This window comes from Barbatula barbatula (genome assembly GCF_947034865.1).
Source record: "Barbatula barbatula genome assembly, chromosome: 15".
Taxonomy (NCBI): Eukaryota; Metazoa; Chordata; class Actinopteri; order Cypriniformes; family Nemacheilidae; genus Barbatula; species Barbatula barbatula.
The window spans coordinates 17,832,142-17,976,320 of NC_136778.1; positions in this window are offsets into that span (position 1 = coordinate 17,832,142).

Genomic DNA, 144,179 nt, shown 5'->3' on the forward strand with positions numbered 1-144,179 from the left:
TGTCAAAACTGACATTCTCATCATCCACTGACTCACTATGTCACAAAATGCAGTTTTCAGCTCAGAAAGCTTGTTTCTGACATTCTAACAGCTCATTTGAGAGCATTTCAGTAATGAACAGTGTTCTTTGTCAAAACTGACATTCTCATCATCCACTGATACACTTTGTCACAAAATGTAGTTTTCAGCTCAGAAAGCTTGTTTCTGACATTCTAACAGCTCATTGAGAGCATTTCAGTAATGAACATAGTTCTTTGTCAAAACTGACATTCTCATCATCCACTGAATCACTATGTCACAAAATGCATTTTTCTGCTCAGAAAGCTTGTTTCTGACATTCTATCAGCTCAATTAGAGCATTTTAGTAATGAACAGTATTCATTGTCAAAACTGACATTCTCATCATCCACTGATGCACTTTGTCACAAAATGTAGTTTTCAGCTCAGAAAGCTTGTTTCTGACATTCTAACAGCTCAATTAGAGCATTTTAGTAATGAACAGTATTCATTGTCAAAACTGACATTCTCATCATCCACTGATACACTTTGTCACAAAATGTAGTTTTCAGCTCAGAAAGCTTGTTTCTGACATTCTAAAAACTCACTGAGAGCATTTCAGTAATGAACAGTGTTCTTTGTCAAAACTGACATTCTCATCATCCACTGAATCACTATGTCACAAAATGCAGTTTTCAGCTCAGAAAGCTTGTTTCTGACATTCTAACAGCTCAATTAGAGCATTTCAGTAATGAACAGTGTTCTTTGTCAAAACTGACATTCTCATCATCCACTTATGCACTTTGTCACAAAATGCAGTTTTCAGCTCAGAAAGCTTGTTTCTGACATTCTAACAGCTCACTGAGAGCATTTCAGTAATGAACAGTGTTCTTTGTCAAAAAAGACATTCTCATCATCCACTGAATCACTATGTCACAAAATGCATTTTTCTGCTCAGAAAGCTTGTTTCTGACATTCTAACAGCTCAATTAGAGCATTTTAGTAATGAACAGTATTCATTGTCAAAACTGACATTCTCATCATCCACTGATACACTTTGTCACAAAATGTAGTTTTCAGCTCAGAAAGCTTGTTTCTGACATTCTAACAGCTCATTGAGAGCATTTCAGTAATGAACAGTGTTCTTTGTCAAAACTGACATTCTCTTCATCCACTGAATCACTATGTCACAAAATGCCTTTTTCAGCTCAGAAAGCTTGTTTCTGACATTCTAACAGCTCAATTAGAGCTTTTTTGTAATGCACAGTGTTCTTTGTCAAAACTGACATTCTCATCATCCACTGATGCACTTTGTCACAAAATGCAGTTTTCAGCTCAGAAAGCTTATTTCTGACATTCTAACAGCTCAATTAGAGCATTTTAGTAATGAACAGTGTTCTTTGTCAAAACTGACATTCTCATCATCCACTGATCCACTTTGTCACAAAATGCAGTTTTCAGCTCAGAAAGCTTGTTTCTGACATTCTAACAGCTCAATTAGAGCATTTTAGTAATTAACAGTATTCATTGTCAAAACTGACATTCTCATCATCCACTGATACACTTTGTCACAAAATGTAGTTTTCAGCTCAGAAAGCTTGTTTCTGACATTCTAACAGCTCAATTAGAGCATTTTAGTAATGAACAGTATTCATTGTCAAAACTGACATTCTCATCATCCACTGATGCACTTTGTCACAAAATGCAGTTTTCAGCTCAGAAAGCTTGTTTCTGACATTCTAACAGCTCAATTAGAGCATTTTAGTAATGAACAGTATTCATTGTCAAAACTGACATTCTCATCATCCACTGATACACTTTGTCACAAAATGTAGTTTTCTGCTCAGAAAGCTTGTTTCTGACATTCTAACAGCTCAATTAGAGCATTTTAGTAATGAACAGTGTTCTTTGTCAAAAACTGACATTCTCATCATCCACTGATGCACTTTGTCACAAAATGCAGTTTTCAGCTCAGAAAGCTTGTTTCTGACATTCTAACAGCTCAATTAGAGCATTTTAGTAATGAACAGTATTCATTGTCAAAACTGACATTCTCATCATCCACTGATACACTTTGTCACAAAATATAGTTTTCAGCTCAGAAAGCTTGTTTCTGACATTCTAACAACTCACTGAGAGCATTTCAGTAATGAACAGTGTTCTTTGTCAAAACTGACATTCTCATCATCCACTGATACACTTTGTCACAAAATGTAGTTTTCAGCTCAGAAAGCTTGTTTCTGACATTCTAACAGCTCATTGAGAGCATTTCAGTAATGAACAGTGTTCTTTGTCAAAACTGACATTCTCATCATCCACTGAATCACCATGTCACAAAATGCAGTTTTCAGCTCAGAAAGCTTGTTTCTGACATTCTAACAGCTCAATTAGAGCATTTCAGTAATGAACAGTGTTCTTTGTCAAAACTGACATTCTCATCATCCACTTATGCACTTTGTCACAAAATGCAGTTTTCAGCTCAGAAAGCTTGTTTCTGACATTCTAACAGCTCAATTAGAGCATTTTAGTAATGAACAGTATTCATTGTCAAAACTGACATTCTCATCATCCACTGATGCACTTTGTCACAAAATGCAGTTTTCAGCTCAAAAAGCTTGTTTCTGACATTCTTACAGCTCAATTAGAGCATTTTAGTAATGAACAGTATTCATTGTCTAAACTGACATTCTCATCATCCACTGATACACTTTGTCACAAAATGTAGTTTTCAGCTCAGAAAGCTTGTTTCTGACATTCTAACAGCTCATTGAGAGCATTTCAGTAATGAACAGTGTTCTTTGTCAAAACTGACATTCTCATCATCCACTGAATCACTATGTCACAAAATGCAGTTTTCAGCTCAGAAAGCTTGTTTCTGACATTCTAACAGCTCAATTAGAGCATTTCAGTAATGAACAGTGTTCTTTGTGAAAACTGACATTCTCATCATCCACTTATGCACTTTGTCACAAAATGCAGTTTTCAGCTCAGAAAGCTTGTTTCTGACATTCTAACAGCTCAATTAGAGCATTTTAGTAATGAACAGTGTTCTTTGTCAAAACTGACATTCTCATCATCCACTGAATCACTATGTCACAAAATGCCTTTTTCTGCTCAGAAAGCTTGTTTCTGACATTCTAACAGCTGAATTAGAGCTTTTTTGTAATGCACAGTGTTCTTTGTCAAAACTGACATTCTCATCATCCACTGATGCACTTTGTCACAAAATGCAGTTTTTAGCTCAGAAAGCTTATTTCTGACATTCTAACAGCTCAATTAGAGCATTTTAGTAATGAACAGTGTTCTTTGTCAAAACTGACATTCTCATCATCCACTGATCAACTTTGTCACAAAATGCAGTTTTCAGCTCAGAAAGCTTGTTTCTGACATTCTAACAGCTCAATTAGAGCATTTTAGTAATGAACAGTATTCATTGTCAAAACTGACATTCTCATCATCCACTGATACACTTTGTCACAAAATGTAGTTTTCAGCTCAGAAAGCTTGTTTCTGACATTCTAACAGCTCACTGAGAGCATTTCAGTAATGAACAGTGTTCTTTGTCAAAACTGACATTCTCATCATCCACTGAATCACTATGTCACAAAATGCAGTTTTCAGCTCAGAAAGCTTGTTTCTGACATTCTAACAGCTCAATTAGAGCATTTTAGTAATGAACAGTGTTCTTTGTCAAAACTGACATTCTCATCATCCACTGATCCACTTTGTCACAAAATGCAGTTTTCAGCTCAGAAAGCTTGTTTCTGACATTCTAACAGCTCAATTAGAGCATTTTAGTAATGAACAGTATTCATTGTCAAAACTGACATTCTCATCATCCACTGATACACTTTGTCACAAAATGTAGTTTTCAGCTCAGAAAGCTTGTTTCTGACATTCTAACAGCTCATTGAGAGCATTTCAGTAATGAACAGTGTTCTTTGTCAAAACTGACATTCTCATCATCCACTGAATCACTATGTCACAAAATGCAGTTTTCAGCTCAGAAAGCTTATTTCTGACATTCTAACAGCTCATTGAGAGCATTTCAGTAATGAACATAGTTCTTTGTCAAAACTGACATTCTCATCATCCACTGAATCACTATGTCACAAAATGCATTTTTCTGCTCAGAAAGCTTGTTTCTGACATTCTAACAGCTCAATTAGAGCATTTTAGTAATGAACAGTATTCATTGTCAAAACTGACATTCTCATCATCCACTGATGCACTTTGTCACAAAATGTAGTTTTCAGCTCAGAAAGCTTGTTTCTGACATTCTAACAGCTCATTGAGAGCATTTCAGTAATGAACAGTGTTCTTTGTCAAAGCTGACATTCTCATCATCCACTGATACACTTTGTCACAAAATGCCTTTTTCTGCTCAGAAAGCTTGTTTCTGACATTCTAACAGCTCATTTGAGAGCATTTCAGTAATGAACAGTGTTCTTGGTCAAAAAAGACATTCTCATCATCCACTGAATCACTATGTCACAAAATGCATTTTTCTGCTCAGAAAGCTTGTTTCTGACATTCCAACAGCTCAATTAGAGCTTTTTTGTAATGCACAGTGTTCTTTGTCAAAACTGACATTCTCATCATCCACTGATGCACTTTGTCACAAAATGCAGTTTTCAGCTCAGAAAGCTTATTTCTGACATTCTAACAGCTCAATTAGAGCATTTCAGTAATGAACAGTGTTCTTTGTCAAAACTGACATTAGCATCATCCACTGACTCACTGTGTCACAAAATGCATTTTTCTGCTCAGAAAGCTTGTTTCTGACATTCTAACAGCTCAATAAGAGCTTTTTTGTAATGAACAGTGTTCTTTGTCAAAACTGACATTCTCATCATCCACTGATACACTTTGTCACAAAATGTAGTTTTCAGCTCAGAAAGTTTGTTTCTGACATTCTAACAGCTCACTGAGAGCATTTCAGTAATGAACAGTGTTCTTTGTCAAAACTGACATTCTCATCATCCACTGAATCACTTTGTCACAAAATGTAGTTTTCAGCTCAGAAAGCTTGTTTCTGACATTCTAACAGCTCACTGAGAGCATTTCAGTAATGAACAGTGTTCTTTGTCAAAACTGACATTCTCATCATCCACTGATGAACTTTGTCACAAAATGCAGATTTCAGCTCAGAAAGCTTGTTTCTGACATTCTAACAGCTCAATTAGAGCATTTCAGTAATGAACAGTGTTCTTTCTCAAAACTGACATTCTCATCATCCACTGATACACTTTGTCACAAAATGTAGTTTTCAGTTCAGAAAGCTTGTTTCTGACATTCTAACAGCTCACTGAGAGCATTTCAGTAATGAACAGTGTTCTTTGTCAAAACTGACATTCTCATCATCCATTGATACACTTTGTCACAAAATGTAGTTTTCAGCTCAGAAAGCTTGTTTCTGACATTCTAACAGCTCAATTAGAGCATTTCAGTAATGAACAGTGTTCTTTGTCAAAACTGACATTCTCATCATCCACTGATCCACTTTGTCACAAAATGCAGTTTTCAGCTCAGAAAGCTTGTTTCTGACATTCTAACAGCTCAATTAGAGCATTTTAGTAATGAACAGTATTCATTGTCAAAACTGACATTCTCATCATCCACTGATACACTTTGTCACAAAATGTAGTTTTCAGCTCAGAAAGCTTGTTTCTGACATTCTAACAGCTCATTGAGAGCATTTCAGTAATGAACAGTGTTCTTTGTCAAAACTGACATTCTCATCATCCACTGATCCACTTTGTCACAAAATGCAGTTTTCAGCTCAGAAAGCTTGTTTCTGACATTCTAACAGCTCAATTAGAACATTTTAGTAATGAACAGTATTCATTGTCAAAACTGACATTCTCATCATCCACTGATACACTTTGTCACAAAATGTAGTTTTCAGCTCAGAAAGCTTGTTTCTGACATTCTAACAGCTCAATTAGAGCATTTTAGTAATGAACAGTATTCATTGTTAAAACTGACATTCTCATCATCCACTGATGCACTTTGTCACAAAATGCAGTTTTCAGCTCAGAAAGCTTGTTTCTGACATTCTAACAGCTCACTGAGAGCATTTCAGTAATGAACAGTGTTCTTTGTCAAAAAAGACATTCTCATCATCCACTGAATCACTATGTCACAAAATGCATTTTTCTGCTCAGAAAGCTTGTTTCTGACATTCTAACAGCTCAATTAGAGCATTTTAGTAATGAACAGTATTCATTGTCAAAACTGACATTCTCATCATCCACTGATACACTTTGTCACAAAATGTAGTTTTCAGCTCAGAAAGCTTGTTTCTGACATTCTAACAGCTCATTGAGAGCATTTCAGTAATGAACAGTGTTCTTTGTCAAAACTGACATTCTCTTCATCCACTGAATCACTATGTCACAAAATGCCTTTTTCAGCTCAGAAAGCTTGTTTCTGACATTCTAACAGCTCAATTAGAGCTTTTTTGTAATGCACAGTGTTCTTTGTCAAAACTGACATTCTCATCATCCACTGATGCACTTTGTCACAAAATGCAGTTTTCAGCTCAGAAAGCTTATTTCTGACATTCTAACAGCTCAATTAGAGCATTTTAGTAATGAACAGTGTTCTTTGTCAAAACTGACATTCTCATCATCCACTGATCCACTTTGTCACAAAATGCAGTTTTCAGCTCAGAAAGCTTGTTTCTGACATTCTAACAGCTCAATTAGAGCATTTTAGTAATTAACAGTATTCATTGTCAAAACTGACATTCTCATCATCCACTGATACACTTTGTCACAAAATGTAGTTTTCAGCTCAGAAAGCTTGTTTCTGACATTCTAACAGCTCAATTAGAGCATTTTAGTAATGAACAGTATTCATTGTCAAAACTGACATTCTCATCATCCACTGATGCACTTTGTCACAAAATGCAGTTTTCAGCTCAGAAAGCTTGTTTCTGACATTCTAACAGCTCAATTAGAGCATTTTAGTAATGAACAGTATTCATTGTCAAAACTGACATTCTCATCATCCACTGATACACTTTGTCACAAAATGTAGTTTTCTGCTCAGAAAGCTTGTTTCTGACATTCTAACAGCTCAATTAGAGCATTTTAGTAATGAACAGTGTTCTTTGTCAAAAACTGACATTCTCATCATCCACTGATGCACTTTGTCACAAAATGCAGTTTTCAGCTCAGAAAGCTTGTTTCTGACATTCTAACAGCTCAATTAGAGCATTTTAGTAATGAACAGTATTCATTGTCAAAACTGACATTCTCATCATCCACTGATACACTTTGTCACAAAATATAGTTTTCAGCTCAGAAAGCTTGTTTCTGACATTCTAACAACTCACTGAGAGCATTTCAGTAATGAACAGTGTTCTTTGTCAAAACTGACATTCTCATCATCCACTGATACACTTTGTCACAAAATGTAGTTTTCAGCTCAGAAAGCTTGTTTCTGACATTCTAACAGCTCATTGAGAGCATTTCAGTAATGAACATAGTTCTTTGTCAAAACTGACATTCTCATCATCCACTGAATCACTATGTCACAAAATGCATTTTTCTGCTCAGAAAGCTTGTTTCTGACATTCTAACAGCTCAATTAGAGCATTTTAGTAATGAACAGTATTCATTGTCAAAACTGACATTCTCATCATCCACTGATGCACTTTGTCACAAAATGTAGTTTTCAGCTCAGAAAGCTTGTTTCTGACATTCTAACAGCTCAATTAGAGCATTTTAGTAATGAACAGTATTCATTGTCAAAACTGACATTCTCATCATCCACTGATACACTTTGTCACAAAATTTAGTTTTCAGCTCAGAAAGCTTGTTTCTGACATTCTAAAAACTCACTGAGAGCATTTCAGTAATGAACAGTGTTCTTTGTCAAAACTGACATTCTCATCATCCACTGAATCACCATGTCACAAAATGCAGTTTTCAGCTCAGAAAGCTTGTTTCTGACATTCTAACAGCTCAATTAGAGCATTTCAGTAATGAACAGTGTTCTTTGTCAAAACTGACATTCTCATCATCCACTTATGCACTTTGTCACAAAATGCAGTTTTCAGCTCAGAAAGCTTGTTTCTGACATTCTAACAGCTCAATTAGAGCATTTTAGTAATGAACAGTATTCATTGTCAAAACTGACATTCTCATCATCCACTGATGCACTTTGTCACAAAATGCAGTTTTCAGCTCAAAAAGCTTGTTTCTGACATTCTAACAGCTCAATTAGAGCATTTTAGTAATGAACAGTATTAATTGTCTAAACTGACATTCTCATCATCCACTGATACACTTTGTCACAAAATGTAGTTTTCAGCTCAGAAAGCTTGTTTCTGACATTCTAACAGCTCATTGAGAGCATTTCAGTAATGAACAGTGTTCTTTGTCAAAACTGACATTCTCATCATCCACTGAATCACTATGTCACAAAATGCAGTTTTCAGCTCAGAAAGCTTGTTTCTGACATTCTAACAGCTCAATTAGAGCATTTCAGTAATGAACAGTGTTCTTTGTGAAAACTGACATTCTCATCATCCACTTATGCGCTTTGTCACAAAATGCAGTTTTCAGCTCAGAAAGCTTGTTTCTGACATTCTAACAGCTCAATTAGAGCATTTTAGTAATGAACAGTGTTCTTTGTCAAAACTGACATTCTCATCATCCACTGAATCACTATGTCACAAAATGCCTTTTTCTGCTCAGAAAGCTTGTTTCTGACATTCTAACAGCTGAATTAGAGCTTTTTTGTAATGCACAGTGTTCTTTGTCAAAACTGACATTCTCATCATCCACTGATGCACTTTGTCACAAAATGCAGTTTTTAGCTCAGAAAGCTTATTTCTGACATTCTAACAGCTCAATTAGAGCATTTTAGTAATGAACAGTGTTCTTTGTCAAAACTGACATTCTCATCATCCACTGATCAACTTTGTCACAAAATGCAGTTTTCAGCTCAGAAAGCTTGTTTCTGACATTCTAACAGCTCAATTAGAGCATTTTAGTAATGAACAGTATTCATTGTCAAAACTGACATTCTCATCATCCACTGATACACTTTGTCACAAAATGTAGTTTTCAGCTCAGAAAGCTTGTTTCTGACATTCTAACAGCTCACTGAGAGCATTTCAGTAATGAACAGTGTTCTTTGTCAAAACTGACATTCTCATCATCCACTGAATCACTATGTCACAAAATGCAGTTTTCAGCTCAGAAAGCTTGTTTCTGACATTCTAACAGCTCAATTAGAGCATTTTAGTAATGAACAGTGTTCTTTGTCAAAACTGACATTCTCATCATCCACTGATCCACTTTGTCACAAAATGCAGTTTTCAGCTCAGAAAGCTTGTTTCTGACATTCTAACAGCTCAATTAGAGCATTTTAGTAATGAACAGTATTCATTGTCAAAACTGACATTCTCATCATCCACTGATACACTTTGTCACAAAATGTAGTTTTCAGCTCAGAAAGCTTGTTTCTGACATTCTAACAGCTCATTGAGAGCATTTCAGTAATGAACAGTGTTCTTTGTCAAAACTGACATTCTCATCATCCACTGAATCACTATGTCACAAAATGCAGTTTTCAGCTCAGAAAGCTTATTTCTGACATTCTAACAGCTCATTGAGAGCATTTCAGTAATGAACATAGTTCTTTGTCAAAACTGACATTCTCATCATCCACTGAATCACTATGTCACAAAATGCATTTTTCTGCTCAGAAAGCTTGTTTCTGACATTCTAACAGCTCAATTAGAGCATTTTAATAATGAACAGTATTCATTGTCAAAACTGACATTCTCATCATCCACTGATGCACTTTGTCACAAAATGTAGTTTTCAGCTCAGAAAGCTTGTTTCTGACATTCTAACAGCTCATTGAGAGCATTTCAGTAATGAACAGTGTTCTTTGTCAAAGCTGACATTCTCATCATCCACTGAATCACTATGTCACAAAATGCCTTTTTCTGCTCAGAAAGCTTGTTTCTGACATTCTAACAGCTCATTTGAGAGCATTTCAGTAATGAACAGTGTTCTTGGTCAAAAAAGACATTCTCATCATCCACTGAATCACTATGTCACAAAATGCATTTTTCTGCTCAGAAAGCTTGTTTCTGACATTCCAACAGCTCAATTAGAGCTTTTTTGTAATGCACAGTGTTCTTTGTCAAAACTGACATTCTCATCATCCACTGATGCACTTTGTCACAAAATGCAGTTTTCAGCTCAGAAAGCTTATTTCTGACATTCTAACAGCTCAATTAGAGCATTTCAGTAATGAACAGTGTTCTTTGTCAAAACTGACATTAGCATCATCCACTGACTCACTGTGTCACAAAATGCATTTTTCTGCTCAGAAAGCTTGTTTCTGACATTCTAACAGCTCAATAAGAGCTTTTTTGTAATGAACAGTGTTCTTTGTCAAAACTGACATTCTCATCATCCACTGATACACTTTGTCACAAAATGTAGTTTTCAGCTCAGAAAGCTTGTTTCTGACATTCTAACAGCTCACTGAGAGCATTTCAGTAATGAACAGTGTTCTTTGTCAAAACTGACATTCTCATCATCCACTGAATCACTTTGTCACAAAATGTAGTTTTCAGCTCGGAAAGCTTGTTTCTGACATTCTAACAGCTCACTGAGAGCATTTCAGTAATGAACAGTGTTCTTTGTCAAAACTGACATTCTCATCATCCACTTATGAACTTTGTCACAAAATGCAGATTTCAGCTCAGAAAGCTTGTTTCTGACATTCTAACAGCTCAATTAGAGCATTTCAGTAATGAACAGTGTTCTTTGTCAAAACTGACATTAGCATCATCCACTGACTCACTGTGTCACAAAATGCATTTTTCTGCTCAGAAAGCTTGTTTCTGACATTCTAACAGCTCAATAAGAGCTTTTTTGTAATGAACAGTGTTCTTTGTCAAAACTGACATTCTCATCATCCACTGATACACTTTGTCACAAAATGTAGTTTTCAGCTCAGAAAGCTTGTTTCTGACATTCTAACAGCTCACTGAGAGCATTTCAGTAATGAACAGTGTTCTTTGTCAAAACTGACATTCTCATCATCCACTGAATCACTATGTCACAAAATGCAGTTTTCAGCTCAGAAAGCTTGTTTCTGACATTCTAACAGCTCAATTAGAGCAGTTCAGTAATGAACAGTGTTCTTTGTGAAAACTGACATTCTCATCATCCACTTATGCACTTTGTCACAAAATGCAGTTTTCAGCTCAGAAAGCTTGTTTCTGACATTCTAACAGCTCAATTAGAGCATTTTAGTAATGAACAGTATTCATTGTCAAAACTGACATTCTCATCATCCACTGAATCACTATGTCACAAAATGCAGTTTTCAGCTCAGAAAGCTTGTTTCTGACATTCTAACAGCTCAATTAGAGCATTTTAGTAATGAACAGTATTCATTGTCAAAACTGACATTCTCATCATACACTGATACACTTTGTCACAAAATGTAGTTTTCAGCTCAGAAAGCTTGTTTCTGACATTCTAACAGCTCAATTAGAGCATTTTAGTAATGAACAGTGTTCTTTGTCAAAAACTGACATTCTCATCATCCACTGATGCACTTTGTAACAAAATGCAGTTTTCAGCTCAGAAAGCTTGTTTCTGACATTCTAACAGCTCAATTAGAGCATTTTAGTAATGAACAGTATTCATTGTCAAAACTGACATTCTCATCATCCACTGATACACTTTGTCACAAAATGTAGTTTTCAGCTCAGAAAGCTTGTTTCTGACATTCTAACAGCTCATTGAGAGCATTTCAGTAATGAACAGTGTTCTTTGTCAAAACTGACATTCTCATCATCCACTGAATCACTATGTCACAAAATGCCTTTTTCTGCTCAGAGAGCTTGTTTCTGACATTCTAACAGCTCAATTAGAGCTTTTTTGTAATGCACATTGTTCTTTGTCAAAACTGACATTCTCATCATCCACTGATGCACTTTGTCACAAAATGCAGTTTTCAGCTCAGAAAGCTTGTTTCTGACATTCTAACAGCTCATTTGAGAGCATTTCAGTAATGAACAGTGTTCTTGGTCAAAAAAGACATTCTCATCATCCACTGAATCACTATGTCACAAAATGCATTTTTCTGCTCAGAAAGCTTGTTTCTGACATTCCAACAGCTCAATTAGAGCTTTTTTGTAATGCACAGTGTTCTTTGTCAAAACTGACATTCTCATCATCCACTGATGCACTTTGTCACAAAATGCAGTTTTCAGCTCAGAAAGCTTATTTCTGACATTCTAACAGCTCAATTAGAGCATTTCAGTAATGAACAGTGTTCTTTGTCAAAACTGACATTAGCATCATCCACTGACTCACTGTGTCACAAAATGCATTTTTCTGCTCAGAAAGCTTGTTTCTGACATTCTAACAGCTCAATAAGAGCTTTTTTGTAATGAACAGTGTTCTTTGTCAAAACTGACATTCTCATCATCCACTGATACACTTTGTCACAAAATGTAGTTTTCAGCTCAGAAAGTTTGTTTCTGACATTCTAACAGCTCACTGAGAGCATTTCAGTAATGAACAGTGTTCTTTGTCAAAACTGACATTCTCATCATCCACTGAATCACTTTGTCACAAAATGTAGTTTTCAGCTCAGAAAGCTTGTTTCTGACATTCTAACAGCTCACTGAGAGCATTTCAGTAATGAACAGTGTTCTTTGTCAAAACTGACATTCTCATCATCCACTGATGAACTTTGTCACAAAATGCAGATTTCAGCTCAGAAAGCTTGTTTCTGACATTCTAACAGCTCAATTAGAGCATTTCAGTAATGAACAGTGTTCTTTCTCAAAACTGACATTCTCATCATCCACTGATACACTTTGTCACAAAATGTAGTTTTCAGTTCAGAAAGCTTGTTTCTGACATTCTAACAGCTCACTGAGAGCATTTCAGTAATGAACAGTGTTCTTTGTCAAAACTGACATTCTCATCATCCATTGATACACTTTGTCACAAAATGTAGTTTTCAGCTCAGAAAGCTTGTTTCTGACATTCTAACAGCTCAATTAGAGCATTTCAGTAATGAACAGTGTTCTTTGTCAAAACTGACATTCTCATCATCCACTGATCCACTTTGTCACAAAATGCAGTTTTCAGCTCAGAAAGCTTGTTTCTGACATTCTAACAGCTCAATTAGAGCATTTTAGTAATGAACAGTATTCATTGTCAAAACTGACATTCTCATCATCCACTGATACACTTTGTCACAAAATGTAGTTTTCAGCTCAGAAAGCTTGTTTCTGACATTCTAACAGCTCATTGAGAGCATTTCAGTAATGAACAGTGTTCTTTGTCAAAACTGACATTCTCATCATCCACTGATCCACTTTGTCACAAAATGCAGTTTTCAGCTCAGAAAGCTTGTTTCTGACATTCTAACAGCTCAATTAGAACATTTTAGTAATGAACAGTATTCATTGTCAAAACTGACATTCTCATCATCCACTGATACACTTTGTCACAAAATGTAGTTTTCAGCTCAGAAAGCTTGTTTCTGACATTCTAACAGCTCAATTAGAGCATTTTAGTAATGAACAGTATTCATTGTTAAAACTGACATTCTCATCATCCACTGATGCACTTTGTCACAAAATGCAGTTTTCAGCTCAGAAAGCTTGTTTCTGACATTCTAACAGCTCAATTAGAGCTTTTTTGTAATGCACAGTGTTCTTTGTCAAAACTGACATTCTCATCATCCACTGATGCACTTTGTCACAAAATGCAGTTTTCAGCTCAGAAAGCTTATTTCTGACATTCTAACAGCTCAATTAGAGCATTTTAGTAATGAACAGTGTTCTTTGTCAAAACTGACATTCTCATCATCCACTGATCCACTTTGTCACAAAATGCAGTTTTCAGCTCAGAAAGCTTGTTTCTGACATTCTAACAGCTCAATTAGAGCATTTTAGTAATTAACAGTATTCATTGTCAAAACTGACATTCTCATCATCCACTGATACACTTTGTCACAAAATGTAGTTTTCAGCTCAGAAAGCTTGTTTCTGACATTCTAACAGCTCAATTAGAGCATTTTAGTAATGAACAGTATTCATTGTCAAAACTGACATTCTCATCATCCACTGATGCACTTTGTCACAAAATGCAGTTTTCAGCTCAGAAAGCTTGTTTCTGACATTCTAACAGCTCAATTAGAGCATTTTAGTAATGAACAGTATTCATTGTCAAAACTGACATTCTCATCATCCACTGATACACTTTGTCACAAAATGTAGTTTTCTGCTCAGAAAGCTTGTTTCTGACATTCTAACAGCTCAATTAGAGCATTTTAGTAATGAACAGTGTTCTTTGTCAAAAACTGACATTCTCATCATCCACTGATGCACTTTGTCACAAAATGCAGTTTTCAGCTCAGAAAGCTTGTTTCTGACATTCTAACAGCTCAATTAGAGCATTTTAGTAATGAACAGTATTCATTGTCAAAACTGACATTCTCATCATCCACTGATACACTTTGTCACAAAATATAGTTTTCAGCTCAGAAAGCTTGTTTCTGACATTCTAACAACTCACTGAGAGCATTTCAGTAATGAACAGTGTTCTTTGTCAAAACTGACATTCTCATCATCCACTGATACACTTTGTCACAAAATGTAGTTTTCAGCTCAGAAAGCTTGTTTCTGACATTCTAACAGCTCATTGAGAGCATTTCAGTAATGAACATAGTTCTTTGTCAAAACTGACATTCTCATCATCCACTGAATCACTATGTCACAAAATGCATTTTTCTGCTCAGAAAGCTTGTTTCTGACATTCTAACAGCTCAATTAGAGCATTTTAGTAATGAACAGTATTCATTGTCAAAACTGACATTCTCATCATCCACTGATGCACTTTGTCACAAAATGTAGTTTTCAGCTCAGAAAGCTTGTTTCTGACATTCTAACAGCTCAATTAGAGCATTTTAGTAATGAACAGTATTCATTGTCAAAACTGACATTCTCATCATCCACTGATACACTTTGTCACAAAATGTAGTTTTCAGCTCAGAAAGCTTGTTTCTGACATTCTAAAAACTCACTGAGAGCATTTCAGTAATGAACAGTGTTCTTTGTCAAAACTGACATTCTCATCATCCACTGAATCACCATGTCACAAAATGCAGTTTTCAGCTCAGAAAGCTTGTTTCTGACATTCTAACAGCTCAATTAGAGCATTTCAGTAATGAACAGTGTTCTTTGTCAAAACTGACATTCTCATCATCCACTTATGCACTTTGTCACAAAATGCAGTTTTCAGCTCAGAAAGCTTGTTTCTGACATTCTAACAGCTCAATTAGAGCATTTTAGTAATGAACAGTATTCATTGTCAAAACTGACATTCTCATCATCCACTGATGCACTTTGTCACAAAATGCAGTTTTCAGCTCAAAAAGCTTGTTTCTGACATTCTAACAGCTCAATTAGAGCATTTTAGTAATGAACAGTATTCATTGTCTAAACTGACATTCTCATCATCCACTGATACACTTTGTCACAAAATGTAGTTTTCAGCTCAGAAAGCTTGTTTCTGACATTCTAACAGCTCATTGAGAGCATTTCAGTAATGAACAGTGTTCTTTGTCAAAACTGACATTCTCATCATCCACTGAATCACTATGTCACAAAATGCAGTTTTCAGCTCAGAAAGCTTGTTTCTGACATTCTAACAGCTCAATTAGAGCATTTCAGTAATGAACAGTGTTCTTTGTGAAAACTGACATTCTCATCATCCACTTATGCACTTTGTCACAAAATGCAGTTTTCAGCTCAGAAAGCTTGTTTCTGACATTCTAACAGCTCAATTAGAGCATTTTAGTAATGAACAGTGTTCTTTGTCAAAACTGACATTCTCATCATCCACTGAATCACTATGTCACAAAATGCCTTTTTCTGCTCAGAAAGCTTGTTTCTGACATTCTAACAGCTGAATTAGAGCTTTTTTGTAATGCACAGTGTTCTTTGTCAAAACTGACATTCTCATCATCCACTGATGCACTTTGTCACAAAATGCAGTTTTTAGCTCAGAAAGCTTATTTCTGACATTCTAACAGCTCAATTAGAGCATTTTAGTAATGAACAGTGTTCTTTGTCAAAACTGACATTCTCATCATCCACTGATCAACTTTGTCACAAAATGCAGTTTTCAGCTCAGAAAGCTTGTTTCTGACATTCTAACAGCTCAATTAGAGCATTTTAGTAATGAACAGTATTCATTGTCAAAACTGACATTCTCATCATCCACTGATACACTTTGTCACAAAATGTAGTTTTCAGCTCAGAAAGCTTGTTTCTGACATTCTAACAGCTCACTGAGAGCATTTCAGTAATGAACAGTGTTCTTTGTCAAAACTGACATTCTCATCATCCACTGAATCACTATGTCACAAAATGCAGTTTTCAGCTCAGAAAGCTTGTTTCTGACATTCTAACAGCTCAATTAGAGCATTTTAGTAATGAACAGTGTTCTTTGTCAAAACTGACATTCTCATCATCCACTGATCCACTTTGTCACAAAATGCAGTTTTCAGCTCAGAAAGCTTGTTTCTGACATTCTAACAGCTCAATTAGAGCATTTTAGTAATGAACAGTATTCATTGTCAAAACTGACATTCTCATCATCCACTGATACACTTTGTCACAAAATGTAGTTTTCAGCTCAGAAAGCTTGTTTCTGACATTCTAACAGCTCATTGAGAGCATTTCAGTAATGAACAGTGTTCTTTGTCAAAACTGACATTCTCATCATCCACTGAATCACTATGTCACAAAATGCAGTTTTCAGCTCAGAAAGCTTATTTCTGACATTCTAACAGCTCATTGAGAGCATTTCAGTAATGAACATAGTTCTTTGTCAAAACTGACATTCTCATCATCCACTGAATCACTATGTCACAAAATGCATTTTTCTGCTCAGAAAGCTTGTTTCTGACATTCTAACAGCTCAATTAGAGCATTTTAGTAATGAACAGTATTCATTGTCAAAACTGACATTCTCATCATCCACTGATGCACTTTGTCACAAAATGTAGTTTTCAGCTCAGAAAGCTTGTTTCTGACATTCTAACAGCTCATTGAGAGCATTTCAGTAATGAACAGTGTTCTTTGTCAAAGCTGACATTCTCATCATCCACTGAATCACTATGTCACAAAATGCCTTTTTCTGCTCAGAAAGCTTGTTTCTGACATTCTAACAGCTCATTTGAGAGCATTTCAGTAATGAACAGTGTTCTTGGTCAAAAAAGACATTCTCATCATCCACTGAATCACTATGTCACAAAATGCATTTTTCTGCTCAGAAAGCTTGTTTCTGACATTCCAACAGCTCAATTAGAGCTTTTTTGTAATGCACAGTGTTCTTTGTCAAAACTGACATTCTCATCATCCACTGATGCACTTTGTCACAAAATGCAGTTTTCAGCTCAGAAAGCTTATTTCTGACATTCTAACAGCTCAATTAGAGCATTTCAGTAATGAACAGTGTTCTTTGTCAAAACTGACATTAGCATCATCCACTGACTCACTGTGTCACAAAATGCATTTTTCTGCTCAGAAAGCTTGTTTCTGACATTCTAACAGCTCAATAAGAGCTTTTTTGTAATGAACAGTGTTCTTTGTCAAAACTGACATTCTCATCATCCACTGATACACTTTGTCACAAAATGTAGTTTTCAGCTCAGAAAGCTTGTTTCTGACATTCTAACAGCTCACTGAGAGCATTTCAGTAATGAACAGTGTTCTTTGTCAAAACTGACATTCTCATCATCCACTGAATCACTTTGTCACAAAATGTAGTTTTCAGCTCGGAAAGCTTGTTTCTGACATTCTAACAGCTCACTGAGAGCATTTCAGTAATGAACAGTGTTCTTTGTCAAAACTGACATTCTCATCATCCACTTATGAACTTTGTCACAAAATGCAGATTTCAGCTCAGAAAGCTTGTTTCTGACATTCTAACAGCTCAATTAGAGCATTTCAGTAATGAACAGTGTTCTTTGTCAAAACTGACATTAGCATCATCCACTGACTCACTGTGTCACAAAATGCATTTTTCTGCTCAGAAAGCTTGTTTCTGACATTCTAACAGCTCAATAAGAGCTTTTTTGTAATGAACAGTGTTCTTTGTCAAAACTGACATTCTCATCATCCACTGATACACTTTGTCACAAAATGTAGTTTTCAGCTCAGAAAGCTTGTTTCTGACATTCTAACAGCTCACTGAGAGCATTTCAGTAATGAACAGTGTTCTTTGTCAAAACTGACATTCTCATCATCCACTGAATCACTATGTCACAAAATGCAGTTTTCAGCTCAGAAAGCTTGTTTCTGACATTCTAACAGCTCAATTAGAGCAGTTCAGTAATGAACAGTGTTCTTTGTGAAAACTGACATTCTCATCATCCACTTATGCACTTTGTCACAAAATGCAGTTTTCAGCTCAGAAAGCTTGTTTCTGACATTCTAACAGCTCAATTAGAGCATTTTAGTAATGAACAGTATTCATTGTCAAAACTGACATTCTCATCATCCACTGAATCACTATGTCACAAAATGCAGTTTTCAGCTCAGAAAGCTTGTTTCTGACATTCTAACAGCTCAATTAGAGCATTTTAGTAATGAACAGTATTCATTGTCAAAACTGACATTCTCATCATACACTGATACACTTTGTCACAAAATGTAGTTTTCAGCTCAGAAAGCTTGTTTCTGACATTCTAACAGCTCAATTAGAGCATTTTAGTAATGAACAGTGTTCTTTGTCAAAAACTGACATTCTCATCATCCACTGATGCACTTTGTCACAAAATGCAGTTTTCAGCTCAGAAAGCTTGTTTCTGACATTCTAACAGCTCAATTAGAGCATTTTAGTAATGAACAGTATTCATTGTCAAAACTGACATTCTCATCATCCACTGATACACTTTGTCACAAAATGTAGTTTTCAGCTCAGAAAGCTTGTTTCTGACATTCTAACAGCTCATTGAGAGCATTTCAGTAATGAACAGTGTTCTTTGTCAAAACTGACATTCTCATCATCCACTGAATCACTATGTCACAAAATGCCTTTTTCTGCTCAGAGATCTTGTTTCTGACATTCTAACAGCTCAATTAGAGCTTTTTTGTAATGCACATTGTTCTTTGTCAAAACTGACATTCTCATCATCCACTGATGCACTTTGTCACAAAATGCAGTTTTCAGCTCAGAAAGCTTGTTTCTGACATTCTAACAGCTCATTTGAGAGCATTTCAGTAATGAACAGTGTTCTTGGTCAAAAAAGACATTCTCATCATCCACTGAATCACTATGTCACAAAATGCATTTTTCTGCTCAGAAAGCTTGTTTCTGACATTCCAACAGCTCAATTAGAGCTTTTTTGTAATGCACAGTGTTCTTTGTCAAAACTGACATTCTCATCATCCACTGATGCACTTTGTCACAAAATGCAGTTTTCAGCTCAGAAAGCTTATTTCTGACATTCTAACAGCTCAATTAGAGCATTTCAGTAATGAACAGTGTTCTTTGTCAAAACTGACATTAGCATCATCCACTGACTCACTGTGTCACAAAATGCATTTTTCTGCTCAGAAAGCTTGTTTCTGACATTCTAACAGCTCAATAAGAGCTTTTTTGTAATGAACAGTGTTCTTTGTCAAAACTGACATTCTCATCATCCACTGATACACTTTGTCACAAAATGTAGTTTTCAGCTCAGAAAGTTTGTTTCTGACATTCTAACAGCTCACTGAGAGCATTTCAGTAATGAACAGTGTTCTTTGTCAAAACTGACATTCTCATCATCCACTGAATCACTTTGTCACAAAATGTAGTTTTCAGCTCAGAAAGCTTGTTTCTGACATTCTAACAGCTCACTGAGAGCATTTCAGTAATGAACAGTGTTCTTTGTCAAAACTGACATTCTCATCATCCACTGATGAACTTTGTCACAAAATGCAGATTTCAGCTCAGAAAGCTTGTTTCTGACATTCTAACAGCTCAATTAGAGCATTTCAGTAATGAACAGTGTTCTTTCTCAAAACTGACATTCTCATCATCCACTGATACACTTTGTCACAAAATGTAGTTTTCAGCTCAGAAAGCTTGTTTCTGACATTCTAACAGCTCACTGAGAGCATTTCAGTAATGAACAGTGTTCTTTGTCAAAACTGACATTCTCATCATCCATTGATACACTTTGTCACAAAATGTAGTTTTCAGCTCAGAAAGCTTGTTTCTGACATTCTAACAGCTCAATTAGAGCATTTCAGTAATGAACAGTGTTCTTTGTCAAAACTGACATTCTCATCATCCACTGATCCACTTTGTCACAAAATGCAGTTTTCAGCTCAGAAAGCTTGTTTCTGACATTCTAACAGCTCAATTAGAGCATTTTAGTAATGAACAGTATTCATTGTCAAAACTGACATTCTCATCATCCACTGATACACTTTGTCACAAAATGTAGTTTTCAGCTCAGAAAGCTTGTTTCTGACATTCTAACAGCTCATTGAGAGCATTTCAGTAATGAACAGTGTTCTTTGTCAAAACTGACATTCTCATCATCCACTGATCCACTTTGTCACAAAATGCAGTTTTCAGCTCAGAAAGCTTGTTTCTGACATTCTAACAGCTCAATTAGAACATTTTAGTAATGAACAGTATTCATTGTCAAAACTGACATTCTCATCATCCACTGATACACTTTGTCACAAAATGTAGTTTTCAGCTCAGAAAGCTTGTTTCTGACATTCTAACAGCTCAATTAGAGCATTTTAGTAATGAACAGTATTCATTGTTAAAACTGACATTCTCATCATCCACTGATGCACTTTGTCACAAAATGCAGTTTTCAGCTCAGAAAGCTTGTTTCTGACATTCTAACAGCTCAATTAGAGCATTTTAGTAATGAACAGTATTCATTGTCAAAACTGACATTCTCATCATCCACTGATACACTTTGTCACAAAATGTAGTTTTCAGCTCAGAAAGCTTGTTTCTGACATTCTAACAGCTCAATTAGAGCATTTTAGTAATGAACAGTGGTCTTTGTCAAAAACTGACATTCTCATCATCCACTGATGCACTTTGTCACAAAATGCAGTTTTCAGCTCAGAAAGCTTGTTTCTGACATTCTAACAGCTCAATTAGAGCATTTTAGTAATGAACAGTATTCATTATCAAAACTGACATTCTCATCATCCACTGATACACTTTGTCACAAAATGTAGTTTTCAGCTCAGAAAGCTTGTTTCTGACATTCTAACAGCTCATTGAGAGCATTTCAGTAATGAACATAGTTCTTTGTCAAAACTGACATTCTCATCATCCACTGAATCACTATGTCACAAAATGCCTTTTTCTGCTCAGAAAGCTTGTTTCTGACATTCTAACAGCTGAATTAGAGCTTTTTTGTAATGCACAGTGTTCTTTGTCAAAACTGACATTCTCATCATCCACTGATGCACTTTGTCACAAAATGCAGTTTTCAGCTCAGAAAGCTTATTTCTGACATTCTAACAGCTCAATTAGAGCATTTTAGTAATGAACAGTGTTCTTTGTCAAAACTGACATTCTCATCATCCACTGATCCACTTTGTCACAAAATGCAGTTTTCAGCTCAGAAAGCTTGTTTCTGACATTCTAACAGCTCAATTAGAGCATTTTAGTAATGAACAGTATTCATTGTCAAAACTGACATTCTCATCATCCACTGATACACTTTGTCACAAAATGTAGTTTTCAGCTCAGAAAGCTTGTTTCTGACATTCTAACAGCTCACTGAGAGCATTTCAGTAATGAACAGTGTTCTTTGTCAAAACTGACATTCTCATCATCCACTGAATCACTATGTCACAAAATGCAGTTTTCAGCTCAGAAAGCTTGTTTCTGACATTCTAACAGCTCAATTAGAGCATTTTAGTAATGAACAGTGTTCTTTGTCAAAACTGACATTCTCATCATCCACTGATCCACTTTGTCACAAAATGCAGTTTTCAGCTCAGAAAGCTTGTTTCTGACATTCTAACAGCTCAATTAGAGCATTTTAGTAATGAACAGTATTCATTTTCAAAACTGACATTCTCATCATCCACTGATACACTTTGTCACAAAATGTAGTTTTCAGCTCAGAAAGCTTGTTTCTGACATTCTAACAGCTCATTGAGAGCATTTCAGTAATGAACAGTGTTCTTTGTCAAAACTGACATTCTCATCATCCACTGAATCACTATGTCACAAAATGCCTTTTTCTGCTCAGAAAGCTTGTTTCTGACATTCTAACAGCTCATTTGAGAGCATTTCAGTAATGAACAGTGTTCTTGGTCAAAAAAGACATTCTCATCATCCACTGAATCACTATGTCACAAAATGCATTTTTCTGCTCAGAAAGCTTGTTTCTGACATTCCAACAGCTCAATTAGAGCTTTTTTGTAATGCACAGTGTTCTTTGTCAAAACTGACATTCTCATCATCCACTGATGCACTTTGTCACAAAATGCAGTTTTCAGCTCAGAAAGCTTATTTCTGACATTCTAACAGCTCAATTAGAGCATTTCAGTAATGAACAGTGTTCTTTGTCAAAACTGACATTAGCATCATCCACTGACTCACTGTGTCACAAAATGCATTTTTCTGCTCAGAAAGCTTGTTTCTGACATTCTAACAGCTCAATAAGAGCTTTTTTGTAATGAACAGTGTTCTTTGTCAAAACTGACATTCTCATCATCCACTGATACACTTTGTCACAAAATGTAGTTTTCAGCTCAGAAAGCTTGTTTCTGACATTCTAACAGCTCACTGAGAGCATTTCAGTAATGAACAGTGTTCTTTGTCAAAACTGACATTCTTCATCATCCACTGAATCACTATGTCACAAAATGCAGTTTTCAGCTCAGAAAGCTTGTTTCTGACATTCTAACAGCTCAATTAGAGCAGTTCAGTAATGAACAGTGTTCTTTGTGAAAACTGACATTCTCATCATCCACTTATGCACTTTGTCACAAAATGCAGTTTTCAGCTCAGAAAGCTTGTTTCTGACATTCTAACAGCTCAATTAGAGCATTTTAGTAATGAACAGTATTCATTGTCAAAACTGACATTCTCATCATCCACTGAATCACTATGTCACAAAATGCAGTTTTCAGCTCAGAAAGCTTGTTTCTGACATTCTAACAGCTCAATTAGAGCATTTTAGTAATGAACAGTATTCATTGTCAAAACTGACATTCTCATCATACACTGATACACTTTGTCACAAAATGTAGTTTTCAGCTCAGAAAGCTTGTTTCTGACATTCTAACAGCTCAATTAGAGCATTTTAGTAATGAACAGTGTTCTTTGTCAAAAACTGACATTCTCATCATCCACTGATGCACTTTGTCACAAAATGCAGTTTTCAGCTCAGAAAGCTTGTTTCTGACATTCTAACAGCTCAATTAGAGCATTTTAGTAATGAACAGTATTCATTGTCAAAACTGACATTCTCATCATCCACTGATACACTTTGTCACAAAATGTAGTTTTCAGCTCAGAAAGCTTGTTTCTGACATTCTAACAGCTCATTGAGAGCATTTCAGTAATGAACAGTGTTCTTTGTCAAAACTGACATTCTCATCATCCACTGAATCACTATGTCACAAAATGCCTTTTTCTGCTCAGAGAGCTTGTTTCTGACATTCTTACAGCTCAATTAGAGCTTTTTTGTAATGCACATTGTTCTTTGTCAAAACTGACATTCTCATCATCCGCTGATGCACTTTGTCACAAAATGCAGTTTTCAGCTCAGAAAGCTTATTTCTGACATTCCAACAGCTCAATTAGAGCATTTCAGTAATGAACAGTGTTCTTTGTCAAAACTGACATTAGCATCATCCACTGACTCACTGTGTCACAAAATGCATTTTTCTGCTCAGAAAGCTTGTTTCTGACATTCTAACAGCTCAATAAGAGCTTTTTTGTAATGAACAGTGTTCTTTGTCAAAACTGACATTCTCATCATCCACTGATACACTTTGTCACAAAATGTAGTTTTCAGCTCAGAAAGCTTGTTTCTGACATTCTAACAGCTCACTGAGAGCATTTCAGTAATGAACAGTGTTCTTTGTCAAAACTGACATTTTCATCATCCACTGAATCACTTTGTCACAAAATGTAGTTTTCAGCTCGGAAAGCTTGTTTCTGACATTCTAACAGCTCACTGAAACATTTCAGTAATGAACAGTGTTCTTTGTCAAAACTGACATTCTCATCATCCACTTATGAACTTTGTCACAAAATGCAGATTTCAGCTCAGAAAGCTTGTTTCTGACATTCTAACAGCTCAATTAGAGCATTTCAGTAATGAACAGTGTTCTTTGTCAAAACTGACATTAGCATCATCCACTGACTCACTGTGTCACAAAATGCATTTTCTGCTCAGAAAGCTTGTTTCTGACATTCTAACAGCTCAATAAGAGCTTTTTTGTACTGAACAGTGTTCTTTGTCAAAACTGACATTCTCATCATCCACTGATACACTTTGTCACAAAATGTAGTTTTCAGCTCAGAAAGCTTGTTTCTGACATTCTAACAGCTCACTGAGAGCATTTCAGTAATGAACAGTGTTCTTTGTCAAAACTGACATTCTCATCATCCACTGAATCACTATGTCACAAAATGCAGTTTTCAGCTCAGAAAGCTTGTTTCTGACATTCTAACAGCTCAATTAGAGCAGTTCAGTAATGAACAGTGTTCTTTGTGAAAACTGACATTCTCATCATCCACTTATGCACTTTGTCACAAAATGCAGTTTTCAGCTCAGAAAGCTTGTTTCTGACATTCTAACAGCTCAATTAGAGCATTTTAGTAATGAACAGTATTCATTGTCAAAACTGACATTCTCATCATCCACTGAATCACTATGTCACAAAATGCAGTTTTCAGCTCAGAAAGCTTGTTTCTGACATTCTAACAGCTCAATTAGAGCATTTTAGTAATGAACAGTATTCATTGTCAAAACTGACATTCTCATCATACACTGATACACTTTGTCACAAAATGTAGTTTTCAGCTCAGAAAGCTTGTTTCTGACATTCTAACAGCTCAATTAGAGCATTTTAGTAATGAACAGTATTCATTGTCAAAACTGACATTCTCATCATCCACTGATACACTTTGTCACAAAATGTAGTTTTCAGCTCAGAAAGCTTGTTTCTGACATTCTAACAGCTCATTGAGAGCATTTCAGTAATGAACAGTGTTCTTTGTCAAAACTGACATTCTCATCATCCACTGAATCACTATGTCACAAAATGCCTTTTTCTGCTCAGAGAGCTTGTTTCTGACATTCTAACAGCTCAATTAGAGCTTTTTTGTAATGCACATTGTTCTTTGTCAAAACTGACATTCTCATCATCCACTGATGCACTTTGTCACAAAATGCAGTTTTCAGCTCAGAAAGCTTATTTCTGACATTCTAACAGCTCAATTAGAGCATTTTAGTAATGAACAGTGTTCTTTGTCAAAACTGACATTCTCATCATCCACTGATCCACTTTGTCACAAAATGCAGTTTTCAGCTCAGAAAGCTTGTTTCTGACATTCTAACAGCTCAATTAGAGCATTTTAGTAATGAACAGTGTTCTTTGTCAAAACTGACATTCTCATCATCCACTGACTCACTATGTCACAAAATGCAGTTTTCAGCTCAGAAAGCTTGTTTCTGACATTCTAACAGCTCATTTGAGAGCATTTCAGTAATGAACAGTGTTCTTGGTCAAAAAAGACATTCTCATCATCCACTGAATCACTATGTCACAAAATGCATTTTTATGCTCAGAAAGCTTGTTTCTGACATTCCAACAGCTCAATTCGAGCTTTTTTGTAATGCACAGTGTTCTTTGTCAAAACTGACATTCTCATCATCCACTGATGCACTTTGTCACAAAATGCAGTTTTCAGCTCAGAAAGCTTATTTCTGACATTCTAACAGCTCAATTAGAGCATTTCAGTAATGAACAGTGTTCTTTGTCAAAACTGACATTAGCATCATCCACTGACTCACTGTGTCACAAAATGCATTTTTCTGCTCAGAAAGCTTGTTTCTGACATTCTAACAGCTCAATAAGAGCTTTTTTGTAATGAACAGTGTTCTTTGTCAAAACTGACATTCTCATCATCCACTGATACACTTTGTCACAAAATGTAGTTTTCAGCTCAGAAAGTTTGTTTCTGACATTCTAACAGCTCACTGAGAGCATTTCAGTAATGAACAGTGTTCTTTGTCAAAACTGACATTCTCATCATCCACTGAATCACTTTGTCACAAAATGTAGTTTTCAGCTCAGAAAGCTTGTTTCTGACATTCTAACAGCTCACTGAGAGCATTTCAGTAATGAACAGTGTTCTTTGTCAAAACTGACATTCTCATCATCCACTGATGAACTTTGTCACAAAATGCAGATTTCAGCTCAGAAAGCTTGTTTCTGACATTCTAACAGCTCAATTAGAGCATTTCAGTAATGAACAGTGTTCTTTCTCAAAACTGACATTCTCATCATCCACTGATACACTTTGTCACAAAATGTAGTTTTCAGCTCAGAAAGCTTGTTTCTGACATTCTAACAGCTCACTGAGAGCATTTCAGTAATGAACAGTGTTCTTTGTCAAAACTGACATTCTCATCATCCATTGATACACTTTGTCACAAAATGTAGTTTTCAGCTCAGAAAGCTTGTTTCTGACATTCTAACAGCTCAATTAGAGCATTTCAGTAATGAACAGTGTTCTTTGTCAAAACTGACATTCTCATCATCCACTGATCCACTTTGTCAAAAAATGCAGTTTTCAGCTCAGAAAGCTTGTTTCTGACATTCTAACAGCTCAATTAGAGCATTTTAGTAATGAACAGTATTCATTGTCAAAACTGACATTCTCATCATCCACTGATACACTTTGTCACAAAATGTAGTTTTCAGCTCAGAAAGCTTGTTTCTGACATTCTAACAGCTCATTGAGAGCATTTCAGTAATGAACAGTGTTCTTTGTCAAAACTGACATTCTCATCATCCACTGATCCACTTTGTCACAAAATGCAGTTTTCAGCTCAGAAAGCTTGTTTCTGACATTCTAACAGCTCAATTAGAGCATTTTAGTAATGAACAGTATTCATTGTCAAAACTGACATTCTCATCATCCACTGATACACTTTGTCACAAAATGTAGTTTTCAGCTCAGAAAGCTTGTTTCTGACATTCTAACAGCTCAATTAGAGCATTTTAGTAATGAACAGTATTCATTGTCAAAACTGACATTCTCATCATCCACTGATGCACTTTGTCACAAAATGCAGTTTTCAGCTCAGAAAGCTTGTTTCTGACATTCTAACAGCTCAATTAGAGCATTTTAGTAATGAACAGTATTCATTGTCAAAACTGACATTCTCATCATCCACTGATACACTTTGTCACAAAATGTAGTTTTCAGCTCAGAAAGCTTGTTTCTGACATTCTAACAGCTCAATTAGAGCATTTTAGTAATGAACAGTGGTCTTTGTCAAAAACTGACATTCTCATCATCCACTGATGCACTTTGTCACAAAATGCAGTTTTCAGCTCAGAAAGCTTGTTTCTGACATTCTAACAGCTCAATTAGAGCATTTTAGTAATGAACAGTATTCATTATCAAAACTGACATTCTCATCATCCACTGATACACTTTGTCACAAAATGTAGTTTTCAGCTCAGAAAGCTTGTTTCTGACATTCTAACAGCTCATTGAGAGCATTTCAGTAATGAACATAGTTCTTTGTCAAAACTGACATTCTCATCATCCACTGAATCACTATGTCACAAAATGCATTTTTCTGCTCAGAAAGCTTGTTTCTGACATTCTAACAGCTCAATTAGAGCATTTTAGTAATGAACAGTATTCATTGTCAAAACTGACATTCTCATCATCCACTGATGCACTTTGTCACAAAATGCAGTTTTCAGCTCAGAAAGCTTGTTTCTGACATTCTAACAGCTCAGTTAGAGCATTTTAGTACTGAACAGTATTCTTTGTCAAAACTGACATTCTCATCATCCACTTATGCACTTTGTCACAAAATGCAGTTTTCAGCTCAGAAAGCTTGTTTCTGACATTCTAACAGCTCAATTAGAGCATTTTAGTAATGAACAGTATTCATTGTCAAAACTGACATTCTCATCATCCACTGATGCACTTTGTCACAAAATGCAGTTTTCAGCTCAAAAAGCTTGTTTCTGACATTCTAACAGCTCAATTAGAGCATTTTAGTAATGAACAGTATTCATTGTCAAAACTGACATTCTACTCATCCACTGATACACTTTGTCACAAAATGTAGTTTTCAGCTCAGAAAGCTTGTTTCTGACATTCTAACAGCTCATTGAGAGCATTTCAGTAATGAACAGTGTTCTTTGTCAAAACTGACATTCTCATCATCCACTGAATCACTATGTCACAAAATGCAGTTTTCAGCTCAGAAAGCTTGTTTCTGACATTCTAACAGCTCAATTAGAGCATTTCAGTAATGAACAGTGTTCTTTGTGAAAACTGACATTCTCATCATCCACTTATGCACTTTGTCACAAAATGCAGTTTTCAGCTCAGAAAGCTTGTTTCTGACATTCTAACAGCTCAATTAGAGCATTTTAGTAATGAACAGTGTTCTTTGTCAAAACTGACATTCTCATCATCCACTGAATCACTATGTCACAAAATGCCTTTTTCTGCTCAGAAAGCTTGTTTCTGACATTCTAACAGCTGAATTAGAGCTTTTTTGTAATGCACAGTGTTCTTTGTCAAAACTGACATTCTCATCATCCACTGATGCACTTTGTCACAAAATGCAGTTTTCAGCTCAGAAAGCTTATTTCTGACATTCTAACAGCTCAATTAGAGCATTTTAGTAATGAACAGTGTTCTTTGTCAAAACTGACATTCTCATCATCCACTGATCCACTTTGTCACAAAATGCAGTTTTCAGCTCAGAAAGCTTGTTTCTGACATTCTAACAGCTCAATTAGAGCATTTTAGTAATGAACAGTTTTCATTGTCAAAACTGACATTCTCATCATCCACTGATACACTTTGTCACAAAATGTAGTTTTCAGCTCAGAAAGCTTGTTTCTGACATTCTAACAGCTCACTGAGAGCATTTCAGTAATGAACAGTGTTCTTTGTCAAAACTGACATTCTCATCATCCACTGAATCACTATGTCACAAAATGCAGTTTTCAGCTCAGAAAGCTTGTTTCTGACATTCTAACAGCTCAATTAGAGCATTTTAGTAATGAACAGTGTTCTTTGTCAAAACTGACATTCTCATCATCCACTGATCCACTTTGTCACAAAATGCAGTTTTCAGCTCAGAAAGCTTGTTTCTGACATTCTAACAGCTCAATTAGAGCATTTTAGTAATGAACAGTATTGATTGTCAAAACTGACATTCTCATCATCCACTGATACACTTTGTCACAAAATGTAGTTTTCAGCTCAGAAAGCTTGTTTCTGACATTCTAACAGCTCATTGAGAGCATTTCAGTAATGAACAGTGTTCTTGGTCAAAACTGACATTCTCATCATCCACTGAATCACTATGTCACAAAATGCCTTTTTCTGCTCAGAAAGCTTGTTTCTGACATTCTAACAGCTCAATTAGAGCTTTTTTGTAATGCACAGTGTTCTTTGTCAAAACTGACATTCTCATCATCCACTTATGCACTTTGTCACAAAATGCAGTTTTCAGCTCAGAAAGCTTATTTCTGACATTCTAACAGCTCAATTAGAGCATTTTAGTAATGAACAGTGTTCTTTGTCAAAACTGACATTCTCATCATCCACTGACTCACTATGTCACAAAATGCAGTTTTCAGCTCAGAAAGCTTGTTTCTGACATTCTAACAGCTCATTTGAGAGCATTTCAGTAATGAACAGTGTTCTTGGTCAAAAAAGACATTCTCATCATCCACTGAATCACTATGTCACAAAATGCATTTTTCTGCTCAGAAAGCTTGTTTCTGACATTCCAACAGCTCAATTAGAGCTTTTTTGTAATGCACAGTGTTCTTTGTCAAAACTGACATTCTCATCATCCACTGATGCACTTTGTCACAAAATGCAGTTTTCAGCTCAGAAAGCTTATTTCTGACATTCTAACAGCTCAATTAGAGCATTTCAGTAATGAACAGTGTTCTTGTCAAAACTGACATTAGCATCATCCACTGACTCACTGTGTCACAAAATGCATTTTTCTGCTCAGAAAGCTTGTTTCTGACATTCTAACAGCTCAATAAGAGCTTTTTTGTAATGAACAGTGTTCTTTGTCAAAACTGACATTCTCATCATCCACTGATACACTTTGTCACAAAATGTAGTTTTCAGCTCAAGAAAGCTTGTTCCCTTTCGAGGGAACTCTACACTGCGTCAATGTTGACACTTTGGGGAACGCCAGCAGCGTGACGCATCTGAATACGTTGTGTGAAACTAATCTCGCGACTTATCGTCGCGCCGTGATTTATCGTCGCGCCGCGATGACGTCACTATGACGTCACGAGTGACGCGCGGCACCGGAAGGTATAAATAGGAAGCGGACGCAATGCAAATCAGCTTCTGCCATTTCAGCAAAGCGCTCTGTGTGTGTGAAGTTTATTGTCTGTTTGTTTACGACGTTGTCTAGATTGTTTATTGAAGACTTTATTAGAAATGAGTAGACAAAAGACCTTTAAGCCATGTGTTTCCCCTTGTCCTCGTTTTATTACGGGTGGGGATACACATGAACTCTGTGTTGAGTGTTTGGGATTTGAGCATGCTAAGGCAGCTCTTAAGGGGGATCCCTGTGAACATTGTTTGTGGCTATCACTAAAAACACTCAACTCTCGTGCTGCTTTGTTTGATGAGTCAGGCAAAATTCGCCAGCCTCACGGATCGGGACCCGCTACTGCCGAGGCAGCGCGGCGTCTCCGTTCGTGGGGCTCGCAGATGGATGTTTATGAGGGTGTTGAGACGGCTTCGGCCTTTTCTCAACCCCCCAGTTCCATTGCCTCTGGAAGGGATACGGGAGCCCGCATGGCGGCTTCTCCCGCCCCATCCAGAAGCCCAACGCACTGCTCTAGCTCTGAGGAGTTAGAGAGTGTTGGTTTTCATGCACGGGACCTAGATGAGCCCAATGAAATTCCCCTTTCCCCTGGGTATGAGGAGCTGTTAGAGGTTGTTGGCCGGGCGGTAGCCAGACTTGGCATTGACTGGCCCACAGAGCAACAAGAAGTTTTGTCTGTCAGTAAATTGGATGAAAGATTCTTGGAAAAGCGGGTACAACCTCAGCGTCGGGGGTTGCCTTTTTTCCCCGATTTACACTCAGAGGTGTCCAAATCGTGGAAAAAACCATACTCTTCTCGCATTTCTTCCACATCCACGAATTTTTCGAATGTGTTAGGGGCTAGAGATAAGGGGTATGGCATGATGCCAAGGGTAGAAGATACGTTGGCCGTGTATCTTTCACCAGATTCGGCATCATCTTTGAAGTCCCCGACATTGCCCTCCAAACCATGTAGAGTGACATCTAATTTGGTAGGCAAGGCATATATGGCTTCAGGTCGGGCTGGATCATGCCTACACACCATGGGTCTATTGCAGGCATACCAGGCCGACTTGCTGGGGGATATTAAAGAGGGCGAGGTAATAGATCCAAGTCTGCTCAACGAGTTGAGAACAGCAGCAGATCTTACTCTTCGGGCCACTAAGGAGACAGCCCAAGCTGTTGGGCGCTCCATGTCAGCACTGGTAGCCACAGAGAGACACCTGTGGGTAAATCTGTCAGGCATTAAGGAGAGAGATAAAACTGTGCTGCTTGATGCACCTCTCTCCTCGGAAGGCCTCTTTGGTGGTGCGGTCGAGACAGTTGTTGACCGTTTCCAGGAGACAAAACGCCAGGCTGCTGCGTTTCATAAGTATTTACCTCTCCGCTCTTATCCCCAGGGGTCTGCAGTCCAAGGACAGCCCCAGCCATCTACAAGCTCCTCATATAGGCAGCAGCAGAAACAGAGTGTAGCTACTCGAACCCCCCCTCAGAGAGCTTGGGGGTCGAGGCAGCAACCTCCTAAACCTGCTAGGCAGGCGAAGCCGGATCTGAGGACTGTCATCGTCTCAAACCGGAAGGCTGCTGCAAAGAGGTCCTGATGGGTTTTCAGGACATCCGAGGGCGGCTCCTCTTGGAGGACTGAAAAGTTCGATCCTTCCAAGAAGTCCTCAGAAAATCTTTACGTTAACCCTGCCGTCCAAGACGTTTCGGGGCACGTTAGTTTCTATTACATGGAATCATCAGAGTCTACCCGAAGATGATGTAGACCTAGTGAATCTGCAAATAAAATCAACAGTCCGACCATTCCCTGCCGGTCAGCCGCTTCAGGGCATCGGGCTTCACACAACCGACATCAATGTCGAGAGGTTGACCCCTTAGCATACCTTTCTCCACGAGTGGAGAAAGCTTTACAAATTCTAATGGGGTAGTAGAAGGGTAAGAGTTGTCTCTCTTGGTGAAAGGGGCCATAGAATATGTTCCCCCCCATGAGAGTCAGATCGGCTTTAAACAGCCGGTACTTCACAGTCGGAAGAAGGATGGAGGGCTGAGGCCCATTTTTATATCTGAGAAATCTCAACAAATCTGAAGAGATACAAGCTCAAGATACTCACTGTCCCTATTATTGTGGCCGGAATCAGATCAGAAGACTGGTTAACCACAATAGTGCTGAAATTTGCATACTTCCACACTCTTATCCTTCCTCAATATCGGAAGTTTCTCAGGTTTGCTTTCGGGGGCAAAGCTTACCTATATCGAGTTCTTCCATACGGCCTTGTTCTTTCCTCACGCACCTTTACAAAATGCATGGATTCAGCCCTTGCTCCTTTGAGACTTCAAGGGATCCATATACTAAATTACATAGACAACTGGTTAATATTAGTTCAGTTTCACAATATGGCGATTCGACATTGAGATCTCGTTCTCGACCATATGAAGCGTGGGGGGTTACGGCTCAATGCCAGAAAGAGCAACTAAACTCCTCAATAGAGGTAGTATAGGATTCGGTCACGATGCAGGCACGATTGTCCCCTGCACGTGTCGAATAGATCCTGACAGCGGTGTCCAGGATCAAGTAAGGTCATGCTTACACTGTCAAGCATTTCTGTGAATTTTTTGGTCTAATGGCGGCAGCGTCCAACGTGATTCCTTTGGCCTCCTGCACATGAGATCTTTACAGTGGTGGCTAAAAGGCAAAAGGTTTTCCTCGAGAGGTAACCCGTTCTGTATGATCAGGTTAACGCGCAGATGCCTTCGTTTCCTGGTTATATGGAAGAATCCTTGGTTTCTCAATCAAGGGTTGAAATTGGAGTGCAGCATCACCAACTGCACAAATATTGCCTGGAGATTAGCTGTACTACAAGTACTGAGGTACTTCCTTCCAGTCCTTAGAGGCCATCATGTTCTTATCAACAGAATACGACAGTTCTCTTACATAAATCTTCAAGGGGGCCTGAGACTACGCCCTCTCTACAGACTGGCGCACTAGGTTCTCCTATGGGCCCAGGAGAAGTTTACATCGCTCAGGGCAGTGTACATCCCTGGAGTCCAGAATGTGGGAGCAGACAAGCTGTCAAGGCAGGGGCTGAGGCCCGGGGGAGAGGAGACTCCATCGACCTGTTTGCGTCCCAAGAGACGTTTCATTGTCCTCTGTGGTCTTCATTTACACGCCAAGCTCCGTTGGGACTGGACGCCCTGGTACAGACATTGCCACAACGGCATCTGTAAGCTTTCCCTCCGATCGCTCTGCTCCCAGGACTTCTAGAAAGAGTCCGACATACATTAAAGTGTATGTGGCAGCTATCTCGGCCTGTCACCCCCTATACCCGAGGGTTCTCTGGGGAGACATCCCTTAGCTGTTCGGTTCCTGCATGGAACCATGAGGATGAGGCCTTCATCTCAGGTGAAAGTTCCTGCTCTAGACTGTGATTCTAGAAGGGCTTTCCCAGATGCTTTTTAAGGCCATTGACTCTAGCTGGGACATTCATTTATCCCTCAAGCTAGCCTGTCTGGTAGTCATTACCTCTCTTTGGAGGGTAGGCGACCTTCAAGCTTTATCAGCTTCTCAATCTGGTTTGGAGTTAGCTCCAGGCTTTTCATCCTCCACCTCACGAGATAGCGGATACCGAAGGTAATAATTGTCATGCCCTGTCTGGGCGTTAGAAGAATATGTGCGCAGGTCTTCTTTATGACAAAATTCTCACAGACTGTTGGTCTGTTTTGGACCTCGTAACAGAGGTCAACCAACCTCTAAGCAGCCCATTTGTAAATGGATGGTAGAGGCAATTTCTTTAGCTTACGAGGTGCGTGGAATACCTTCACCTCTGCTAGTAAGGGCACATTCAACTCGGAGTATGGCTTCCTCGCGGGCCCTTCTGTCGGGCGTCTATGCAGGATGTTTATATGGTACTACAAACTGGACCTCTTTTCTTTACCTGGAACCCAGGCACTTTTGTCCTGAGATGTGCGTGGACACCTTCACACTTGGACAGACACAATGCATTATGGCGTAGTGGGCATTTCGTTCCCCAAAGTGTCAACATTGACGCAGTGTAGAGTTCCCTCGAAAGGGAACGTCTCAGGTTACGACTGTAACCGTAGTTCCCTGAGACAGGGAACGAGACACTGCGTCGTTGTGCCATAACTCCCTGTGCCTGGAGCATTTGCTTCAATAATTTTGCAGAAGCTGATTTGCATTGCGTCCGCTTCCTATTTATACCTTCCGGTGCCGCGCGTCACTCGTGACGTCATAGTGACGTCATCGCGGCGCGACGATAAATCGCGGCGCGACGATAAGTCGCGAGATTAGTTTCACACAACGTATTCAGATGCGTCACGCTGCTGGCGTTCCCCAAAGTGTCAACATTGACGCAGTGTCTCGTTCCCTGTCTCAGGGAACTACGGTTACAGTCGTAACCTGAGACGTTTTCAGCTCAGAAAGCTTGTTTCTGACATTCTAACAGCTCAATTAGAGCATTTTAGTAATGAACAGTATTCATTGTCAAAACTGACATTCTCATCATCCACTGATGCACTTTGTAACAAAATGCAGTTTTCAGCTCAGAAAGCTTGTTTCTGACATTCTAACAGCTCAATTAGAGCATTTTAGTAATGAACAGTATTCATTGTCAAAACTGACATTCTCATCATCCACTGATGCACTTTGTCACAAAATGCAGTTTTCAGCTCAGAAAGCTTGTTTCTGACATTCTAACAGCTCAATTAGAGCATTTTAGTAATGAACAGTGTTCTTTGTCACAACTGACATTCTCATCATCCACTGATGCACTTTGTCACAAAATGCAGTTTTCAGCTCAGAAAGCTTGTTTCTGACATTCTAACAGCTCAATTAGAGCTTTTCAGCAATGAACAGTGTTCTTTGTCAAAACTGACATTCTCATCATCCACTGATGCACTCTGTCACAAAATGCAGTTTTCAGCTCAGAAAGCTTGTTTCTGACATTCTAACAGCTCATTGAGAGCATTTCAGTAATGAACAGTGTTCTTTGTCAAAACTGACATTCTCATCATCCACTGAATCACTTTGTCACAAATTGCATTTTTCTGATCAGAAATTATGTTTCTTACATTCTAACAGCTCAATTAGAGCATTTCAGTAATGAACAGTGTTCTTTGTCAAAACTGACATTCTCATCATCCACTGAATCACTTTGTCACAAAATGCATTTTTCTGCTCAGAAAGCTTGTTTCTGACATTCTAACAGCTCAATTAGAGCATTTTAGTAATGAACAGTGTTCTTTGTCACAACTGACATTCTCATCATGCACTGATGCACTTTGTCACAAAATGCAGTTTTCAGCTCAGAAAGCTTGTTTCTGACATTCTAACAGCTCAATGAGAGCATTTTAGTAATGAAAAGTGTTCTTTGTCAAAACTGACATTCTCATCATCCACTGATGCACTTTGTCACAAAATGCAGTTTTCAGCTCAGAAACATTGTTTCTGACATTCTAACAGCTCAATTAGAGCATTTCAGTAATGAACAGTGTTCTTTGTCAAAACTGACATTCTCATCATCCACTGAATCACTTTGTCACAAAATGCATTTTTCTGATCAGAAAGCTTGTTTCTGACATTCTTACAGCTCAATTAGAGCATTTCAGTAATGAACAGTGTTCTTTGTCAAAACTGACATTCTCATCATCCACTGAATCACTTTGTCACAAAATGCATTTTTCTGCTCAGAAAGCTTGTTTCTGACATTCTAACAGCTCAATTAGAGCATTTTAGTAATGAACAGTGTTCTTTGTCACAACTGACATTCTCATCATCCACTGATGCACTTTGTCACAAAATGCAGTTTTCAGCTCAGAAAGCTTGTTTCTGACATTCTAACAGCTCAATTAGAGCTTTTCAGCAATAAACAGTGTTCTTTGTCAAAACTGACATTCTCATCATCCACTGATGCACTCTGTCACAAAATGCAGTTATCAGCTCAGAAAGCTTGTTTCTGACATTCTAACAGCTCATTGAGAGCATTTCAGTAATGAACAGTGTTCTTTTTCAAAACTGACATTCTCATCATCCACTGAATCACTTTGTCACAAATTGCATTTTTCTGATCAGAAATTATGTTTCTGACATTCTAACAGCTCAATTAGAGCATTTCAGTAATGAACAGTGTTCTTTGTCAAAACTGACATTCTCATCATCCACTGAATCACTTTGTCACAAAATGCAGTTTTCTGCTCAGAAAGCTTGTTTCTGACATTCTAACAGCTCAATTAGAGCATTTTAGTAATGAACAGTGTTCTTTGTCACAACTGACATTCTCATCATGCACTGATGCACTTTGTCACAAAATGCAGTTTTCAGCTCAGAAAGCTTGTTTCTGACATTCTAACAGCTCAATGAGAGCATTTTAGTAATGAAAAGTGTTCTTTGTCAAAACTGACATTCTCATCATCCACTGATGCACTTTGTCACAAAATGCAGTTTTCAGCTCAGAAAGCTTGTTTCTGACATTCTAACAGCTCAATTAGAGCATTTCAGTAATGAACAGTGTTCTTTGTCAAAACTGACATTCTCATCATCCACTGAATCACTTTGTCACCAAATGCATTTTTCTGATCAGAAAGCTTGTTTCTGACATTCTAACAGCTCAATTAGAGCATTTCAGTAATGAACAGTGTTCTTTGTCAAAACTGACATTCTCATCATCCACTGAATCACTTTGTCACAAAATGCAGTTTTCTGCTCAGAAAGCTTGTTTCTGACATTCTAACAGCTCAATTAGAGCATTTTAGTAATGAACAGTGTTCTTTGTCACAACTGACATTCTCATCATGCACTGATGCACTTTGTCACAAAATGCAGTTTTCAGCTCAGAAAGCTTGTTTCTGACATTCTAACAGCTCAATGAGAGCATTTTAGTAATGAAAAGTGTTCTTTGTCAAAACTGACATTCTCATCATCCACTGATGCACTTTGTCACAAAATGCATTTTTCTGATCAGAAAGCTTGTTTCTGACATTCTAACAGCTCAATTAGAGCATTTCAGTAATGAACAGTGTTCTTTGTCAAAACTGACATTCTCATCATCCACTGAATCACTTTGTCACAAAATGCATTTTTCTGCTCAGAAAGCTAGTTTCTGACATTCTAACAGCTCAATTAGAGCATTTTAGTAATGAACAGTGTTCTTTGTCACAACTGACATTCTCATCATCCACTGATGCACTTTGTCACAAAATGCAGTTTTCAGCTCAGAAAGCTTGTTTCTGACATTCTAACAGCTCAATTAGAGCTTTTCAGTAATGAACAGTGTTCTTTTTCAAAACTGACATTCTCATTATCCACTGAATCACTTTGTCACCAAATGCATTTTTCTGATCAGAAAGCTTGTTTCTGACATTCTAACAGCTCAATTAGAGCATTTCAGTAATGAACAGTGTTCTTTGTCAAAACTGACATTCTCATCATCCACTGATGCACTTTGTCACAAAATGCAGTTTTCAGCTCAGAAAGCTTGTTTCTGACATTCTAACAGCTCAATTAGAGCTTTTCAGCAATGAACAGTGTTCTTTGTCAAAACTGACATTCTCATCATCCACTGATGCACTCTGTCACAAAATGCAGTTTTCAGCTCAGAAAGCTTGTTTCTGACATTCTAACAGCTCATTGAGAGCATTTCAGTAATGAACAGTGTTCTTTGTCAAAACTGACATTCTCATCATCCACTGAATCACTTTGTCACAAAATGCATTTTTCTGCTCAGAAAGCTTGTTTCTGACATTCTAACAGCTCATTGAGAGCATTTCAGTAATGAACAGTGTTCTTTGTCAAAACTGACATTCTCATCATCCACTGATGCACTTTGTCACAAAATGCAGTTTTCAGCTCAGAAAGCTTGTTTCTGACATTCTAACAGCTCAATTAGAGCATTTCAGTAATGAACAGTGTTCTTTGTCAAAACTGACATTCTCATCATCCACTAATGCAGTTTGTCACAAAATGCAGTTTTCAGCTCAGAAAGCTTGTTTCTGACATTCTAACAGCTCAATTAGAGCATTTCAGTAATGAACAGTGTTCTTTGTCAAAACTGACATTCTCATCATCCACTGAATCACATTGTCACCAAATGCATTTTTCTGATCAGAAAGCTTGTTTCTGACATTCTAACAGCTCAATTAGAGCATTTCAGTAATGAACAGTGTTCTTTGTCAAAACTTGACATTCTCATCATCCACTGAATCACTTTGTCACAAAATGCATTTTTCTGATCCGAAAGCATGTTTCTGACATTCTAACAGCTCAATTAGAGAATTTCAGTAATGAACAGTGTTCTTTGTCAAAACTGACATTCTCATCATCCACTGAATCACTTTGTCACCAAATGCATTTTTCTGATCAGAAAGCTTGTTTCTGACATTCTAACAGCTCAATTAGAGAATTTCAGTAATGAACAGTGTTCTTTGTCAAAACTGACATTCTCATCATCCACTGAATCACTTTGTCACCAAATGCATTTTTCTGCTCAGAAAGCTTGTTTCTGACATTCTAACAGCTCAATTAGAGCATTTCAGTAATGAACAGTGTTCTTTGTCAAAACTGACATTCTCATCATCCACTGAATCACTTTGTCACCAAATGCATTTTTCTGATCAGAAAGCTTGTTTCTGACATTCTAACAGCTCAATTAGAGCATTTCAGTAATGAACAGTGTTCTTTGTCAAAACTGACATTCTCATCATCCACTGATGCAGTTTGTCACAAAATGCAGTTTTCAGCTCAGAAAGCTTGTTTCTGACATTCTAACAGCTCAATTAGAGCATTTCAGTAATGAACAGTGTTCTTTGTCAAAACTGACATTCTCATCATCCACTGAATCACTTTGTCACAAAATGCTTTTTTCTGCTCAGAAAGCTTGTTTCTGACATTCTAACAGCTCAATTAGAGCTTTTTTGTAATGAACAGTGTTCTTTGTCAAAACTGACATTCTCATCATCCACTGAATCACTTTGTCACAAAATGCATTTTTCTGATCAGAAAGCTTGTTTCTGACATTCTAACAGCTCAATTAGAGCATTTCAGTAATGAACAGTGTTCTTTGTCAAAACTGACATTCTCATCATCCACTGAATCACTTTGTCACCAAATGCATTTTTCTGCTCAGAAAGCTTGTTTCTGACATTCTAACAGCTCAATTAGAGCATTTCAGTAATGAACAGTGTTCTTTGTCAAAACTGACATTCTCATCATTCACTGAATCACTTTGTCACCAAATGCAGTTTTCTGCTCAGAAAGCTTGTTTCTGACATTCTAACAGCTCAATTAGAGCATTTTAGTAATGAACAGTGTTCTTTGTCACAACTGACATTCTCATCATGCACTGATGCACTTTGTCACAAAATGCAGTTTTCAGCTCAGAAAGCTTGTTTCTGACATTCTAACAGCTCAATTAGAGCTTTTTTGTAATGAACAGTGTTCTTTGTCAAAACTGACATTCTCTTTATCAACTGAATCACTTTGTCACAAAATGCTTTTTTCTGATCAGAAAGCTTGTTTCTGACATTCTAACAGCTCAATTAGAGCATTTCAGTAATGAACAGTGTTCTTTGTCAAAACTGACATTCTCATCATCCACTGAATCACTTTGTCACAAAATGCATTTTTCTGATCAGAAAGCATGTTTCTGACATTCTAACAGCTCAATTAGAGCATTTCAGTAATGAACAGTGTTCTTTGTCAAAACTGACATTCTCATCATCCACTAATGCAGTTTGTCACAAAATGCAGTTTTCAGCTCAGAAAGCTTGTTTCTGACATTCTAACAGCTCAATTAGAGCATTTCAGTAATGAACAGTGTTCTTTGTCAAAACTGACATTCTCATCATCCACTGAATCACTTTGTCACAAAATGCATTTTTCTGATCAGAAAGCATGTTTCTGACATTCTAACAGCTCAATTAGAGAATTTCAGTAATGAACAGTGTTCTTTGTCAAAACTGACATTCTCATCATCCACTGATGCAGTTTGTCACAAAATGCAGTTTTCAGCTCAGAAAGCTTGTTTCTGACATTCTAACAGCTCAATTAGAGCATTTCAGTAATGAACAGTGTTCTTTGTCAAAACTGACATTCTCATCATCCACTGAATCACTTTGTCACCAAATGCATTTTTCTGATCAGAAAGCTTGTTTCTGACATTCTAACAGCTCAATTAGAGCATTTCAGTAATGAACAGTGTTCTTTGTCAAAACTGACATTCTCATCATCCACTGAATCACTTTGTCACAAAATGCTTTTTTCTGCTCAGAAAGCTTGTTTCTGACATTCTAACAGCTCAATTAGAGCTTTTTTGTAATGAACAGTGTTCTTTGTCAAAACTGACATTCTCATCATCCACTGAATCACTTTGTCACAAAATGCATTTTTCTGATCAGAAAGCTTGTTTCTGACATTCTAACAGCTCAATTAGAGCATTTCAGTAATGAACAGTGTTCTTTGTCAAAACTGACATTCTCATCATCCACTGAATCACTTTGTCACAAAATGCATTTTTCAGCTCAGACAGCTTGTTTCTGACATTCTAACAGGTCACTGAGAGCATTTCAGTAATGAACAGTGTTCTTTGTCAAAACTGACATTCTCATCATCCACTGAATCACTTTGTCACAAATTGCATTTTTCTGATCAGAAATTATGTTTCTGACATTCTAACAGCTCAATTAGAGCATTTCAGTAATGAACAGTGTTCTTTGTCACAACTGACATTCTCATCATCCACTGATGCACTTTGTCACAAAATGCAGTTTTCAGCTCAGAAAGCTTGTTTCTGACATTCTAACAGCTCAATTAGAGCTTTTCAGTAATGAACAGTGTTCTTTGTCAAAACTGACATTCTCATCATCCACTGAATCACTTTGTCACCAAATGCATTTTTCTGATCAGAAAGCTTGTTTCTGACATTCTAACAGCTCAATTAGAGCATTTCAGTAATGAACAGTGTTCTTTGTCAAAACTGACATTCTCATCATCCACTGATGCACTTTGTCACAAAATGCAGTTTTCAGCTCAGAATGCTTGTTTCTGACATTCTAACAGCTCAATTAGAGCTTTTCAGCAATGAAAAGTGTTCTTTGTCAAAACTGACATTCTCATCATCCACTGATGCACTCTGTCACAAAATGCAGTTTTCAGCTCAGAAAGCTTGTTTCTGACATTCTAACAGCTCACTGAGAGCATTTCAGTAATGAACAGTGTTCTTTGTCAAAACTGACATTCTCATCATCCACTGAATCACTTTGTCACAAATTGCATTTTTCTGATCAGAAATTATGTTTCTTACATTCTAACAGCTCAATTAGAGCATTTCAGTAATGAACAGTGTTCTTTGTCAAAACTGACATTCTCATCATCCACTGAATCACTTTGTCACAAAATGCATTTTTCTGCTCAGAAAGCTTGTTTCTGACATTCTAACAGCTCAATTAGAGCATTTTAGTAATGAACAGTGTTCTTTGTCACAACTGACATTCTCATCATGCACTGATGCACTTTGTCACAAAATGCAGTTTTCAGCTCAGAAAGCTTGTTTCTGACATTCTAACAGCTCAATGAGAGCATTTTAGTAATGAAAAGTGTTCTTTGTCAAAACTGACATTCTCATCATCCACTGATGCACTTTGTCACAAAATGCAGTTTTCAGCTCAGAAAGCTTGTTTCTGACATTCTAACAGCTCAATTAGAGCATTTCAGTAATGAACAGTGTTCTTTGTCAAAACTGACATTCTCATCATCCACTGAATCACTTTGTCACAAAATGCATTTTTCTGATCAGAAAGCTTGTTTCTGACATTCTTACAGCTCAATTAGAGCATTTCAGTAATGAACAGTGTTCTTTGTCAAAACTGACATTCTCATCATCCACTGAATCACTTTGTCACAAAATGCATTTTTCTGCTCAGAAAGCTTGTTTCTGACATTCTAACAGCTCAATTAGAGCATTTTAGTAATGAACAGTGTTCTTTGTCACAACTGACATTCTCATCATCCACTGATGCACTTTGTCACAAAATGCAGTTTTCAGCTCAGAAAGCTTGTTTCTGACATTCTAACAGCTCAATTAGAGCTTTTCAGCAATAAACAGTGTTCTTTGTCAAAACTGACATTCTCATCATCCACTGATGCACTCTGTCACAAAATGCAGTTTTCAGCTCAGAAAGCTTGTTTCTGACATTCTAACAGCTCATTGAGAGCATTTCAGTAATGAACAGTGTTCTTTTTCAAAACTGACATTCTCATCATCCACTGAATACCTTTGTCACAAATTGCATTTTTCTGATCAGAAATTGTGTTTCTGACATTCTAACAGCTCAATTAGAGCATTTCAGTAATGAACAGTGTTCTTTGTCAAAACTGACATTCTCATCATCCACTGAATCACTTTGTCACAAAATGCAGTTTTCTGCTCAGAAAGCTTGTTTCTGACATTCTAACAGCTCAATTAGAGCATTTTAGTAATGAACAGTGTTCTTTGTCACAACTGACATTCTCATCATGCACTGATGCACTTTGTCACAAAATGCAGTTTTCAGCTCAGAAAGCTTGTTTCTGACATTCTAACAGCTCAATGAGAGCATTTTAGTAATGAAAAGTGTTCTTTGTCAAAACTGACATTCTCATCATCCACTGATGCACTTTGTCACCAAATGCATTTTTCTGATCAGAAAGCTTGTTTCTGACATTCTAACAGCTCAATTAGAGCATTTCAGTAATGAACAGTGTTCTTTGTCAAAACTGACATTCTCATCATCCACTGAATCACTTTGTCACAAAATGCATTTTTCTGCTCAGAAAGCTTGTTTCTGACATTCTAACAGCTCAATTAGAGCATTTTAGTAATGAACAGTGTTCTTTGTCACAACTGACATTCTCATCATCCACTGATGCACTTTGTCACAAAATGCAGTTTTCAGCTCAGAAAGCTTGTTTCTGACATTCTAACAGCTCAATTAAAGCTTTTCAGTAATGAACAATGTTCTTTTTCAAAACTGACATTCTCATCATCCACTGAATCACTTTGTCACCAAATGCATTTTTCTGATCAGAAAGCTTGTTTCTGACATTCTAACAGCTCAATTAGAGCATTTCAGTAATGAACAGTGTTCTTTGTCAAAACTGACATTCTCATCATCCACTGATGCACTTTGTCACAAAATGCAGTTTTCAGCTCAGAAAGCTTGTTTCTGACATTCTAACAGCTCAATTAGAGCTTTTCAGCAATGAACAGTGTTCTTTGTCAAAACTGACATTCTCATCATCCACTGATGCACTCTGTCACAAAATGCAGTTTTCAGCTCAGAAAGCTTGTTTCTGACATTCTAACAGCTCATTGAGAGCATTTCAGTAATGAACAGTGTTCTTTGTCAAAACTGACATTCTCATCATCCACTGAATCACTTTGTCACAAAATGCATTTTTCTGCTCAGAAAGCTTGTTTCTGACATTCTAACAGCTCATTGAGAGCATTTCAGTAATGAACAGTGTTCTTTGTCAAAACTGACATTCTCATCATCCACTGATGCACTTTGTCACAAAATGCAGTTTTCAGCTCAGAAAGCTTGTTTCTGACATTCTAACAGCTCAATTAGAGCATTTCAGTAATGAACAGTGTTCTTTGTCAAAACTGACATTCTCATCATCCACTAATGCAGTTTGTCACAAAATGCAGTTTTCAGCTCAGAAAGCTTGTTTCTGACATTCTAACAGCTCAATTAGAGCATTTCAGTAATGAACAGTGTTCTTTGTCAAAACTGACATTCTCATCATCCACTGAATCACATTGTCACCAAATGCATTTTTCTGCTCAGAAAGCTTGTTTCTGACATTCTAACAGCTCAATTAGAGCATTATAGTAATGAACAGTGTTCTTTGTCACAACTGACATTCTCATCATGCACTGATGCACTTTGTCACAAAATGCAGTTTTCAGCTCAGAAAGCTTGTTTGTGACATTCTAACAGCTCAATTAGAGCTTTTTTGTAATGAACAGTGTTCTTTGTCAAAACTGACATTCTCATCATCCACTGAATCACTTTGTCAAAAAATGCATTTTTCTGATCAGAAAGCTTGTTTCTGACATTCTAACAGCTCAATTAGAGCATTTCAGTAATGAACAGTGTTCTTTGTCAAAACGGACATTCTCATCATCCACTGAATCACTTTGTCACAAAATGCATTTTTCTGCTCAGACAGCTTGTTTCTGACATTCTAACAGGTCACTGAGAGCATTTCAGTAATGAACAGTGTTCTTTGTCAAAACTGACATTCTCATCATCCACTGAATCACTTTGTCACAAATTGCATTTTTCTGATCAGAAATTATGTTTCTGACATTCTAACAGCTCAATTAGAGCATTTCAGTAATGAACAGTGTTCTTTGTCAAAACTGACATTCTCATCATCCACTGAATCACTTTGTCACAAAATGCATTTTTCTGCAAAGAAAGCTTGTTTCTGACATTCTAACAGCTCAATTAGAGCATTTTAGTAATGAACAGTGTTCTTTGTCACAACTGACATTCTCATCATGCACTGATGCACTTTGTCACAAAATGCAGTTTTCAGCTCAGAAAGCTTGTTTCTGACATTCTAACAGCTCAATGAGAGCATTTTAGTAATGAAAAGTGTTCTTTGTCAAAACTGACATTCTCATCATCCACTGATGCACTTTGTCACAAAATGCAGTTTTCAGCTCAGAAAGCTTGTTTCTGACATTCTAACAGCTCAATTAGAGCATTTCAGTAATGAACAGTGTTCTTTGTCAAAACTGACATTCTCATCATCCACTGAATCACTTTGTCACAAAATGCATTTTTCTGCTCAGAAAGCTTGTTTCTGACATTCTAACAGCTCAATTAGAGCATTTTAGTAATGAACAGTGTTCTTTGTCACAACTGACATTCTCATCATCCACTGATGCACTTTGTCACAAAATGCAGTTTTCAGCTCAGAAAGCTTGTTTCTGACATTCTAACAGCTCAATTAGAGCTTTTCAGTAATGAACAGTGTTCTTTGTCAAAACTGACATTCTCATCATCCACTGAATCACTTTGTCACAAAATGCATTTTTCTGCTCAGAAAGCTTGTTTCTGACATTCTAACAGCTCAATTAGAGCATTTTAGTAATGAACAGTGTTCTTTGTCACAACTGACATTCTCATCATGCACTGATGCACTTTGTCACAAAATGCAGTTTTCAGCTCAGAAAGCTTGTTTGTGACATTCTAACAGCTCAATTAGAGCTTTTTTGTAATGAACAGTGTTCTTTGTCAAAACTGACATTCTCATCATCCACTGAATCACTTTGTCAAAAAATGCATTTTTCTGATCAGAAAGCTTGTTTCTGACATTCTAACAGCTCAATTAGAGCATTTCAGTAATGAACAGTGTTCTTTGTCAAAACTGACATTCTCATCATCCACTGAATCACTTTGTCACCAAATGCATTTTTGTTTCTGACATTCTAACAGCTCAATTAGAGCATTTTAGTAATGAACAGTGTTCTTTGTCACAACTGACATTCTCATCATGCACTGATGCACTTTGTCACAAAATGCAGTTTTCAGCTCAGAAAGCTTGTTTGTGACATTCTAACAGCTCAATTAGAGCTTTTTTGTAATGAACAGTGTTCTTTGTCAAAACTGACATTCTCATCATCCACTGAATCACTTTGTCAAAAAATGCATTTTTCTGATCAGAAAGCTTGTTTCTGACATTCTAACAGCTCAATTAGAGCATTTCAGTAATGAACAGTGTTCTTTGTCAAAACTGACATTCTCATCATCCACTGAATCACTTTGTCACCAAATGCATTTTTCTGATCAGAAAGCTTGTTTCTGACATTCTAACAGCTCAATTAGAGCATTTCAGTAATGAACAGTGTTCTTTGTCAAAACTGACATTCTCATCATCCACTGAATCACTTTGTCACCAAATGCATTTTTCTGATCAGAAAGCTTGTTTCTGACATTCTAACAGCTCAATTAGAGCATTTTAGTAATGAACAGTGTTCTTTGTCACAACTGACATTCTCATCATGCACTGATGCACTTTGTCACAAAATGCAGTTTTCAGCTCAGAAAGCTTGTTTCTGACATTCTAACAGCTCAATTAGAGCATTTCAGTAATGAACAGTGTTCTTTGTCAAAACTGACATTCTCATCATCCACTGAATCACTTTGTCACAAAATGCATTTTTCTGCTCAGAAAGCTTGTTTCTGACATTCTAACAGCTCAATTAGAGCATTTTAGTAATGAACAGTGTTCTTTGTCACAACTGACATTCTCATCATGCACTGATGCACTTTGTCACAAAATGCAGTTTTCAGCTCAGAAAGCTTGTTTCTGACATTCTAACAGCTCAATTAGAGCTTTTTTGTAATGAACAGTGTTCTTTGTCAAAACTGACATTCTCATTATCCACTGAATCACTTTGTCACAAAATGCTTTTTTCTGATCAGAAAGCTTATTTCTGACATTCTAACAGCTCAATTAGAGCATTTCAGTAATGAACAGTGTTCTTTGTCAAAACTTGACATTCTCATCATCCACTGAATCACTTTGTCACAAAATGCATTTTTCTGCTCAGAAAGCTTGTTTCTGACATTCTAACAGCTCAATTAGAGCATTTTAGTAATGAACAGTGTTCTTTGTCACAACTGACATTCTCATCATCCACTGATGCACTTTGTCACAAAATGCAGTTTTCAGCTCAGAAAGCTTGTTTCTGACATTCTAACAGCTCAATTAGAGCTTTTTTGTAATGAACAGTGTTCTTTGTCAAAACTGACATTCTCATTATCCACTGAATCACTTTGTCACAAAATGCTTTTTTCTGATCAGAAAGCTTATTTCTGACATTCTAACAGCTCAATTAGAGCATTTCAGTAATGAACAGTGTTCTTTGTCAAAACTTGACATTCTCATCATCCACTGAATCACTTTGTCACAAAATGCATTTTTCTGCTCAGAAAGCTTGTTTCTGACATTCTAACAGCTCAATTAGAGCATTTTAGTAATGAACAGTGTTCTTTGTCACAACTGACATTCTCATCATCCACTGATGCACTTTGTCACAAAATGCAGTTTTCAGCTCAGAAAGCTTGTTTCTGACATTCTAACAGCTCAATTAGAGCATTTCAGTAATGAACAGTGTTCTTTGTCAAAACTGACATTCTCATCATCCACTGAAGCACTCTGTCACAAAATGCAGTTTTCAGCTCAGAAAGCTTGTTTCTGACATTCTAACAGCTCATTGAGAGCATTTCAGTAATGAACAGTGTTCTTTGTCAAAACTGACATTCTCATCATCCACTGAATCACTTTGTCACAAAATGCATTTTTCAGCTCAGAAAGCTTGTTTCTGACATTCTAACAGCTCAATTAGAGCTTTTTTGTAATGAACAGTGTTCTTTGTCAAAACTGACATTCTCATCATCCACTGAATCACTTTGTCACAAAATGCATTTTTCTGATCAGAAAGCTTGTTTCTGACATTCTAACAGCTCAATTAGAGCATTTCAGTAATGAACAGTGTTCTTTGTCAAAACTTGACATTCTCATCATCCACTGAATCACTTTGTCACAAAATGCATTTTTCTGCTCAGAAAGCTTGTTTCTGACATTCTAACAGCTCAATTAGAGCATTTTAGTAATGAACAGTGTTCTTTGTCACAACTGACATTCTCATCATCCACTGATGCACTTTGTCACAAAATGCAGTTTTCAGCTCAGAAAGCTTGTTTCTGACATTCTAACAGCTCAATTAGAGCATTTCAGTAATGAACAGTGTTCTTTGTCAAAACTGACATTCTCATCATCCACTGAAGCACTCTGTCACAAAATGCAGTTTTCAGCTCAGAAAGCTTGTTTCTGACATTCTAACAGCTCATTGAGAGCATTTCAGTAATGAACAGTGTTCTTTGTCAAAACTGACATTCTCATCATCCACTGAATCACTTTGTCACAAAATGCATTTTTCAGCTCAGAAAGCTTGTTTCTGACATTCTAACAGCTCAATTAGAGCTTTTTTGTAATGAACAGTGTTCTTTGTCAAAACTGACATTCTCATCATCCACTGAATCACTTTGTCACAAAATGCATTTTTCTGATCAGAAAGCTTGTTTCTGACATTCTAACAGCTCAATTAGAGCATTTCAGTAATGAACAGTGTTCTTTGTCAAAACTGACATTCTCATCATCCACTGAATCACTTTGTCACAAAATGCATTTTTCTGCTCAGACAGCTTGTTTCTGACATTCTAACAGGTCAATTAGAGCATTTCAGTAATGAACAGTGTTCTTTGTCAAAACTGACATTCTCATCATCCACTGAATCACTTTGTCACAAAATGCATTTTTCTGATCAGAAAGCTTTTTTCTGACATTCTAACAGCTCAATTAGAGCATTTCAGTAATGAACAGTGTTCTTTGTCACAACTGACATTCTCATCATGCACTGATGCACTTTGTCACAAAATGCAGTTTTCAGCTCAGAAAGCTTGTTTCTGACATTCTAACAGCTCAATGAGAGCATTTTAGTAATGAAAAGTGTTCTTTGTCAAAACTGACATTCTCATCATCCACTGATGCACTTTGTCACAAAATGCAGTTTTCAGCTCAGAAAGCTTGTTTCTGACATTCTAACAGCTCAATTAGAGCATTTCAGTAATGAACAGTGTTCTTTGTCAAAACTGACATTCTCATCATCCACTGAATCACTTTGTCACAAAATGCATTTTTCTGCTCAGAAAGCTTGTTTCTGACATTCTAACAGCTCAATTAGAGCATTTTAGTAATGAACAGTGTTCTTTGTCACAACTGACATTCTCATCATCCACTGATGCACTTTGTCACAAAATGCAGTTTTCAGCTCAGAAAGCTTGTTTCTGACATTCTAACAGCTCAATTAGAGCTTTTCAGTAATGAACAGTGTTCTTTGTCAAAACTGACATTCTCATCATCCACTGAATCACTTTGTCACAAAATGCATTTTTCTGCTCAGAAAGCTTGTTTCTGACATTCTAACAGCTCAATTAGAGCATTTTAGTAATGAACAGTGTTCTTTGTCACAACTGACATTGTCATCATGCACTGATGCACTTTGTCACAAAATGCAGTTTTCAGCTCAGAAAGCTTGTTTCTGACATTCTAACAGCTCAATTAGAGCATTTCAGTAATGAACAGTGTTCTTTGTCAAAACTGACATTCTCATCATCCACTGAATCACTTTGTCACAAAATGCATTTTTCTGCTCAGAAAGCTTGTTTCTGACATTCTAACAGCTCAATTAGAGCATTTTAGTAATGAACAGTGTTCTTTGTCACAACTGACATTCTCATCATGCACTGATGCACTTTGTCACAAAATGCAGTTTTCAGCTCAGAAAGCTTGTTTCTGACATTCTAACAGCTCAATTAGAGCTTTTTTGTAATGAACAGTGTTCTTTGTCAAAACTGACATTCTCATTATCCACTGAATCACTTTGTCACAAAATGCTTTTTTCTGATCAGAAAGCTTATTTCTGACATTCTAACAGCTCAATTAGAGCATTTCAGTAATGAACAGTGTTCTTTGTCAAAACTTGACATTCTCATCATCCACTGAATCACTTTGTCACAAAATGCATTTTTCTGCTCAGACAGCTTGTTTCTGACATTCTAACAGGTCACTGATAGCATTTCAGTAATGAACAGTGTTCTTTGTCAAAACTGACATTCTCATCATCCACTGAATCACTTTGTCACAAAATGCATTTTTCTGCTCAGAAAGCTTGTTTCTGACATTCTAACAGCTCAATTAGAGCATTTTAGTAATGAACAGTGTTCTTTGTCACAACTGACATTCTCATCATCCACTGATGCACTTTGTCACAAAATGCAGTTTTCAGCTCAGAAAGCTTGTTTCTGACATTCTAACAGCTCATTGAGAGCATTTCAGTAATGAACAGTGTTCTTTGTCAAAACTGACATTCTCATCATCCACTGAATCACTTTGTCACAAAATGCATTTTTCTGCTCAGAAAGCTTGTTTCTGACATTCTAACAGCTCAATTAGAGCATTTTTGTAATGAACAGTGTTCTTTGTCACAACTGACATTCTCATCATGCACTGATGCACTTTGTCACAAAATGCAGTTTTCAGCTCAGAAAGCTTGTTTGTGACATTGTAACAGCTCAATTAGAGCTTTTTTGTAATGAACAGTGTTCTTTGTCAAAACTGACATTCTCATCATCCACTGAATCATTTTGTCACAAAATGCATTTTTCTGATCAGAAAGCTTGTTTCTGACATTCTAACAGCTCAATTAGAGCATTTCAGTAATGAACAGTGTTCTTTGTCAAAACTGACATTCTCATCATCCACTGAATCACTTTGTCACAAAATGCATTTTTCTGCTCAGACAGCTTGTTTCTGACATTCTAACAGGTCACTGAGAGCATTTCAGTAATGAACAGTGTTCTTTGTCAAAACTGACATTCTCATCATCCACTGAATCACTTTGTCACAAATTGCATTTTTCTGATCAGAAATTATGTTTCTGACATTCTAACAGCTCAATTAGAGCATTTCAGTAATGAACAGTGTTCTTTGTCAAAACTGACATTCTCATCATCCACTGAATCACTTTGTCACAAAATGCATTTTTCTGCTCAGAAAGCTTGTTTCTGACATTCTAACAGCTCAATGAGAGCATTTTAGTAATGAAAAGTGTTCTTTGTCAAAACTGACATTCTCATCATCCACTGATGCACTTTGTCACAAAATGCAGTTTTCAGCTCAGAAAGCTTGTTTCTGACATTCTAACAGCTCAATTAGAGCATTTCAGTAATGAACAGTGTTCTTTGTCAAAACTGACATTCTCATCATCCACTGAATCACTTTGTCACCAAATGCATTTTTCTGATCAGAAAGCTTGTTTCTGACATTCTAACAGCTCAATTAGAGCATTTCAGTAATGAACAGTGTTCTTTGTCAAAACTGACATTCTCATCATCCACTGAATCACTTTGTCACAAAATGCATTTTTCTGCTCAGAAAGCTTGTTTCTGACATTCTAACAGCTCAATTAGGGCATTTTAGTAATGAACAGTGTTCTTTGTCACAACTGACATTCTCATCATCCACTGATGCACTTTGTCACAAAATGCAGTTTTCAGCTCAGAAAGCTTGTTTCTGACATTCTAACAGCTCAATTAGAGCTTTTCAGTAATGAACAGTGTTCTTTGTCAAAACTGACATTCTCATCATCCACTGAATCACTTTGTCACAAAATGCATTTTTCTGCTCAGAAAGCTTGTTTCTGACATTCTAACAGCTCAATTAGAGCATTTTAGTAATGAACAGTGTTCTTTGTCACAACTGACATTCTCATCATGCACTGATGCACTTTGTCACAAAATGCAGTTTTCAGCTCAGAAAGCTTGTTTCTGACATTCTAACAGCTCAATTAGAGCTTTTTTGTAATGAACAGTGTTCTTTGTCAAAACTGACATTCTCATTATCCACTGAATCACTTTGTCACAAAATGCTTTTTTCTGATCAGAAAGCTTGTTTCTGACATTCTAACAGGTCACTGATAGCATTTCAGTAATGAACAGTGTTCTTTGTCAAAACTGACATTCTCATCATCCACTGAATCACTTTGTCACAAAATGCATTTTTCTGATCAGAAAGCATGTTTCTGACATTCTAACAGCTCAATTAGAGCATTTCAGTAATGAACAGTGTTCTTTGTCAAAACTGACATTCTCATCATCCACTAATGCAGTTTGTCACAAAATGCAGTTTTCAGCTCAGAAAGCTTGTTTCTGACATTCTAACAGCTCAATTAGAGCATTTCAGTAATGAACAGTGTTCTTTGTCAAAACTGACATTCTCATCATCCACTGAATCACTTTGTCACCAAATGCATTTTTCTGATCAGAAAGCTTGTTTCTGACATTCTAACAGCTTAATTAGAGCATTTCAGTAATGAACAGTGTTCTTTGTCAAAACTGACATTCTCATTATCCACTGAATCACTTTGTCACAAAATGCTTTTTTCTGATCAGAAAGCTTATTTCTGACATTCTAACAGCTCAATTAGAGCATTTCAGTAATGAACAGTGTTCTTTGTCAAAACTTGACATTCTCATCATCCACTGAATCACTTTGTCACAAAATGCATTTTTCTGCTCAGAAAGCTTGTTTCTGACATTCTAACAGCTCAATTAGAGCATTTTAGTAATGAACAGTGTTCTTTGTCACAACTGACATTCTCATCATCCACTGATGCACTTTGTCACAAAATGCAGTTTTCAGCTCAGAAAGCTTGTTTCTGACATTCTAACAGCTCAATTAGAGCATTTCAGTAATGAACAGTGTTCTTTGTCAAAACTGACATTCTCATCATCCACTGAAGCACTCTGTCACAAAATGCAGTTTTCAGCTCAGAAAGCTTGTTTCTGACATTCTAACAGCTCATTGAGAGCATTTCAGTAATGAACAGTGTTCTTTGTCAAAACTGACATTCTCATCATCCACTGAATCACTTTGTCACAAAATGCATTTTTCAGCTCAGAAAGCTTGTTTCTGACATTCTAACAGCTCAATTAGAGCTTTTTTGTAATGAACAGTGTTCTTTGTCAAAACTGACATTCTCATCATCCACTGAATCACTTTGTCACAAAATGCATTTTTCTGATCAGAAAGCTTGTTTCTGACATTCTAACAGCTCAATTAGAGCATTTCAGTAATGAACAGTGTTCTTTGTCAAAACTTGACATTCTCATCATCCACTGAATCACTTTGTCACAAAATGCATTTTTCTGCTCAGAAAGCTTGTTTCTGACATTCTAACAGCTCAATTAGAGCATTTTAGTAATGAACAGTGTTCTTTGTCACAACTGACATTCTCATCATCCACTGATGCACTTTGTCACAAAATGCAGTTTTCAGCTCAGAAAGCTTGTTTCTGACATTCTAACAGCTCAATTAGAGCATTTCAGTAATGAACAGTGTTCTTTGTCAAAACTGACATTCTCATCATCCACTGAAGCACTCTGTCACAAAATGCAGTTTTCAGCTCAGAAAGCTTGTTTCTGACATTCTAACAGCTCATTGAGAGCATTTCAGTAATGAACAGTGTTCTTTGTCAAAACTGACATTCTCATCATCCACTGAATCACTTTGTCACAAAATGCATTTTTCAGCTCAGAAAGCTTGTTTCTGACATTCTAACAGCTCAATTAGAGCTTTTTTGTAATGAACAGTGTTCTTTGTCAAAACTGACATTCTCATCATCCACTGAATCACTTTGTCACAAAATGCATTTTTCTGATCAGAAAGCTTGTTTCTGACATTCTAACAGCTCAATTAGAGCATTTCAGTAATGAACAGTGTTCTTTGTCAAAACTGACATTCTCATCATCCACTGAATCACTTTGTCACAAAATGCATTTTTCTGCTCAGACAGCTTGTTTCTGACATTCTAACAGGTCACTGAGAGCATTTCAGTAATGAACAGTGTTCTTTGTCAAAACTGACATTCTCATCATCCACTGAATCACTTTGTCACAAATTGCATTTTTCTGATCAGAAATTATGTTTCTGACATTCTAACAGCTCAATTAGAGCATTTCAGTAATGAACAGTGTTCTTTGTCAAAACTGACATTCTCATCATCCACTGAATCACTTTGTCACAAAATGCATTTTTCTGCTCAGAAAGCTTGTTTCTGACATTCTAACAGCTCAATTAGAGCATTTTAGTAATGAACAGTGTTCTTTGTCACAACTGACATTCTCATCATGCACTGATGCACTTTGTCACAAAATGCAGTTTTCAGCTCAGAAAGCTTGTTTGTGACATTCTAACAGCTCAATTAGAGCTTTTTTGTAATGAACAGTGTTCTTTGTCAAAACTGACATTCTCATCATCCACTGAATCACTTTGTCACAAAATGCATTTTTCTGATCAGAAAGCTTGTTTCTGACATTCTAACAGCTCAATTAGAGCATTTCAGTAATGAACAGTGTTCTTTGTCAAAACTGACATTCTCATCATCCACATCACTTTGTCACAAAATGCATTTTTCTGCTCAGACAGCTTGTTTCTGACATTCTAACAGGTCACTGAGAGCATTTCAGTAATGAACAGTGTTCTTTGTCAAAACTGACATTCTCATCATCCACTGAATCACTTTGTCACAAATTGCATTTTTCTGATCAGAAATTATGTTTCTGACATTCTAACAGCTCAATTAGAGCATTTCAGTAATGAACAGTGTTCTTTGTCGAAACTGACATTCTCATCATCCACTGATGCACTTTGTCACAAAATGCAGTTTTCAGCTCAGAAAGCTTGTTTCTGACATTCTAACAGCTCAATTAGAGCATTTCAGTAATGAACAGTGTTCTTTGTCAAAACTGACATTCTCATCATCCACTGAATCACTTTGTCACAAAATGCATTTTTCTGCTCAGAAAGCTTGTTTCTGACATTCTAACAGCTCAATTAGAGCATTTTAGTAATGAACAGTGTTCTTTGTCACAACTGACATTCTCATCATCCACTGATGCACTTTGTCACAAAATGCAGTTTTCAGCTCAGAAAGCTTGTTTCTGACATTCTAACAGCTCAATTAGAGCTTTTCAGTAATGAACAGTGTTCTTTGTCAAAACTGACATTCTCATCATCCACTGAATCACTTTGTCACAAAATGCATTTTTCTGCTCAGAAAGCTTGTTTCTGACATTCTAACAGCTCAATTAGAGCATTTTAGTAATGAACAGTGTTCTTTGTCACAACTGACATTCTCATCATCCACTCATGCACTTTGTCACAAAATGCAGTTTTCAGCTCAGAAAGCTTGTTTGTGACATTCTAACAGCTCAATTAGAGCTTTTTTGTAATGAACAGTGTTCTTTGTCAAAACTGACATTCTCATCATCCACTGAATCACTTTGTCACAAAATGCATTTTTCTGATCAGAAAGCTTGTTTCTGACATTCTAACAGCTCAATTAGAGCATTTCAGTAATGAACAGTGTTCTTTGTCAAAACTGACATTCTCATCATCCACATCACTTTGTCACAAAATGCATTTTTCTGCTCAGACAGCTTGTTTCTGACATTCTAACAGGTCACTGAGAGCATTTCAGTAATGAACAGTGTTCTTTGTCAAAACTGACATTCTCATCATCCACTGAATCACTTTGTCACAAATTGCATTTTTCTGATCAGAAATTATGTTTCTGACATTCTAACAGCTCAATTAGAGCATTTCAGTAATGAACAGTGTTCTTTGTCGAAACTGACATTCTCATCATCCACTGATGCACTTTGTCACAAAATGCAGTTTTCAGCTCAGAAAGCTTGTTTCTGACATTCTAACAGCTCAATTAGAGCATTTCAGTAATGAACAGTGTTCTTTGTCAAAACTGACATTCTCATCATCCACTGAATCACTTTGTCACAAAATGCATTTTTCTGCTCAGAAAGCTTGTTTCTGACATTCTAACAGCTCAATTAGAGCATTTTAGTAATGAACAGTGTTCTTTGTCACAACTGACATTCTCATCATCCACTGATGCACTTTGTCACAAAATGCAGTTTTCAGCTCAGAAAGCTTGTTTCTGACATTCTAACAGCTCAATTAGAGCTTTTCAGTAATGAACAGTGTTCTTTGTCAAAACTGACATTCTCATCATCCACTGAATCACTTTGTCACAAAATGCATTTTTCTGCTCAGAAAGCTTGTTTCTGACATTCTAACAGCTCAATTAGAGCATTTTAGTAATGAACAGTGTTCTTTGTCACAACTGACATTCTCATCATGCACTGATGCACTTTGTCACAAAATGCAGTTTTCAGCTCAGAAAGCTTGTTTCTGACATTCTAACAGCTCAATTAGAGCATTTCAGTAATGAACAGTGTTCTTTGTCAAAACTGACATTCTCATCATCCACTGAATCACTTTGTCACAAAATGCATTTTTCTGCTCAGAAAGCTTGTTTCTGACATTCTAACAGCTCAATTAGAGCATTTCAGTAATGAACAGTGTTCTTTGTCAAAACTGACATTCTCATCATCCACTGAATCACTTTGTCACAAAATGCATTTTTCTGCTCAGAAAGCTTGTTTCTGACATTCTAACAGCTCAATTAGAGCATTTTAGTAATGAACAGTGTTCTTTGTCACAACTGACATTCTCATCATGCACTGATGCACTTTGTCACAAAATGCAGTTTTCAGCTCAGAAAGCTTATTTCTGACATTCTAACAGCTCAATTAGAGCATTTCAGTAATGAACAGTGTTCTTTGTCAAAACTTGACATTCTCATCATCCACTGAATCACTTTGTCACAAAATGCATTTTTCTGCTCAGACAGCTTGTTTCTGACATTCTAACAGGTCACTGAGAGCATTTCAGTAATGAACAGTGTTCTTTGTCAAAACTGACATTCTCATCATCCACTGAATCACTTTGTCACAAATTGCATTTTTCTGATCAGAAATTATGTTTCTGACATTCTAACAGCTCAATTAGAGCATTTCAGTAATGAACAGTGTTCTTTGTCAAAACTGACATTCTCATCATCCACTGAATCACTTTGTCACAAAATGCATTTTTCTGCTCAGAAAGCTTGTTTCTGACATTCTAACAGCTCAATTAGAGCATTTTAGTAATGAACATTGTTCTTTGTCAAAACTGACATTCTCATCATCCACTGAAGCACTCTGTCACAAAATGCAGTTTTCAGCTCAGAAAGCTTATTTCTGACATTCTAACAGCTCATTGAGAGCATTTCAGTAATGAACAGTGTTCTTTGTCAAAACTGACATTCTCATCATCCACTGAATCACTTTGTCACAAAATGCATTTTTCTGCTCAGAAAGCTTGTTTCTGACATTCTAACAGCTCATTGAGAGCATTTCAGTAATGAACAGTGTTCTTTGTCAAAACTGACATTCTCATCATCCACTGAATCACTTTGTCACAAAATGCATTTTTCTGCTCAGAAAGCTTGTTTCTGACATTCTAACAGCTCAATTAGAGCATTTTAGTAATGAACAGTGTTCTTTGTCACAACTGACATTCTCATCATGCACTGATGCACTTTGTCACAAAATGCAGTTTTCAGCTCAGAAAGCTTGTTTGTGACATTGTAACAGCTCAATTAGAGCTTTTTTGTAATGAACAGTGTTCTTTGTCAAAACTGACATTCTCATCATCCACTGAATCATTTTGTCACAAAATGCATTTTTCTGATCAGAAAGCTTGTTTCTGACATTCTAACAGCTCAATTAGAGCATTTCAGTAATGAACAGTGTTCTTTGTCAAAACTGACATTCTCATCATCCACTGAATCACTTTGTCACAAAATGCATTTTTCTGCTCAGACAGCTTGTTTCTGACATTCTAACAGGTCACTGAGAGCATTTCAGTAATGAACAGTGTTCTTTGTCAAAACTGACATTCTCATCATCCACTGAATCACTATGTCACAAAATGCAGTTTTCAGCTCAGAAAGCTTGTTTCTGACATTCTAACAGCTCAATTAGAGCATTTTAGTAATGAACGGTGTTCTTTGTCAAAACTGACATTCTCATCATCCACTGATCCACTTTGTCACAAAATGCAGTTTTCAGCTCAGAAAGCTTGTTTCTGACATTCTAACAGCTCAATTAGAGCATTTTAGTAATGAACAGTATTCATTGTCAAAACTGACATTCACATCATCCACTGATACACTTTGTCACAAAATGTAGTTTTCAGCTCAGAAAGCTTGTTTCTGACATTCTAACAGCTCACTGAGAGCATTTCAGTAATGAACAGTGTTCTTTGTCAAAACTGACATTCTCATCATCCACTGAATCACTATGTCACAAAATGCAGTTTTCAGCTCAGAAAGCTTGTTTCTGACATTCTAACAGCTCAATTAGAGCATTTTAGTAATGAACAGTATTCATTGTCAAAACTGACATTCTCATCATCCACTGATACACTTTGTCACAAAATGTAGTTTTCAGCTCAGAAAGCTTGTTTCTGACATTCTAACAGCTCAATTAGAGCATTTTAGTAATGAACAGTGTTCTTTGTCAAAAACTGACATTCTCATCATCCACTGATGCACTTTGTCACAAAATGCAGTTTTCAGCTCAGAAAGCTTGTTTCTGACATTCTAACAGCTCAATTAGAGCATTTTAGTAATGAACAGTATTCATTGTCAAAACTGACATTCTCATCATCCACTGATACACTTTGTCACAAAATGTAGTTTTCAGCTCAGAAAGCTTGTTTCTGACATTCTAACAGCTCACTGAGAGCATTTCAGTAATGAACAGTGTTCTTTGTCAAAACTGACATTCTCATCATCCACTGAATCACTATGTCACAATATGCAGTTTTCAGCTCAGAAAGCTTGTTTCTGACATTCTAACAGCTCAATTAGAGCATTTTAGTAATGAACAGTGTTCTTTGTGAAAACTGACATTCTCATCATCCACTGAATCACTATGTCACAAAATGCAGTTTTCAGCTCAGAAAGCTTGTTTCTGACATTCTAACAGCTCAATTAGAGCATTTTAGTAATGAACAGTGTTCTTTGTCAAAACTGACATTCTCATCATCCACTGATCCACTTTGTCACAAAATGCAGTTTTCAGCTCAGAAAGCATGTTTCTGACATTCTAACAGCTCAATTAGAGCATTTTAGTAATGAACAGTATTCATTGTCAAAACTGACATTCTCATCATACACTGATACACTTTGTCACAAAATATAGTTTTCAGCTCAGAAAGCTTGTTTCTGACATTCTAACACCTCAATTAGAGCATTTTTGTAATGAACAGTGTTCTTTGTCAAAAACTGACATTCTCATCATCCACTGATGCACTTTGTCACAAAATGCAGTTTTCAGCTCAGAAAGCTTGTTTCTGACATTCTAACAGCTCAATTAGAGCATTTTAGTAATTTACATTTTACATTTACATTTATTCATTTGGCAGACGCTTTTATCCAAAGCGACTTACAAGTAGTTTTATACAGTGTCACATTACTGCAGAGCAATCAGGGGTAAGGTGCCTTGCTCAAGGGCCCTTCAGTCATGACCTGCTGGCCCTGAGATTAGAACCGGCAACCTTCTGATCACAAGCCCAACGCTCTAACCATTAGGCCACAGTAATGAACAGTATTCATTGTCAAAACTGACATTCTCATCATCCACTGATCCACTTTGTCACAAAATGCAATTTTCAGCTCAGAAAGCTTGTTTCTGACATTCTAACAGCTCAATTAGATTATTTTAGTAATGAACAGTGTTCTTTGTCAAAACTGACATTCTCATCATCCACTGATCCACTTTGTCACAAAATGCAGTTTTCAGCTCAGAAAGCTTGTTTCTGACATTCTAACAGCTCAATTAGAGCATTTTAGTAATGAACAGTATTCATTGTCAAAACTGACATTGTCATCATCCACTGATACACTTTGTCACAAAATGTAGTTTTCAGCTCAGAAAGCTTGTTTCTGACATTCTAACAGCTCAATTAGAGCATTTTAGTAATGAACAGTGTTCTTTGTCAAAAACTGACATTCTCATCATCCACTGATGCACTTTGTCACAAAATGCAGTTTTCAGCTCAGAAAGCTTGTTTCTGACATTCTAACAGCTCAATTAGAGCATTTTAGTAATGAACAGTATTCATTGTCAAAACTGACATTCTCATCATCCACTGATACACTTTGTCACAAAATGTAGTTTTCAGCTCAGAAAGCTTGTTTCTGACATTCTAACAGCTCACTGAGAGCATTATAGTAATGAACAGTGTTCTTTGTCAAAACTGACATTCTCATCATCCACTGAATCACTATGTCACAAAATGCAGTTTTCAGCTCAGAAAGCTTGTTTCTGACATTCTAACAGCTCAATTAGAGCATTTTAGTAATGAACAGTGTTCTTTGTCAAAACTGACATTCTCATCATCCACTGATCCACTTTGTCACAAAATGCAGTTTTCAGCTCAGAAAGCTTGTTTCTGACATTCTAACAGCTCAATTAGAGCATTTTAGTAATGAACAGTATTCATTGTCAAAACTGACATTCACATCATCCACTGATACACTTTGTCACAAAATGTAGTTTTCAGCTCAGAAAGCTTGTTTCTGACATTCTAACAGCTCACTGAGAGCATTTCAGTAATGAACAGTGTTCTTTGTCAAAACTGACATTCTCATCATCCACTGAATCACTATGTCACAAAATGCAGTTTTCAGCTCAGAAAGCTTGTTTCTGACATTCTAACAGCTCAATTAGAGCATTTTAGTAATGAACAGTATTCATTGTCAAAACTGACATTCTCATCATCCACTGATACACTTTGTCACAAAACGTAGTTTTCAGCTCAGAAAGCTTGTTTCTGACATTTTAACAACTCACTGCGAGCATTTCAGTAATGAACAGTGTTCTTTGTCAAAACTGACATTCTCATCATCCACTGAATCATTATGTCACAAAATGCAGTTTTCAGCTCAGAAAGCTTGTTTCTGACATTCTAACAACTCAATTAGAGCATTTCAGTAATGAACAGTGTTCTTTGTCAAAACTGACATTCTCATCATCCACTTATGCACTTTGTCACAAAATGCAGTTTTCAGCTCAGAAAGCTTGTTTCTGACATTCTAACAGCTCAATTAGAGCATTTTAGTAATGAACAGTATTCATTGTCAAAACTGACATTCTCATCATCCACTGATGCACTTTGTCACAAAATGCAGTTTTCAGCTCAAAAAGCTTGTTTCTGACATTCTAACAGCTCAATTAGAGCATTTTAGTAATGAACAGTATTCATTGTCAAAACTGACATTGTCATCATCCACTGATACACTTTGTCACAAAATGTAGTTTTCAGCTCAGAAAGCTTGTTTCTGACATTCTAACAGCTCAATTAGAGCATTTTAGTAATGAACAGTGTTCTTTGTCAAAAACTGACATTCTCATCATCCACTGATACACTTTGTCACAAAATGTAGTTTTCAGCTCAGAAAGCTTGTTTCTGACATTCTAACAGCTCAATTAGAGCATTTTAGTAATGAACAGTGTTCTTTGTCAAAAACTGACATTCTCATCATCCACTGATGCACTTTGTCACAAAATGCAGTTTTCAGCTCAGAAAGCTTGTTTCTGACATTCTAATAGCTCAATTAGATTATTTTAGTAATGAACAGTATTCATTGTCAAAACTGACATTCTCATCATCCACTGATACACTTTGTCACAAAATTTAGTTTTCAGCTCAGAAAGCTTGTTTCTGACATTCTAACAGCTCACTGAGAGCATTTCAGTAATGAACAGTGTTCTTTGTCAAAACTGACATTCTCATCATCCACTGAATCACTATGTCACAAAATGCAGTTTTCAGCTCAGAAAGCTTGTTTCTGACATTCTAACAGCTCAATTAGAGCATTTTAGTAATGAACAGTGTTCTTTGTCAAAACTGACATTCTCATCATCCACTGATCCACTTTGTCACAAAATGCAGTTTTCAGCTCAGAAAGCTTGTTTCTGACATTCTAACAGCTCAATTAGAGCATTTTAGTAATGAACAGTGTTCTTTGTCAAAACTGACATTCTCATCATCCACTGATCCACTTTGTCACAAAATGCAGTTTTCAGCTCAGAAAGCTTGTTTCTGACATTCTAAGAGCTCAATTAGAGCATTTTAGTAATGAACAGTATTCATTGTCAAAACTGACATTGTCATCATCCACTGATACACTTTGTCACAAAATGTAGTTTTCAGCTCAGAAAGCTTGTTTCTGACATTCTAACAGCTCAATTAGAGCATTTTAGTAATGAACAGTGTTCTTTGTCAAAAACTGACATTCTCATCATCCACTGATGCACTTTGTCACAAAATGCAGTTTTCAGCTCAGAAAGCTTGTTTCTGACATTCTAACAGCTCAATTAGAGCATTTTAGTAATGAACAGTATTCATTGTCAAAACTGACATTCTCATCATCCACTGATACACTTTGTCACAAAATGTAGTTTTCAGCTCAGAAAGCTTGTTTCTGACATTCTAACAGCTCACTGAGAGCATTATAGTAATGAACAGTGTTCTTTGTCAAAACTGACATTCTCATCATCCACTGAATCACTATGTCACAAAATGCAGTTTTCAGCTCAGAAAGCTTGTTTCTGACATTCTAACAGCTCAATTAGAGCATTTTAGTAATGAACAGTGTTCTTTGTCAAAACTGACATTCTCATCATCCACTGATCCACTTTGTCACAAAATGCAGTTTTCAGCTCAGAAAGCTTGTTTCTGACATTCTAACAGCTCAATTAGAGCATTTTAGTAATGAACAGTATTCATTGTCAAAACTGACATTCACATCATCCACTGATACACTTTGTCACAAAATGTAGTTTTCAGCTCAGAAAGCTTGTTTCTGACATTCTAACAGCTCACTGAGAGCATTTCAGTAATGAACAGTGTTCTTTGTCAAAACTGACATTCTCATCATCCACTGAATCACTATGTCACAAAATGCAGTTTTCAGCTCAGAAAGCTTGTTTCTGACATTCTAACAGCTCAATTAGAGCATTTTAGTAATGAACAGTATTCATTGTCAAAACTGACATTCTCATCATCCACTGATACACTTTGTCACAAAATGTAGTTTTCAGCTCAGAAAGCTTGTTTCTGACATTCTAACAGCTCAATTAGAGCATTTTAGTAATGAACAGTGTTCTTTGTCAAAAACTGACATTCTCATCATCCACTGATGCACTTTGTCACAAAATGCAGTTTCAGCTCAGAAAGCTTGTTTCTGACATTCTAACAGCTCAATTAGAGTATTTTAGTAATGAACAGTATTCATTGTCAAAACTGACATTCTCATCATCCACTGATGAACTTTGTCACAAAATGCAGTTTTCAGCTCAGAAAGCTTGTTTCTGACATTCTAACAGCTCACTGAGAGCATTTTAGTAATGAACAGTGTTCTTTGTCAAAACTGACATTCTCATCATCCACTGATCCACTTTGTCACAAAATGCAGTTTTCAGCTCAGAAAGCTTGTTTCTGACATTCTAACAGCTCAATTAGAGCATTTTAGTAATGAACAGTATTCATTGTCAAAACTGACATTCACATCATCCACTGATACACTTTGTCACAAAATGTAGTTTTCAGCTCAGAAAGCTTGTTTCTGACATTCTAACAGCTCACTGAGAGCATTTCAGTAATGAACAGTGTTCTTTGTCAAAACTGACATTCTCATCATCCACTGAATCACTATGTCACAAAATGCAGTTTTCAGCTCAGAAAGCTTGTTTCTGACATTCTAACAGCTCAATTAGAGCAATTTAGTAATGAACAGTGTTCTTTGTGTGGCGATGGCATACGGTGAAAGGAGATTAATCAAAGCATGAGCCGACTACGCCACCCCGGATAGGGCCAGGGACCCAAAATTAAGTAAATCACCAAAAGCTCACAGGTTCGTTATTGGCTGAGACAGGTAGCAGACAAAAGGGAAGCTGGTAAACAATTTATTTCACACACACCATCTAAAATACAAAATCACATTTAATTAAAGTCATTAAAAGAAACAGGCCATCATCTTCGTACAAAGCATACACACACTTAAAACGTCCAACCCAGAATTGGGGAAAGTCGTCTGATTGATCCGACAACCGTTGTGCTCACTCACGTCACCACACGCCAAATGTTTCGATATTGTGGACACTACAAACAAGTCAACCACAGCACCACATACAGAGGATCTCGACCGCGACTAATTCCCCCTAATTCTGGAACGAAAAGAAAATTAATAAACTCAATCCCAAAATCACTTACACAAAACAAATTAAACCAAATCACTTAAACAAAACAAATTAAACCAAATCACTTAAACAAAACAAACGAAGTAAACAAAATCACTTAAGCAAAACGAAGTAAACAAAATCACTTAAGCAAAACGAAGTAAACCAAATCACTTACACAAAACAAATTAAACCAAATCACTTAAGCAAAACAGATTAAACCAAATCACTTAAGCAAAACGAAGTAAACAAAATCACTTAAACAAAACCAAATCACTTAGGCAAAACGAAGTAAACAAAATCACTTAAACAAAACGAATTAAACAAAATAAATTTTAAACAAAACGAATTAAACAAAATCAATTTAAACAAAACAAGTTACGCCCAAAATGACATCGATAATAATAGCTAGTCCGGTAATCACCAGTCCTCCGAGAAAGAGAGCCAAATGTCGTGCCTATAGACACGCAGAACGCGATATCGAAGCACGTCAACAGACACTAAATGGTTATTATACACTGGAAATAACTGCCAGCTAAATGGGAATAGATCCTCCACACCAACCGGGACAAAGACTCTGTCCCAGGCACGGCAACGAGTGAAAGAGCAAAAACGGAAATAAACACGACTCTACGGACTGTCCACTTCGGTCCGGAACAGTCAGCTTCATGCATCCGCTACGCAGTGAAATGAAAGTGGAAGGTAAATTAAGCGTCGCACTAAAAGTAACGGGTCTGGAAACAACCCGGTTCAGGAATCCACTAGGCAGTCAGGTAGGAGAAATGGTAAGTTGGACGAATCAGTGCGAACAATAGTGGCACTGTCTATCTCGGAAAACACTCCAGTTCAAGCAGTCGTTATACATGCAGGTACAATAGCGCTAGTCCATAAGGGAGAATCACAGCCCCAAATAGCGCCGGTATCAGCCTGCGAACTGGCGTCGGTTCAGCCTGCTGCAACACCTCCAACACCCAAAGTCACTGCAGCTAATGACCCGTAATGCACCACGCACTTGACGCGGACTTCACTAATGGCTCTCGAAAATACATGGCCATTCACAAATGCCCGCAGTACTCCTCAACCACACTCTTGGACGTGTAGCCCAACCCACCGGAAATAAAGGTACTCCCGGAAGCCCTATAGGACACACCTGTGTGACATGCCAGTCCTATCTACCTTTATACCCCCGGACCGTACCATTTCCTCAAACATAGGTGGGTCAGGCAATCGCATCACCACAATCTACCCCCCCCACAAGTCATCGTAGTCCCGACGATGAACAACGTAGCCTCAAGGTCTGAAAGCCATAGCACGATTTAGCCCTGAAGTAGACCCAGCAGAAATCTGATGAGCCTCAGCCCCTACGGTCCGTGGTAAATGGTACAAATTCGTATGCTGCCCGGCCCTAGCACGTCTAGGTCTAACGATCCTTTCGGAGATACTAGACGGTCCGATAGAATCTGGTACTACGTCTAATGGTACACTTACACTCCTCTCGCTCCCCCCAACTGCACCCCCAGGTACCGCAGGACTCGCCCTTACCTCTGGCGATGCTCTATTCACCCCAATGCTCTCTGGAATTTCTGATGGGGCCTGGGTCACCACCAAGGCTAAATCCCCATCCTCAAATTCCTCAAAGCCTTCCTCTCTTACTGAAGGTACTGGCAACTCCGGCCAATCCTTAAAGGACTCGGTCGGCATGGGATCCCTTTGAACTCTGGGTTTTAGGGACACTCTATGCACGTTACGGACTTTAGTGAGATCTTGCACTGGTGCTACAGAGTACACCGATCCCCCATCCCGTGGCACTCGAACTACCTGATAGATGATCGAGCTCCACAGATCCTGGATCTTATGGCGCCCGGAGAACCCACGTTCTCGCAGATAGACCCTTTGGCCCTCTTCTAGCGGTTGCTCTTTTACCCGTTGATCATGCTTCGCCTTGCGATGCTGAGCTGCGGCCTGCAACCGCTCACGGGCACCTTCGAAGGCCACTTTAAGGCAAGCCTGATGCTCTTCCATCCAATGATGGACTCCACCAGCCACTGGTTCTTGCACCCGACCAAGCAAGAAATCCACAGGCAGTCTAGGCTCTTGCCCGAACATCAAAAAATAAGGACTCTCACCGGTGGCTTGATGGGGAGTGGTATTATAGCAAAATACCACCTGGGACAAACAAGAGGCCCAATCCCTCTTCCTTCCAGTGGGCAAGGTCCGCAACAAATTGTGCAGGGTACGGTTAAACCGTTCACACTGGCCATTACCAGCTGGATGGTATGCGGTAGTACGAGACTTACCCACCTGGTAAAGGGTGCACAACTGCTGGATAAGATGCGATTCGAAGTTACGTCCCTGGTCCGAATGGATACGGCCTGGGACCCCAAACTTAAAGAACCATTCGTCAACCAGGACGCGAGCCACAGTCGCCGCCTGTTGGTCCCGAGTAGGGATTGCCACTGTGAATTTACTAAAAATGTCTGTCATTATTAACACGTTTTCATGCCCCGAACGAGAAGGTTCTAGGACCGTAAAATCAATGGCCACTATCTCATTTGGACGGGAAGCTAACAGATGGGCCATGTAGCTTCTGGGGACTGGGGCAGCCTCTTTGGCTTGCTGGCACCGCTCACATTGCTGTATCCAACGGGCTACATCGGCCGACATCCCAGGCCAGTAGCACCGCTGTCGCACCAGTTCCAAAGTGCGCTCGGTGCCTTGGTGCCCATGACACTGATGCAGTTGGGTCAACACTTCAGTCTGTAACACAACAGGCAGCACCAGCTGCAACACCTTTGCACCACCATCAGGACTGCAAACCCGTCGATATAATAGGCCCCCCAGTTCCTCCAACCGCTCCCATTGCCGGAGTAACACCAACACTAGCTTGGGTAACTGTCGTCGTTCTTGGGGCCCTGGGCCTTGCCCTTGGCGCCAAAATTTAAAAGCTGAACTGATAATGGGATCCTCCTCCTGTAATCGAGCCAACTCTGGTCTAGATCGATTTGGCATCACCTGCATGGCCCTCACAGTGGTGGAGTCTGCCCGATCCACCACTCCAGCACGCCTAAGCAGTTCAGGAACTAATGTTCCCAACGAGCCTTCCCTTTCCAGGTACCGTTCCTTAGGAGTCATGCGTGATAGCGCATCCGCATTCTGGTTAGATCTCCCGGATCGGTACTGCACTTCGAAATCAAAGGCCGCTAGTTCAGCTGCCCATCGCTGTTCGGTGGCACCTAACTTAGCAGTCGCCAAATGACTAAGGGGGTTATTGTCTGTACGAACGATACAACGATGGCCCAATAAGTACTCACGAAACTTTTCAGCCATGGCCCATTTTAGAGCCAAAAACTCAAGCCGCATAGAACTATAGGTAGCAGTGTTACGCTCTGCAGGACGCAGGCTACGGCTGGCATAGGCCACTGGTCTCACCTTGCCCCCAATCTCTTGAGACAGTACAGCACCTAACCCTACATAGCTGGCATCGACTTCCAAGATAAACGGTAACTTAAAATCAGCATATGCCAGGACTGGTGTGGTGGCAAGCTTAGCTTTCAGGGTCCGGAATGCTTGTTCACACTGTTCGGACCATAACGCATCCAACTCCTGTATCTTAGTTCTCCCCTTCCCTTGTCCTACCTCCCCTACCAGCCGATGCAACGGTGCTGCTATCTGAGCAAACCCTTCCACAAATCGCCGATAGTAACTACCAAATCCCAGAAAGGTACGTAGCTCTGACACAGTCTTGGGGCGTGGCCACTGCGCCACAACCTCAACCTTTGCCGGGTCTGTGGCCACTCCTTGGGGGGATATTACGTGTCCTAAGTACTGCACCTTTTCTCTAAAAAATGCACACTTGGCCAAGTTTACCTTAAGATCAGCAGCCCGCAACCGTTCCAGCACCATCCTCAACCTCTGTAAATGATGTTGCACAGAGGAGGAATAGACAATAATATCGTCTAGATACAGCAGGAGAGACTGATGTTGCTGGTCGCCAAACAGCCGTTGCATCAACCGCTGGAAGGTGCCTGGTGCGTTACACAAACCAAAAGGCATACGGTTCCATTCATATAAACCAAAAGGTGTACAAAAAGCTGTTTTGTAGCGATCAGCCTCTGCAACCGGGACTTGATTATATCCGCTGGCCAGATCTAGCGTAGTGAACCAGCGAGCCCCTGTCAATGAATCCAATGTCTCATCGATTCGAGGCAGTGGAAACGAATCTTTCCGAGTTTTAGCATTGAGTTGGCGGTAGTCTACGCACATGCGTAGGCCACCGTCCTTCTTCTTAACCAATACTAATGGGGAGGCGTACGGGCTACAACTTTCCCGGATCACTTGGGTGTCTAAAAGCTGGCCAATATGAGTCTTAACTAACTCATATTCAGATGGAGGAATCCGTCTATAGCGTTGTCGAACAGGCGTCTCGTCGATTAAAGGAATTTCATGGGACAGGAGGTCGGTACAACCCAAGTCTCCCTCCCCAGCAGAGAACACCGCCTGGAATTCCTGAAGGAGAGCCCTAACCTTGCCCTGTTCCTCATCCGACAGCCCTGACAGTTCTATGTTCTCGACCTGTGCTGCCTCAGGGGCTGCCATCATATCACAAGTCACTGTGATAGCAGGAACCGCAGATACCTCAGTCAGTCCGGCAGGTGAATCCACCAGATACACTTCCCGCAACTTCCCGAGGATGGTTTTCGGGTATAAAACAGCGTCGAGAACACCCACATTGACAACAGGCACCCAAACCAAACCACCGTCGACATACACTAACGACGGAGAGGCCAATAAGCCAGCAGGCAGACCAGTGTCAAGGGGCTCGAATAACACGATCTTATCTCTAAACATGGACGAACATGTTGCTGTTACAAACTTCATAGTGCCCCCTGGAACGCGACAAACCCGATGCCCACGGACTCTTACATTGCCCCCGTATGCCAGAACGCCATCTACTTTCTGACAGGCTTGGAAGGCCCGAGATATTCCCACGTCTTGGGTCACTAATGGTAGCTCAAATAGGGTCGGTCCGTACTGCCCGAAAAGCTCACGATAACAGCGACCAAGAACATTCATTCCCAAAATCCCAGGAACACTAGAATTACCCCCAGGTGGATCACGCACAACCAATATGCCACACCCTGATACCACACGATCACACAGTTCAACGTCCAATTCCATATACCCTATATAAGGGATTTCCAGTCCATTGGCTGCTCTAAGCTGTAACCAATGACAGTTTTGTAATCGACGCTGGCCCCATGGTTCGAATCCAGACCGAAAACAACTCTCTGTAATGGTCGATACCATGGAACCAGTGTCTATCAAACAGGGTATGGGCACACCGCCAATATTTGCAACTAAATGTGGGCATGAGGAGACTAAACGAGGCACAGAACCGCTGGCACGAAAATCACAAGAGCCATTCTTACCTCCAACCGAACTGAGACTCTGCAGTCCGGTGGGTACTAGTTTTCCGGCTGGTTAGGGACACTTGACCTAGCATCACGAGATATCAGGTTACCCCGGGAATGGTTTTGAGGGCCAGACGAATGGGGCTGCCACTGACAGTCTCGAGCAAAATGGCCAGGCTGTTGACACCGTCTGCAAATCACGTAACTAGAACGCAGTGGCTGACCACGAGACTGGGGACTATGGTTACGGGCTAAAGTCTGAGAAAGCTGATCAATTTGCTGTTGCTGTCGAATCAGCATGTCCTTCAACTCCCTAAATTCCTGTGAATGATGTCCCTGCTCAGGATTTACCCCAGAATCATCTTTAACGCCACATTGATGTCCCTGCACCAAAGGAACAGACTGACTGCGCCCCCGTACACCGCCTGGCACTCCCTCTCTCTCCCAGCGAATTGCTTCCCCTCGGACATCTAACAGTGTTGCAGCAGGCTGACGCCTTACCAATTGTTTCAATTCTCTGCGCAAGGCATTATCCAACACACATTCAATAAACTGATCCCTAACTACCACCTGCGCATCTAAAATGGCATGCGGAGACTGTTGTTTAAGCTTATCAAATAAACTCAAGAGCGCCAGGGAGAACTCTTGTAACGTTTCTCCCTCCAACTGTCGCCGTGAGTAAAAGGCTTCTTGAAGCGTAATATAGGACTCGAGACAGCCATACACTTCACGCAACGCAGAAATAATCTTCTCAGGATTATCTTTATCAGGGCTCGGCCGATATTTAATCTCATCCCGAGCCTCTCCCTCAAGATGATCAAACAAAAAGAAAGCCTGCTCGACAGCCGTCATCGTCCGCATGCGCATGCACGCCTGAGCTTCTTCGACCCACTCGTCAATGCCTACACCAGACCTACCATTAAATTTGGGACAGCGCCGTTCACGAGGAACAAAAACAAAGCGCTCAACGGTGTTAACATTGGATCCTACAGATATAGGCGTTAATGGCCGTGACGCACTACTAGAGCCTGCGCCAGGATCAAGCAACTCAACCGGTGTCTGCTCCTGTCGCAGTCGATCGTTATCGGCCTTCAACTGAGCCACAAGGTCTCTCATTTCCTGTAATTCAGCCTCCATCTCTACACAATATAAGGGGTAATCACCAGACGCGTCTCCACCATATGGTCAAGTAGAAGAAAGAAAATATATATATGTGTGAAAAAAAAATACAAATCCCTACGTCTGTACCCGTACAACAGCCAAGACCCTGCCGACTACGCCAAATGTGGCGATGGCATACGGTGAAAGGAGATTAATCAAAGCATGAGCCGACTACGCCACCCCGGATAGGGCCAGGGACCCAAAATTAAGTAAATCACCAAAAGCTCACAGGTTCGTTATTGGCTGAGACAGGTAGCAGACAAAAGGGAAGCTGGTAAACAATTTATTTCACACACACCATCTAAAATACAAAATCACATTTAATTAAAGTCATTAAAAGAAACAGGCCATCATCTTCGTACAAAGCATACACACACTTAAAACGTCCAACCCAGAATTGGGGAAAGTCGTCTGATTGATCCGACAACCGTTGTGCTCACTCACGTCACCACACGCCAAATGTTTCGATATTGTGGACACTACAAACAAGTCAACCACAGCACCACATACAGAGGATCTCGACCGCGACTAATTCCCCCTAATTCTGGAACGAAAAGAAAATTAATAAACTCAATCCCAAAATCACTTACACAAAACAAATTAAACCAAATCACTTAAACAAAACAAATTAAACCAAATCACTTAAACAAAACAAACGAAGTAAACAAAATCACTTAAGCAAAACGAAGTAAACAAAATCACTTAAGCAAAACGAAGTAAACCAAATCACTTACACAAAACAAATTAAACCAAATCACTTAAGCAAAACAGATTAAACCAAATCACTTAAGCAAAACGAAGTAAACAAAATCACTTAAACAAAACCAAATCACTTAGGCAAAACGAAGTAAACAAAATCACTTAAACAAAACGAATTAAACAAAATAAATTTTAAACAAAACGAATTAAACAAAATCAATTTAAACAAAACAAGTTACGCCCAAAATGACATCGATAATAATAGCTAGTCCGGTAATCACCAGTCCTCCGAGAAAGAGAGCCAAATGTCGTGCCTATAGACACGCAGAACGCGATATCGAAGCACGTCAACAGACACTAAATGGTTATTATACACTGGAAATAACTGCCAGCTAAATGGGAATAGATCCTCCACACCAACCGGGACAAAGACTCTGTCCCAGGCACGGCAACGAGTGAAAGAGCAAAAACGGAAATAAACACGACTCTACGGACTGTCCACTTCGGTCCGGAACAGTCAGCTTCATGCATCCGCTACGCAGTGAAATGAAAGTGGAAGGTAAATTAAGCGTCGCACTAAAAGTAACGGGTCTGGAAACAACCCGGTTCAGGAATCCACTAGGCAGTCAGGTAGGAGAAATGGTAAGTTGGACGAATCAGTGCGAACAATAGTGGCACTGTCTATCTCGGAAAACACTCCAGTTCAAGCAGTCGTTATACATGCAGGTACAATAGCGCTAGTCCATAAGGGAGAATCACAGCCCCAAATAGCGCCGGTATCAGCCTGCGAACTGGCGTCGGTTCAGCCTGCTGCAACACCTCCAACACCCAAAGTCACTGCAGCTAATGACCCGTAATGCACCACGCACTTGACGCGGACTTCACTAATGGCTCTCGAAAATACATGGCCATTCACAAATGCCCGCAGTACTCCTCAACCACACTCTTGGACGTGTAGCCCAACCCACCGGAAATAAAGGTACTCCCGGAAGCCCTATAGGACACACCTGTGTGACATGCCAGTCCTATCTACCTTTATACCCCCGGACCGTACCATTTCCTCAAACATAGGTGGGTCAGGCAATCGCATCACCACAATCGTCAAAACTGACATTGTCATCATCCACTGATACACTTTGTCACAAAATGTAGTTTTCAGCTCAGAAAGCTTGTTTCTGACATTCTAACAGCTCAATTAGAGCATTTTAGTAATGAACAGTGTTCTTTGTCAAAAACTGACATTCTCATCATCTACTGATGCACTTTGTCACAAAATGCAGTTTTCAGCTCAGAAAGCTTGTTTCTGACATTCTAACAGCTCAATTAGAGCATTTTAGTAATGAACAGTATTCATTGTCAAAACTGACATTCTCATCATCCACTGATACACTTTGTCACAAAATGTAGTTTTCAGCTCAGAAAGCTTGTTTCTTACATTCTAACAGCTCACTGAGAGCATTTCAGTAATGAACAGTGTTCTTTGTCAAAACTGACATTCTCATCATCCACTGAATCACTATGTCACAAAATGCAGTTTTCAGCTCAGAAAGCTTGTTTCTGACATTCTAACAGATCAATTAGAGCTTTTTTGTAATGCACAGTGTTCTTTGTCAAAACTGACATTCTCATCATCCACTGATGCACTTTGTCACAAAATGCAGTTTTCAGCTCAGAAAGCTTATTTCTGACATTCTAACAGCTCAATTAGAGCATTTTAGTAATGAACAGTGTTCTTTGTCAAAACTGACATTCTCATCATCCACTGATCCACTTTGTCACAAAATATAGTTTCAGCTCAGAAAGCTTGTTTCTGACATTCTAACAGCTCAATTAGAGCATTTTAGTAATGAACAGTATTCATTGTCAAAACTGACATTCTCATCATCCACTGATACACTTTGTCACAAAATGTAGTTTTTAGCTCAGAAAGCTTGTTTCTGACATTCTAACAGCTCAATTAGAGCATTTTAGTAATGAACAGTATTAATTGTCAAAACTGACATTCTCATCATCCACTGATGCACTTTGTCACAAAATGCAGGTTTTCAGCTCAGAAAGCTTGTTTCTGACATTCTAACAGCTCAATTAGAGCATTTTAGTAATGAACAGTATTCATTGTCAAAACTGACATTCTCATCATCCACTGATACACTTTGTCACAAAATGTAGTTTTCAGCTCAGAAAGCTTGTTTCTGACATTCTAACAGCTCAATTAGAGCATTTTAGTAATGAACAGTGTTCTTTGTCAAAAACTGACATTCTCATCATCCACTGATGCACTTTGTCACAAAATGCAGTTTTCAGCTCAGAAAGCTTGTTTCTGACATTCTAACAGCTCAATTAGAGCATTTTAGTAATGAACAGTATTCATTGTCAAAACTGACATTCTCATCATCCACTGATACACTTTGTCACAAAACGTAGTTTTCAGCTCAGAAAGCTTGTTTCTGACATTTTAACAACTCACTGAGGGCATTTCAGTAATGAACAGTGTTCTTTGTCAAAACTGACATTCTCATCATCCACTGAATCACTATGTCACAAAATGCAGTTTTCAGCTCAGAAAGCTTGTTTCTGACATTCTATCAGCTCAATTAGAGCATTTCAGTAATGAACAGTGTTCTTTGTCAAAACTGACATTCTCATCATCCACTTATGCACTTTGTCAAAAAATGCAGTTTTCAGCTCAGAAAGCTTGTTTCTGACATTCTAACAGCTCATTGAGAGCATTTCAGTAATGAACAGTGTTCTTTGTCAAAACTGACATTCTCTTCATCCACTGAATCACTATGTCACAAAATGCCTTTTTCTGCTCAGAAAGCTTGTTTCTGACATTCTAACAGATCAATTAGAGCTTTTTTGTAATGCACAGTGTTCTTTGTCAAAACTGACATTCTCATCATCCACTGATGCACTTTGTCACAAAATGCAGTTTTCAGCTCAGAAAGCTTATTTCTTGACATTCTAACAGCTCAATTGGAGCATTTTAGTAATGAACAGTGTTCTTTGTCAAAACTGACATTCTCATCATCCACTGATCCACTTTGTCACAAAATGCAGTTTTCAGCTCAGAAAGCTTGTTTCTGACATTTGTTGTGGAATTTTCTTACTTCCTTAATCAAGGTGAGTTTTATAAACACTTTAGACAAATGCAACACACAGAGAGCATGAGTTACTTTGCAAAGTAGTTTTATTGACATTCAGTCTGCATCAAAAGACATATGCAGAATGAAGGTGACTCCCTGTTCATTTACAGGGGCTTTTATATGATCCAAACTTCTCCCCCCCCCCCCCTTGAGCAAGAACGTATCTTTGGTAACACAAATGTGTCGCCATCCCTTATCTTTACCAGAACCTCTTGGTCTTTGCTCAAGGGCAAAGGAGCTGAGTGGTCTGCCACGTAGCAAAACATTTCACAGGAATTTAAGAACAACAAGATAGACAGTCTTGAATCAATTCTTACATAGATTAGCATGAAGAAACCCACGTCAGGAAAATTTCCATCACATTCCCATCTTTTATCATATATGATAACCAAACTCATGATGCCTCAACCTGTAAGATGAGCACTGCCCTTTCTCATACAGATTTCATAGGCCATTGTCATCGTACTCCCTAAATTCCCCTTCCGTGAGATCGATGGTCTGCATCATGAACCTTTGTTCAATTGCAGCCATGCTCCCTAATAGTATCTTATTTAAACAATTCTGAAAACAGTAAATTAAACATGGTAATATAATTATAAGAAATAATAATCCCACTAGAATGGGCAATGCCACCTGCATCAGCCACGCCCCCCAACCTTGGCTATTCCACCATTTCAACAGACTGTTAGTCATATCATCCGGTTCCCATGTTGTGGCCACCACATCACCTGAGGTACAAGCACCTCGACATAAATACATATTCGTTCCCCAATAATTAGCAGAATTGGGGTCCCACTGTCCCTCCCCATACCATTTTACAAACCCCCTGTATATAGGATCACACAGAAACCAAATGCTTTTCCCTTCTTCCCCTCTAATTTCCAATGGCTCGATGCGTCCCGACTCGAACAGTTGATTCCCCTTTGCGAGCTCCAACAGCGCCGCTCCTCCTGTCGCTTGAGTCAGCATGACTACTACGAAGAGCCATTTGGATTCCATGGTGATGGGCCTATGGTTGGGGTTGCCACTCCTTGGACACCTTTTTGCAGTGGGAGGCGTGTATCCACGTAGCTCTCTCCGCTACTTTCACCGCGGTGTGTGTGATCAACAACACCTGGTAGGGTCCTCTCCAATGTCGGCTTTTCCACGACTTTCTCCTGAAATCCTTAACCACCACGAAGTCTCCCGGCTGGAGACTGTGTAATGGTTTGTCCGCTCCGTCTGCTACTGCCCCTTTGACCTGCACAGAAATTTGCGAGAGCAGAACACACATTTGTTTACAGTACGTGAGCAAACTGTTTTCGGCATGGGTGGTGACTCCGGCCATTGCTTCAGGGTTCCACCCCACTCTCCCTGGCCTTCCATATAGGATTTCAAAAGGAGACATATTACATCGTGTTCTTACTCGCATCCTCATATACATGAGTGCGATAGGCAAGGCCTGAACCCAGTCTAGGCCTATCTCTTCCCCTATTTTTCTCAATTTTGCTTTAAACGTACCGTTTTCGCGCTCGACGGCGCCCCCTGATTGTGGATGATAGGAACAGTGTTTGGTAATGTTTATTTTTAGGAGTTTCCCTACAGAGGCCAATGCCTCATTCACGAAGTGTCTCCCGTTATCGCTCGAAATTTTCTGTGGAATTCCCCATCTTGGCAAAATTTCTCTCAGCAGGAGTTTTACCACCCCACTGCTGTCTGCCTGTTTGGTGGGCATTGCCTCCACCCATTTGGAGAACATGTCCACCAACACTATGCAGTGTTTTTGTCCCCTACACGGGCTGAGCTCAATGTAGTCAATCATAACATGTGTGAATGGCCCTTCAGGAGTGGGGTGTGCAGCCCTTGGCATAGTTATGGCTCTGCCTGTGTTGTTGGTTATGCAGATTGTACATGTGCTGCAATGTTTCTCCGCTGCTGCTGTAAACCCTTTTGTGTACCATATTTTTTGTACTGCTTGTAACATTCCCCCTTTGGACGCGTGGTCGAGACCATGCGTCAAAATTGCAAAAGCAGGAAAAAAATGTTTTGGCAAGCAAGGGAGGCCAGTCGGCCCCCACCACACGTTGTCTTTATAGTTACATGAGCATTTTTTCCAAAGTGCTCGCTCAGCTGGTTCCGCAAATGTTTGCATCTCTGCAAGAGAAAGAGTTTTGTTAGTGCTTTCTGGAGACGGCGTGTGTGACAGACTGGTGTCTGTCTGCTTCTCTGATGCTGCTTGCTTTGCCGCAAGGTCAGCTCGTCGGTTTCCTGCTGAAATTGGGTCAGAAACAGAAATGTGTGCAGCGCATTTACACACAGCAATCTCAGATGGTAGAAGAATGGCAGAGAGTAAATCAGCAACCTGTGTATGGTTAAGAATCTTTTTACCATCAGCTTTCAAAAAGTTCCTGTGTTTCCAAAGTGTGCCAAAATCATGAGCTACACCAAATGCATATCTACTGTCTGTGTGAATGTTGACACTTTTACCCTCTGCCAATTCGCATGCGCGTGTGAGTGCAATGAGCTCTGCTGTTTGAGCAGAGAAATGGTCAGGCAGGCGGCCTGACTGTACTGTTTCAAAATCAGACACAACAGCAAACCCCACGTGATTCTTTCCCGCCTCATCTTTTCGTGCACTGCCATCTACATAGAAAGTCAAGTCTGCATTTAGCAAAGGTTCGTCTCTGAGATCAACACGTGGCGAGCAGACTTGCTCTAAAGTGGCAACACAGTTGTGTGGGTCACCATTGTCAGGAAGTGGCAGCAACGTGGCTGGGTTTAGTGTGTTACATCTCTTTACCGTGATGTTTGGCAATTCCAACAACGTCAGATTATACCTCAGCCACCTCGCTGTCGATAAATGTGACACTCGTTGTTCTAACAGAATCATAGCCACTGCATGGGGAACAAACACAGTAAGGGGAGAATAACCAACAAACTCCCTAGAGGCCAGCACTGCTTTCTCCGCTGCTGCTACTGCGCGCAGGCACGGTGGGAGACCTTGTGCCACACTATCTAATCTGGATGACAGATAAGCAACGGGGCGCAGCTGGTCTCCGTGTTTTTGGAGCAGCACAGAGAGCATTGTGCCGTCTTTTTCGTCTACCATTTGTGTGAATGGTTTGTCTGGGTTTGGGATACCTAGCGCAGGCGCAGATTGCAGAGCTCGCTTTAGATCACCAAAAGCCTCAACCCCTTCATCAGTCCATTCAATCTGCGCATTTGCAGTCATGGGCTTCCCGTGAATCAATACCGTGAGATGTTTTTCCATCTCTGTGTATCTCAAAATGAAATTCCTACAGTAAGAGGTCATCCCTAAAAATGTCATTAGTTGCTTCTTTGTTTTTGGGCGTGCGATGTCTGAAATTGCAGACACGCGCTTTGCGGACAGCTGTCTGCCACGGTCAGTAATTTCGTGACCCAAAAAACGAACAAATTGTTTTGCCAGCTGGACTTTGGAGATATTCACTTTGTGTCCTTCGTGTGCCAAATGAGTTAACAGTCGTACAGTGTGTTCTTCACATTGCGCTTTGGTGGGTGCACATAAAAGAATGTCATCCACATACTGAAGCAATGCCACCCCCTTCGGGAGATGGAATGGCTCCAGTGATTGTCGCAGTGCCTCGTTGTAAATGGTCGGTGATTCGCAGTACCCTTGGCATAGACGTGTGAATGTATATGGCTTGCCATCAAATGAAAAGGCGAACCAGTACTGTGAGTCTGGGTGTACTGGCACACTGAAAAACGCGTTTGACAAATCAATCACCGTATACCATTTCGTCTCAGGCGGAATTTGGCTGAGAATGGTATACGGGTTGGGTACGTTTGGTGCTCGTGGCTGTACTGCGGCATTAACTGCTTGCAAATCTTGTACGAACCGCCATTCAACGGGTGCTCCCTTTTCTCTGATCTTTTTAACTGGAAACAAAGGTGTGCGCACAGGTGAATTTGGGCATGGCACAACTATGCCTTTCTTTAGAAACTCGTTGAATATTGGCCTGATGCCATTTAGGGCTTCTGGTTTTAGGGGGTATTGCTGTTTGCATGGGCGGAAATCACTCTTGGGTGTTATGACAACAGGCTCACAGTTCTTTATTAAACCAACATCATATTTTCCTGTTGCCCACAGCTGTACGGGCACCTTTCCCAGAATTTCTGGTATGTCAACATGCATCATCAAACTATCCGTGTGTGAAAACACTTCAAGTCCCCTTGTTGCTGACAGACAGGCATGATTCTCAACACGATATGCATGCAATGAGTTTGAATATTGCACGTCATCCTTTGTAACCCAATCTGTGGCATGCACACATTTGGTAGCAAACACACCCACATCTGACCACAGCGCTGCATTTGGCTTGGTGAGTGAGATGTGGGGCTCTATATTATCCACATCATAGAGACAACACTGATGTGCGGTGAGCTTTACGATCGCCGCACACCATTGGCCTGTCCACACGATGTGTGTGTGGCGGATACATTCGGGTCGTGTTGGTATCATGCTCCATCTGTCATCATACTCTTGGTCGGGTCCCTCAGACACGTGTGTTGTACAATGCAAATGACCTCGTTCCATAAACTTGCCTCCGAACACTAAAGCCTCTGCTTCTCTGAGTAATGCGTCAGATTGTATCTGCCACTCATACACATACAGGGGTTCGGGGCGAACATCTTTTTGGGTCATAAACATTGTCCAACATTTTACTTCAATGCCCGAGGGATCACAGTTTAGTGACATCTTAGTTTTACACATTATGTCTCTACCCAGCAAATTAATCGGGCAGCAATCAGACATTAGAAACCTATGGTGAAATTTGACACCCCCCAACTCGCATTGCACCCTTTCAGACATAAATTCTTTTACAGTAGAGCCACTAGCATTTAAGGAATACACGGCTAGTGTTGATTCTGGCAAATTTAAACATTTCTTGTGAATCACAGTATTTGTTGCCCCTGAATCTATCAAAAATTCAAGCAGTTTGTTGCACACGAGCATTGTGCATTTTGGCAAAGTTCGGAAAGCGGTTTCATTCATCATAGAATGCGAGCTAAGCAGATCTTCGTTGCATACAGTAGGAAAAAGCATTTCTTCATTGCATATGCTAGGGAAATCATACTCACCGCCCTCGGAATGATGCCTCACCTCCTCACTTCAATCCCCCTTTTGTTTTGACCTCAGTGGTCTCAGAGGCTCAGGACAATCATTGCGCCAGTGCCCCAATTTTTTGCAGTTAAAACATTTTTCTGGATCATAATCAACAGAGGGTTTAAAACCTCCTCTTCCTCTTCCACGTCCACGCAATTGTCCTCCTCTTCTCCAGTTTCCTCTTCCTCCATGCTCTACTCCGATATTCATTAGAGCCATGTGGAGTTCTTTATCTTGGGTGTTTTTCTTTTGAAACTGTTTCTTGTCCGTTTGTCTTTCGGCGTGCACAGCGTGACGGACGATCTCGCTCATTCTCGCGCGATCTGGCTCGATGCACGATTTTTCCACTTCTCGTCTCAGCTCTCCCCTTAGGTTTCGCAGAAAAGTGGATCTGAGATGTCCTTCGAACGGACCAATGTCCGGTCCGTCTGAATCAGGTTGAAGTCCAGAATGTTCTTTAAATACTTCCTCCAGTCTAGCCAAGAAATCCTCCACTCTTTCATCAGTCTTTTGCACACAAGCAGCGATCTTATCCAGATTCAGAGCTTTGGGAAAAGTAGATTTTAGTCCTTCTAAGAATTCTTCCAGAATCCTCCTGTACTCAGCATTGCTTGCGTGCGACCAATCGACATGTTCCCTTCTCTTATCCTCCACTGGCCATTTACCCTGTAGCTTTCTTAAGTCAGATGGTTTTAGTTTGACTTTCAACAGTCTCTCTAATTCTCTCGTTGAGGGGGAGAATTCCTTGCAAAATGTCAAAAGTTCTTCAGCCATCAATACTCCCCCTTTCTCTGCTGAACTGAGATGTTCAGCTGCCTCTTTCATTTCGGCTTTGGTCCAGGGTCTAAAAACCAGTTCGGGTCCCTCTGGACCTGCCACCTCGACCATAGGGAACTGCTGTCCATCTTCATCAAAAGATTCTTTGCGATAAAGGTCATTAGACGTATTCTGCCATGCGGGTGGAGTATCCGTCTGTGTCTGTCTTTTTACCGCTCCTCTCGTCACGGGAACTCTGGCGACCGGCGGGGCTGGATGGTCTTTATCCTGTTTTGGGGTTACCACGGGCTGTGGCATGTGCGGCATTGGTGCTGGTGGGGGCACTGGCGCTGCCTCGATCGGTTTCAGATGTCGGTGAGGAGGGACACAATCATCCTCCGGTTGGTGTTTGTAGCAAGTCATAGATGGGGGTAAAGGAGACAGAGGGGTTAAATCAATATACTCAGACAAAACAGGGTACAATGGAGCATGCGGCGGTGGGGGTGTATGACACGGCGGTGGAAGTTCTTCCAAAGCCTTTTCTTTAAAAACATGGTCACGTCTATTTGCTTCCTTCTCCCATAATTCTAAACATTTACACGCTTCGTCATATTTTTCTCTTTCTTTTTTGGACATTTTAAATATGTCTTTTTTCCCCATGTGTTCTCTTATTTTCTCTAATTTTGTGGTACTAAATGTACCGTTTTCTGGAAAGTTAGCCTTTTCTATTAAATAGGGTACACCTTGTAAACTTCCCGTTCCCCACCTTTTCCTCATTTCTCTGTATGTTGGTTTATCCATCTCCATATGGGATCTTCCTTGACCCATTTTCCACGATTCTGAGAGCCCCCCCTCTTTAATCAGGCTGTTTAGAATCTAACACGATTCAGAGTAGTCCCCCCTCTTTAATCAGGCTGTTTAGAATCTAACACGATTCAGAGTAGTCCCCCCTCTTTAATCAGGCTGTTTAGAATCTAACACGATTCAGAGTAGTCCCCCCTCTTTAATCAGGCTGTTTAGAATCTTTTTCAACTCACCGTTTTTCACTTTTGTGCCTTGCACTGAGTTCTTTTGGGATCACGTCAGCTTGGGGTCCGGAGTAGAGTTCTCTCGTCCCTGTATGGGGTTAGAGCTGGATTTGCTATGTCCAGGATGATCAGTCAACCCAAGTCCGTTTTCCGTCAGCCTTGTGATCCCATACCTCGTCGCCAAATTGTTGTGGAATTTTCTTACTTCCTTAATCAAGGTGAGTTTTATAAACACTTTAGACAAATGCAACACACAGAGAGCATGAGTTACTTTGCAAAGTAGTTTTATTGACATTCAGTCTGCATCAAAAGACATATGCAGAATGAAGGTGACTCCCTGTTCATTTACAGGGGCTTTTATATGATCCAAACTTCTCCCCCCCCCCCCCCTTGAGCAAGAACGTATCTTTGGTAACACAAATGTGTCGCCATCCCTTATCTTTACCAGAACCTCTTGGTCTTTGCTCAAGGGCAAAGGAGCTGAGTGGTCTGCCACGTAGCAAAACATTTCACAGGAATTAAAGAACAACAAGATAGACAGTCTTGAATCAATTCTTACATAGATTAGCATGAAGAAACCCACGTCAGGAAAATTTCCATCACACATTCTAACAGCTCAATTAGAGCATTTTAGTAATGAACAGTATTCATTGTCAAAACTGACATTCTCATCATCCACTGATACACTTTGTCACAAAATGTAGTTTTCAGCTCAGAAAGCTTGTTTCTGACATTCTAACAGCTCAATTAGAGCATTTTAGTAATGAACAGTGTTCTTTTTTTTCAAAAACTGACATTCTCATCATCCACTGATGCACTTTGTCACAAAATGCAGTTTTCAGCTCAGAAAGCTTGTTTCTGACATTCTAACAGCTCAATTAGAGCATTTTAGTAATGAACAGTATTCATTGTCAAAACTGACATTCTCATCATCCACTGATACACTTTGTCACAAAACGTAGTTTTCAGCTCAGAAAGCTTGTTTCTGACATTTTAACAACTCACTGAGAGCATTTCAGTAACGAACAGTGTTCTTTGTCAAAACTGACATTCTCATCATCCACTGAATCACTATGTCACAAAATGCAGTTTTCAGCTCAGAAAGCTTGTTTCTGACATTCTAACAGCTCAATTAGAGCATTTCAGTAATGAACAGTGTTCTTAGTCAAAACTGACATTCTCATCATCCACTTATGCACTTTGTCACAAAATGCAGTTTTCAGCTCAGAAAGCTTGTTTCTGACATTCTAACAGCTCAATTAGAGCATTTTAGTAATGAACAGTATTCATTGTCAAAACTGACATTCTCATCATCCACTGATGCACTTTGTCACAAAATGCAGTTTTCAGCTCAAAAAGCTTGTTTCTGACATTCTAACAGCTCAATTAGAGCATTTTAGTAATGAACAGTATTCATTGTCAAAACTGACATTCTCATCATCCACTGATACACTTTGTCACAAAATGTAGTTTTCAGCTCAGAAAGCTTGTTTCTGACATTCTAACAGCTCAATTAGAGCATTTTAGTAATGAACAGTGTTCTTTGTCAAAAACTGACATTCTCATCATCCACTGATGCACTTTGTCACAAAATGCAGTTTTCAGCTCAGAAAGCTTGTTTCTGACATTCTAATAGCTCAATTAGAGCATTTTAGTAATGAACAGTGTTCTTTGTCAAAAACTGACATTCTCATCATCCACTGATGCACTTTGTCACAAAATGCAGTTTTCAGCTCAGAAAGCTTGTTTCTGACATTCTAACAGCTCAATTAGAGCATTTTAGTAATGAACAGTATTCATTGTCAAAACTGACATTCTCATCATCCACTGATACACTTTGTCACAAAATGTAGTTTTCAGCTCAGAAAGCTTGTTTCTGACATTCTAACAGCTCACTGAGAGCATTTCAGTAATGAACAGTGTTCTTTGTCAAAACTGACATTCTCATCATCCACTGAATCACTATGTCACAAAATGCAGTTTTCAGCTCAGAAAGCTTGTTTCTGACATTCTAACAGCTCAATTAGAGCATTTTAGTAATGAACAGTGTTCTTTGTCAAAACTGACATTCTCATCATCCACTGATCCACTTTGTCACAAAATGCAGTTTTCAGCTCAGAAAGCTTGTTTCTGACATTCTAACAGCTCAATTAGAGCATTTTAGTAATGAACAGTATTCATTGTCAAAACTGACATTCACATCATCCACTGATACACTTTGTCACAAAATGTAGTTTTCAGCTCAGAAAGCTTGTTTCTGACATTCTAACAGCTCACTGAGAGCATTTCAGTAATGAACAGTGTTCTTTGTCAAAACTGACATTCTCATCATCCACTGAATCACTATGTCACAAAATGCAGTTTTCAGCTCAGAAAGCTTGTTTCTGACATTCTAACAGCTCAGAGTATTTCAGTAATGAACAGTGTTCTTTGTGAAAACTGACATTCTCATCATCCACTTATGCACTTTGTCACAAAATGCAGTTTTCAGCTCAGAAAGCTTGTTTCTGACATTCTTACACCTCATATAGAGCATTTTAGTAATGAACAGTGTTCTTTGTCAAAACTGACATTCTCATCATCCACTGATGAACTTTGTCACAAAATGCAGTTTTCAGCTCAGAAAGCTTTTTTCTGACATTCTAACAGCTCACTGAGAGCATTTCAGTAATGAACAGTGTTTTTTTCAAAACTGACATTCTCATCATCCACTGATGCACTTTGTCACAAAATGTAGTTTTCAGCTCAGAAAGCTTGTTTCTGACATTCTAACAGCTCAATTAGAGCATTTTAGTAATGAACAGTATTAATTGTCAAAACTGACATTCTCATCATCCACTGATCCACTTTGTCACAAAATGCAGTTTTCAGCTCAGAAAGCTTGTTTCTGACATTCTAACAGCTCAATTAGAGCATTTTAGTAATGAACAGTATTCATTGTCAAAACTGACATTCACATCATCCACTGATACACTTTGTCACAAAATGTAGTTTTCAGCTCAGAAAGCTTGTTTCTGACATTCTAACAGCTCACTGAGAGCATTTCAGTAATGAACAGTGTTCTTTGTCAAAACTGACATTCTCATCATCCACTGAATCACTATGTCACAAAATGCAGTTTTCAGCTCAGAAAGCTTGTTTCTGACATTCTAACAGCTCAGAGTATTTCAGTAATGAACAGTGTTCTTTGTGAAAACTGACATTCTCATCATCCACTTATGCACTTTGTCACAAAATGCAGTTTTCAGCTCAGAAAGCTTGTTTCTGACATTCTAACACCTCATATAGAGCATTTTAGTAATGAACAGTGTTCTTTGTCAAAAACTGACATTCTCATCATCCACTGATGAACTTTGTCACAAAATGCAGTTTTCAGCTCAGAAAGCTTGTTTCTGACATTCTAACAGCTCACTGAGAGCATTTCAGTAATGAACAGTGTTTTTTGTCAAAACTGACATTCTCATCATCCACTGATGCACTTTGTCACAAAATGTAGTTTTCAGCTCAGAAAGCTTGTTTCTGACATTCTAACAGCTCAATTAGAGCATTTTAGTAATGAACAGTATTAATTGTCAAAACTGACATTCTCATCATCCACTGATGCACTTTGTCACAAAATGCAGTTTTCAGCTCAGAAAGCTTGTTTCTGACATTCTAACAGCTCAATTAGAGCATTTTAGTAATGAACAGTATTCATTGTCAAAACTGACATTCTCATCATCCACTGATACACTTTGTCACAAAATATAGTTTTCAGCTCAGAAAGCTTGTTTCTGACATTCTAACAGCTCAATTAGTGCATTTTAGTAATGAACAGTATTCATTGTCAAAACTGACATTCTCATCATCCACTGATACACTTTGTCACAAAATGTAGTTTTCAGATCAGAAAGCTTGTTTCTGACATTCTAACAGCTCATTGAGAGCATTTCAGTAATGAACAGTGTTCTTTGTCAAAACTGACATTCTCTTCATCCACTGAATCACTATGTCACAAAATGCCTTTTTCTGCTCAGAAAGCTTGTTTCTGACATTCTAACAGATCAATTAGAGCTTTTTTGTAATGCACAGTGTTCTTTGTCAAAACTGACATTCTCATCATCCACTGATGCACTTTGTCACAAAATGCAGTTTTCAGCTCAGAAAGCTTATTTCTGACATTCTAACAGCTCAATTAGAGCATTTTAGTAATGAACAGTGTTCTTTGTCAAAACTGACATTCTCATCATCCACTGATCCACTTTGTCACAAAATGCAGTTTTCAGCTCAGAAAGCTTGTTTCTGACATTCTAACAGCTCAATTAGAGCATTTTAGTAATGAACAGTATTCATTGTCAAAACTGACATTCTCATCATCCACTGATACACTTTGTCACAAAATGTAGTTTTCAGCTCAGAAAGCTTGTTTCTGACATTCTAACAGCTCAATTAGAGCATTTTAGTAATGAACAGTGTTCTTTGTCAAAAACTGACATTCTCATCATCCACTGATGCACTTTGTCACAAAATGCAGTTTTCAGCTCAGAAAGCTTGTTTCTGACATTCTAACAGCTCAATTAGAGCATTTTAGTAATGAACAGTATTCATTGTCAAAACTGACATTCTCATCATCCACTGATACACTTTGTCACAAAATGTAGTTTTCAGCTCAGAAAGCTTGTTTCTGACATTTTAACAACTCACTGAGAGCATTTCAGTAATGAAAAGTGTTCTTTGTCAAAACTGACATTCTCATCATCCACTGAATCACTATGTCACAAAATGCAGTTTTCAGCTCAGAAAGCTTGTTTCTGACATTCTAACAGCTCAATTAGAGCATTTCAGTAATGAACAGTGTTCTTTGTCAAAACTGACATTCTCATCATCCACTTATGCACTTTGTCACAAAATGCAGTTTTCAGCTCAGAAAGCTTGTTTCTGACATTCTAACAGCTCAATTAGAGCATTTTAGTAATGAACAGTATTCATTGTCAAAACTGACATTCTCATCATCCACTGATGCACTTTGTCAAAAAATGCAGTTTTCAGCTCAAAAAGCTTGTTTCTGACATTCTAACAGCTCAATTAGAGCTTTTCAGTAATGAACAGTGTTCTTTGTCAAAACTGACATTCTCATCATCCACTGAATCACTTTGACACAAAATGCATTTTTCTGCTCAGAAAGCTTGTTTCTGACATTCTAACAGCTCATTGAGAGCATTTCAGTAATGAACATAGTTCTTTGTCAAAACTGACATTCTCATCATCCACTGAATCACTATGTCACAAAATGCATTTTTCTGCTCAGAAAGCTTGTTTCTGACATTCTAACAGCTCACTTGAGAGCATTTTAGTAATGAACAGTGTTCTTTGTCAAAACTGTAATTCTCATCATCCACTGAATCACTATGTCACAAAATGCAGTTTTCAGCTCAGAAAGCTTGTTTCTGACATTCTAACAGCTCAAATAGAGCATTTCAGTAATGAACAGTGTTCTTTGTGAAAACTGACATTCTCATAACCCACTTATGCACTTTGTCACAACATGCAGTTTTCAGCTCAGAAAGCTTGTTTCTGACATTCTAACAGCTCAATTAGAGCATTTTAGTAATGAACAGTATTCATTGTCAAAACTGACATTCTCATCATCCACTGAATCACTATGTCACAAAATGCAGTTTTCAGCTCAGAAAGCATGTTTCTGACATTATAACAGCTCAATTAGAGCATTTTAGTAATGAACAGTATTCATTGTCAAAACTGACATTCTCATCATACACTGATACACTTTGTCACAAAATGTAGTTTTCAGCTCAGAAAGCTTGTTTCTGACATTCTAACAGCTCAATTAGAGCATTTTAGTAATGAACAGTATTCATTGTCAAAACTGACATTCTCATCATCCACTGATACACTTTGTCACAAAATGTAGTTTTCAGCTCAGAAAGCTTGTTTCTGACAGTCTAACAGCTCACTGAGAGCATTTCAGTAATGAACAGTGTTCTTTGTCAAAACTGACATTCTCATCATCCACTGAATCACTATGTCACAAAATGCAGTTTTCAGCTCAGAAAGCTTGTTTCTGACATTCTAACAGCTCATTTGAGAGCATTTCAGTAATGAACAGTGTTCTTGGTCAAAAAAGACATTCTCATCATCCACTGAATCACTATGTCACAAAATGCATTTTTCTGCTCAGAAAGCTTGTTTCTGACATTCCAACAGCTCAATTAGAGCTTTTTTGTAATGCACAGTGTTCTTTGTCAAAACTGACATTCTCATCATCCACTGATGCACTTTGTCACAAAATGCAGTTTTCAGCTCAGAAAGCTTATTTCTGACATTCTAACAGCTCAATTAGAGCATTTTAGTAATGAACAGTATTCATTGTCAAAACTGACATTCTCATCATACACTGATACACTTTGTCACAAAATGTAGTTTTCAGCTCAGAAAGCTTGTTTCTGACATTCTAACAGCTCATTGAGAGCATTTCAGTAATGAACAGTGTTCTTTGTCAAAACTGACATTCTCATCATCCACTGAATCACTATGTCACAAAATGCCTTTTTCTGCTCAGAGAGCTTGTTTCTGACATTCTAACAGCTCAATTAGAGCTTTTTTGTAATGCACAGTGTTCTTTGTCAAAACTGACATTCTCATCATCCACTGATGCACTTTGTCACAAAATGCAGTTTTCAGCTCAGAAAGCTTGTTTCTGACATTCTAACAGCTCAATTAGAGCATTTTAGTAATGAACAGTATTCATTGTCAAAACTGACATTCTCATCATCCACTGATACACTTTGTCACAAAATGTAGTTTTCAGCTCAGAAAGCTTGTTTCTGACATTCTAACAGCTCAATTAGAGCATTTTAGTAATGAACAGTATTCATTGTCAAAACTGACATTCTCATCATCCACTGATGCACTTTGTCACAAAATGCAGTTTTCAGCTCAGAAAGCTTATTTCTGACATTCTAACATCTCAATTAGAGCATTTCAGTAATGAACAGTGTTCTTTGTCAAAAACTGACATTCTCATCATCCACTGATGCACTTTGTCACAAAATGCAGTTTTCAGCTCAGAAAGCTTGTTTCTGACATTCTAACAGCTCAATTAGAGCATTTTAGTAATGAACAGTATTCATTGTCAAAACTGACATTCTCATCATCCACTGATACACTTTGTCACAAAATGTAGTTTTCAGCTCAGAAAGCTTGTTTCTGACATTCTAACAGCTCACTGAGAGCATTTTAGTAATGAACAGTATTCATTGTCAAAACTGACATTCTCATCATCCACTGATACACTTTGTCACAAAATGTAGTTTTCAGCTCAGAAAGCTTGTTTCTGACATTCTAACAGCTCAATTAGAGCATTTTAGTAATGAACAGTATTCATTGTCAAAACTGACATTCTCATCATCCACTGATACACTTTGTCACAAAATGTAGTTTTCAGCTCAGAAAGCTTGTTTCTGACATTCTAACAGCTCAATTAGAGCATTTTAGTAATGAACAGTGTTCTTTGTGAAAACTGAAATTCTCATCATCCACTTATGCACTTTGTCACAAAATGCAGTTTTCAGCTCAGAAAGCTTGTTTCTGACATTCTAACAGCTCAATTAGAGCATTTTAGTAATGAACAGTATTCATTGTCAAAACTGACATTCTCATCATCCACTGAATCACTATGTCACAAAATGCAGTTTTCAGCTCAGAAAGCTTGTTTCTGACATTCTAACAGCTCAATTAGAGCATTTTAGTAATGAACAGTATTCATTGTCAAAACTGACATTCTCATCATACACTGATACACTTTGTCACAAAAGGTAGTTTTCAGCTCAGAAAGCATGTTTCTGACATTCTAACAGCTCAATTAGAGCATTTTAGTAATGAACAGTATTCATTGTCAAAACTGACATTCTCATCATACACTGATACACTTTGTCACAAAATGTAGTTTTCAGCTCAGAAAGCTTGTTTCTGACATTCTAACAGCTCATTGAGAGCATTTCAGTAATGAACAGTGTTCTTTGTCAAAACTGACATTCTCATCATCCACTGAATCACTATGTCACAAAATGCAGTTTTCAGCTCAGAAAGCTTGTTTCTGACATTCTAACAGCTCAATTAGAGCATTTTAGTAATGAACAGTATTCATTGTCAAAACTGACATTCTCATCATCCACTGATACACTTTGTCACAAAATGTAGTTTTCAGCTCAGAAAGCTTGTTTCTGACATTCTAACAGCTCAATTAGAGCATTTTAGTAATGAACAGTATTCATTGTCAAAACTGACATTCTCATCATCCACTGATGCACTTTGTCACAAAATGCAGTTTTCAGCTCAGAAAGCTTATTTCTGACATTCTAACAGCTCAATTAGAGCATTTCAGTAATGAACAGTGTTCTTTGTCAAAAACTGACATTCTCATCATCCACTGATGCACTTTGTCACAAAATGCAGTTTTCAGCTCAGAAAGCTTGTTTCTGACATTCTAACAGCTCAATTAGAGCATTTTAGTAATGAACAGTATTCATTGTCAAAACTGACATTCTCATCATCCACTGATACACTTTGTCACAAAATGTAGTTTTCAGCTCAGAAAGCTTGTTTCTGACATTCTAACAGCTCACTGAGAGCATTTCAGTAATGAACAGTGTTCTTTGTCAAAACTGACATTCTCATCATCCACTGAATCACTTTGTCACAAAATGCAGTTTTCAGCTCAGAAAGCTTGTTTCTGACATTCTAACAGCTCAATTAGAGCATTTTAGTAATGAACAGTATTCATTGTCAAGACTGACATTCTCATCATACACTGATACACTTTGTCACAAAATGTAGTTTTCAGCTCAGAAAGCTTGTTTCTGACATTCTAACAGCTCAATTAGAGCATTTTAGTAATGAACAGTATTCATTGTCAAAACTGACATTCTCATCATCCACTGATAGACTTTGTCACAAAATGTAGTTTTCAGCTCAGAAAGCTTGTTTCTGACATTCTAACAGCTCACTGAGAGCATTTCAGTAATGAACAGTGTTCTTTGTCAAAACTGACATTCTCATCATCCACTGAATCACTATGTCACAAAATGCAGTTTTCAGCTCAGAAAGCTTGTTTCTGACATTCTAACAGCTCATTTGAGAGCATTTCAGTAATGAACAGTGTTCTTGGTCAAAAAAGACATTCTCATCATCCACTGAATCACTATGTCACAAAATGCATTTTTCTGCTCAGAAAGCTTGTTTCTGACATTCCAACAGCTCAATTAGAGCTTTTTTGTAATGCACAGTGTTCTTTGTCAAAACTGACATTCTCATCATCCACTGATGCACTTTGTCACAAAATGCAGTTTTCAGCTCAGAAAGCTTATTTCTGACATTCTAACAGCTCAATTAGAGCATTTTAGTAATGAACAGTATTCATTGTCAAAACTGACATTCTCATCATACACTGATACACTTTGTCACAAAATGTAGTTTTCAGCTCAGAAAGCTTGTTTCTGACATTCTAACAGCTCATTGAGAGCATTTCAGTAATGAACAGTGTTCTTTGTCAAAACTGACATTCTCATCATCCACTGAATCACTATGTCAAAAAATGCCTTTTTCTGCTCAGAGAGCTTGTTTCTGACATTCTAACAGCTCAATTAGAGCTTTTTTGTAATGCACAGTGTTCTTTGTCAAAACTGACATTCTCATCATCCACTGATGCACTTTGTCACAAAATGCAGTTTTCAGCTCAGAAAGCTTGTTTCTGACATTCTAACAGCTCAATTAGAGCATTTTAGTAATGAACAGTATTCATTGTCAAAACTGACATTCTCATCATCCACTGATACACTTTGTCACAAAATGTAGTTTTCAGCTCAGAAAGCTTGTTTCTGACATTCTAACAGCTCAATTAGAGCATTTTAGTAATGAACAGTATTCATTGTCAAAACTGACATTCTCATCATCCACTGATGCACTTTGTCACAAAATGCAGTTTTCAGCTCAGAAAGCTTATTTCTGACATTCTAACAGCTCAATTAGAGCTTTTCAGTAATGAACAGTGTTCTTTGTCAAAAACTGACATTCTCATCATCCACTGATGCACTTTGTCACAAAATGCAGTTTTCAGCTCAGAAAGCTTGTTTCTGACATTCTAACAGCTCAATTAGAGCATTTTATTAATGAACAGTATTCATTGTCAAAATTGACATTCTCATCATCCACTGATACACTTTGTCACAAAATGTAGTTTTCAGCTCAGAAAGCTTGTTTCTGACATTCTAACAGCTCACTGAGAGCATTTCAGTAATGAACAGTGTTCTTTGTCAAAACTGACATTCTCATCATCCACTGAATCACTATGTCACAAAATGCCTTTTTCTGCTCAGAGAGCTTGTTTCTGACATTCTAACAGCTCAATTAGAGCTTTTTTGTAATGCACAGTGTTCTTTGTCAAAACTGACATTCTCATCATCCACTGATGCACTTTGTCACAAAATGCAGTTTTCAGCTCAGAAAGCTTATTTCTGACATTCTAACAGCTCAATTAGAGCATTTTAGTAATGAACAGTGTTCTTTGTCAAAACTGACATTCTCATCATCCACTGATCCACTTTGTCACAAAATGCAGTTTTCAGCTCAGAAAGCTTGTTTCTGACATTCTAACAGCTCAATTAGAGCATTTTAGTAATGAACAGTATTCATTGTCAAAACTGACATTCTCATCATCCACTGATACACTTTGTCACAAAATGTAGTTTTCAGCTCAGAAAGCTTGTTTCTGACATTCTAACAGCTCAATTAGAGCATTTTAGTAATGAACAGTATTCATTGTCAAAACTGACATTCTCATCATCCACTGATGCACTTTGTCACAAAATGCAGTTTTCAGCTCAGAAAGCTTGTTTCTGACATTCTAACAGCTCAATTAGAGCATTTTAGTAATGAACAGTATTCATTGTCAAAACTGACATTCTCATCATCCACTGATACACTTTGTCACAAAATGTAGTTTTCAGCTCAGAAAGCTTGTTTCTGACATTCTAACAGCTCAATTAGAGCATTTTAGTAATGAACAGTATTCATTGTCAAAACTGACATTCTCATCATCCACTGATACACTTTGTCACAAAATGTAGTTTTCAGCTCAGAAAGCTTGTTTCTGACATTCTAACAGCTCAATTAGAGCATTTTAGTAATGAACAGTGTTCTTTGTGAAAACTGACATTCTCATCATCCACTTATGCACTTTGTCACAAAATGCAGTTTTCAGCTCAGAAAGCTTGATTCTGACATTCTAACAGCTCAATTAGAGCATTTTAGTAATGAACAGTATTCATTGTCAAAACTGACATTCTCATCATCCACTGAATCACTATGTCACAAAATGCAGTTTTCAGCTCAGAAAGCTTGTTTCTGACATTCTAACAGCTCAATTAGAGCATTTTAGTAATGAACAGTATTCATTGTCAAAACTGACATTCTCATCATACACTGATACACTTTGTCACAAAAGGTAGTTTTCAGCTCAGAAAGCATGTTTCTGACATTCTAACAGCTCAATTAGAGCATTTTAGTAATGAACAGTATTCATTGTCAAAACTGACATTCTCATCATACACTGATACACTTTGTCACAAAATGTAGTTTTCAGCTCAGAAAGCTTGTTTCTGACATTCTAACAGCTCATTGAGAGCATTTCAGTAATGAACAGTGTTCTTTGTCAAAACTGACATTCTCATCATCCACTGAATCACTATGTCACAAAATGCAGTTTTCAGCTCAGAAAGCTTGTTTCTGACATTCTAACAGCTCACTGAGAGCATTTCAGTAATGAACAGTGTTCTTTGTCAAAACTGACATTCTCATCATCCACTGAATCACTTTGTCACAAAATGCAGTTTTCAGCTCAGAAAGCTTGTTTCTGACATTCTAACAGCTCAATTAGAGCATTTCAGTAATGAACAGTGTTCTTTGTGAAAACTGACATTCTCATCATCCACTTATGCACTTTGTCACAAAATGCAGTTTTCAGCTCAGAAAGCTTGTTTCTGACATTCTAACAGCTCAATTAGAGCATTTTAGTAATGAACAGTATTCATTGACTAAACTGACATTCTCATCATACACTGATACACTTTGTCACAAAATGTAGTTTTCAGCTCAGAAAGCTTGTTTCTGACATTCTAACAGCTCACTGAGAGCATTTCAGTAATGAACAGTGTTCTTTGTCAAAACTGACATTCTCATCATCCACTGATGAACTTTGTCACAAAATGCAGATTTCAGCTCAGAAAGCTTGTTTCTGACATTCTAACAGCTCAATTAGAGCATTTCAGTAATGAACAGTGTTCTTTGTCAAAACTGACATTAGCATCATCCACTGACTCACTGTGTCACAAAATGCATTTTTCTGCTCAGAAAGCTTGTTTCTGACATTCTAACAGCTCACTGAGAGCATTTCAGTAATGAACAGTGTTCTTTGTCAAAACTGACATTCTCATCATCCACTGAATCACTATGTCACAAAATGCAGTTTTCAGCTCAGAAAGCTTGTTTCTGACATTCTAACAGCTCAATTAGAGCATTTTAGTAATGAACAGTGTTCTTTGTGAAAACTGACATTCTCATCATCCACTTATGCACTTTGTCACAAAATGCAGTTTTCAGCTCAGAAAGCTTGTTTCTGACATTCTAACAGCTCAATTAGAGCATTTTAGTAATGAACAGTATTCATTGTCAAAACTGACATTCTCATCATCCACTGAATCACTATGTCACAAAATGCAGTTTTCAGCTCAGAAAGCTTGTTTCTGACATTCTAACAGCTCAATTAGAGCATTTTAGTAATGAACAGTATTCATTGTCAAAACTGACATTCTCATCATACACTGATGAACTTTGTCACAAAATGCAGATTTCAGCTCAGAAAGCTTGTTTCTGACATTCTAACAGCTCAATTAGAGCATTTCAGTAATGAACAGTGTTCTTTGTCAAAACTGACATTAGCATCATCCACTGACTCACTGTGTCACAAAATGCATTTTTCTGCTCAGAAAGCTTGTTTCTGACATTCTAACAGCTCACTGAGAGCATTTCAGTAATGAACAGTGTTCTTTGTCAAAACTGACATTCTCATCATCCACTGAATCACTATGTCACAAAATGCAGTTTTCAGCTCAGAAAGCTTGTTTCTGACATTCTAACAGCTCAATTAGAGCATTTTAGTAATGAACAGTGTTCTTTGTGAAAACTGACATTCTCATCATCCACTTATGCACTTTGTCACAAAATGCAGTTTTCAGCTCAGAAAGCTTGTTTCTGACATTCTAACAGCTCAATTAGAGCATTTTAGTAATGAACAGTATTCATTGTCAAAACTGACATTCTCATCATCCACTGAATCACTATGTCACAAAATGCAGTTTTCAGCTCAGAAAGCTTGTTTCTGACATTCTAACAGCTCAATTAGAGCATTTTAGTAATGAACAGTATTCATTGTCAAAACTGACATTCTCATCATACACTGATACACTTTGTCACAAAAGGTAGTTTTCAGCTCAGAAAGCTTGTTTCTGACATTCTAACAGCTCAATTAGAGCATTTTAGTAATGAACAGTGTTCTTTGTCAAAAACTGACATTCTCATCATCCACTGATGCACTTTGTCACAAAATGCAGTTTTCAGCTCAGAAAGCTTGTTTCTGACATTCAAACAGCTCAATTAGAGCATTTTAGTAATGAACAGTATTCATTGTCAAAACTGACATTCTCATCATCCACTGATACACTTTGTCACAAAATGTAGTTTTCAGCTCAGAAAGCTTGTTTCTGACATTCTAACAGCTCACTGAGAGCATTTCAGTAATGAACAGTGTTCTTTGTCAAAACTGACATTCTCATCATCCACTGATACACTTTGTCACAAAATGCCTTTTTCTGCTCAGAGAGCTTGTTTCTGACATTCTAACAGCTCAATTAGAGCTTTTTTGTAATGCACAGTGTTCTTTGTCAAAACTGACATTCTCATCATCCACTGATGCACTTTGTCACAAAATGCAGTTTTCAGCTCAGAAAGCTTGTTTCTGACATTCTAACAGCTCAATTAGAGCATTTTAGTAATGAACAGTATTCATTGTCAAAACTGACATTCTCATCATCCACTGATACACTTTGTCACAAAATGTAGTTTTCAGCTCAGAAAGCTTGTTTCTGACATTCTAACAGCTCAATTAGAGCATTTTAGTAATGAACAGTATTCATTGTCAAAACTGACATTCTCATCATCCACTGATACACTTCACAAAATGTAGTTTTCAGCTCAGAAAGCTTGTTTCTGACATTCTAACAGCTCAATTAGAGCATTTTAGTAATGAACAGTGGTCTTTCTCAAAAACTGACATTCTCATCATCCACTGATGCACTTTGTCACAAAATGCAGTTTTCAGCTCAGAAAGCTTGTTTCTGACATTCTAACAGCTCAATTAGAGCATTTTAGTAATGAACAGTGTTCTTTGTGAAAACTGACATTCTCATCATCCACTTATGCACTTTGTCACAAAATGCAGTTTTCAGCTCAGAAAGCTTGTTTCTGACATTCTAACAGCTCAATTAGAGCATTTTAGTAATGAACAGTATTCATTGTCAAAACTGACATTCTCATCATCCACTGAATCACTATGTCACAAAATGCAGTTTTCAGCTCAGAAAGCTTGTTTCTGACATTCTAACAGCTCAATTAGAGCATTTTAGTAATGAACAGTATTCATTGTCAAAACTGACATTCTCATCATACACTGATACACTTTGTCACAAAAGGTAGTTTTCAGCTCAGAAAGCTTGTTTCTGACATTCTAACAGCTCAATTAGAGCATTTTAGTAATGAACAGTGTTCTTTGTCAAAAACTGACATTCTCATCATCCACTGATGCACTTTGTCACAAAATGCAGTTTTCAGCTCAGAAAGCTTGTTTCTGACATTCAAACAGCTCAATTAGAGCATTTTAGTAATGAACAGTATTCATTGTCAAAACTGACATTCTCATCATCCACTGATACACTTTGTCACAAAATGTAGTTTTCAGCTCAGAAAGCTTGTTTCTGACATTCTAACAGCTCACTGAGAGCATTTCAGTAATGAACAGTGTTCTTTGTCAAAACTGACATTCTCATCATCCACTGATGAACTTTGTCACAAAATGCCTTTTTCTGCTCAGAGAGCTTGTTTCTGACATTCTAACAGCTCAATTAGAGCTTTTTTGTAATGCACAGTGTTCTTTGTCAAAACTGACATTCTCATCATCCACTGATGCACTTTGTCACAAAATGCAGTTTTCAGCTCAGAAAGCTTGTTTCTGACATTCTAACAGCTCAATTAGAGCATTTTAGTAATGAACAGTATTCATTGTCAAAACTGACATTCTCATCATCCACTGATACACTTTGTCACAAAATGTAGTTTTCAGCTCAGAAAGCTTGTTTCTGACATTCTAACAGCTTAATTAGAGCATTTTAGTAATGAACAGTATTCATTGTCAAAACTGACATTCTCATCATCCACTGATACACTTCACAAAATGTAGTTTTCAGCTCAGAAAGCTTGTTTCTGACATTCTAACAGCTCAATTAGAGCATTTTAGTAATGAACAGTGGTCTTTCTCAAAAACTGACATTCTCATCATCCACTGATGCACTTTGTCACAAAATGCAGTTTTCAGCTCAGAAAGCTTGTTTCTGACATTCTAACAGCTCAATTAGAGCATTTTAGTAATGAACAGTATTCATTATCAAAACTGACATTCTCATCATCCACTGATACACTTTGTCACAAAATGTAGTTTTCAGCTCAGAAAGCTTGTTTCTGACATTCTAACAGCTCACTGAGAGCATTTCTGTAATGAACAGTGTTCTTTGTCAAAACTGACATTCTCATCATCCACTGAATCACTATGTCACAAAATGCAGTTTTCAGCTCAGAAAGCTTGTTTCTGACATTCTAACAGCTCATTTGAGAGCATTTCAGTAATGAACAGTGTTCTTGTCAAAAAAGACATTCTCATCATCCACTGAATCACTATGTCACAAAATGCATTTTTCTGCTCAGAAAGCTTGTTTCTGACATTCCAACAGCTCAATTAGAGCTTTTTTGTAATGCACAGTGTTCTTTGTCAAAACTGACATTCTCATCATCCACTGATGCACTTTGTCACAAAATGCAGTTTTCAGCTCAGAAAGCTTATTTCTGACATTCTAACAGCTCAATTAGAGCATTTCAGTAATGAACAGTGTTCTTTGTCAAAAACTGACATTCTCATCATCCACTGAAGCACTTTGTCACAAAATGCAGTTTTCAGCTCAGAAAGCTTGTTTCTGACATTCTAACAGCTCAATTAGAGCATTTTAGTAATGAACAGTATTCATTGTCAAAACTGACATTCTCATCATCCACTGATACACTTTGTCACAAAATGTAGTTTTCAGCTCAGAAAGCTTGTTTCTGACATTCTAACAGCTCATTGAGAGCATTTCAGTAATGAACAGTGTTCTTTGTCAAAACTGACATTCTCATCATCCACTGAATCACTATGTCACAAAATGCCTTTTTCTGCTCAGAGAGCTTGTTTCTGACATTCTAACAGCTCAATTAGAGCTTTTTTGTAATGCACAGTGTTCTTTGTCAAAACTGACATTCTCATCATCCACTGATCCACTTTGTCACAAAATGCAGTTTTCAGCTCAGAAAGCTTGTTTCTGACATTCTAACAGCTCAATTAGAGCATTTTAGTAATGAACAGTATTCATTGTCAAAACTGACATTCTCATCATCCACTGATACACTTTGTCACAAAATGTAGTTTTCAGCTCAGAAAGCTTGTTTCTGACATTCTAACAGCTCAATTAGAGCATTTTAGTAATGAACAGTATTCATTGTCAAAACTGACATTCTCATCATCCACTGATGCACTTTGTCACAAAATGCAGTTTTCAGCTCAGAAAGCTTGTTTCTGACATTCTAACAGCTCAATTAGAGCATTTTAGTAATGAACAGTATTCATTGTCAAAACTGACATTCTCATCATCCACTGATACACTTTGTCACAAAATGTAGTTTTCAGCTCAGAAAGCTTGTTTCTGACATTCTAACGGCTCAATTAGAGCATTTTAGTAATGAACAGTGGTCTTTTCAAAAACTGACATTCTCATCATCCACTGATGCATTTTGTCACAAAATGCAGTTTTCAGCTCAGAAAGCTTGTTTCTGACATTCTAACAGCTCAATTAGAGCATTTTAGTAATGAACAGTATTCATTGTCAAAACTGACATTCTCATCATCCACTGATGCACTTTGTAACAAAATGCAGTTTTCAGCTCAGAAAGCTTGTTTCTGACATTCTAACAGCTCAATTAGAGCATTTTAGTAATGAACAGTATTCATTGTCAAAACTGACATTCTCATCATCCACTGATACACTTTGTCACAAAATGTAGTTTTCAGCTCAGAAAGCTTGTTTCTGACATTCTAACGGCTCAATTAGAGCATTTTAGTAATGAACAGTGGTCTTTTCAAAAACTGACATTCTCATCATCCACTGATACACTTTGTCACAAAATGTAGTTTTCAGCTCAGAAAGCTTGTTTCTGACATTCTAACAGTTCACTGAGAGCATTTTAGTAATGAACAGTGTTCTTTTTCAAAACTGACATTCTCATCATCCACTGAATCACTATGTCACAAAATGCCTTTTTCTGCTCAGAGAGCTTGTTTCTGACATTCTAACAGCTCAATTAGAGCTTTTTTGTAATGCACAGTGTTCTTTGTCAAAACTGACATTCTCATCATCCACTGATCCACTTTGTCACAAAATGCAGTTTTCAGCTCAGAAAGCTTGTTTCTGACATTCTAACAGCTCAATTAGAGCATTTTAGTAATGAACAGTATTCATTGTCAAAACTGACATTCTCATCATCCACTGATACACTTTGTCACAAAATGTAGTTTTCAGCTCAGAAAGCTTGTTTCTGACATTCTAACAGCTCAATTAGAGCATTTTAGTAATGAACAGTATTCATTGTCAAAACTGACATTCTCATCATCCACTGATGCACTTTGTCACAAAATGCAGTTTTCAGCTCAGAAAGCTTGTTTCTGACATTCTAACAGCTCAATTAGAGCATTTTAGTAATGAACAGTATTCATTGTCAAAACTGACATTCTCATCATCCACTGATACACTTTGTCACAAAATGTAGTTTTCAGCTCAGAAAGCTTGTTTCTGACATTCTAACAGCTCAATTAGAGCTTTTTTGTAATGCACAGTGTTCTTTGTCAAAACTGACATTCTCATCATCCACTGATGCACTTTGTCACAAAATGCAGTTTTCAGCTCAGAAAGCTTATTTCTGACATTCTAACAGCTCAATTAGAGCATTTTAGTAATGAACAGTGTTCTTTGTCAAAACTGACATTCTCATCATCCACTGATCCACTTTGTCACAAAATGCAGTTTTCAGCTCAGAAAGCTTGTTTCTGACATTCTAACAGCTCAATTAGAGCATTTTAGTAATTAACAGTATTCATTGTCAAAACTGACATTCTCATCATCCACTGATACACTTTGTCACAAAATGTAGTTTTCAGCTCAGAAAGCTTGTTTCTGACATTCTAACAGCTCAATTAGAGCATTTTAGTAATGAACAGTAGTCATTGTCAAAACTGACATTCTCATCATCCACTGATGCACTTTGTCACAAAATGCAGTTTTCAGCTCAGAAAGCTTGTTTCTGACATTCTAACAGCTCAATTAGAGCATTTTAGTAATGAACAGTATTCATTGTCAAAACTGACATTCTCATCATACACTGATACACTTTGTCACAAAATGTAGTTTTCTGCTCAGAAAGCTTGTTTCTGACATTCTAACAGCTCAATTAGAGCATTTTAGTAATGAACAGTGTTCTTTGTCAAAAACTGACATTCTCATCATCCACTGATGCACTTTGTCACAAAATGCAGTTTTCAGCTCAGAAAGCTTGTTTCTGACATTCTAACAGCTCAATTAGAGCATTTTAGTAATGAACAGTATTCATTGTCAAAACTGACATTCTCATCATCCACTGATACACTTTGTCACAAAATATAGTTTTCAGCTCAGAAAGCTTGTTTCTGACATTCTAACAACTCACTGAGAGCATTTCAGTAATGAACATAGTTCTTTGTCAAAACTGACATTCTCATCATCCACTGAATCACTATGTCACAAAATGCATTTTTCTGCTCAGAAAGCTTGTTTCTGACATTCTAACAGCTCAATTAGAGCATTTTAGTAATGAACAGTATTCATTGTCAAAACTGACATTCTCATCATCCACTGATGCACTTTGTCACAAAATGCAGTTTTCAGCTCAGAAAGCTTGTTTCTGACATTCTAACAGCTCAATTAGAGCATTTTAGTAATGAACAGTATTCATTGTCAAAACTGACATTCCCATCATCCACTGATACACTTTGTCACAAAATGTAGTTTTCAGCTCAGAAAGCTTGTTTCTGACATTCTAAAAACTCACTGAGAGCATTTCAGTAATGAACAGTGTTCTTTGTCAAAACTGGCATTCTCATCATCCACTGAATCACTATGTCACAAAATGCAGTTTTCAGCTCAGAAAGCTTGTTTCTGACATTCTAACAGCTCAATTAGAGCATTTCAGTAATGAACAGTGTTCTTTGTCAAAACTGACATTCTCATCATCCACTTATGCACTTTGTCACAAAATGCAGTTTTCAGCTCAGAAAGCTTGTTTCTGACATTCTAACAGCTCAATTAGAGCATTTTAGTAATGAACAGTGGTCTTTTCAAAAACTGACATTCTCATCATCCACTGATACACTTTGTCACAAAATGCAGTTTTCAGCTCAGAAAGCTTGTTTCTGACATTCTAACAGCTCAATTAGAGCATTTTAGTAATGAACAGTATTCATTGTCAAAACTGACATTCTCATCATCCACTGATACACTTTGTCACAAAATGTAGTTTTCAGCTCAGAAAGCTTGTTTCTGACATTCTAACAGCTCACTGAGAGCATTTCAGTAATGAACAGTGTTCTTTTTCAAAACTGACATTCTCATCATCCACTGAATCACTATGTCACAAAATGCATTTTTCTGCTCAGAGAGCTTGTTTCTGACATTCTAACAGCTCAATTAGAGCTTTTTTGTAATGCACAGTGTTCTTTGTCAAAACTGACATTCTCATCATCCACTGATCCACTTTGTCACAAAATGCAGTTTTCAGCTCAGAAAGCTTGTTTCTGACATTCTAACAGCTCAATTAGAGCATTTTAGTAATGAACAGTATTCATTGTCAAAACTGACATTCTCATCATCCACTGATACACTTTGTCACAAAATGTAGTTTTCAGCTCAGAAAGCTTGTTTCTGACATTCTAACAGCTCAATTAGAGCATTTTAGTAATGAACAGTATTCATTGTCAAAACTGACATTCTCATCATCCACTGATGCACTTTGTCACAAAATGCAGTTTTCAGCTCAGAAAGCTTGTTTCTGACATTCTAACAGCTCAATTAGAGCATTTTAGTAATGAACAGTATTCATTGTCAAAACTGACATTCTCATCATCCACTGATACACTTTGTCACAAAATGTAGTTTTCAGCTCAGAAAGCTTGTTTCTGACATTCTAACGGCTCAATTAGAGCATTTTAGTAATGAACAGTGGTCTTTTCAAAAACTGACATTCTCATCATCCACTGATGCACTTTGTCACAAAATGCAGTTTTCAGCTCAGAAAGCTTGTTTCTGACATTCTAACAGCTCAATTAGAGCATTTTAGTAATGAACAGTATTCATTGTCAAAACTGACATTCTCATCATCCACTGATGCACTTTGTCACAAAATGCAGTTTTCAGCTCAGAAAGCTTGTTTCTGACATTCTAATAGCTCAATTAGAGCATTTTAGTAATGAACAGTATTCATTGTCAAAACTGACATTCTCATCATCCACTGATACACTTTGTCACAAAATGTAGTTTTCAGCTCAGAAAGCTTGTTTCTGACATTCTAACGGCTCAATTAGAGCATTTTAGTAATGAACAGTGGTATTTTCAAAAACTGACATTCTCATCATCCACTGATACACTTTGTCACAAAATGTAGTTTTCAGCTCAGAAAGCTTGTTTCTGACATTCTAACAGTTCACTGAGAGCATTTTAGTAATGAACAGTGTTGTTTTTCAAAACTGACATTCTCATCATCCACTGAATCACTATGTCACAAAATGCAGTTTTCAGCTCAGAAAGCTTGTTTCTGACATTCTAACAGCTCAATTAGAGCATTTTAGTAATGAACAGTATTCATTGTCAAAACTGACATTCTCATCATCCACTGATACACTTTGTCACAAAATGTAGTTTTCAGCTCAGAAAGCTTGTTTCTGACATTCTAACAGCTCACTGAGAGCATTTCAGTAATGAACAGTGTTCTTTGTCAAAAAAGACATTCTCATCATCCACTGAATCACTATGTCACAAAATGCATTTTTCTGCTCAGAAAGCTTGTTTCTGACATTCTAACAGCTCAATTAGAGCATTTTAGTAATGCACAGTATTCATTGTCAAAACTGACATTCTCATCATCCACTGATACACTTTGTCACAAAATGTAGTTTTCAGCTCAGAAAGCTTGTTTCTGACATTCTAACAGCTCACTGAGAGCATTTCAGTAATGAACAGTGTTCTTTTTCAAAACTGACATTCTCATCATCCACTGAATCACTATGTCACAAAATGCATTTTTCTGCTCAGAGAGCTTGTTTCTGACATTCTAACAGCTCAATTAGAGCTTTTTTGTAATGCACAGTGTTCTTTGTCAAAACTGACATTCTCATCATCCACTGATCCACTTTGTCACAAAATGCAGTTTTCAGCTCAGAAAGCTTGTTTCTGACATTCTAACAGCTCAATTAGAGCATTTTAGTAATGAACAGTATTCATTGTCAAAACTGACATTCTCATCATCCACTGATACACTTTGTCACAAAATGTAGTTTTCAGCTCAGAAAGCTTGTTTCTGACATTCTAACAGCTCAATTAGAGCATTTTAGTAATGAACAGTATTCATTGTCAAAACTGACATTCTCATCATCCACTGATGCACTTTGTCACAAAATGCAGTTTTCAGCTCAGAAAGCTTGTTTCTGACATTCTAACAGCTCAATTAGAGCATTTTAGTAATGAACAGTATTCATTGTCAAAACTGACATTCTCATCATCCACTGATACACTTTGTCACAAAATGTAGTTTTCAGCTCAGAAAGCTTGTTTCTGACATTCTAACGGCTCAATTAGAGCATTTTAGTAATGAACAGTGGTCTTTTCAAAAACTGACATTCTCATCATCCACTGATGCACTTTGTCACAAAATGCAGTTTTCAGCTCAGAAAGCTTGTTTCTGACATTCTAACAGCTCAATTAGAGCATTTTAGTAATGAACAGTATTCATTGTCAAAACTGACATTCTCATCATCCACTGATGCACTTTGTCACAAAATGCAGTTTTCAGCTCAGAAAGCTTGTTTCTGACATTCTAACAGCTCAATTAGAGCATTTTAGTAATGAACAGTATTCATTGTCAAAACTGACATTCTCATCATCCACTGATACACTTTGTCACAAAATGTAGTTTTCAGCTCAGAAAGCTTGTTTCTGACATTCTAACGGCTCAATTAGAGCATTTTAGTAATGAACAGTGGTCTTTTCAAAAACTGACATTCTCATCATCCACTGATACACTTTGTCACAAAATGTAGTTTTCAGCTCAGAAAGCTTGTTTCTGACATTCTAACAGTTCACTGAGAGCATTTTAGTAATGAACAGTGTTGTTTTTCAAAACTGACATTCTCATCATCCACTGAATCACTATGTCACAAAATGCAGTTTTCAGCTCAGAAAGCTTGTTTCTGACATTCTAACAGCTCAATTAGAGCATTTTAGTAATGAACAGTATTCATTGTCAAAACTGACATTCTCATCATCCACTGATACACTTTGTCACAAAATGTAGTTTTCAGCTCAGAAAGCTTGTTTCTGACATTCTAACAGCTCACTGAGAGCATTTCAGTAATGAACAGTGTTCTTTGTCAAAAAAGACATTCTCATCATCCACTGAATCACTATGTCACAAAATGCATTTTTCTGCTCAGAAAGCTTGTTTCTGACATTCTAACAGCTCAATTAGAGCATTTTAGTAATGCACAGTATTCATTGTCAAAACTGACATTCTCATCATCCACTGATACACTTTGTCACAAAATGTAGTTTTCAGCTCAGAAAGCTTGTTTCTGACATTCTAACAGCTCATTGAGAGCATTTCAGTAATGAACAGTGTTCTTTGTCAAAACTGACATTCTCTTCATCCACTGAATCACTATGTCACAAAATTTATTTTTCAGCTCAGAAAGCTTGTTTCTGACATTCTAACAGCTCAATTAGAGCTTTTTTGTAATGCACAGTGTTCTTTGTCAAAACTGACATTCTCATCATCCACTGATGCACTTTGTCACAAAATGCAGTTTTCAGCTCAGAAAGCTTATTTCTGACATTCTAACAGCTCAATTAGAGCATTTTAGTAATGAACAGTGTTCTTTGTCAAAACTGACATTCTCATCATCCACTGATCCACTTTGTCACAAAATGCAGTTTTCAGCTCAGAAAGCTTGTTTCTGACATTCTAACAGCTCAATTAGAGCATTTTAGTAATTAACAGTATTCATTGTCAAAACTGACATTCTCATCATCCACTGATACACTTTGTCACAAAATGTAGTTTTCAGCTCAGAAAGCTTGTTTCTGACATTCTAACAGCTCAATTAGAGCATTTTAGTAATGAACAGTAGTCATTGTCAAAACTGACATTCTCATCATCCACTGATGCACTTTGTCACAAAATGCAGTTTTCAGCTCAGAAAGCTTGTTTCTGACATTCTAACAGCTCAATTAGAGCATTTTAGTAATGAACAGTATTCATTGTCAAAACTGACATTCTCATCATACACTGATACACTTTGTCACAAAATGTAGTTTTCTGCTCAGAAAGCTTGTTTCTGACATTCTAACAGCTCAATTAGAGCATTTTAGTAATGAACAGTGTTCTTTGTCAAAAACTGACATTCTCATCATCCACTGATGCACTTTGTCACAAAATGCAGTTTTCAGCTCAGAAAGCTTGTTTCTGACATTCTAACAGCTCAATTAGAGCATTTTAGTAATGAACAGTATTCATTGTCAAAACTGACATTCTCATCATCCACTGATACACTTTGTCACAAAATATAGTTTTCAGCTCAGAAAGCTTGTTTCTGACATTCTAACAACTCACTGAGAGCATTTCAGTAATGAACATAGTTCTTTGTCAAAACTGACATTCTCATCATCCACTGAATCACTATGTCACAAAATGCATTTTTCTGCTCAGAAAGCTTGTTTTTGACATTCTAACAGCTCAATTAGAGCATTTTAGTAATGAACAGTATTCATTGTCAAAACTGACATTCTCATCATCCACTGATGCACTTTGTCACAAAATGCAGTTTTCAGCTCAGAAAGCTTGTTTCTGACATTCTAACAGCTCAATTAGAGCATTTTAGTAATGAACAGTATTCATTGTCAAAACTGACATTCCCATCATCCACTGATACACTTTGTCACAAAATGTAGTTTTCAGCTCAGAAAGCTTGTTTCTGACATTCTAAAAACTCACTGAGAGCATTTCAGTAATGAACAGTGTTCTTTGTCAAAACTGGCATTCTCATCATCCACTGAATCACTATGTCACAAAATGCAGTTTTCAGCTCAGAAAGCTTGTTTCTGACATTCTAACAGCTCAATTAGAGCATTTCAGTAATGAACAGTGTTCTTTGTCAAAACTGACATTCTCATCATCCACTTATGCACTTTGTCACAAAATGCAGTTTTCAGCTCAGAAAGCTTGTTTCTGACATTCTAACAGCTCAATTAGAGCATTTTAGTAATGAACAGTATTCATTGTCAAAACTGACATTCTCATCATCCACTGATACACTTTGTCACAAAATGTAGTTTTCAGCTCAGAAAGCTTGTTTCTGACATTCTAACAACTCACTGAGAGCATTTCAGTAATGAACAGTGTTCTTTGTCAAAACTGACATTCTCATCATCCACTGATACACTTTGTCACAAAATGTAGTTTTCAGCTCAGAAAGCTTGTTTCTGACATTCTAACAGCTCATTGAGAGCATTTCAGTAATGAACAGTGTTCTTTGTCAAAACTGACATTCTCATCATCCACTGAATCACTATGTCACAAAATGCAGTTTTCAGCTCAGAAAGCTTGTTTCTGACATTCTAACAGCTCAATTAGAGCATTTCAGTAATGAACAGTGTTCTTTGTGAAAACTGACATTCTCATCATCCACTTATGCACTTTGTCACAAAATGCAGTTTTCAGCTCAGAAAGCTTGTTTCTGACATTCTAACAGCTCAATTAGAGCATTTTAGTAATGAACAGTGTTCTTTGTCAAAACTGACATTCTCATCATCCACTGAATCACTATGTCACAAAATGCCTTTTTCTGCTCAGAAAGCTTGTTTCTGACATTCTAACAGCTGAATTAGAGCTTTTTTGTAATGCACAGTGTTCTTTGTCAAAACTGACATTCTCATCATCCACTGAATCACTATGTCACAAAATGCAGTTTTCAGCTCAGAAAGCTTGTTTCTGACATTCTAACAGCTCAATTAGAGCATTTTAGTAATGAACAGTGTTCTTTGTCAAAACTGACATTCTCATCATCCACTGATCCACTTTGTCACAAAATGCAGTTTTCAGCTCAGAAAGCTTGTTTCTGACATTCTAACAGCTCAATTAGAGCATTTTAGTAATGAACAGTATTCATTGTCAAAACTGACATTCTCATCATCCACTGATACACTTTGTCACAAAATGTAGTTTTCAGCTCAGAAAGCTTGTTTCTGACATTCTAACAGCTCATTGAGAGCATTTCAGTAATGAACAGTGTTCTTTGTCAAAACTGACATTCTCATCATCCACTGAATCACTATGTCACAAAATGCCTTTTTCTGCTCAGAAAGCTTTTTTCTGACATTCTAACAGCTCAATTAGAGCTTTTTTGTAATGCACAGTGTTCTTTGTCAAAACTGACATTCTCATCATCCACTTATGCACTTTGTCACAAAATGCAGTTTTCAGCTCAGAAAGCTTATTTCTGACATTCTAACAGCTCAATTAGAGCATTTTAGTAATGAACAGTGTTCTTTGTCAAAACTGACATTCTCATCATCCACTGACTCACTATGTCACAAAATGCAGTTTTCAGCTCAGAAAGCTTGTTTCTGACATTCTAACAGCTCATTTGAGAGCATTTCAGTAATGAACAGTGTTCTTTGTCAAAACTGACATTCTCATCATCCACTGATACACTTTGTCACAAAATGTAGTTTTCAGCTCAGAAAGCTTGTTTCTGACATTCTAACAGCTCATTGAGAGCTTTTCAGTAATGAACATAGTTCTTTGTCAAAACTGACATTCTCATCATCCACTGAATCACTATGTCACAAAATGCAGTTTTCTGCTCAGAAAGCTTGTTTCTGACATTCTAACAGCTCAATTAGAGCATTTTAGTAATGAACAGTATTCATTGTCAAAACTGACATTCTCATCATCCACTGATGCACTTTGTCACAAAATGTAGTTTTCATCTCAGAAAGCTTGTTTCTGACATTCTAACAGCTCAATTAGAGCATTTTAGTAATGAACAGTATTCATTGTCAAAACTGACATTCTCATCATCCACTGATACACTTTGTCACAAAATGTAGTTTTCAGCTCAGAAAGCTTGTTTCTGACATTCTAACAGCTCATTGAGAGCATTTCAGTAATGAACAGTGTTCTTTGTCAAAACTGACATTCTCATCATCCACTGAATCACTATGTCACAAAATGCAGTTTTCAGCTCAGAAAGCTTGTTTCTGACATTCTAACAGCTCAATTAGAGCATTTCAGTAATGAACAGTGTTCTTTGTCAAAACTGACATTCTCATCATCCACTGAATCACTATGTCACAAAATGCAGTTTTCAGCTCAGAAAGCTTGTTTCTGACATTCTAACAGCTCAATTAGAGTATTTCAGTAATGAACAGTGTTCTTTGTCAAAACTGACATTCTCATCATCCACTTATGCACTTTGTCACAAAATGCAGTTTTCAGCTCAGAAAGCTTGTTTCTGACATTCTAACAGCTCACTGAGAGCATTTCAGTAATGAACAGTGTTCTTTGTCAAAAAAGACATTCTCATCATCCACTGAATCACTATGTCACAAAATGCATTTTTCTGCTCAGAAAGCTTGTTTCTGACATTCTAACAGCTCAATTAGAGCATTTTAGTAATGAACAGTATTCATTGTCAAAACTGACATTCTCATCATCCACTGATACACTTTGTCACAAAATGTAGTTTTCAGCTCAGAAAGCTTGTTTCTGACATTCTAACAGCTCATTGAGAGCATTTCAGTAATGAACAGTGTTCTTTGTCAAAACTGACATTCTCTTCATCCACTGAATCACTATGTCACAAAATGCCTTTTTCAGCTCAGAAAGCTTGTTTCTGACATTCTAACAGCTCAATTAGAGCTTTTTTGTAATGCACAGTGTTCTTTGTCAAAACTGACATTCTCATCATCCACTGATGCACTTTGTCACAAAATGCAGTTTTCAGCTCAGAAAGCTTATTTCTGACATTCTAACAGCTCAATTAGAGCATTTTAGTAATGAACAGTGTTCTTTGTCAAAACTGACATTCTCATCATCCACTGATCCACTTTGTCACAAAATGCAGTTTTCAGCTCAGAAAGCTTGTTTCTGACATTCTAACAGCTCAATTAGAGCATTTTAGTAATTAACAGTATTCATTGTCAAAACTGACATTCTCATCATCCACTGATACACTTTGTCACAAAATGTAGTTTTCAGCTCAGAAAGCTTGTTTCTGACATTCTAACAGCTCAATTAGAGCATTTTAGTAATGAACAGTATTCATTGTCAAAACTGACATTCTCATCATCCACTGATGCACTTTGTCACAAAATGCAGTTTTCAGCTCAGAAAGCTTGTTTCTGACATTCTAACAGCTCAATTAGAGCATTTTAGTAATGAACAGTATTCATTGTCAAAACTGACATTCTCATCATCCACTGATGCACTTTGTCACAAAATGCAGTTTTCAGCTCAGAAAGCTTGTTTCTGACATTCTAACAGCTCAATTAGAGCATTTTAGTAATGAACAGTATTCATTGTCAAAACTGACATTCTCATCATCCACTGATACACTTTGTCACAAAATATAGTTTTCAGCTCAGAAAGCTTGTTTCTGACATTCTAACAGCTCATTGAGAGCATTTCAGTAATGAACATAGTTCTTTGTCAAAACTGAGATTCTCATCATCCACTGAATCACTATGTCACAAAATGCATTTTTCTGCTCAGAAAGCTTGTTTCTGACATTCTAACAGCTCAATTAGAGCATTTTAGTAATGAACAGTATTCATTGTCAAAACTGACATTCTCATCATCCACTGATGCACTTTGTCACAAAATGTAGTTTTCAGCTCAGAAAGCTTGTTTCTGACATTCTAACAGCTCAATTAGAGCATTTTAGTAATGAACAGTATTCATTGTCAAAACTGACATTCTCATCATCCACTGATACACTTTGTCACAAAATGTAGTTTTCAGCTCAGAAAGCTTGTTTCTGACATTCTAAAAACTCACTGAGAGCATTTCAGTAATGAACAGTGTTCTTTGTCAAAACTGACATTCTCATCATCCACTGAATCACCATGTCACAAAATGCAGTTTTCAGCTCAGAAAGCTTGTTTCTGACATTCTAACAGCTCAATTAGAGCATTTCAGTAATGAACAGTGTTCTTTGTCAAAACTGACATTCTCATCATCCACTTATGCACTTTGTCACAAAATGCAGTTTTCAGCTCAGAAAGCTTGTTTCTGACATTCTAACAGCTCAATTAGAGCATTTTAGTAATGAACAGTATTCATTGTCAAAACTGACATTCTCATCATCCACTGATGCACTTTGTCACAAAATGCAGTTTTCAGCTCAAAAAGCTTGTTTCTGACATTCTAACAGCTCAATTAGAGCATTTTAGTAATGAACAGTATTCATTGTCTAAACTGACATTCTCATCATCCACTGATACACTTTGTCACAAAATGTAGTTTTCAGCTCAGAAAGCTTGTTTCTGACATTCTAACAGCTCATTGAGAGCATTTCAGTAATGAACAGTGTTCTTTGTCAAAACTGACATTCTCATCATCCACTGAATCACTATGTCACAAAATGCAGTTTTCAGCTCAGAAAGCTTGTTTCTGACATTCTAACAGCTCAATTAGAGCATTTCAGTAATGAACAGTGTTCTTTGTGAAAACTGACATTCTCATCATCCACTTATGCACTTTGTCACAAAATGCAGTTTTCAGCTCAGAAAGCTTGTTTCTGACATTCTAACAGCTCAATTAGAGCATTTTAGTAATGAACAGTGTTCTTTGTCAAAACTGACATTCTCATCATCCACTGAATCACTATGTCACAAAATGCCTTTTTCTGCTCAGAAAGCTTGTTTCTGACATTCTAACAGCTGAATTAGAGCTTTTTTGTAATGCACAGTGTTCTTTGTCAAAACTGACATTCTCATCATCCACTGATGCACTTTGTCACAAAATGCAGTTTTCAGCTCAGAAAGCTTATTTCTGACATTCTAACAGCTCAATTAGAGCATTTTAGTAATGAACAGTGTTCTTTGTCAAAACTGACATTCTCATCATCCACTGATCCACTTTGTCACAAAATGCAGTTTTCAGCTCAGAAAGCTTGTTTCTGACATTCTAACAGCTCAATTAGAGCATTTTAGTAATGAACAGTATTCATTGTCAAAACTGACATTCTCATCATCCACTGATACACTTTGTCACAAAATGTAGTTTTCAGCTCAGAAAGCTTGTTTCTGACATTCTAACAGCTCACTGAGAGCATTTCAGTAATGAACAGTGTTCTTTGTCAAAACTGACATTCTCATCATCCACTGAATCACTATGTCACAAAATGCAGTTTTCAGCTCAGAAAGCTTGTTTCTGACATTCTAACAGCTCAATTGGAGCATTTTAGTAATGAACAGTGTTCTTTGTCAAAACTGACATTCTCATCATCCACTGATCCACTTTGTCACAAAATGCAGTTTTCAGCTCAGAAAGCTTGTTTCTGACATTCTAACAGCTCAATTAGAGCATTTTAGTAATGAACAGTGTTCTTTGTCAAAACTGACATTCTCATCATCCACTGAATCACTATGTCACAAAATGCAGTTTTCAGCTCAGAAAGCTTATTTCTGACATTCTAACAGCTCATTGAGAGCATTTCAGTAATGAACATAGTTCTTTGTCAAAACTGACATTCTCATCATCCACTGAATCACTATGTCACAAAATGCATTTTTCTGCTCAGAAAGCTTGTTTCTGACATTCTAACAGCTCAATTAGAGCATTTTAGTAATGAACAGTATTCATTGTCAAAACTGACATTCTCATCATCCACTGATGCACTTTGTCACAAAATGTAGTTTTCAGCTCAGAAAGCTTGTTTCTGACATTCTAACAGCTCATTGAGAGCATTTCAGTAATGAACAGTGTTCTTTGTCAAAGCTGACATTCTCATCATCCACTGAATCACTATGTCACAAAATGCCTTTTTCTGCTCAGAAAGCTTGTTTCTGACATTCTAACAGCTCATTTGAGAGCATTTCAGTAATGAACAGTGTTCTTGGTCAAAAAAGACATTCTCATCATCCACTGAATCACTATGTCACAAAATGCATTTTTCTGCTCAGAAAGCTTGTTTCTGACATTCCAACAGCTCAATTAGAGCTTTTTTGTAATGCACAGTGTTCTTTGTCAAAACTGACATTCTCATCATCCACTGATGCACTTTGTCACAAAATGCAGTTTTCAGCTCAGAAAGCTTATTTCTGACATTCTAACAGCTCAATTAGAGCATTTCAGTAATGAACAGTGTTCTTTGTCAAAACTGACATTAGCATCATCCACTGACTCACTGTGTCACAAAATGCATTTTTCTGCTCAGAAAGCTTGTTTCTGACATTCTAACAGCTCAATAAGAGCTTTTTTGTAATGAACAGTGTTCTTTGTCAAAACTGACATTCTCATCATCCACTGATACACTTTGTCACAAAATGTAGTTTTCAGCTCAGAAAGCTTGTTTCTGACATGCTAACAGCTCACTGAGAGCATTTCAGTAATGAACAGTGTTCTTTGTCAAAACTGACATTCTCATCATCCACTGAATCACTTTGTCACAAAATGTAGTTTTCAGCTCGGAAAGCTTGTTTCTGACATTCTAACAGCTCAATTAGAGCTTTTTTGTAATGCACAGTGTTCTTTGTCAAAACTGACATTCTCATCATCCACTGATGCACTTTGTCACAAAATGCAGTTTTCAGCTCAGAAAGCTTATTTCTGACATTCTAACAGCTCAATTAGAGCATTTCAGTAATGAACAGTGTTCTTTGTCAAAACTGACATTAGCATCATCCACTGACTCACTGTGTCACAAAATGCATTTTTCTGCTCAGAAAGCTTGTTTCTGACATTCTAACAGCTCAATAAGAGCTTTTTTGTAATGAACAGTGTTCTTTGTCAAAACTGACATTCTCATCATCCACTGATACACTTTGTCACAAAATGTAGTTTTCAGCTCAGAAAGCTTGTTTCTGACATGCTAACAGCTCACTGAGAGCATTTCAGTAATGAACAGTGTTCTTTGTCAAAACTGACATTCTCATCATCCACTGAATCACTATGTCACAAAATGCAGTTTTCAGCTCAGAAAGCTTGTTTCTGACATTCTAACAGCTCAATTAGAGCAGTTCAGTAATGAACAGTGTTCTTTGTGAAAACTGACATTCTCATCATCCACTTATGCACTTTGTCACAAAATGCAGTTTTCAGCTCAGAAAGCTTGTTTCTGACATTCTAACAGCTCAATTTGAGCATTTTAGTAATGAACAGTATTCATTGTCAAAACTGACATTCTCATCATCCACTGAATCACTATGTCACAAAATGCAGTTTTCAGCTCAGAAAGCTTGTTTCTGACATTCTAACAGCTCAATTAGAGCATTTTAGTAATGAACAGTATTCATTGTCAAAACTGACATTCTCATCATACACTGATACACTTTGTCACAAAATGTAGTTTTCAGCTCAGAAAGCTTGTTTCTGACATTCTAACAGCTCAATTAGAGCATTTTAGTAATGAACAGTGTTCTTTGTCAAAAACTGACATTCTCATCATCCACTGATGCACTTTGTCACAAAATGCAGTTTTCAGCTCAGAAAGCTTGTTTCTGACATTCTAACAGCTCAATTAGAGCATTTTAGTAATGAACAGTATTCATTGTCAAAACTGACATTCTCATCATCCACTGATACACTTTGTCACAAAATGTAGTTTTCAGCTCAGAAAGCTTGTTTCTGACATTCTAACAGCTCATTGAGAGCATTTCAGTAATGAACAGTGTTCTTTGTCAAAACTGACATTCTCATCATCCACTGAATCACTATGTCACAAAATGCCTTTTTCTGCTCAGAGAGCTTGTTTCTGACATTCTAACAGCTCAATTAGAGCTTTTTTGTAATGCACATTGTTCTTTGTCAAAACTGACATTCTCATCATCCACTGATGCACTTTGTCACAAAATGCAGTTTTCAGCTCAGAAAGCTTATTTCTGACATTCTAACAGCTCAATTAGAGCATTTTAGTAATGAACAGTGTTCTTTGTCAAAACTGACATTCTCATCATCCACTGATCCACTTTGTCACAAAATGCAGTTTTCAGCTCAGAAAGCTTGTTTCTGACATTCTAACAGCTCAATTAGAGCATTTTAGTAATGAACAGTGTTCTTTGTCAAAACTGACATTCTCATCATCCACTGACTCACTATGTCACAAAATGCATTTTTGAGCTCAGAAAGCTTGTTTCTGACATTCTAACAGCTCATTTGAGAGCATTTCAGTAATGAACAGTGTTCTTGGTCAAAAAAGACATTCTCATCATCCACTGAATCACTATGTCACAAAATGCATTTTTCTGCTCAGAAAGCTTGTTTCTGACATTCCAACAGCTCAATTAGAGCTTTTTTTGTAATGCACAGTGTTCTTTGTCAAAACTGACATTCTCATCATCCACTGATGCACTTTGTCACAAAATGCAGTTTTCAGCTCAGAAAGCTTATTTCTGACATTCTAACAGCTCAATTAGAGCATTTCAGTAATGAACAGTGTTCTTTGTCAAAACTGACATTAGCATCATCCACTGACTCACTGTGTCACAAAATGCATTTTTCTGCTCAGAAAGCTTGTTTCTGACATTCTAACAGCTCAATAAGAGCTTTTTTGTAATGAACAGTGTTCTTTGTCAAAACTGACATTCTCATCATCCACTGATACACTTTGTCACAAAATGTAGTTTTCAGCTCAGAAAGTTTGTTTCTGACATTCTAACAGCTCACTGAGAGCATTTCAGTAATGAACAGTGTTCTTTGTCAAAACTGACATTCTCATCATCCACTGAATCACTTTGTCACAAAATGTAGTTTTCAGCTCAGAAAGCTTGTTTCTGACATTCTAACAGCTCACTGAGAGCATTTCAGTAATGAACAGTGTTCTTTGTCAAAACTGACATTCTCATCATCCACTGATGAACTTTGTCACAAAATGCAGATTTCAGCTCAGAAAGCTTGTTTCTGACATTCTAACAGCTCACTGAGAGCATTTCAGTAATGAACAGTGTTCTTTGTCAAAACTGACATTCTCATCATCCATTGATACACTTTGTCACAAAATGTAGTTTTCAGCTCAGAAAGCTTGTTTCTGACATTCTAACAGCTCAATTAGAGCATTTCAGTAATGAACAGTGTTCTTTGTCAAAACTGACATTCTCATCATCCACTGATCCACTTTGTCACAAAATGCAGTTTTCAGCTCAGAAAGCTTGTTTCTGACATTCTAACAGCTCAATTAGAGCATTTTAGTAATGAACAGTATTCATTGTCAAAACTGACATTCTAATCATCCACTGATACACTTTGTCACAAAATGTAGTTTTCAGCTCAGAAAGCTTGTTTCTGACATTCTAACAGCTCATTGAGAGCATTTCAGTAATGAACAGTGTTCTTTGTCAAAACTGACATTCTCATCATCCACTGATCCACTTTGTCACAAAATGCAGTTTTCAGCTCAGAAAGCTTGTTTCTGACATTCTAACAGCTCAATTAGAGCATTTTAGTAATGAACAGTATTCATTGTCAAAACTGACATTCTCATCATCCACTGATACACTTTGTCACAAAATGTAGTTTTCAGCTCAGAAAGCTTGTTTCTGACATTCTAACAGCTCAATTAGAGCATTTTAGTAATGAACAGTATTCATTGTCAAAACTGACATTCTCATCATCCACTGATGCACTTTGTCACAAAATGCAGTTTTCAGCTCAGAAAGCTTGTTTCTGACATTCTAACAGCTCAATTAGAGCATTTTAGTAATGAACAGTATTCATTGTCAAAACTGACATTCTCATCATCCACTGATACACTTTGTCACAAAATGTAGTTTTCAGCTCAGAAAGCTTGTTTCTGACATTCTAACAGCTCAATTAGAGCATTTTAGTAATGAACAGTGGTCTTTGTCAAAAACTGACATTCTCATCATCCACTGATGCACTTTGTCACAAAATGCAGTTTTCAGCTCAGAAAGCTTGTTTCTGACATTCTAACAGCTCAATTAGAGCATTTTAGTAATGAACAGTATTCATTATCAAAACTGACATTCTCATCATCCACTGATACACTTTGTCACAAAATGTAGTTTTCAGCTCAGAAAGCTTGTTTCTGACATTCTAACAGCTCATTGAGAGCATTTCAGTAATGAACATAGTTCTTTGTCAAAACTGACATTCTCATCATCCACTGAATCACTATGTCACAAAATGCATTTTTCTGCTCAGAAAGCTTGTTTCTGACATTCTAACAGCTCAATTAGAGCATTTTAGTAATGAACAGTATTCATTGTCAAAACTGACATTCTCATCATCCACTGATGCACTTTGTCACAAAATGCAGTTTTCAGCTCAAAAAGCTTGTTTCTGACATTCTAACAGCTCAATTAGAGCATTTTAGTAATGAACAGTATTCATTGTCTAAACTGACATTCTCATCATCCACTGATACACTTTGTCACAAAATGTAGTTTTCAGCTCAGAAAGCTTGTTTCTGACATTCTAACAGCTCATTGAGAGCATTTCAGTAATGAACAGTGTTCTTTGTCAAAACTGACATTCTCATCATCCACTGAATCACTATGTCACAAAATGCAGTTTTCAGCTCAGAAAGCTTGTTTCTGACATTCTAACAGCTCAATTAGAGCATTTCAGTAATGAACAGTGTTCTTTGTGAAAACTGACATTCTCATCATCCACTTATGCACTTTGTCACAAAATGCAGTTTTCAGCTCAGAAAGCTTGTTTCTGACATTCTAACAGCTCAATTAGAGCATTTTAGTAATGAACAGTGTTCTTTGTCAAAACTGACATTCTCATCATCCACTGAATCACTATGTCACAAAATGCCTTTTTCTGCTCAGAAAGCTTGTTTCTGACATTCTAACAGCTGAATTAGAGCTTTTTTGTAATGCACAGTGTTCTTTGTCAAAACTGACATTCTCATCATCCACTGATGCACTTTGTCACAAAATGCAGTTTTCAGCTCAGAAAGCTTATTTCTGACATTCTAACAGCTCAATTAGAGCATTTTAGTAATGAACAGTGTTCTTTGTCAAAACTGACATTCTCATCATCCACTGATCCACTTTGTCACAAAATGCAGTTTTCAGCTCAGAAAGCTTGTTTCTGACATTCTAACAGCTCAATTAGAGCATTTTAGTAATGAACAGTATTCATTGTCAAAACTGACATTCTCATCATCCACTGATACACTTTGTCACAAAATGTAGTTTTCAGCTCAGAAAGCTTGTTTCTGACATTCTAACAGCTCACTGAGAGCATTTCAGTAATGAACAGTGTTCTTTGTCAAAACTGACATTCTCATCATCCACTGAATCACTATGTCACAAAATGCAGTTTTCAGCTCAGAAAGCTTGTTTCTGACATTCTAACAGCTCAATTAGAGCATTTTAGTAATGAACAGTGTTCTTTGTCAAAACTGACATTCTCATCATCCACTGATCCACTTTGTCACAAAATGCAGTTTTCAGCTCAGAAAGCTTGTTTCTGACATTCTAACAGCTCAATTAGAGCATTTTAGTAATGAACAGTATTCATTGTCAAAACTGACATTCTCATCATCCACTGATACACTTTGTCACAAAATGTAGTTTTCAGCTCAGAAAGCTTGTTTCTGACATTCTAACAGCTCATTGAGAGCATTTCAGTAATGAACAGTGTTCTTTGTCAAAACTGACATTCTCATCATCCACTGAATCACTATGTCACAAAATGCAGTTTTCAGCTCAGAAAGCTTATTTCTGACATTCTAACAGCTCATTGAGAGCATTTCAGTAATGAACATAGTTCTTTGTCAAAACTGACATTCTCATCATCCACTGAATCACTATGTCACAAAATGCATTTTTCTGCTCAGAAAGCTTGTTTCTGACATTCTAACAGCTCAATTAGAGCATTTTAGTAATGAACAGTATTCATTGTCAAAACTGACATTCTCATCATCCACTGATGCACTTTGTCACAAAATGTAGTTTTCAGCTCAGAAAGCTTGTTTCTGACATTCTAACAGCTCAATTAGAGCATTTTAGTAATGAACAGTATTCATTGTCAAAACTGACATTCTCATCATCCACTGATACACTTTGTCACAAAATGTAGTTTTCAGCTCAGAAAGCTTGTTTCTGACATTCTAAAAACTCACTGAGAGCATTTCAGTAATGAACAGTGTTCTTTGTCAAAACTGACATTCTCATCATCCACTGAATCACTATGTCACAAAATGCAGTTTTCAGCTCAGAAAGCTTGTTTCTGACATTCTAACAGCTCAATTAGAGCATTTCAGTAATGAACAGTGTTCTTTGTCAAAACTGACATTCTCATCATCCACTTATGCACTTTGTCACAAAATGCAGTTTTCAGCTCAGAAAGCTTGTTTCTGACATTCTAACAGCTCAATTAGAGCATTTTAGTAATGAACAGTATTCATTGTCAAAACTGACATTCTCATCATCCACTGATGCACTTTGTCACAAAATGCAGTTTTCAGCTCAAAAAGCTTGTTTCTGACATTCTAACAGCTCAATTAGAGCATTTTAGTAATGAACAGTATTCATTGTCTAAACTGACATTCTCATCATCCACTCATACACTTTGTCACAAAATGTAGTTTTCAGCTCAGAAAGCTTGTTTCTGACATTCTAACAGCTCATTGAGAGCATTTCAGTAATGAACAGTGTTCTTTGTCAAAACTGACATTCTCATCATCCACTGAATCACTATGTCACAAAATGCAATTTTCAGCTCAGAAAGCTTGTTTCTGACATTCTAACAGCTCAATTAGAGCATTTCAGTAATGAACAGTGTTCTTTGTGAAAACTGACATTCTCATCATCCACTTATGCACTTTGTCACAAAATGCAGTTTTCAGCTCAGAAAGCTTGTTTCTGACATTCTAACAGCTCAATTAGAGCATTTTAGTAATGAACAGTGTTCTTTGTCAAAACTGACATTCTCATCATCCACTGAATCACTATGTCACAAAATGCCTTTTTCTGCTCAGAAAGCTTGTTTCTGACATTCTAACAGCTGAATTAGAGCTTTTTTGTAATGAACAGTGTTCTTTGTCAAAACTGACATTCTCATCATCCACTGATGCACTTTGTCACAAAATGCAGTTTTCAGCTCAGAAAGCTTATTTCTGACATTCTAACAGCTCAATTAGAGCATTTTAGTAATGAACAGTGTTCTTTGTCAAAACTGACATTCTCATCATCCACTGATCCACTTTGTCACAAAATGCAGTTTTCAGCTCAGAAAGCTTGTTTCTGACATTCTAACAGCTCAATTAGAGCATTTTAGTAATGAACAGTATTCATTGTCAAAACTGACATTCTCATCATCCACTGATACACTTTGTCACAAAATGTAGTTTTCAGCTCAGAAAGCTTGTTTCTGACATTCTAACAGCTCACTGAGAGCATTTCAGTAATGAACAGTGTTCTTTGTCAAAACTGACATTCTCATCATCCACTGAATCACTATGTCACAAAATGCAGTTTTCAGCTCAGAAAGCTTGTTTCTGACATTCTAACAGCTCAATTAGAGCATTTTAGTAATGAACAGTGTTCTTTGTCAAAACTGACATTCTCATCATCCACTGATCCACTTTGTCACAAAATGCAGTTTTCAGCTCAGAAAGCTTGTTTCTGACATTCTAACAGCTCAATTAGAGCATTTTAGTAATGAACAGTATTCATTGTCAAAACTGACATTCTCATCATCCACTGATACACTTTGTCACAAAATGTAGTTTTCAGCTCAGAAAGCTTGTTTCTGACATTCTAACAGCTCATTGAGAGCATTTCAGTAATGAACAGTGTTCTTTGTCAAAACTGACATTCTCATCATCCACTGAATCACTATGTCACAAAATGCCTTTTTCTGCTCAGAAAGCTTGTTTCTGACATTCTAACAGCTCATTTGAGAGCATTTCAGTAATGAACAGTGTTCTTGGTCAAAACTGACATTCTCATCATCCACTGATGCACTTTGTCACAAAATGCAGTTTTCAGCTCAGAAAGCTTATTTCTGACATTCTAACAGCTCAATTAGAGCATTTCAGTAATGAACAGTGTTCTTTGTCAAAACTGACATTAGCATCATCCACTGACTCACTGTGTCACAAAATGCATTTTTCTGCTCAGAAAGCTTGTTTCTGACATTCTAACAGCTCAATAAGAGCTTTTTTGTAATGAACAGTGTTCTTTGTCAAAACTGACATTCTCATCATCCACTGATACACTTTGTCACAAAATGTAGTTTTCAGCTCAGAAAGCTTGTTTCTGACATTCTAACAGCTCACTGAGAGCATTTCAGTAATGAACAGTGTTCTTTGTCAAAACTGACATTCTCATCATCCACTGAATCACTTTGTCACAAAATGTAGTTTTCAGCTCGGAAAGCTTGTTTCTGACATTCTAACAGCTCACTGAGAGCATTTCAGTAATGAACAGTGTTCTTTGTCAAAACTGACATTCTCATCATCCACTTATGAACTTTGTCACAAAATGCAGATTTCAGCTCAGAAAGCTTGTTTCTGACATTCTAACAGCTCAATTAGAGCATTTCAGTAATGAACAGTGTTCTTTGTCAAAACTGACATTAGCATCATCCACTGACTCACTGTGTCACAAAATGCATTTTTCTGCTCAGAAAGCTTGTTTCTGACATTCTAACAGCTCAATAAGAGCTTTTTTGTAATGAACAGTGTTCTTTGTCAAAACTGACATTCTCATCATCCACTGATACACTTTGTCACAAAATGTAGTTTTCAGCTCAGAAAGCTTGTTTCTGACATTCTAACAGCTCACTGAGAGCATTTCAGTAATGAACAGTGTTCTTTGTCAAAACTGACATTCTCATCATCCACTGAATCACTATGTCACAAAATGCAGTTTTCAGCTCAGAAAGCTTGTTTCTGACATTCTAACAGCTCAATTAGAGCAGTTCAGTAATGAACAGTGTTCTTTGTGAAAACTGACATTCTCATCATCCACTTATGCACTTTGTCACAAAATGCAGTTTTCAGCTCAGAAAGCTTGTTTCTGACATTCTAACAGCTCAATTAGAGCATTTTAGTAATGAACAGTATTCATTGTCAAAACTGACATTCTCATCATCCACTGAATCACTATGTCACAAAATGCAGTTTTCAGCTCAGAAAGCTTGTTTCTGACATTCTAACAGCTCAATTAGAGCATTTTAGTAATGAACAGTATTCATTGTCAAAACTGACATTCTCATCATACACTGATACACTTTGTCACAAAATGTAGTTTTCAGCTCAGAAAGCTTGTTTCTGACATTCTAACAGCTCAATTAGAGCATTTTAGTAATGAACAGTGTTCATTGTCAAAACTGACATTCTCATCATCCACTGATACACTTTGTCACAAAATGTAGTTTTCAGCTCAGAAAGCTTGTTTCTGACATTCTAACAGCTCATTGAGAGCATTTCAGTAATGAACAGTGTTCTTTGTCAAAACTGACATTCTCATCATCCACTGAATCACTATGTCACAAAATGCCTTTTTCTGCTCAGAGAGCTTGTTTCTGACATTCTAACAGCTCAATTAGAGCTTTTTTGTAATGCACATTGTTCTTTGTCAAAACTGACATTCTCATCATCCACTGATGCACTTTGTCACAAAATGCAGTTTTCAGCTCAGAAAGCTTATTTCTGACATTCTAACAGCTCAATTAGAGCATTTCAGTAATGAACAGTGTTCTTTGTCAAAACTGACATTAGCATCATCCACTGACTCACTGTGTCACAAAATGCATTTTTCTGCTCAGAAAGCTTGTTTCTTACATTCTAACAGCTCAATAAGAGCTTTTTTGTAATGAACAGTGTTCTTTGTCAAAACTGACATTCTCATCATCCACTGATACACTTTGTCACAAAATGTAGTTTTCAGCTCAGAAAGCTTGTTTCTGACATTCTAACAGCTCACTGAGAGCATTTCAGTAATGAACAGTGTTCTTTGTCAAAACTGACATTCTCATCATCCACTGAATCACTTTGTCACAAAATGTAGTTTTCAGCTCGGAAAGCTTGTTTCTGACATTCTAACAGCTCACTGAAACATTTCAGTAATGAACAGTGTTCTTTGTCAAAACTGACATTCTCATCATCCACTTATGAACTTTGTCACAAAATGCAGATTTCAGCTCAGAAAGCTTGTTTCTGACATTCTAACAGCTCAATTAGAGCATTTCAGTAATGAACAGTGTTCTTTGTCAAAACTGACATTAGCATCATCCACTGACTCAGTGTGTCACAAAATGCATTTTCTGCTCAGAAAGCTTGTTTCTGACATTCTAACAGCTCAATAAGAGCTTTTTTGTAATGAACAGTGTTCTTTGTCAAAACTGACATTCTCATCATCCACTGATACACTTTGTCACAAAATGTAGTTTTCAGCTCAGAAAGCTTGTTTCTGACATTCTAACAGCTCACTGAGAGCATTTCAGTAATGAACAGTGTTCTTTGTCAAAACTGACATTCTCATCATCCACTGAATCACTATGTCACAAAATGCAGTTTTCAGCTCAGAAAGCTTGTTTCTGACATTCTAACAGCTCAATTAGAGCAGTTCAGTAATGAACAGTGTTCTTTGTGAAAACTGACATTCTCATCATCCACTTATGCACTTTGTCACAAAATGCAGTTTTCAGCTCAGAAAGCTTGTTTCTGACATTCTAACAGCTCAATTAGAGCATTTTAGTAATGAACAGTATTCATTGTCAAAACTGACATTCTCATCATCCACTGAATCACTATGTCACAAAATGCAGTTTTCAGCTCAGAAAGCTTGTTTCTGACATTCTAACAGCTCAATTAGAGCATTTTAGTAATGAACAGTATTCATTGTCAAAACTGACATTCTCATCATACACTGATACACTTTGTCACAAAATGTAGTTTTCAGCTCAGAAAGCTTGTTTCTGACATTCTAACAGCTCAATTAGAGCATTTTAGTAATGAACAGTGTTCTTTGTCAAAAACTGACATTCTCATCATCCACTGATGCACTTTGTCACAAAATGCAGTTTTCAGCTCAGAAAGCTTGTTTCTGACATTCTAACAGCTCAATTAGAGCATTTTAGTAATGAACAGTATTCATTGTCAAAACTGACATTCTCATCATCCACTGATACACTTTGTCACAAAATGTAGTTTTCAGCTCAGAAAGCTTGTTTCTGACATTCTAACAGCTCATTGAGAGCATTTCAGTAATGAACAGTGTTCTTTGTCAAAACTGACATTCTCATCATCCACTGAATCACTATGTCACAAAATGCCTTTTTCTGCTCAGAGAGCTTGTTTCTGACATTCTAACAGCTCAATTAGAGCTTTTTTGTAATGCACATTGTTCTTTGTCAAAACTGACATTCTCATCATCCACTGATGCACTTTGTCACAAAATGCAGTTTTCAGCTCAGAAAGCTTATTTCTGACATTCTAACAGCTCAATTAGAGCATTTTAGTAATGAACAGTGTTCTTTGTCAAAACTGACATTCTCATCATCCACTGATCCACTTTGTCACAAAATGCAGTTTTCAGCTCAGAAAGCTTGTTTCTGACATTCTAACAGCTCAATTAGAGCATTTTAGTAATGAACAGTGTTCTTTGTCAAAACTGACATTCTCATCATCCACTGACTCACTATGTCACAAAATGCAGTTTTCAGCTCAGAAAGCTTGTTTCTGACATTCTAACAGCTCATTTGAGAGCATTTCAGTAATGAACAGTGTTCTTGGTCAAAAAAGACATTCTCATCATCCACTGAATCACTATGTCACAAAATGCATTTTTCTGCTCAGAAAGCTTGTTTCTGACATTCCAACAGCTCAATTAGAGCTTTTTTGTAATGCACAGTGTTCTTTGTCAAAACTGACATTCTCATCATCCACTGATGCACTTTGTCACAAAATGCAGTTTTCAGCTCAGAAAGCTTATTTCTGACATTCTAACAGCTCAATTAGAGCATTTCAGTAATGAACAGTGTTCTTTGTCAAAACTGACATTAGCATCATCCACTGACTCACTGTGTCACAAAATGCATTTTTCTGCTCAGAAAGCTTGTTTCTGACATTCTAACAGCTCAATAAGAGCTTTTTTGTAATGAACAGTGTTCTTTGTCAAAACTGACATTCTCATCATCCACTGATACACTTTGTCACAAAATGTAGTTTTCAGCTCAGAAAGTTTGTTTCTGACATTCTAACAGCTCACTGAGAGCATTTCAGTAATGAACAGTGTTCTTTGTCAAAACTGACATTCTCATCATCCACTGAATCACTTTGTCACAAAATGTAGTTTTCAGCTCAGAAAGCTTGTTTCTGACATTCTAACAGCTCACTGAGAGCATTTCAGTAATGAACAGTGTTCTTTGTCAAAACTGACATTCTCATCATCCACTGATGAACTTTGTCACAAAATGCAGATTTCAGCTCAGAAAGCTTGTTTCTGACATTCTAACAGCTCAATTAGAGCATTTCAGTAATGAACAGTGTTCTTTCTCAAAACTGACATTCTCATCATCCACTGATACACTTTGTCACAAAATGTAGTTTTCAGCTCAGAAAGCTTGTTTCTGACATTCTAACAGCTCACTGAGAGCATTTCAGTAATGAACAGTGTTCTTTGTCAAAACTGACATTCTCATCATCCATTGATACACTTTGTCACAAAATGTAGTTTTCAGCTCAGAAAGCTTGTTTCTGACATTCTAACAGCTCAATTAGAGCATTTCAGTAATGAACAGTGTTCTTTGTCAAAACTGACATTCTCATCATCCACTGATCCACTTTGTCACAAAATGCAGTTTTCAGCTCAGAAAGCTTGTTTCTGACATTCTAACAGCTCAATTAGAGCATTTTAGTAATGAACAGTATTCATTGTCAAAACTGACATTCTCATCATCCACTGATACACTTTGTCACAAAATGTAGTTTTCAGCTCAGAAAGCTTGTTTCTGACATTCTAACAGCTCATTGAGAGCATTTCAGTAATGAACAGTGTTCTTTGTCAAAACTGACATTCTCATCATCCACTGATCCACTTTGTCACAAAATGTAGTTTTCAGCTCAGAAAGCTTGTTTCTGACATTCTAACAGCTCAATTAGAGCATTTTAGTAATGAACAGTGGTCTTTGTCAAAAACTGACATTCTCATCATCCACTGATGCACTTTGTCACAAAATGTAGTTTTCAGCTCAGAAAGCTTGTTTCTGACATTCTAACAGCTCAATTAGAGCATTTTAGTAATGAACAGTGTTCTTTGTCAAAACTGACATTCTCATCATCCACTGAATCACTATGTCACAAAATGCCTTTTTCTGCTCAGAGAGCTTGTTTCTGACATTCTAACAGCTCAATTAGAGCTTTTTTGTAATGCACAGTGTTCTTTGTCAAAAAAGACATTCTCATCATCCACTGAATCACTATGTCACAAAATGCATTTTTCTGCTCAGAAAGCTTGTTTCTGACATTCCAACAGCTCAATTAGAGCTTTTTTGTAATGCACAGTGTTCTTTGTCAAAAACTGACATTCTCATCATGCACTGATGCACTTTGTCACAAAATGCAGTTTTCAGCTCAGAAAGCTTGTTTCTGACATTCTAACAGCTCAATTAGAGCATTTTAGTAATGAACAGTATTCATTGTCAAAACTGACATTCTCATCATCCACTGATACACTTTGTCACAAAATGCAGTTTTCAGCTCAGAAAGCTTGTTTCTGATATTCTAACAGCTCAATTAGAGCATTTTAGTAATGAACAGTATTCATTGTCAAAACTGACATTCTCATCATCCACTGATAAACTTTGTCACAAAATGTAGTTTTCAGCTCAGAAAGCTTGTTTCTGACATTCTAACAGCTCATTGAGAGCATTTCAGTAATGAACAGTGTTCTTTGTCAAAACTGACATTCTCATCATCCACTGAATCACTATGTCACAAAATGCCTTTTTCTGCTCAGAGAGCTTGTTTCTGACATTCTAACAGCTCAATTAGAGCTTTTTTGTAATGCACAGTGTTCTTTGTCAAAAAAGACATTCTCATCATCCACTGAATCACTATGTCACAAAATGCATTTTTCTGCTCAGAAAGCTTGTTTCTGACATTCCACCAGCTCAATTAGAGCTTTTTTGTAATGCACAGTGTTCTTTGTCAAAAACTGACATTCTCATCATCCACTGATGCACTTTGTCACAAAATGCAGTTTTCAGCTCAGAAAGCTTGTTTCTGACATTCTAACAGCTCAATTAGAGCATTTTAGTAATGAACAGTATTCATTGTCAAAACTGACATTCTCATCATCCACTGATACACTTTGTCACAAAATGCAGTTTTCAGCTCAGAAAGCTTGTTTCTGACATTCTAACAGCTCAATTAGAGCATTTTAGTAATGAACAGTATTCATTGTCAAAACTGACATTCTCATCATCCACTGATACACTTTGTCACAAAATGTAGTTTTCAGCTCAGAAAGCTTGTTTCTGACATTCTAACAGCTCATTGAGAGCATTTCAGTAATGAACAGTGTTCTTTGTCAAAACTGACATTCTCATCATCCACTGAATCACTATGTCACAAAATGCCTTTTTCTGCTCAGAGAGCTTGTTTCTGACATTCTAACAGCTCAATTAGAGCTTTTTTGTAATGCACAGTGTTCTTTGTCAAAACTGACATTCTCATCATCCACTGATGCACTTTGTCACAAAATGCAGTTTTCAGCTCAGAAAGCTTATTTCTGACATTCTAACAGCTCAATTAGAGCATTTTAGTAATGAACAGTGTTCTTTGTCAAAACTGACATTCTCATCATCCACTGATCCACTTTGTCACAAAATGCAGTTTTCAGCTCAGAAAGCTTGTTTCTGACATTCTAACAGCTCAATTAGAGCATTTTAGTAATGAACAGTATTCATTGTCAAAACTGACATTCTCATCATCCACTGATACACTTTGTCACAAAATGCAGTTTTCAGCTCAGAAAGCTTGTTTCTGACATTCTAACAGCTCAATTAGAGCATTTTAGTAATGAACAGTATTCATTGTCAAAACTGACATTCTCATCATCCACTGATACACTTTGTCACAAAATGTAGTTTTCAGCTCAGAAAGCTTGTTTCTGACATTCTAACAGCTCATTGAGAGCATTTCAGTAATGAACAGTGTTCTTTGTCAAAACTGACATTCTCATCATCCACTGAATCACTATGTCACAAAATGCCTTTTTCTGCTCAGAGAGCTTGTTTCTGACATTCTAACAGCTCAATTAGAGCTTTTTTGTAATGCACAGTGTTCTTTGTCAAAACTGACATTCTCATCATCCACTGATGCACTTTGTCACAAAATGCAGTTTTCAGCTCAGAAAGCTTATTTCTGACATTCTAACAGCTCAATTAGAGCATTTTAGTAATGAACAGTGTTCTTCGTCAAAACTGACATTCTCATCATCCACTGATCCACTTTGTCACAAAATGCAGTTTTCAGCTCAGAAAGCTTGTTTCTGACATTCTAACAGCTCAATTAGAGCATTTTAGTAATGAACAGTATTCATTGTCAAAACTGACATTCTCATCATCCACTGATGCACTTTGTCACAAAATGCAGTTTTCAGCTCAGAAAGCCTGTTTCTGACATTCTAACAGCTCAATTAGAGCATTTTAGTAATGAACAGTATTCATTATCAAAACTGACATTCTCATCATCCACTGATACACTTTGTCACAAAATGTAGTTTTCAGCTCAGAAAGCTTGTTTCTGACATTCTAACAGCTCATTGAGAGCATTTCAGTAATGAACATAGTTCTTTGTCAAAACTGACATTCTCATCATCCACTGAATCACTATGTCACAAAATGCATTTTTCTGCTCAGAAAGCTTGTTTCTGACATTCTAACAGCTCAATTAGAGCATTTTAGTAATGAACAGTATTCATTGTCAAAACTGACATTCTCATCATCCACTGATGCACTTTGTCACAAAATGCAGTTTTCAGCTCAGAAAGCTTGTTTCTGACATTCTAACAGCTCAGTTAGAGCATTTTAGTACTGAACAGTATTCATTGTCAAAACTGACATTCTCATCATCCACTGATACACTTTGTCACAAAATGTAGTTTTCAGCTCAGAAAGCTTGTTTCTGACATTCTAAAAACTCACTGAGAGCATTTCAGTAATGAACAGTGTTCTTTGTCAAAACTGACATTCTCATCATCCACTTATGCACTTTGTCACAAAATGCAGTTTTCAGCTCAGAAAGCTTGTTTCTGACATTCTAACAGCTCAATTAGAGCATTTTAGTAATGAACAGTATTCATTGTCAAAACTGACATTCTCATCATCCACTGATGCACTTTGTCACAAAATGCAGTTTTCAGCTCAAAAAGCTTGTTTCTGACATTCTAACAGCTCAATTAGAGCATTTTAGTAATGAACAGTATTCATTGTCAAAACTGACATTCTACTCATCCACTGATACACTTTGTCACAAAATGTAGTTTTCAGCTCAGAAAGCTTGTTTCTGACATTCTAACAGCTCATTGAGAGCATTTCAGTAATGAACAGTGTTCTTTGTCAAAACTGACATTCTCATCATCCACTGAATCACTATGTCACAAAATGCAGTTTTCAGCTCAGAAAGCTTGTTTCTGACATTCTAACAGCTCAATTAGAGCATTTCAGTAATGAACAGTGTTCTTTGTGAAAATTGACATTCTCATCATCCACTTATGCACTTTGTCACAAAATGCAGTTTTCAGCTCAGAAAGCTTGTTTCTGACATTCTAACAGCTCAATTAGAGCATTTTAGTAATGAACAGTATTCATTGTCAAAACTGACATTCTCATCATCCACTGATACACTTTGTCACAAAATGCAGTTTTCAGCTCAGAAAGCTTGTTTCTGACATTCTAACAGCTCAATTAGAGCATTTTAGTAATGAACAGTGTTCTTTGTCAAAACTGACATTCTCATCATCCACTGAATCACTATGTCACAAAATGCCTTTTTCTGCTCAGAAAGCTTGTTTCTGACATTCTAACAGCTGAATTAGAGCTTTTTTGTAATGCACAGTGTTCTTTGTCAAAACTGACATTCTCATCATCCACTGATGCACTTTGTCACAAAATGCAGTTTTCAGCTCAGAAAGCTTATTTCTGACATTCTAACAGCTCAATTAGAGCATTTTAGTAATGAACAGTGTTCTTTGTCAAAACTGACATTCTCATCATCCACTGATCCACTTTGTCACAAAATGCAGTTTTCAGCTCAGAAAGCTTGTTTCTGACATTCTAACAGCTCAATTAGAGCATTTTAGTAATGAACAGTATTCATTGTCAAAACTGACATTCTCATCATCCACTGATACACTTTGTCACAAAATGTAGTTTTCAGCTCAGAAAGCTTGTTTCTGACATTCTAACAGCTCACTGAGAGCATTTCAGTAATGAACAGTGTTCTTTGTCAAAACTGACATTCTCATCATCCACTGAATCACTATGTCACAAAATGCAGTTTTCAGCTCAGAAAGCTTGTTTCTGAGATTCTAACAGCTCAATTAGAGCATTTTAGTAATGAACAGTGTTCTTTGTCAAAACTGACATTCTCATCATCCACTGATCCACTTTGTCACAAAATGCAGTTTTCAGCTCAGAAAGCTTGTTTCTGACATTCTAACAGCTCATTGAGAGCATTTCAGTAATGAACAGTGTTCTTGGTCAAAACTGACATTCTCATCATCCACTGAATCACTATGTCACAAAATGCCTTTTTCTGCTCAGAAAGCTTATTTCTGACATTCTAACAGCTGAATTAGAGCTTTTTTGTAATGCACAGTGTTCTTTGTCAAAACTGACATTCTCATCATCCACTTATGCACTTTGTCACAAAATGCAGTTTTCAGCTCAGAAAGCTTATTTCTGACATTCTAACAGCTCAATTAGAGCATTTTAGTAATGAACAGTATTCATTGTCAAAACTGACATTCTCATCATCCACTGATGAACTTTGTCACAAAATGCAGATTTCAGCTCAGAAAGCTTGTTTCTGACATTCTAACAGCTCAATTAGAGCATTTCAGTAATGAACAGTGTTCTTTGTCAAAACTGACATTCTCATCATCCACTGATCCACTTTGTCACAAAATGCAGTTTTCAGCTCAGAAAGCTTGTTTCTGACATTCTAACAGCTCAATTAGAGCATTTTAGTAATGAACAGTATTCATTGTCAAAACTGACATTCTCATCATCCACTGATGCACTTTGTCACAAAATGCAGTTTTCAGCTCAAAAAGCTTGTTTCTGACATTCTAACAGCTCAATTAGAGCATTTTAGTAATGAACAGTATTCATTGTCAAAACTGACATTCTACTCATCCACTGATACACTTTGTCACAAAATGTAGTTTTCAGCTCAGAAAGCTTATTTCTGACATTCTAACAGCTCATTGAGAGCATTTCAGTAATGAACAGTGTTCTTTGTCAAAACTGACATTCTCATCATCCACTGAATCACTATGTCACAAAATGCAGTTTTCAGCTCAGAAAGCTTGTTTCTGACATTCTAACAGCTCAATTAGAGCATTTCAGTAATGAACAGTGTTCTTTGTGAAAATTGACATTCTCATCATCCACTTATGCACTTTGTCACAAAATGCAGTTTTCAGCTCAGAAAGCTTGTTTCTGACATTCTAACAGCTCAATTAGAGCATTTTAGTAATGAACAGTATTCATTGTCAAAACTGACATTCTCATCATCCACTGATACACTTTGTCACAAAATGCAGTTTTCAGCTCAGAAAGCTTGTTTCTGACATTCTAACAGCTCAATTAGAGCATTTTAGTAATGAACAGTGTTCTTTGTCAAAACTGACATTCTCATCATCCACTGAATCACTATGTCACAAAATGCCTTTTTCTGCTCAGAAAGCTTGTTTCTGACATTCTAACAGCTGAATTAGAGCTTTTTTGTAATGCACAGTGTTCTTTGTCAAAACTGACATTCTCATCATCCACTGATGCACTTTGTCACAAAATGCAGTTTTCAGCTCAGAAAGCTTATTTCTGACATTCTAACAGCTCAATTAGAGCATTTTAGTAATGAACAGTGTTCTTTGTCAAAACTGACATTCTCATCATCCACTGATCCACTTTGTCACAAAATGCAGTTTTCAGCTCAGAAAGCTTGTTTCTGACATTCTAACAGCTCAATTAGAGCATTTTAGTAATGAACAGTATTCATTGTCAAAACTGACATTCTCATCATCCACTGATACACTTTGTCACAAAATGTAGTTTTCAGCTCAGAAAGCTTGTTTCTGACATTCTAACAGCTCACTGAGAGCATTTCAGTAATGAACAGTGTTCTTTGTCAAAACTGACATTCTCATCATCCACTGAATCACTATGTCACAAAATGCAGTTTTCAGCTCAGAAAGCTTGTTTCTGAGATTCTAACAGCTCAATTAGAGCATTTTAGTAATGAACAGTGTTCTTTGTCAAAACTGACATTCTCATCATCCACTGATCCACTTTGTCACAAAATGCAGTTTTCAGCTCAGAAAGCTTGTTTCTGACATTCTAACAGCTCATTGAGAGCATTTCAGTAATGAACAGTGTTCTTGGTCAAAACTGACATTCTCATCATCCACTGAATCACTATGTCACAAAATGCCTTTTTCTGCTAAGAAAGCTTATTTCTGACATTCTAACAGCTGAATTAGAGCTTTTTTGTAATGCACAGTGTTCTTTGTCAAAACTGACATTCTCATCATCCACTTATGCACTTTGTCACAAAATGCAGTTTTCAGCTCAGAAAGCTTATTTCTGACATTCTAACAGCTCAATTAGAGCATTTTAGTAATGAACAGTGTTCTTTGTCAAAACTGACATTCTCATCATCCACTGACTCACTATGTCACAAAATGCAGTTTTCAGCTCAGAAAGCTTGTTTCTGACATTCTAACAGCTCAGTTAGAGCATTTTAGTACTGAACAGTATTCATTGTCAAAACTGACATTCTCATCATCCACTGATACACTTTGTCACAAAATGTAGTTTTCAGCTCAGAAAGCTTGTTTCTGACATTCTAAAAACTCACTGAGAGCATTTCAGTAATGAACAGTGTTCTTTGTCAAAACTGACATTCTCATCATCCACTTATGCACTTTGTCACAAAATGCAGTTTTCAGCTCAGAAAGCTTGTTTCTGACATTCTAACAGCTCAATTAGAGCATTTTAGTAATGAACAGTATTCATTGTCAAAACTGACATTCTCATCATCCACTGATGCACTTTGTCACAAAATGCAGTTTTCAGCTCAAAAAGCTTGTTTCTGACATTCTAACAGCTCAATTAGAGCATTTTAGTAATGAACAGTATTCATTGTCAAAACTGACATTCTACTCATCCACTGATACACTTTGTCACAAAATGTAGTTTTCAGCTCAGAAAGCTTGTTTCTGACATTCTAACAGCTCATTGAGAGCATTTCAGTAATGAACAGTGTTCTTTGTCAAAACTGACATTCTCATCATCCACTGAATCACTATGTCACAAAATGCAGTTTTCAGCTCAGAAAGCTTGTTTCTGACATTCTAACAGCTCAATTAGAGCATTTCAGTAATGAACAGTGTTCTTTGTGAAAATTGACATTCTCATCATCCACTTATGCACTTTGTCACAAAATGCAGTTTTCAGCTCAGAAAGCTTGTTTCTGACATTCTAACAGCTCAATTAGAGCATTTTAGTAATGAACAGTATTCATTGTCAAAACTGACATTCTCATCATCCACTGATACACTTTGTCACAAAATGCAGTTTTCAGCTCAGAAAGCTTGTTTCTGACATTCTAACAGCTCAATTAGAGCATTTTAGTAATGAACAGTGTTCTTTGTCAAAACTGACATTCTCATCATCCACTGAATCACTATGTCACAAAATGCCTTTTTCTGCTCAGAAAGCTTGTTTCTGACATTCTAACAGCTGAATTAGAGCTTTTTTGTAATGCACAGTGTTCTTTGTCAAAACTGACATTCTCATCATCCACTGATGCACTTTGTCACAAAATGCAGTTTTCAGCTCAGAAAGCTTATTTCTGACATTCTAACAGCTCAATTAGAGCATTTTAGTAATGAACAGTGTTCTTTGTCAAAACTGACATTCTCATCATCCACTGATCCACTTTGTCACAAAATGCAGTTTTCAGCTCAGAAAGCTTGTTTCTGACATTCTAACAGCTCAATTAGAGCATTTTAGTAATGAACAGTATTCATTGTCAAAACTGACATTCTCATCATCCACTGATACACTTTGTCACAAAATGTAGTTTTCAGCTCAGAAAGCTTGTTTCTGACATTCTAACAGCTCACTGAGAGCATTTCAGTAATGAACAGTGTTCTTTGTCAAAACTGACATTCTCATCATCCACTGAATCACTATGTCACAAAATGCAGTTTTCAGCTCAGAAAGCTTGTTTCTGAGATTCTAACAGCTCAATTAGAGCATTTTAGTAATGAACAGTGTTCTTTGTCAAAACTGACATTCTCATCATCCACTGATCCACTTTGTCACAAAATGCAGTTTTCAGCTCAGAAAGCTTGTTTCTGACATTCTAACAGCTCATTGAGAGCATTTCAGTAATGAACAGTGTTCTTGGTCAAAACTGACATTCTCATCATCCACTGAATCACTATGTCACAAAATGCCTTTTTCTGCTCAGAAAGCTTATTTCTGACATTCTAACAGCTGAATTAGAGCTTTTTTGTAATGCACAGTGTTCTTTGTCAAAACTGACATTCTCATCATCCACTTATGCACTTTGTCACAAAATGCAGTTTTCAGCTCAGAAAGCTTATTTCTGACATTCTAACAGCTCAATTAGAGCATTTTAGTAATGAACAGTATTCATTGTCAAAACTGACATTCTCATCATCCACTGATGAACTTTGTCACAAAATGCAGATTTCAGCTCAGAAAGCTTGTTTCTGACATTCTAACAGCTCAATTAGAGCATTTCAGTAATGAACAGTGTTCTTTGTCAAAACTGACATTCTCATCATCCACTGATCCACTTTGTCACAAAATGCAGTTTTCAGCTCAGAAAGCTTGTTTCTGACATTCTAACAGCTCAATTAGAGCATTTTAGTAATGAACAGTATTCATTGTCAAAACTGACATTCTCATCATCCACTGATGCACTTTGTCACAAAATGCAGTTTTCAGCTCAAAAAGCTTGTTTCTGACATTCTAACAGCTCAATTAGAGCATTTTAGTAATGAACAGTATTCATTGTCAAAACTGACATTCTACTCATCCACTGATACACTTTGTCACAAAATGTAGTTTTCAGCTCAGAAAGCTTATTTCTGACATTCTAACAGCTCATTGAGAGCATTTCAGTAATGAACAGTGTTCTTTGTCAAAACTGACATTCTCATCATCCACTGAATCACTATGTCACAAAATGCAGTTTTCAGCTCAGAAAGCTTGTTTCTGACATTCTAACAGCTCAATTAGAGCATTTCAGTAATGAACAGTGTTCTTTGTGAAAATTGACATTCTCATCATCCACTTATGCACTTTGTCACAAAATGCAGTTTTCAGCTCAGAAAGCTTGTTTCTGACATTCTAACAGCTCAATTAGAGCATTTTAGTAATGAACAGTATTCATTGTCAAAACTGACATTCTCATCATCCACTGATACACTTTGTCACAAAATGCAGTTTTCAGCTCAGAAAGCTTGTTTCTGACATTCTAACAGCTCAATTAGAGCATTTTAGTAATGAACAGTGTTCTTTGTCAAAACTGACATTCTCATCATCCACTGAATCACTATGTCACAAAATGCCTTTTTCTGCTCAGAAAGCTTGTTTCTGACATTCTAACAGCTGAATTAGAGCTTTTTTGTAATGCACAGTGTTCTTTGTCAAAACTGACATTCTCATCATCCACTGATGCACTTTGTCACAAAATGCAGTTTTCAGCTCAGAAAGCTTATTTCTGACATTCTAACAGCTCAATTAGAGCATTTTAGTAATGAACAGTGTTCTTTGTCAAAACTGACATTCTCATCATCCACTGATCCACTTTGTCACAAAATGCAGTTTTCAGCTCAGAAAGCTTGTTTCTGACATTCTAACAGCTCAATTAGAGCATTTTAGTAATGAACAGTATTCATTGTCAAAACTGACATTCTCATCATCCACTGATACACTTTGTCACAAAATGTAGTTTTCAGCTCAGAAAGCTTGTTTCTGACATTCTAACAGCTCACTGAGAGCATTTCAGTAATGAACAGTGTTCTTTGTCAAAACTGACATTCTCATCATCCACTGAATCACTATGTCACAAAATGCAGTTTTCAGCTCAGAAAGCTTGTTTCTGACATTCTAACAGCTCAATTAGAGCATTTTAGTAATGAACAGTGTTCTTTGTCAAAACTGACATTCTCATCATCCACTGATCCACTTTGTCACAAAATGCAGTTTTCAGCTCAGAAAGCTTGTTTCTGACATTCTAACAGCTCATTGAGAGCATTTCAGTAATGAACAGTGTTCTTGGTCAAAACTGACATTCTCATCATCCACTGAATCACTATGTCACAAAATGCCTTTTTCTGCTAAGAAAGCTTATTTCTGACATTCTAACAGCTGAATTAGAGCTTTTTTGTAATGCACAGTGTTCTTTGTCAAAACTGACATTCTCATCATCCACTTATGCACTTTGTCACAAAATGCAGTTTTCAGCTCAGAAAGCTTATTTCTGACATTCTAACAGCTCAATTAGAGCATTTTAGTAATGAACAGTGTTCTTTGTCAAAACTGACATTCTCATCATCCACTGACTCACTATGTCACAAAATGCAGTTTTCAGCTCAGAAAGCTTGTTTCTGACATTCTAACAGCTCATTTGAGAGCATTTCAGTAATGAACAGTGTTCTTGGTCAAAAAAGACATTCTCATCATCCACTGAATCACTATGTCACAAAATGCATTTTTCTAATCAGAAAGCTTGTTTCTGACATTCCAACAGCTCAATTAGAGCTTTTTTGTAATGCACAGTGTTCTTTGTCAAAACTGACATTCTCATCATCCACTGATGCACTTTGTCACAAAATGCAGTTTTCAGCTCAGAAAGCTTATTTCTGACATTCTAACAGCTCAATTAGAGCATTTCAGTAATGAACAGTGTTCTTTGTCAAAACTGACATTAGCATCATCCACTGACTCACTGTGTCACAAAATGCATTTTTCTGCTCAGAAAGCTTGTTTCTGACATTCTAACAGCTCAATAAGAGCTTTTTTGTAATGAACAGTGTTCTTTGTCAAAACTGACATTCTCATCATCCACTGATACACTTTGTCACAAAATGTAGTTTTCAGCTCAGAAAGCTTGTTTCTGACATTCTAACAGCTCATTGAGAGCATTTCAGTAATGAACAGTGTTCTTTGTCAAAACTGACATTCTCATCATCCACTGAATCACTATGTCACAAAATGCCTTTTTCTGCTCAGAGAGCTTGTTTCTGACATTCTAACAGCTCAATTAGAGCTTTTTTGTAATGCACAGTGTTCTTTGTCAAAACTGACATTCTCATCATCCACTGATGCACTTTGTCACAAAATGCAGTTTTCAGCTCAGAAAGCTTATTTCTGACATTCTAACAGCTCAATTAGAGCATTTTAGTAATGAACAGTGTTCTTTGTCAAAACTGACATTCTCATCATCCACTGAATCACTATGTCACAAAATGCCTTTTTCTGCTCAGAAAGCTTGTTTCTGACATTCTAACAGCTGAATTAGAGCTTTTTTGTAATGCACATGGTTCTTTGTCAAAACTGACATTCTCATCATCCACTGATGCACTTTGTCACAAAATGCAGTTTTCAGCTCAGAAAGCTTATTTCTGACATTCTAACAGCTCAATTAGAGCATTTTAGTAATGAACAGTGTTCTTTGTCAAAACTGACATTCTCATCATCCACTGATCCACTTTGTCACAAAATGCAGTTTTCAGCTCAGAAAGCTTGTTTCTGACATTCTAACAGCTCAATTAGAGCATTTTAGTAATGAACAGTATTCATTGTCAAAACTGACATTCTCATCATCCACTGATACACTTTGTCACAAAATGTAGTTTTCAGCTCAGAAAGCTTGTTTCTGACATTCTAACAGCTCACTGAGAGCATTTCAGTAATGAACAGTGTTCTTTGTCAAAACTGACATTCTCATCATCCACTGAATCACTATGTCACAAAATGCAGTTTTCAGCTCAGAAAGCTTGTTTCTGACATTCTAACAGCTCAATTAGAGCATTTTAGTAATGAACAGTGTTCTTTGTCAAAACTGACATTCTCATCATCCACTGATCCACTTTGTCACAAAATGCAGTTTTCAGCTCAGAAAGCTTGTTTCTGACATTCTAACAGCTCAATTAGAGCATTTTAGTAATGAACAGTATTCATTGTCAAAACTGACATTCTCATCATCCACTGATACACTTTGTCACAAAATGTAGTTTTCAGCTCAGAAAGCTTGTTTCTGACATTCTAACAGCTCATTGAGAGCATTTCAGTAATGAACAGTGTTCTTTGTCAAAACTGACATTCTCATCATCCACTGAATCACTATGTCACAAAATGCCTTTTTCTGCTCAGAAAGCTTGTTTCTGACATTCTAACAGCTCATTTGAGAGCATTTCAGTAATGAACAGTGTTCTTGGTCAAAAAAGACATTCTCATCATCCACTGAATCACTATGTCACAAAATGCATTTTTCTGCTCAGAAAGCTTGTTTCTGACATTCCAACAGCTCAATTAGAGCTTTTTTGTAATGCACAGTGTTCTTTGTCAAAACTGACATTCTCATCATCCACTGATGCACTTTGTCACAAAATGCAGTTTTCAGCTCAGAAAGCTTATTTCTGACATTCTAACAGCTCAATTAGAGCATTTCAGTAATGAACAGTGTTCTTTGTCAAAACTGACATTAGCATCATCCACTGACTCACTGTGTCACAAAATGCATTTTTCTGCTCAGAAAGCTTGTTTCTGACATTCTAACAGCTCAATAAGAGCTTTTTTGTAATGAACAGTGTTCTTTGTCAAAACTGACATTCTCATCATCCACTGATACACTTTGTCACAAAATGTAGTTTTCAGCTCAGAAAGCTTGTTTCTGACATTCTAACAGCTCACTGAGAGCATTTCAGTAATGAACAGTGTTCTTTGTCAAAACTGACATTCTCATCATCCACTGAATCACTTTGTCACAAAATGTAGTTTTCAGCTCGGAAAGCTTGTTTCTGACATTCTAACAGCTCACTGAGAGCATTTCAGTAATGAACAGTGTTCTTTGTCAAAACTGACATTCTCATCATCCACTTATGAACTTTGTCACAAAATGCAGATTTCAGCTCAGAAAGCTTGTTTCTGACATTCTAACAGCTCAATTAGAGCATTTCAGTAATGAACAGTGTTCTTTCTCAAAACTGACATTCTCATCATCCACTGATACACTTTGTCACAAAATGTAGTTTTCAGCTCAGAAAGCTTGTTTCTGACATTCTAACAGCTCACTGAGAGCATTTCAGTAATGAACAGTGTTCTTTGTCAAAACTGACATTCTCATCATCCATTGATACACTTTGTCACAAAATGTAGTTTTCAGCTCAGAAAGCTTGTTTCTGACATTCTAACAGCTCAATTAGAGCATTTCAGTAATGAACAGTGTTCTTTGTCAAAACTGACATTCTCATCATCCACTGATCCACTTTGTCACAAAATGCAGTTTTCAGCTCAGAAAGCTTGTTTCTGACATTCTAACAGCTCAATTAGAGCATTTTAGTAATGAACAGTATTCATTGTCAAAACTGACATTCTCATCATCCACTGATACACTTTGTCACAAAATGTAGTTTTCAGCTCAGAAAGCTTGTTTCTGACATTCTAACAGCTCATTGAGAGCATTTCAGTAATGAACAGTGTTCTTTGTCAAAACTGACATTCTCATCATCCACTGATCCACTTTGTCACAAAATGCAGTTTTCAGCTCAGAAAGCTTGTTTCTGACATTCTAACAGCTCAATTAGAGCATTTTAGTAATGAACAGTATTCATTGTCAAAACTGACATTCTCATCATCCACTGATACACTTTGTCACAAAATGTAGTTTTCAGCTCAGAAAGCTTGTTTCTGACATTCTAACAGCTCATTGAGAGCATTTCAGTAATGAACAGTGTTCTTTGTCAAAACTGACATTCTCATCATCCACTGAATCACTATGTCACAAAATGCCTTTTTCTGCTCAGAGAGCTTGATTCTGACATTCTAACAGCTCAATTAGAGCTTTTTTGTAATGCACATTGTTCTTTGTCAAAACTGACATTCTCATCATCCACTGATGCACTTTGTCACAAAATGCAGTTTTCAGCTCAGAAAGCTTATTTCTGACATTCTAACAGCTCAATTAGAGCATTTTAGTAATGAACAGTGTTCTTTGTCAAAACTGACATTCTCATCATCCACTGATCCACTTTGTCACAAAATGCAGTTTTCAGCTCAGAAAGCTTGTTTCTGACATTCTAACAGCTCATTTGAGAGCATTTCAGTAATGAACAGTGTTCTTGGTCAAAAAAGACATTCTCATCATCCACTGAATCACTATGTCACAAAATGCATTTTTCTGCTCAGAAAGCTTGTTTCTGACATTCCAACAGCTCAATTAGAGCTTTTTTGTAATGCACAGTGTTCTTTGTCAAAACTGACATTCTCATCATCCACTGATGCACTTTGTCACAAAATGCAGTTTTCAGCTCAGAAAGCTTATTTCTGACATTCTAACAGCTCAATTAGAGCATTTCAGTAATGAACAGTGTTCTTTGTCAAAACTGACATTAGCATCATCCACTGACTCACTGTGTCACAAAATGCATTTTTCTGCTCAGAAAGCTTGTTTCTGACATTCTAACAGCTCAATAAGAGCTTTTTTGTAATGAACAGTGTTCTTTGTCAAAACTGACATTCTCATCATCCACTGATACACTTTGTCACAAAATGTAGTTTTCTGCTCAGAAAGTTTGTTTCTGACATTCTAACAGCTCACTGAGAGCATTTCAGTAATGAACAGTGTTCTTTGTCAAAACTGACATTCTCATCATCCACTGAATCACTTTGTCACAAAATGTAGTTTTCAGCTCAGAAAGCTTGTTTCTGACATTCTAACAGCTCACTGAGAGCATTTCAGTAATGAACAGTGTTCTTTGTCAAAACTGACATTCTCATCATCCACTGATGAACTTTGTCACAAAATGCAGATTTCAGCTCAGAAAGCTTGTTTCTGACATTCTAACAGCTCAATTAGAGCATTTCAGTAATGAACAGTGTTCTTTCTCAAAACTGACATTCTCATCATCCACTGATACACTTTGTCACAAAATGTAGTTTTCAGCTCAGAAAGCTTGTTTCTGACATTCTAACAGCTCACTGAGAGCATTTCAGTAATGAACAGTGTTCTTTGTCAAAACTGACATTCTCATCATCCATTGATACACTTTGTCACAAAATGTAGTTTTCAGCTCAGAAAGCTTGTTTCTGACATTCTAACAGCTCAATTAGAGCATTTCAGTAATGAACAGTGTTCTTTGTCAAAACTGACATTCTCATCATCCACTGATCCACTTTGTCACAAAATGCAGTTTTCAGCTCAGAAAGCTTGTTTCTGACATTCTAACAGCTCAATTAGAGCATTTCAGTAATGAACAGTGTTCTTTGTCAAAACTGACATTCTCATCATCCACTGATCCACTTTGTCACAAAATGCAGTTTTCAGCTCAGAAAGCTTGTTTCTGACATTCTAACAGCTCAATTAGAGCATTTTAGTAATGAACAGTATTCATTGTCAAAACTGACATTCTCATCATCCACTGATACACTTTGTCACAAAATGTAGTTTTCAGCTCAGAAAGCTTGTTTCTGACATTCTAACAGCTCATTGAGAGCATTTCAGTAATGAACAGTGTTCTTTGTCAAAACTGACATTCTCATCATCCACTGATCCACTTTGTCACAAAATGCAGTTTTCAGCTCAGAAAGCTTGTTTCTGACATTCTAACAGCTCAATTAGAGCATTTTAGTAATGAACAGTATTCATTGTCAAAACTGACATTCTCATCATCCACTGATCCACTTTGTCACAAAATGCAGTTTTCAGCTCAGAAAGCTTGTTTCTGACATTCTAACAGCTCAATTAGAGCATTTTAGTAATGAACAGTATTCATTGTCAAAACTGACATTCTCATCATCCACTGATACACTTTGTCACAAAATGTAGTTTTCAGCTCAGAAAGCTTGTTTCTGACATTCTAACAGCTCAATTAGAGCATTTTAGTAATGAACAGTATTCATTGTCAAAACTGACATTCTCATCATCCACTGATGCACTTTGTCACAAAATGCAGTTTTCAGCTCAGAAAGCTTGTTTCTGACATTCTAACAGCTCAATTAGAGCATTTTAGTAATGAACAGTATTCATTGTCAAAACTGACATTCTCATCATCCACTGATACACTTTGTCACAAAATGTAGTTTTCAGCTCAGAAAGCTTGTTTCTGACATTCTAACAGCTCAATTAGAGCATTTTAGTAATGAACAGTGGTCTTTGTCAAAAACTGACATTCTCATCATCCACTGATGCACTTTGTCACAAAATGCAGTTTTCAGCTCAGAAAGCTTGTTTCTGACATTCTAACAGCTCAATTAGAGCATTTTAGTAATGAACAGTATTCATTATCAAAACTGACATTCTCATCATCCACTGATACACTTTGTCACAAAATGTAGTTTTCAGCTCAGAAAGCTTGTTTCTGACATTCTAACAGCTCATTGAGAGCATTTCAGTAATGAACATAGTTCTTTGTCAAAACTGACATTCTCATCATCCACTGAATCACTATGTCACAAAATGCATTTTTCTGCTCAGAAAGCTTGTTTCTGACATTCTAACAGCTCAATTAGAGCATTTTAGTAATGAACAGTATTCATTGTCAAAACTGACATTCTCATCATCCACTGATGCACTTTGTCACAAAATGCAGTTTTCAGCTCAAAAAGCTTGTTTCTGACATTCTAACAGCTCAATTAGAGCATTTTAGTAATGAACAGTATTCATTGTCTAAACTGACATTCTCATCATCCACTGATACACTTTGTCACAAAATGTAGTTTTCAGCTCAGAAAGCTTGTTTCTGACATTCTAACAGCTCATTGAGAGCATTTCAGTAATGAACAGTGTTCTTTGTCAAAACTGACATTCTCATCATCCACTGAATCACTATGTCACAAAATGCAGTTTTCAGCTCAGAAAGCTTGTTTCTGACATTCTAACAGCTCAATTAGAGCATTTCAGTAATGAACAGTGTTCTTTGTGAAAACTGACATTCTCATCATCCACTTATGCACTTTGTCACAAAATGCAGTTTTCAGCTCAGAAAGCTTGTTTCTGACATTCTAACAGCTCAATTAGAGCATTTTAGTAATGAACAGTGTTCTTTGTCAAAACTGACATTCTCATCATCCACTGAATCACTATGTCACAAAATGCCTTTTTCTGCTCAGAAAGCTTGTTTCTGACATTCTAACAGCTGAATTAGAGCTTTTTTGTAATGCACAGTGTTCTTTGTCAAAACTGACATTCTCATCATCCACTGATGCACTTTGTCACAAAATGCAGTTTTCAGCTCAGAAAGCTTATTTCTGACATTCTAACAGCTCAATTAGAGCATTTTAGTAATGAACAGTATTCATTGTCTAAACTGACATTCTCATCATCCACTGATACACTTTGTCACAAAATGTAGTTTTCAGCTCAGAAAGCTTGTTTCTGACATTCTAACAGCTCAATTAGAGCATTTCAGTAATGAACAGTGTTCTTTGTCAAAACTGACATTCTCATCATCCACTGATCCACTTTGTCACAAAATGCAGTTTTCAGCTCAGAAAGCTTGTTTCTGACATTCTAACAGCTCAATTAGAGCATTTTAGTAATGAACAGTATTCATTGTCAAAACTGACATTCTCATCATCCACTGATACACTTTGTCACAAAATGTAGTTTTCAGCTCAGAAAGCTTGTTTCTGACATTCTAACAGCTCATTGAGAGCATTTCAGTAATGAACAGTGTTCTTTGTCAAAACTGACATTCTCATCATCCACTGAATCACTATGTCACAAAATGCATTTTTCTGCTCAGAAAGCTTGTTTCTGACATTCTAACAGCTCAATTAGAGCATTTTAGTAATGAACAGTATTCATTGTCAAAACTGACATTCTCATCATCCACTGATGCACTTTGTCACAAAATGCAGTTTTCAGCTCAAAAAGCTTGTTTCTGACATTCTAACAGCTCAATTAGAGCATTTTAGTAATGAACAGTATTCA